The sequence below is a fragment of the Capra hircus genome, chromosome 14 (genome assembly GCF_001704415.2).
Source record: "Capra hircus breed San Clemente chromosome 14, ASM170441v1, whole genome shotgun sequence".
Lineage (NCBI taxonomy): Eukaryota > Metazoa > Chordata > Mammalia > Artiodactyla > Bovidae > Capra > Capra hircus.
Window position 1 is genome coordinate 58,577,746 of NC_030821.1, and position 117,040 is coordinate 58,694,785.

Genomic DNA, 117,040 nt, shown 5'->3' on the forward strand with positions numbered 1-117,040 from the left:
AAGGATGAGGAAAGTTGAAATTTTGTTCTCCATGTAAGAATTCTGTGATGCAGAACTCCAACTCTGCTCCATTTGTATTTACTTGTAATAGATGGTAAGATAATGGTTGCCTCTCATGATTGTAACATACTATATGTTGCCAGGGTTGCACCTGAGTCAAAGAGTCTATATAAGTTTGGCAAGGCAAGAATTTTCCATAGCTTGATTTCTTTCCTGAGTGAACACTTGAAATCTGCATGAACTCTTGGTGATTGTCAAGGTAAGTAGAAGTCTCTAAATTTTTCCAAGGATGATACCTTTCAGGATATAGTTAGTATTCTTAACAAATCCAAATTGTTAACAGGAAAGACCTAGAATGTCCTTTCTTTTCCTCTGTCTGAAAGGCAGACTTCAAATTTGCACTTGAGCAGAGCTCAAATGCAAATGCTGCTGCCCATTTTCTTATCTTCTACTGAAAACCGCATTCCCTCTCCCCAACCCTGGAACCAAGCTTTATCTGCAGCAATTTCACTCTGCAATCCTGTGTTTCTTTGTCATCTCCTGGAACTGGACTCCCTGCTTCTCAGGTCCAGGGATCATAACTTAGCTTAAAACTCAATGCCTAGAGCCTGTGATACAGAGTGAAGTGAGTCAGAAAGAGGAAAACAGATATCATAGAATAACACATATGTATGGAATCTAGAAAAATGATGAACCTATTTGCAGGGCAGGAATAGAGACGCAAACAAGAACAGACTTGGGGACACAGCAGGGGAAGGAGAGGGTGAGAGAAATTGAGAGAGGAGCATTGAAACATATATGCCACCACATGTAAAGTAGATAGCCAGTGGGAATTTGCTGTTTGGTTCAGGGAGCTCAACCCAGTGCTTTGTGACAACCTAGAGGGGTGGGATGGGGTAGAGGGTGGGAGGGAGGTTAAAGAGGGGGGCGACATATGCATACTTACGGTTGATTCACTTGTATATGACAGAAACCAATACAACATCATAAAGCAATTACCCTTCAATTTAAAAAAAAGACTCATGTTCAGTACATACTCATTGAAATCAACAAAGGCCCTGACTCTTTCCTAGGGATTTTTCTTTTTCTTTTTTTTTTTTTTTTTTTGTCCCTTTGGAAGCACACACAAATATTTATCACAGTGTTCTGGCAATAATGCTCTTTTCTATCTTTTTTCAGGAGAAGGCAATGGCATCCCACTCCAGTACTCTTGCCTGGAAAATCCCATGGACAGAGGAGCCTGGTAGGCTGCTGTCCATGGGGTCGCTAAGAGTCAGACATGACTGAGAGACTTAACTTTCACTTTTTACCTTCACACATTGGAGAAGGAAATGGCAACCCACTCCATGTTCTTGCCTGGAGAATCGCAGGGATGGGGCAGCCTCATGGGCTGCCATCTATGAGGTCGCACAGAGTCAGACATGACTGAAGCGACTTAGCAGCAGCAGCAGCTGTCTTTTCTCGGTGGAAAGTTCTGGCTGGCCAGGGCTGACAGCAAGAACTTTGATGAAGCAAGAACAGATGAAGGGAGCCTGGGTCACCCACTCTAGCATCTTCACTTGAGTCCTAGAAAAATCCCCAAATTAATTCCTCAATGACTTGAAGTAGATGTAACACAACAATAATTCTTTCCACCAGACTCAATTTTTTTTTTCTTTACTACATCTCTTAGTGCTTGGAGCTTAGCTGTAAGGTCACTATGTGGGTTCAGATTCCAACTTTGTCATTTTTGAGTGTGACTATGGACTAGTTGGCTAAGCCTCTCAGTAACACTGTTCTCTCAACTGTAAGACAGGGTGGCCCTTGGAAGAGCTAATTGAATCAATGCATGCAGAGACTTAGAACTTGGCTGGTGTGTCAGAAGATTCCAAATCTATTGCTGCTGCTTTTATGATGATGATGCTACTTCTTGTTCTTTCTTCAAGAAGCTCTGGTCTGGTTTTTTGTTTTGTTTTTTATCAAAGTAGTACCGTTGACTTACAATTGTATAGAAGTACAGCACAACTTAGTATGTTGTGCTAGTCTTGGCTGTACAGCAAACTGACTCAGTTTTACACATATTCTTTTTAAAATATTCTTTTACGGCTTATCCCAGGAGATCAGATATAGTTCCCTGTGCTATTACAGTAGGACCTTGCTGTGTAGTATCCATTCTAAATATAATAGCTTGCATCTCCAGCCACAGATTCCCAGTCCATCTCTGTGCCTCCCTTGTGCCCCTTGGCAACCACAAGTCCGTTCTCTATGTATGTAAGTCCGTCCTGTTTCATAGATATGTTCATTTGTGCCATATTTTAGATTCCATACATAAGTGATATCATATGGTATTTGTCTTTCTCTGTCTGACTTACTTCATTTAGTATGATAATCTCTAGTTGCATCCAGGTTGCTGGCATTATTTCGTTCTTTTTTATAGCTTAGTAGTATTCCATTGTATATACGTACCACTTTTTCTTCATCCATTCATCTGTCTACAGACATTTAGGTTGTTTCTATTTATTTCAGTTCAGTTCAGTTCAGTCACTCAGTCGTGTCCAACTCTTTGTGATCCCATGAATCTCAGCACGCCAGGCCTCCCTGTCCATCACCAACTCCTGGAGTTCACTCAAACTCATGTCCATCAAGTCAGTGATGCCATCCAGTCATCTCATCCTCTGTCGTCCCCTTCTCCTCCTGCCCCCAATCTCTCCCATCATCAGAGTCTTTTCCTGTGAGTCAACTCTTCGCATGAGATGGCCAAAGGATTGGAGTTTCAGCTTTAGCATCAGTCCTTCCAAGGAACACCCAGGGCTGATCTCCTTTAGAATGGACTGGTTGGATCTCCTTGCAGTCCAAGGGACTCTCAAGAGTCTTCTCCAACACCACAGTTCAAAAGCATCAATTCTTCAGGGTTCAGCTTTCTTCACAGTCCAACTCTCACATCCACACATGACCATAGGAAAAACCATAGCCTTGACTAGACGGACCTTAGTCAGCAAAGTAATGTCTCTGCTTTTGAATATGCTATCTAGGTTGGTCATAATTTTCCTTCCAAGGAGTAAGCATCTTTTAATTTCATGGCTGCAATCACCACCTGCAGTGATTTTGGAGCCTAAAAAAATAAAGTCTGACACTGTTTCCACTGTTTCCCCATCTATTTCCCATGAAGTGATGGGACCGGATGCCATGATCTTCGTTTTCTGAATGTTGAGCTTTAAGCCAACTTTTTCACTCTCCTCTTTCACTTGCATCAAGAGGTGTTTTAGTTCCTCTTCACTTTCTGCCATAAGGGTGGTGTCATCTGCATATCTGAGGTTATTGATATTTCTATTTATTAGCTATTATGAATACTGCTGCTATGAACATAGGGTTGCATGTATTTTTATGAAGTATAGTTTTGTCTGAGAATATGCCCAAGAGTGGGATTGCTGGATCACATGATAATTCCATTTAGCTTTCTGAGAAACTTCCAGTCTGTTTTCCATAGTGACTGCACCAACTTATATTTCCACCAACAGTGTAGGAGCTGTGGTCTGTTTTAATGTGGGTTTTAAGGATGACCACGTTAAACTTCTACATGAAATAATTGTGTAAGAATGTTCAAGTATAACAGATGATTATCAAAAATCAAGGATACATCATCAAAAAGAAAAAACGCTCCATTATTTTATTTTTTAAAAGGTAGGTCTAGGAAAATCAGCTCCAGAAAAAGCCTATTTGGATGTTAAAGGTCTGGACTTCATTCAGGAGACCTCTGTCCTCAATCTTGACATTTCCTATTTTATTAGCTGGCTATGTGGCATTCAGTAAGTCTGGGTGCATGTGTGCTAAGTCACTTCAGTCATGTCTGACTTTTTGCAACCCCATGAACTGTAGTTTGCCAAACTCCTCTGTCTGTGGGGATTCTCCGGGCAAGAATACTGCAGTGGGTTGCCATGCCCTCCTCCAGGATCTTCCTGACCCAGGAATTGAACCTGTGTCTCTTAGGTCTCCTGCATTGGCAGGCAGGTTCTTCACCTTTAGCTCCACCTGGGAAGCTCTTGAACAAGTCCACTCAATCTTTTTTGTCTCAGACCCCTCACTATAAACCACTAGTAACTGTACCTGGTTTGACTCTGTCAGAGGGATATTATAAGGATTATGTGAAAATACAGAGCTTCCCACGTGGTGCCAGTGGTAAAGAACCCAACTGCCAAGAAAGAAGACTGAAACATGGGTTTGATCCCTGGTTCAGGAAGATCCCCTCAAGGAGAGTATGGCAGCCCACTCCAGTATTGTTGCTTGCAGAATCACATGGACAGGGGAGCCTGGCGGGCTACAGTCCATAGATCAAAGAGTCAGACATGACTGAAGAGCCTTGGCACCCACACGTGCATGTGAAAATATAAAAAGATTTGTATTGCAAGAAATATTACTTCTATATTAATTTCTATTAGATATAAGATCATGAATTGAGTTCCTATAATATGCAGATGACACCACCCTTATGGCAGAAAGTGAAGAGGAACTAAAAAGCCTCCTGATGAAAGTGAAAGAGGAGAGTGAAAAAGTTGGCTTAAAGCTCAGCATTCATAAAACTAAGATCATGGCATCTGGTCCCATCACTTCATGGGAAACAGACGGGAAAACAGTAGAAACAGTGTCAGACTTTATTTCTTGGGCTCCAAAATCACTGCAGATGGTTATTGCAGCCATGAAATTAAAAGACGCTTACTCCTTGGAAGAAAAGTTATGACCAACCTAGATAGCATATTCAAAAGCAGACATTACTTTGCTGACTAAGGTCCGTGTAGTCAAGGTTATGGTTTTTCCTGTGGTCATGTATGGCTGTGAGAGTTGGACTGTGAAGAAGGCTGAGCACAGAAGAATTTATGCGTTTAAACTGTGGTGTTGGAGAAGACTCTTGAGAGTCCCTTGGACTGCAAGGAGATCCAATCAGTCCATTCTGAAGGAGATCAGTCCTGGGATTTCTTTGGAAGGAATGATGCTAAAGCTGAAACTCCAGTACTTTGGCCACCTCATGTGAAGAGTTGACTCACAGGAAAAGACTCTGATGCTGGGAGGGATTGGGGTCAGGAGGAGAAGGGGACGATCGAGGATGAGATGGCTGGATGGCGTCACGGACTCGATGGACGCGAGTCTGAGTGAACTCCGGGAGATGGTGATGGACAGGGAGGCCTGGCGTGCTGCGATTCATGGGGTTGCAAAGAGTCGGACACGACTGAGCGACTGAACTGAACTGAATAGGAAAATGACCATGTGAGAGTCCAGAGTCTTGGTTTAGGAGTCATGCAATGTATGTCTTTCGCTATGAAGCTTTTCTAGTAACTTGAGATCTACCTGTAGATCAAATTAGATTACCTGTAAGGAAGTGCCCTGCAAGTTGGAAAGATTCTTGTCAACATAAAATATTTTCATTCTCATTGCTTATATAATTTAAACATTCAACGATGGTAGCAGTTGTTGCCCAAATATGTATTTTGAAGAGCTGATGTCTCAAAGGTAAATTCCCTTGGACTAAGTGTTTTATGTGTGTTGCAATTGTGATAATGTCATGAATTTATCAGTTACTTTTTTCCTAATTAGGACGTTACTTTCTTCAGTGAATCAATATGAATGTGGTTCTCGACACCTCCATATTTTTGGGGAAATTTCTATATTATTTTTTAGAATCTTTATTTTACAAGATAATTCCCAAGAAGAAAAAGGATGTTACGGGAGAGATTGTCCTTATAACAGGAGCTGCAAGTGGACTTGGGAGGTTATTGGCTATCAAATTTGCCAGGCTTGGAGCCATTTTAGTTCTATGGGACATTAACGAAGAAGGCAACATGGAAACATGTAGAATGATCAAAGAAAAGAGGGATGCGAAAGTATTTCCCTACACGTGCGACTGTAGTAATAGACAAGATGTCTACAGAGTTGCTGATCAGGTAAGCTGACTGGTGTTCTTACCTCTATGCCCAGGAAAAGGATTGCATCTAATATGCGCTTTTGCAGAAAGAGGAGAAATTTTGTTGTACACTTCTTTTCCTATGCCTTTCGCTTGAGTCTGCATGTCAGAAATCTGACTTTGTAGGGACTTCCCTGGCAGTCCAGGGGTTAGGACTCCACTTTTAGTGCAGGGGTCGTGGGTTCAATCCCTAGTCGGGGACTGAAGCAAAAAAAAAAAAAAAGAACCTGAATTTGTGACCTCCAGAAAAGGAAACAAGAAAACAATGCAGCTGTAAATTTGATGAGCCTTTTGACCTGTTGCCAGCTGCTTTTCTGGTGACTCATTGCCACCAGAAGTCTGTAGAAACTAGAACTAGCCCTGTCTAGCTACCTGTCCTGTCTAGGTCCTTGTTCCTTGTTCATCAGTAAAATGAAAAGATTGGACAAGATGATCTTCAAGAGGACACAGTATTAGGTCTCTGTATTGTATGATTCCAGCATACACCACTGTCACCTAGAACTGAGGGTAGGAAGTAGGGAGGATGGGGAAGAAGCATGTTTCTAGACTACATTTCTTCTTAGATTTAACTTATGGACGTTCGTTCTAACTTCACACTTGTCATCGTTCAGTCGCTGAGTCATGTCCAACTCTTTGCTACCCCATGGACTGCAGCATGCCAGTCACTAAGTACTGATAAATGCTTTAATTATAATAGGTATTTATTGTGTAACTACCATACCCTCTAACGACAGTCCAGCCCTCATGTGGTGTTTTAGCCGTCTGCCGTGGGTGAGGTGCACTGAAGATAAACACAGACCGAGAGAGAGAGCAGAAAGCGTGTCACAATTCCGTGAGACTCATAGTTCCCTGGGGAGGACACGGCATACCACACAGGGCTTCCAGGGGACACACTGGGTGGGTCAGGAGGCAGGTGAGAGAAAGGGCATGACCCAGAGCCTGCACTGCGGTTTCCACAAGTCGGAACAGGTAAGGCAGGATCAGCCAGCTTAGGATGGATGAAGAGGAACCATGTGAGCAGGATCTGGGGCATAGGGGCTGCCCCTCATCCTCTGACACCTGACGCTGGGGCCATTAGGACAGTGTATATACAATAGCCTATGGGCTTCCTAGGTGGTGATAATGATAAAGAACCCGCCTGCCAATGCAGGAGATATAAGAAACACAGGTTCGATCCCTGGGTTGGGAAGATCCCCCATAGGAGGGTATGGCATCCCACTCCAGTAATCATTCTTGCTTGAAGAATCCCATGGACAGAGGAGCCTGGCAGGCTACAGTCCATGGGGTTGCAAAGAGGTGCACATGACTGAAGCAACTTAGCACGCACATATGGTAGCCTACAGTGAGAGCCTGGTGGGGAAGGTGCTGGACTTGTAAGCTTAATGGGCTGATCAAGATGGGGAATGCCCTGGCCTCTAGCCAGAGCCTCAAAACCAAGTGAAGATAGAGCAAGACAAAAAAACTATATTACAAGTAGCTACTGTTCTGAGCACCTTATGCACATAATAACTCCTCTAACCAACACACACAGCCCTCTTGAGAGTATACTGTTAGCATCCTTGCCATTTACAAAGAGGAAACTGAGGAGTAGGAAGAGTGTGCAAGTTGCCCAAGATGCTGAAACCAGTCATGGGCAGAACCAAACATGCCCAGGACAGGAGTGGGGCGATCAAAGTCGTTCTCTTCTCTGCTATGTGACCTGAAAGTGTCCACGCAACACAGTGTGATGACAGAATATCTGAGGGGCTGTCCATCCCTCTGGCAATCTATGTAGACACTTATCTTCTGAACCCTCCTCTTCGTTTTCTGCTTCAAAGTCCTTTTTCAATTGTTCGTTGATTTATTTTGGGGTGCACTGGGTCTTTGTTGCTGTGGGTGGGTTTTCTCCAGTAGTGGCAACTGAGGACTGCTCTTTTGTTGCAATGTGTGGGCGGTGGCTTCTCTTAAAGCAGAACACAGGCTCTAGGGCACAGGCTCAGTAGCTGTGATGCACAGGCTTCCTGCCAGGCATGTGGGATCTTCCCAGACCAGGGATCAAACCTGTGTCCCCTGCATCGGCAGGCATGGATTCTTCACCACTGGACCACCAGGGAAGTTCTTCAACTTCAATTACTATTGCCTCCTTCTTTGTTGGGATCTCATAGGATTTGTTCTTTATAATCCATCACCAACTAATGAGGATATAACCTAGGGATAATATATAGATCCCAGGGGTATTCTAGAACAAGTGGACTCAAAATCAGGTCTTATTTTGCCAAAGCAATGTGGCAAGAAAGGTTCACAAATGGAGGTCTTTGGGGCTAGCTCAGGGAAGGAGCCTGCGGGGGAGTGGCGGTCCCAGGACCACCACTAAGTCACAGATCAGGACTCTGAAATTTGCAGCGTCATCATACATAATCTTTTGTTTTTCAACTAATTTATTTTGATTGGAGGATAATCACTTTACAATATTGTGACGATTTTTGCCATACATCAGCATGAATCAGCCACAGGTATACATGTGTCCCCTCCATCCTAGACCTCCTTCCCCACTCCCTCCCAACCCCATCCCTCTTGGGTTGTCCCAGAGCACCAGCTTTGGGTGCCCTGATTCATCCATCGAACTCACACTGGTCATCTATTTTCTATATGGTAATGTATATGCTTCAGTGCTATTATCTCAAATCATCCCACCCTCATCTTCTCCTACTGAGTCCAAATGTGTTTTTCACATCTGTGTCTCCTTTGCTGCCCTCCGTATAGGATTGCCAGTACCATCTTTTTAAATTCCATATATATGCATTAATATATATGGATTTGTCTTTCTGACTTACTTCACTCTGTATGCTTCAGTGCTATTATCTCAAATCATCCCACCCTCATCTTCTCCTACTGAGTCCAAATGTGTTTTTCACATCTGTGTCTCCTTTGCTGCCCTGCGTATAGGATTGCCAGTACCATCTTTTTAAATTCCATATATATGCATTAATATATATGCATTTGTCTTTCTGACTTACTTCACTCTGTATCATAGGCTCTGGATTCATATATAATATTTATAGTAAAGTGGGCACAATAACATTGTCTGCTCTAGTGATGACAGGAAGCCAAGGCATAGAGCAAATTAATGACAGAGTAGAACCAGGGTTCCATCTGCCTGGAATCAAGACCCCTGCACATCCCCAGCAGTGACCCACCAATGTGTCAGCAATAAAGACACCCTCACAGTCCTTTTTCTTCTATCAAAAGCACTGTAATTTCCATCACCCCCAATGAATCTTTCCCTCTTGTTTAAAATTTCCTCGCTGTATAGTAGAAAATGAGGCCAAAAACTTTAATCAAAAATTGTCTTTTCATCATTTGAATGTATCTTGGACTTTTCTTTGCTTACAGTCCTGTAAATAGAATTCTTCTAAGTCAACCATTTTATTAATATTGACTGTTCTGTATAATTTCCATTACTTAGTGACTCCCAAGAAACCCAAATATTAATACTACCGTTAGACTTTATCTACCAGAATGTCAACAAGCCATGGACATTATCCAGACCCCTGAAATTTATAGGAAACGTCAATAACAGCATTCTAAAGGTCTCAGTAAAGGGACTTTCCTAGAGGTCAGAGGTTAAGACTCCAGGCTTTCACTGTAGGGGCCTTGGGTTTGATTCCTGGTCAGGGAGCCAAGATCCCATATGCCATGGGGCATAGCCAAAAAAACAATGATAATATTTTTAAAAGGGCTCAGTAATTTTCCAAAATTTGACTAAGGTAACTTTCTCATCTCCACCACAGAAACCCAGTACACAAATGAATTTTTTGTTGGAATAACCAGCGTCATGCTTTATTCCTAAATGTCCAGGTCCAATCACTTATTTATATTTGTTAGTGTGTCTGTGTGCATGTTCACATATGTGAGATTTGTTACTTACAGAAGTAATCATTTTGACCACAGAGAAGTAAATCTAGGTAAAAAGACCTTTTACTTTCTTGTATGTGTGTCGAAAACTGAGTGAGAATCACTGTGATTCTTCCCAAAAGCCAAAAGCTATCCTTTGGCAAAATCTTAACTTCTGAAAACCTCTGTTTCCTCATCTATAAACTGAGATCAGAACGCTTTCCTAAACTCGCAGTGAAAATTAAATCCTATTACCTAGATAAAGTTCTTCTTAGCTCTGGGTCCCTAAGACTGAGGGATCTTCTTGGACAGGATGATGGTGACCATTAGGTTTTTCTTAGATATTTAAGAATGCCTACACCAAAGATTTCCCATCCTCCAGAGGCCCAAGTTCCTCCCCAAGCTGGTCTAAGATCAAGCACTTGTTCACACTGGCTCCCTCATCAAGCCAAAAGCTCACATCTCTTGGGTGTTTGTCCCTGTACTGCCCCTCTCCAAAGCAGAGGGGCCTAATCACTCTGCCCAACATCGATGCAGCAACAATAATCCTTCCTTTCAGAGCCTGTTCAACTTGATGACATCAGGAGCAGTTTTTCCCTAATATCTCCCCACCATGTGATCTGGAAGCCTCAACACAGAGCAATAGGTGGGGCCAGGACAACCAAGTCAAGTTTTTTCCGAACTTCCTGTTCGGAAAAAAGAACAGATTGTTGTGACAGCACCAAAGACACAGTTCAGGGCAAAACATCTTCAAATCGTTGTTTGAACATGCATCATGCTTTACGTCATGTTTTGCCCCAGACCAGCTTTATCAAGGTCACTGCAGTGTTTCCTGCAGCCCAGCTTCCTCTAAGTAGGGCTGGTGGTAGTAGGTTCCGTAAGAGATGAGGTAAGCAATTCAGAAGGAAGGGTGAAGGAAGACCCTCAGAACACAGCAGTGGTAGCACAGCTGGAAACTCAGGGAAATAATTGGGCACAGACAATAATTAGACCTGGAGAGGTCTTTTTGACAGAGGTCACAGGCCCACAGACACCTATGATCCCACAGGTGAGAGCCAACATACCTGTGTTTGGGATGTCTTTGTGCTCAGCACTGGCCATGCCCTACAGGGATGGGATGAGCTCCTGCACCTGGTCACAGAGGAGTCAGGAAGAGGGCACCTACAGAAGTAACTGCCACACACACCAGGTTGAAGAAAGACACAACCACCATCCAAAGGGAGACATTGAGAGCCACACAGGGAAACAGAGACAGCACTCTGCAGTACCCCTGGCATTCACCTCTGGCAAAAAGGGACAGTAACATGACAAAAATAGGAGGCAGAGAAAATACAGTGCAACACGCAGTCATCTCTGCACACACACAAAGATAGGCAAAACTGGCAAATCAATCATAAAGCTACTCTAAACTTGCTGAATTTCTATGAGAGAGATAAAATAGCTGTGTTTAAAGAAACTACCTGAATAAAGTAAAAATAATAATAATAATGGCATGGAAAAATAAGTAACCTAACGTAAATGAATTATCTGCCTCGCTTCTGCACAGGTTAAGAAGGAAGTGGGCAATGTGACCATCCTCATTAACAATGCAGGGGTCGTGACGGGAAGAGAGTTCCTCAAAACTCCAGACCACATGGTGGAAAGATCATTTCATATCAACGCCATGTCTCACTTCTGGGTAAGTCATCTCTTTTTTTCACTTTGTTTTGTTGGTGAATATGAGAATTTCATGTAGCTCTATAAATGAAAGTCACTCAGTTGTGTCGAACTCTTTGCAACCCTGTGGACTGTAGTCCATGTGAATTGGCCTGGAGAATTCTCTAGGCCAGAATACTGGAGTGAGTAGCCTTTCCCTTCTCCAGGGGATCTTCCCAACCCAGGGATCAAACCCAGATCTCCCGCATTGCAGGCAGATTCTTTACCAGCTGAACCATAAGGGAAGCCCGAATTCTATAAACAACTAGTCAACCATTTATCTGTTAATAGACCATTTGTGAGTTCCCATTAATAGACTAAGCAGAACTCTTGGCCTATCCAGAGTTGGAGGCAGAGGTGGCTATGGGCTTGATGGCCAAAACATCCTTTGTTTACTGGTATTATTGTTCAGTTGCTGAGTCATGTCCGACTCTCTGCGACCCCATGGACTGCAGTATGCCAGGCTTCCCTGTACCTCACCATCTCCTGCAGCTTGCTCAAACTCATGTCCACTGAGTTGGTGATGCCATCCAACCATCTCATCCTCTGTCGCCTCCTGTGCCTCCTCCTGCCTTCATTCTTTCCCAGCAACAAGGTCTTTTCCAGTGAGTCCATTCTTTGCAACAGGTGGTCAAAGTATTAGAGCTTCAGCTGCAACATCAATCCTTCCAGTGAATATTTAGGTTCGATTTCCTTTTGGATTGACCGGCTTGATCTCCTTGATGTCCAGCAGTGGCAGACAACATTCCTGGTCCACACCACAGTCTGCTAGGTGCCTCCATGCTTTTGCTGTATGACTTTGAACTTCTTTTAAAATTTTATGGGGAGCCAAATATTTCTTGTAAATTGACCCAATTGAATATTCTTCTAAAGTCTTGAAGTCTTTTAAGTTGACACTACAGAGTAACACAGTTACTGTTGATATTAAAAGGTTGTCCCAAAGGTAATTTTTAAAAATTGCAAAAGGCAATGCAGGTGGAAAAACAAAGTCCAAGTAATTGGCAAACCTGTCCAAAGTTCAAAAATACTAGTTCTTTTTTTTTGTAACAATAAAGTTATCATTTGTTGCAATTCAACTGAACACATATTTGCCGTCTTCATAACCTGAGCTATTTTGTGGAAATAGTGATAACTGATCTAATCTATAACCAGGGGGAAAACATTTAGGAAGTACAGTCATCGAACTTTTGCATAAGAAAAATGGAATCTTACAACAAATACAACAAAATAAAGACAAGCAAATCTGACACTTGTTTGTATTACACCCCACATGTGATCAAATCAGGGAAAATAGATATATCTATTTATCAAACACATGTCATTATTTCACAGAGTTACCTTGATTGTACATATATGTAAACCTTTATTTGTATCTATGTCTCTGATTAAAATGATATTCCCAAAGTTTCACTGATGTTTTTGATGACTAAATGCTTCCTCAACATTTACTTGCATTCCTTTCTCTTCCCTTTAATGGTGGGAATCTGTACATCCAGAACAAATAATGTCTTTATAATATAAATATATCTTCTAGAATGTCTTTAAAAAGCCCTCCACTGACACATAGGGCTAGAAATACAAACAGACGCTTGAAATATCCAGTCACCTTTTCCCTGTGAGGAAAACATTATTTTCAACTGGAAACAGAAAAATGATAGCAACATAAGAGATGCCAGTTGGATCCCTCGGTCAGGAAGATCCCCTGAAGAAAGGAAATGGTAACCCATTCCACTATTTCTGCCTGGGAAATCCCATGGACAGAGGAGCCTGGCAGGCTGCAGTCCATGAGGCCGCAAAGAGTCAGACATGCAAACACCAGGTGTTAAACAAAAATTTATTAAGTGAGCTTGTAAGGTGATCACATACTTGAGCAGAAAGAATAATAAATGAGTAATGAATATTGACACAGTGTGTTTATATTTTCCAGACTTGCAAGGCCTTCCTTCCTGCCATGCTTGAAGCTAACCATGGTCACTTAGTTTGCATTTCAAGTTTAGCAGGAATCTCTGGGATCAATGGGCTGTCAGGTGAGTGCTCCACCAGTGACTTTGTATCTCCAACTCACAGCACCCAGAAGTCAGGACTCTTCCAGGCATGGAGAACTCTTCTGCACCAAGGGGAAGTCTCTAGTACATTTGGCTCTGTTTGTAATGCCAGGATTCCTTCCCATTTCCCAAATTTGAATTCCACATGTAAGAGATATCATATGCTATTAGTCTTTATCCGTCTGGCTTACTTCACTTAGTATGCCCATCTCTAGGTCTATTCATGTTGCTGCTCCCCTGGCGGGACTCCCCTGGTGGTGCAGTGGTTAAGAATCTGCCTTGCAATTCAAGGGATGTGGGTTGGATCCCTGGTCAGGGAACTAAGATCCCACATGCCATGCAGCAACTAAGCCCATGCACCACAATTAGAGAGTCCGCAAGGAAAGACCCTGCATGATGTAACTGCAACCGGAGGCAGCCACATACATATATTTTAAAATAATAAAATCACTCTCTTCTTAATAAAAAATAAGACACAGAGAAAAAATGAACCAGTTGGCTTTGTACTCTTCTTGGGTTAAGAGAAACTGAAATCGTTTTCATTTTGTTGTTTGTATGCTGGAGAAGCTCTGCTGCTACTGCTAAGTCACTTCAGTCGTGTCCGACTCTGTGTGACCCCATAGAAGGCAGCACACGAGGCTCCGCCATCCCTAGGATTCTCCAGGCAAGAACACTGGAGTGGGTTGCCATTTCCTTCTCCAATGCATGCAAGTGAAAAGTGAAAGTCAAGTCGCTCAGTCATGTCTGAACCTCAGCAACCCCATGGACTGCAGCCTTCCAGGCTCCTCCGCCCATGGGATTGTCCAGGCAAGAGTACTAGAGTGGGGTGCCATTGCCTTCTCCAGGAGAAGCTCTACACAGTCACAAAAACAAGACCAGGAGCTGACTGTGGCTCAGATCATGAACTCCTTATTGCCAAATTCAGACTCAAATTGAAGAAAGTAGGGAAAACCACTAGACCATTCAGGTATGACCTAAATCAAATCCCTTATGATTATACAGTGGAAGTGAGAAATAGATTTAAGGGCCTAGATCTGGTAGATAAAGTGCCTGATGAACTATGGAATGAGGTTCGTGACATTGTACAGGAGACAGGGATCAAGACCATCCCCATGGAAAAGAAATGCAAAAAAGCAAATTGGCTGTCTGAGGAGGCCTTACAAATAGCTGTGAAAAGAAGAGAGGCAAAAAGGAAAGGAGAAAAGGAAAGATATAAGCATCCAAATGCAGAGTTCCGAAGAATAGCAAGGAGAGATAAGAAAGCCTTCCTCAGCCATCAATCCAAAGAAATAGAGGAAAACAACAGAATGGGAAAGACTAGAGATCTCTGCAAGAACATTAGAGATACCAAGGGAACATTTCATGAAAAGATGGGCTCGATAAAGGACAGAAATGGTATGGACCTAACAGAAGCAGAAGATATTAAGAAGAGGTTACAAGAACACACAGAAGGACTGTACAAAAAAAGATCTTCACAACCAAGATAATCATGATGGTGTAATCACTCATGTAGAGCCAGACATCCTGGAATGTGAAGTCAAGTGAGCCTTAGAAAGCATCCCTACAAACAAAGCTAGTGGAGGTGATGGAATTCGAGTTGAGCTATTTCAAATCCTGAAAGATGATGCTGTGAAAGTGCTGCATTCAATATGCCAGCAAATTTGGAAAACTCAGCAGTGGCCACAGGACTGGAAAAGGTCAGTTTTCATTCCAATCCCAAAGAAAGGCAATGCCAAAGAATGCTCAAACTACCACACAATTGCACTCATCTCACACACTAGTAAAGTAATGCTCAAGATTCTCCAAGCCAGGCTTCACCAATACATGAACAGTGAACTTCCAGATGTTCAAGCTGGTTTTAGAAAAGGCAGAGGAAACAGAGGTCAAATTGCCAACATCCGCTGGATCATCGAAAAAGCGAGAGAGTTCCAGAAAAACATCTATTTCTGCTTTATTGACTATGCCAAAGCCTTTGACTGTGTGGATCACAATAAACTGTGGTAAATTCTTAAAGAGATGGGAATACCAGACCACCTAACCTGCCTCTTGAGAAACCTGTATGCAGGTCAGGAAGCAACAGTTAGCACTGGACATGGAACAACAGACTGGTTCCAAATCAGAAAAGGAGTACGTCAAGGCTGTATATTGTCACACTGCTTATTTAACTCCTATGCAGAGTACATCATGAGAAACGCTGGACTGGAAGAAACACAAGCTGGGATCAAGATTGCCGGGAGAAATATCAGTAACCTCAGATATGCAGATGACACCACCCTTATGGCAGAAAGTGAAGAGGAACTCAAAAGCCTCTTGATGAAAGTGAAAGAGGAGAATGAAAAAGTTGGCTTAAAGCTCAACATTCAGAAAATGAAGATCATGGCATCTGGTCCCATCACTTCATGGGAAATACATGGGGAAACAGTGGAAACAGTGTCAGACTTTATTTTTTTAGGCTCAAATTCACTGCAGGTGGTGATTGCAGCCATGAAATTAAAAGAAGCTTACTCCTTGGAAGGAAAGTTATGACCAACCTATATAGTATATTCAAAAGCAGAGACATTACTTTGCCAACAAAGGTCCATCTAGTCAAGGCTATGGTTTTTCCAGTGGTCATGTATGGATGTGAGAGTTGGACTGTGAAGAAAGCTGAGCACCGAAGAATTGATGCTTTTGAATTGTGGTGTTGGAGAGAGTGTCTTGAGTGAATTGTGGTGTCTTGAGAGTCCCTTGGACTGCAAAGAGATCCAACCAGTCCATTCTGAAGGAGATCAGGTCTGGGATTTCTTTGGAAGGAATGATGCTGAAGCTGAAACTCCAATCCTTTGGCCACCTCATGCGACGAGTTGACTCATTGGAAAAGACTCTGATGCTGGGAGAGATTGAGGGCAGGAGGAGAAGGGGATGACAGAGGATGAGATGGCTGGATGGCATCACTGACTCTACAAACGCGAGTCTGAGTGAACTCCGGGAGTTGGTGATGGACAGGGAGGCCTGGTGTCCTGCTATTCATGGGGTCGAAGAGTCGGACACGACTGAGCGACTGAATTCAACTGAACTGATGCTATATAGAGCTATAGGAGTAGAGTGGCCACAGAAAATGACTTTAAAGGATGCTTTCCCTGGTAACTTAGATGGTAAAGAATCCGCCTGCCAATGCAGGAGACTCAGGTTTGATACCTGGGTCAGAAACATCCCCTGGAGGAGGGCATAGCAACCCACTCCAGTATTCTTGCATGGAGAATCGTGCACTTAGGACATGACTAAGTGACTAACACTTTCACTTTGCACCCAGAATAAGCCGAAAGGGAAGGGAGTTTCCATTTTCAAAATAACTCCATGAATTAACTTGTCAAAGTCTGTTGCTAACAGCTCCTCACTCTGTTTCAGATTACTGTGCCAGCAAGTTTGCAGCTTGTGGCTTTGCGGAGTCGCTCTACTTTGAATTAAAGCTACTACAAAAAAGTAAAATTAAAACCACCATTGTTTGCCCATATTTTATCAAAACTGGAATGTTTGAGGGCTGTTCAACCAAGTAAGTAAAATCTTACAGTAATCTTTGCTTTTATGATAATCTTCCAATATAGGTAATTATCATCTTTCATTTTGAAATTTTGAAATATGAAAAGTAAAACAAAAGACTGGTTGAATGCCTGAGTTAGTCAAAGAAAACATTCAACCTGCATTAAATTAATGAGTTTACTCCATTTAAGGATAATAATATGGTTATGAGCATACGGTATTGTGAAAACATAAACTTAAATTGCTAATCAGAAAATTACAATATAACAGAAAAGTTGGTAGTGAGAAGTTATTAAAATCTTTAGCATTGTTGTTGAAGATAATTTTTTTCTAAAAAGAACACTGTAGTAAAAATCATCCAAAAGATAAAATATTTTGAAAGATTGACTAATATATGTGGGGAAGTATTGGAGGATGATATAAGTTTATATTTGGAGAATAGACCAAGGAAGAAACAAACACAAAGACTTTTATACAAAGGAGCCAATCAGTGGAGTATATTGAAAAATATAGACATGGTCTAGGGCCAGTATAGTTATTACAATTGTTAAAAAGGGGATTGACAGGAACCAAATGCTATGAATCAGCTTTACCTGTAGGAAAGAGAGACAGCCAACAAAAAGCTGTCTAAAAAGCAATGAGGCTATTTAGAGTCTAAGGAAATCATAAAATTAAATTAAAAGTGTCAAAACAGGTGATGGAGTTGACAGTACAGCAGGGAAAAAGCTCTCACAAGGAAACATCTACCATGCAAGTCAAAATTAGCAAAGACAATCATTTAAAATATTTGGAGATTGACCAAAGAGCATGCAATCCATTGAGAAGTATTTATTTAACAAAACCTACAGAAATTTGGCAAGAATTCTGACAGGCCTTGGCACTGGAACCAGGAACTACACTCATCCTCCATACAACAGCTCTGCCTTGCAGAACAGCTGTTTCAGGGGCTTGGCAAACCAGTGGTAATTCCCATGTCTCTGGAAGGGCTTACAGGTGGCTTGGTGGTAAAGAACCGGCCTGCCAACGCAAGAGCCACAAGAAACTCGAGTTTGATCCCTGGGTAGGGAAGATCCTCTGGAGGAGGAAGTGCAACCCACTCCAGTGTTCTTGCCTGGAGAATCCCATGGACAAAGGAACCTGGTGGGCTGGAGTCTGTAGGGTCACAAAAAGCGACTGAGCATGCAGCATGCACGCACACACCCCAGTCCCTGGAGAGGGAGAACTCCGTTGGATAGTTGGGCAGCACTTGAATACTGAAAGATCCCGATTTCTGTGGAAGGCCTCCAATGAACGGATAGACTCAGTCAGACAGTGTTTGCTCCTCCACCTCCGAGGTAGGAAAGGCCTGGGGAGAGGCTATTGCTGAAGAAAGCAGCTCCTCTTCCCACAGCTCTTTGTTGTTGGAGCAGCAGTCATGTGGCAAAAGACCTATGTGTGTGTGGTAGACCTACGCGACAGTAAAAATTAGCAGACCCCAACCCCCAGGTTCTGGGTGCTGGAAGATCCACACAGGCTGGTAACAGCAGCTGGGTGGCAGCATCACTTCCTACCATTCCCCCAGACTTGGTTTGACATCTAAGGTGAGAAACCCAGTGAAGAGTCATTTTCTCATAACCCAACTCCTGCTTCATAACAGGGGTTCTGACAGACAAGGTCACAGTCAGCACCAAAGACTGGCATCTTTCTCCCTCTGCCATTGGATAAAACCATAAATCAGAACACTTCAAAAAAGAAAAAGAAAAATAGCACTACCAGCTAGCACACTACAGCATAAGAAGTAGATAGGATACAAATAGAGGCAGACCAGCTAGAGGCTTAAGAGAAAGAGGCAAAGATTGCCTGCTTAAAACCACAGTTTCCCTGGATGGAGTCCTTCCAGGAATGACATCAGAAGCCATACCTTGGAGGAGAGATAGACCTCATGGAACTAGTTTCAGCCAAGTGACTGAGGAAATAAACAAGCAAACAATCGCAAAGGACAGTTATCCAGAGTTGCTACCATATGTCATCTAAAATGTTCAGTTTTTAATAAAAAAGTATGATAGGCAAATACACAGAAAACTGTGACCCATACATGAGAAAAACCCATAGGCAATGGAAATTGCTTTGAAAAGGACCCAGATGTTGGTCTTAGCAGACAAACTTGAAAGCAGCTATTTTAAATCCATTCAAAGAGCTAAAGAAATTCATATTTTTAGAATGGAGATGTTTCATCAAATATTAATAAATACAGATTTTTTTTAAGCAAATGTAAATTCAGGATTAGAAAAGAAGAGTAAATGAAAAGGAAGATGCACTAGGGCAGCTCAGCAGTAGATTTGGGCTGGCAGAAAAAAAAAGTGAACCTCAAGACGAATGAACAGAGAATATGCAAGGAAGAGAGAACGTAAATGGAAAAAGAGGAACAGATCCTCAGAGAAAGCTGGGGCACCTTTAATCATATCAACATATACACAGGAGAGTAACAAAGAAATAACAGAAAAGATCAGAAAAAGCATTTAAAGAAATGATGGCGGAAAACCTCCCAAATTTAATGAAAAACATTATTTACATATAAATGGCAACCCACTCCAGTATTCTTGCCTGGAAAACCCCATGGACAGAGGAGCCTGCCAGGCTACAGCCAACGGAGTTGCAAAGAGCTAGGCACAACTAAGGGATTGAGCACACACAAAAAAAATAGAATTTTGAAGAGGGGTGTGGTTCAAGAAATACAGAAGCATAATATAAAAGTATAAAATGTCAAAGTAATGTCTAATGGGAGCTTCATTACATGCTCATCCCATTTCAACTCCAGTTAATTTTGCAAACATCTGAGTTTGCTTACAGTAGTGACAATAGTGTGCCTAAAATAAAGCCACATTATACATGATCAGGAGCATTTTCCTTTGGGTAAAATAATTTTGCAGTTCCACTTCTTAATAGTATACAGCTATCTGATGTTTGGGCTGACAGAGAGAAAAGAAAAATATGAAAAAAAATCTCAAAGCACTTCCCTCCATAGATCTAGACCATCACAGAGGAGAAAATCAATAAAGGCCAGGAGTTCACTCCAGGAAATTAGATACGCTAGCTTTTGTTTACTCACTAAGTCATGTCTGACTCTTGTGACCCCACAGACTGTAGCCCACCAGGCTGCTCCATCCATTACATCTTCCAGGCAAGAATACTGGAATGAGTAGCCATTTCCTTATCCAGGTGATCTTTGCGACCCAGGGATTGAACATGCATCTCCTGGGGCTCCTGCATTGCCAGCGGATTCTTCGCCACTGAGCCACTGGGGAAGCTGGAAACGTGTGAGCACTGGTCCCAATATGATCATGAGAGAAGACACAAGGCTTTTTCCAATATTTACACATGATTTGCATACTTATAGACATATGTTGATGACCTGATATCTAAAATTTAATAATTAGTGCTCACCATGGCAGCAAAAAAATACCACTTTAACAATATAACTTTTTGTGATTTTTTTATTCCAGGTATCCACTTTTGTTGCCATTGCTGAAACAGGAGTATGCTGCCCAAAGTATTGTAAATGCTATTTTAGAGGAGCAGTTGTACTTGATAATACCCAGATTCTTGCATATTGCATTGTTCCTGAAACAGTAAGTGAATAATGACTTCTCTATCATTTTGGTTGTTTGTGAACAAATTCCTCTCATCATTGCTACCTCTTTTACCAGAAAACAACCTTGTATATTTCTTAAGGTTGAAGGAAGAATAATATCTAAATAATGCCAGGGCAACTTATTGGACTAATTCTAGCTGTGCTTGGTTATTCCAGACGTTGAGAAAATTCAGAAACTGTTGGTTCTTACAGAGTGCTAAGTTGCTCCAGTAGTGTCTGAGTGTTTATAACCACACAGATATAGCCTGCCAGTCTCCTCTGTCCATGGGATTTTCCAGGTAAGAATTCTGGGGTGAGTTGCCATTCCCTTCTCCAAGGGAATCTTCCTGACCCAGGGACCAAACGCATATCCCTTATGTCGGCAGGTGGATTCTTTACCACCAGCACCACCTGGGAAGCCCTCTTAGAGAATAAAAATTATTAACTTCAAGAAAAACAAATAGAACCCCAATGACAGGAGGTGAATTCTATCAGTTCAGCTGACATAAATTCTATTTTGAAAACAAAGGACCAATAAACTCAAGTGCATTGCCAGAAAAATATTAAGGATTTTTGGCAAGTTCCTCACTTCCTCTGGTGAAAGAGGACCTGCAACTTCAAGCTTAAAGTTCCAGAGTCTTTGTGAGTGCATTTAGGCCAGGCCCACTATCTTCTCTGAAGAGAAGAAAGAACAGCATGTAAGATTCAGTGTCTACTTGGGCCGGACTCGGCATGACAGCCTCACGTGGTTTATCACACTTTGAGTAACTGAGGCTTAAAGACAGGAAGTCATTTTTGCAGGATTAAACAGCTAATGGGGCTTCCATGGTGGCTCAGATGGTAAAGAATCTGCCTGCAATGCAAGAGACCTGGGTTTGATCCCTAGGTCAGGAAGATCCCCTGAAGAAGGGTATGCAACCCACTCCCAGTATTCTTACTGGAGAATCCTATGGATAGAGGAGCCCTCAGGCCCCAGTCCAAGAGGTCGCAAAGAGTTGGACACAACCGAACAACCAAAATACACTTTGTGGCCTGAGCACTGGGACTTTTCAAAGCTCTGTAGACAGCATTCAGTGCCCGTGATGCAACATTTCTGCGTTTGTCCCTCTCTGCAGTGACATGCACAGTGTGAGGCACAAGAATTCACACGTAATCTTTACAAAGATATTTCTCTTTTGTTTATATATTTGTTTGGCCGCAATATGTGTTATGCGGAATCTTAGTTCCCCCGCCAGGGATGGAACCCACGCCTCCTGCAGTGGAAGCCTGGATCCCTAACCATTGTGCCTCCAGGGAATTCCCTGAAGATGTCTCTTTGACTCCTAAAGCATTCTGAATTTTTTCCTCTGCTTTTCTCTAGAATAGTATCTCCAAACATGATGATCACGATGGCTGAGTACCTTGGAATGGACATTTCCCTGGCTTCATTTATAGAACGAGAGAAATCAGGGGAATTTCAGACCAAAACCGAGAGGAAACAACAGTAGCTAAAGCTCCAGATGTGGTAATAAGTGTCATGAGGAACAGCCACCGGAAGTCTTGTTCACGCTCAGAGCACTCCAGCCTTCAAGCAATGACCGAGGCTTCCAGAAGTGCTCACCGGGACATAGCTGATACTCTCACAATCTCCCTAGGTATTCACATTACATACTCAACAGTTTCCTGTCACTTTTTAGTCTGATTAAAAAAAAAAAAAAAAAAAAAAAAACACTGCAGCCATTCTAATGTCAGAGAACTCAGAGAATACAGTGTATTAATAAAAACATATTAATGCAAATTAACCTTAATTTAATTTTTAAATAGAGTAGATGATACTTTTAGAAAAAGAGTAACTATAAATAGACTTTTAAAATTGCAGTTTTAGGTTGATAATTTTTAAACATTATATGTAAAGAAAATTTTTAGTACAGCTGTTAAGAAAAATAACACTTTTATGTGTGCCTATTAATTCCTACTGGAGCTGGATGACCATATCAAGATCCTTAGGGAGGCACTGAATCTGTTTATTCAATAAAATAAGTCCACAACTAATCATGTTTGTTTGTATCTGAATATGCCTGTAATTCTTAGCTTCTTTATATGTTATGATGTTTCCAGGTGGCACTAGCAGTAAAGAACCCATTTGCCAATGCAGGAGACATAAGAGACTCAGGCTCAATCCCTGGGTCACAAAGATCCCCTGGAGAAGGGCATGGCAACCCATTCCATGTAGCCCTGGCAGGCTACAGTCCATGGGGTCACAAAGAGTCAGACATGACTGAAGTGACTTAGCACACAGTACCCACATGTGCTCAGTCATGTCTGAGTCTTGTGACCGAGTGGACTGTAGCCTGCCAGGCTCCCCTGCCCAAGGGATTCTCCAGGCCAGAACACTGGAGTGGGTTGCATTTCCTTTTCCAGGGAATCTTCCCAAACCAGGGAATGAACCCACATCTCCTGCATTGGCAGGCAGGTTCTTTATCACTAGCGCTAGCTAGGAAACCCTCTTCTTCCTTACTCCATAGGGAAAAAAGTACATATTAGACTCTGTACTGCTGGTTTGAAGAAGAGACTTATTTTTATAATTCAGTCAATAAATTAGCCTTAACTGTGATGGGTTTGCGTACACGACATGAGCCACCTCTGTTAAAAATGTATATACTAATTCAAATGTGCACCTCACCTGACAGCCCCAGCAAACACTCCTAAGTGACTCTGTTGAGTTCAGAAATGTACTTGAGCTGAATCACAGGACAGTAACCTAGCTTTGTCTCTGACAGGTCAAGAGCGAGTAATAACAGCAAAACCAAAAACAAGAAAAAAAAAGAAATATAAAGTATATATTTCCCTCATAGCTCAGCTGGTAAAGAATCTGCCTGCAATGCAGAAGACCCCAGTTCGATTCCTAGGTCGGGAAGATCCACTAGGGAAGGGATAGGCTATTCACTCCAGTATTCTTGGGCTTCTCTTGTGGCTCAGCTGGTAAAGAATCCACCCACAATGCAGGGGACCTGGGTTGAGAAGATCCCCTGGAGAAGAGAAAGGCTATCCACTCCAGTATTCTGGCCTAGAGAATTCCATGGACTGTATAGTCCATGGGGTCACAGAGTCGGACATGACTGAGTGACTTTCACCTTTATTCATTAACCAAAAAGTGAGCATTCAATATATACAATCTATCCTATTATTTGGGGCTTCCAGGTGGCATTAGTGGTAAAGAATCCACCTGCCAATGCAGGAAACGTAAGAGTTGTGAGTTTGATCCCTGAGTGGGGAAGCTCCCCTGGAGGAGGGAATGCCAACCCACTCCAGTATTCTCACCTGGAGAATCCCATGGGCAGAGGAGCCTAGCGGGTGACAGTCCATAGGGTCGAAATGAGTCAGACACGACTGAAGAGACTTAGCATGCATGCACATCCTATTATTTGGAACATAGTATTTTTACAATTACGCAAACAAAGTTTAATTTGCAATAAATTAGAGGAAATTTTTGAACTAAAAGAGGAATAAAAATTCCAAAATGCAATAGTTTTCAGGAAATAGGTTATCTTTTAACAGTTCCGTAGGTAAAAATCTTTATAAATTTTTGACATCTCTGCCTTCTTACACCAAGCATTCAAACAACTATATACATTCTTCTTAAATTTTCATAAATTCCCATTAATTTTCCTTAATGTCTAAGGAGAATTAACATATTTCTGTCTATCTGGGTTGACCCCCAGGAGTGGCTTTTGAATGGCCATTTATCTCTAAGTACACTAGTCCCCACACCCCTGTTGGGCATCACCTTCCGCTTCACTCAGTGAGGAAGGGTCCTGCTACTTCTAATTGGGCCCCTCTTATTTTCAATGGTCAAGCTTCAGGAGGGTCTTTTATGCATTCACTTGTTCATTTGTTCTGCCTTGTTTGCTGAGAGTACCTGCTCTGTGCAGCAGGCTTCCCCAGTGGCACAGTGGTAAAGAACCCGCCTGCCAATGCAGGAGACACAAATCCAATCCCTGGAGAAGAACATGGCAACTCACTCCAGTATTCTTGCCTGGAAAATTCCGTGGACAGAGAAGCCTGGCGGGCTACAGTCCATGGGGTCACAAAGAGCGAGGCGTGACTGAGTACACACACACACCCCACACACATTCTGTGTGGCACTAGACACACAGCAGCAAATAAGGCAGTCACTTAGTGAGGGAGGAGATATTTGTGACAACTTTCAGCCACACAGGGGCTTCGGTTTCGTTTGGTCTTGCCTGTTTGCTAGTTAATGTCAGAACTCTGGCTTCTCATCTTGTAGGTTGACAAGGTTTAGAAACTGCAAAGTCTGTTTCTCTGAGCTCTTTCATTTAGGTTGTGGGTAAATGCTAACCTATGTTTTGTTTTTCTTCAAGAGACTGTTCCCTGAGGTTAGCATCCTCGTTCTGTTCTCCTGGTAACCTGGTTAAGAGTCAAATGTCATATATGTTTCTAAGCAGTGCTGCTTATGAGGAAAAGGATCACTGATTGGTAACTTGCAGCAGACTGAGAGGAGCTGTGGATGCATCTTAAGGGCGTGATGGGGAGGGATGACTCCCTGAGGCTGAGTAGGGGAATCTGGTATGTGGGATGCTGTAGGCAGTACCCATGTCGGCTTTGTGGGGCAAAGACCTTGTCAAGTCCTACACTCGCCCTGTCTGCATCTCCCCAGAGCTGGCCCAAGAAGATTATTGATGTCTGTGCTCAAACTGTCTGGACTGGGGGACTGCCACCCCTTTCCCACTCCTCCTCTCAGCCTCAGAGTGGACCCCTGTCCCCTGAGTCCGAAGGTGGAGTTGAAACTAAAAGATTCCCTCGCGGCGTCGGGGGTAAGCAGGCACTGAACTTTCTCTTCCTATTTCAGTGCTTTCTGAAACGTGAAAATATATAACTGTTCGTGTAATTATGTTCCACATTTTCAAATAGAGCAATGAAATCTGTCCAGTAGAAGCGACAAAACTGAACTGATTATTGAGTCTGAAATTTGGTCACATCTATTATTTCCTTCCACCAAGTTCTCAAAAACCACAGCTACCCTAGCCCTTTTCACGTGATGGCTCCCCTCACCCTTTCCCTGTACTTAAAACACTTCATGGGGATGTTTTGGGAAGTGAAGATTCATGTCAGCATGTCACCCCCTTCTGATGTCTGTGTCAGAAGCTTTCTCTATCTCTTTTATAATTTAATAAAACTTTATTACACAAAAGCTCTGAGCGATCAAGCCTCATCACTGACCTCAGATGGAACTCTTCTCCTCCGGAGGCCAAAAATCCTGGTGTCTTTTGTGGTTCAGCAGCAACCTTTCATGTTAGGGGCTCATCTGGGATTCTTCAGGACAAGGTAAGGATGCTTGGAGCTCTAGTTCTTTGTTCTCCTAGCAAACATGTTTTCTGCTGTACTTTACTAACTCTATAGTGCACTTGTGTGAATGAATGACACGCCCTGCAAGTGAGGGGAGCAAGTGAGGAGCCCTGCTCTGCCATTCCATGGTGACCTCATACGGCTTATGGCAGAAATCCAGACAGGGGTTTATACCAAACTGCCAATGGACTTCCCTGGTGTCTCAGATAGTAAAGTATCTGCCTACAGTGCAAGAGACCCGGGTTCAATCTCTGGGTTGTGAAGATCTCCTGGAGAAGGAAATGGCAACCCACTCCAATATTCTTGCCTGGAAAATCCCGTGGACTGAGGAACCTGGTAGGCTACAGTCCATGGGGTCGCAAAGAGTCAGACACGATTAAGATGGTAAGCTACAGTCCATGGGGTTGCAAAGAGTTGGACACGACTGAGCACTTACTTTCTTTGAGAAGTGAGGATTCATTTTTCCAACAGGAAAATATTATAATTGATAGTTACTCTCTCCTTGCAAAGCAAAAGTCCCTCAGTCATCTAAGACTCTACGAATTGTAGCCTGCCAGGCTCCTCTGTCCATGGGACTCTCCAGACAGAATACTGGAATGGGTTGCCTGCCCTTCTCCAGGGATCTTCTCAACCCAGGGATCGAACCCAGGTCTCCAGCATTACAGGCAGATTCTTATTCTTGTTTTAATTGGGGGCTAATTACTTTACAATATTGTGGTGGGGTTTGCCATACATTGACATGAATCCGCCATGGGTGCACATGTGTACCCCTGTCCTGAACCCGCCGCCCACCTCCTTCCCCATCCCATCCCTCTGGGTTGTCCCCGTGCACTGGCTTTGAGTACCCTGTCTCATGCATCGAACCTGGACTGGCTATCCACTTCACATATGATGATATACACGTTTCAGTGCTACCCTCTCAAATCACCCCACCTTCACCTTCTCCCACAGAGTCCAAAACTGTTCTTTACATTTGTGTCTCTTCTGCTGTCTCGAATATAGGGTCATCATTACAATCTTTCTAAATTCCACATATATGCGTTCAGTTCAGTTCAGTTCAGTTCAATCGCTCAGTTGTGTCCAACTCTTTGTGACCCCAAGAATCACAGCACACAGGCCTCCCTGTCCATCACCATCTCCCGGAGTTCACTCAAATTCATGTCCATCGAGTCGTTGATGCCATCCAGCCATCTCATCCTCTGTCATCCCCTCCTCCTCCTGCCCCCAATCTCTCCCAGCATCAGGGTCTTTTCCAATGAGTCAACTCTTCGCATGAGATGGCCAAAGTACTGGAGTTTCAGCTTGAGCATCAGTCCTTCCAAAGAACACCCAGGACTGATCTCTTTTAGGATGGACTGGTTGGATCTCCTTGCAGTCCAAGTGACTCTCAAGAGTCTTCTCCAACACCATAGTTCAAAAGCATCAATTCTTCAGCGCTCAGCTTTCTTCACAGTCCAACTCACATCCATACATGACCACTGGAAAAACCATAGCCTTGACTAGACAGACCTTTGTTGGCAAAGTAATGTCTCTGCTTTTGAATATGCTATCTAGGTTGGTCATAACTTTTCTTCCAAGGAGTAAGCGTCTTTTAATTTCATGGCTGCAGTCACCATCTGCAGTGATTTTGGAGCCCCCCAAAAAAAAGTCTGAGACTGTTTCCACTGTTTCCCCATCTATTTCCCATGAAGTGATGGGACCAGATGCCATGATCTTCATTTTCTGAATGTTGAGCTTTAAGCCAACTTTTTCACTCTCCTCTTTCACTTTCATCAAGAGGCTTTTTAGCTCCTCTTCACTTTCTGCCATAAGGGTGGTGTCATCTGCATATCTGAGGTTACTGATATTTCTCCCGGCAATCTTAATTCCAGCTTGTGCTTCTTCCAATCCAGCGTTTCTCATGATGTACTCTGCATAGAAGTTAAACAAACAGGGTGACAATATACAGCCTTGACGTACTCCTTTTCTGATTTGGAACCAGTCTGTTGTTCCATGTCCAGTTCTAACTGTTGCTTCCTGACCTACATACAGATTTCTCAAGAGGCAGGTCAGATGGTCTGGTATTCCCATCTCTTTAAGAATTTACCACAGTTTATTGTGATCCACACAGTCAAAGGCTTTGGCATAGTCAATAAAGCAGAAATAGATGTTTTTCTGGAACTCTCTCGCTTTTTCGATGATCCAGCGGATGTTGGCAATTTGACCTCTGTTTCCTCTGCCTTATCTAAAACCAGCTTGAATATCTGGAAGTTCACAGTTCACGTATTGGTGAAGCCTGGCTTGGAGAATTTTGAGCATTACTTCACTAGCATGTGAGATGAGTGCAGTTGTGTGGTAGTTTGAGCATTCTTTGGCATTACCTTTCTTTGGGTTAGTATACTGTATTGGTGTTTTTCTTTCTGACTTACTTCACTCTGTATAATAGGCTCCAATTTCATCCACCTCATTAGAACTGATTCAAGTGTGTTCTTTTTAATGGCTGAGTAATGTTCCATTGTGTATATGTACCACAGCTTTCTAATCCATTCATCTACCGATGGACATCTAAGTTGTTTATTGAAACAGTGCTGTGATGAACATTGGGGTACACGTGTCTCTTTAAATTTTGATTTCCTCGGTCTGTATGCCCAGCAGTGGGATTCCTGGGTCGTATGGCAGTTCTCTTCCTAGTTTGTTAAGGAATCTCCACACTGTTCTCCACAGTGGCTGTACTAGTTTGCATTCCCACCAACCATGTAACAGTGTTCTCTTTTCTGCACACCCTCTCCAGCATTTATTGTTTGTAGACTTTTTGATAGTGGCCATTCTGATTGGTGTGAGATGGTACCTCACTGTGGTTTTGATTTGCATTTCTCTGATAATGAGCAATGCTGAGCATCCTTTCATGTGTTTGTTAGCCATCTGTATGTCTTCTTTGGAGAAATGTCTGTTTAGTTCTTTGGCCCATTTTTGGATTGGGTCATTTATTTTTCTAGTATTGAGCTGCTTGTATATTTTTTATATATATATAATTTATATATTAATTATTTGTATATATTAGTTATTTGTCAGTTGCTACATATGCTATTATTTTCTCCCATTCTGAAGGCTGTCTTTTCACCTTACTTATAGTTTCCTTCGTTATGCAAAAGCTTTTAAGTTTAATTAGGTCCCATTTGTTTATTTCTGCTTTTATCTCCATGACTCTGGAAGATGGGTCATAAAGGATCTTGCTGTGATTTATGTCAGAGAGCATTCTGCCTATTTTTCCCTCTAGGAGTTTTATAGTTTCTGGTCTTACATTTAGATCTTTAAACCATTTTGAGTTTATTTTTGTGTATGGTGTTAGAAAGTGTTTTAGTTTCATTCTTTTACAGGTGGTTGACCAATTTACCCAGCATCACTTGTTAAAGAGATTGTCTTTTCTCCATTGCATATTTTTGCCTCCTTTGTCGAAGATAAGGTGTCCGTAGGTGCATGGATTCATCTCTGGGCTATCCATTTTGTTTCATTGATCTATATTTCTGTCTTTGTGCTGTGCAGGTAGATTTTTTACCATATGAGCCATCAAGGAAGAAAAGTTTTCCTAATCCAAGGCAATAAAAATAGTTATGTTAAAATGTTAAAAATATATATATGAAAACAGTGTTAATTATGAATTCAGTTCAGCCATTTTTAAATTAAATGCTTGGGGCTTCCCAGGTGGCACCAGAGGTAAAGAACCCACCTGTCAATGCATGAGAAATAGGAGACATGAGTTTGATCCCTGAGTGGGGAAGATCCCCTGGAGGAGGACGTGGCAACCCTCTCCAGTATTCTTGCCTGGAGAATCCCACAGACAGAGGAGCCTGGTGGGCTACAGACCATGGGGTCGCAAAGAGTCAGGCATGACTGAAGTGATTTAGCACAGCACATTAAGTGCTCGAGAAAATTTACAGGCTGAAGAGATAGAAGTTTTGATACTCTAAAATAGATGACTAGACTCCTCCATGGGTTTGGAAAATGAGAGCATTTTCTTTTGCATAACTTCATTTTTTAAAGTAGCCATTTATTCTCCTTGATATTGGAAAGGAGGTAGATTTTGACTTAACATAACAAAGAACTATCTAAAAATAACAGTGGATTGAGATAAAAATGACTTCAGTGTGACTTCTGAAAGACGGAGTTTCCCATTTCTGAAAACCAGAGGAAGTTAATGACTAAACTATCTGGATCCCTTCCAATCCTAAAAAAAAAAAATCTCTAGTTAGGGCTCATTCTTATAATTAATCTTTATTGAGATCCTATGTGAAAAGCACAAATATTTGTCAAATTACTGAACATACTTTTGACTCACAATTAAGACTTGATGAGAAAAAGAAAATAAGAGACTCTGAGGGTTAAGGACCCACCTGCAATGCAGGTGACTCGGGTTTGATCCCTGAGTCAGAAAGTTCCCCTGAAGGAGGGCCTTGCGACCTGCTCCAGTATTGTTGCCTGGGAAATCCTATGAACAGAGGAGCCTGGCAGGTTACAGTCCAGGGAGTCACAAAGAGTTGGACACGACTGGGAGACTAAAACAACAACAACAAAGACGAGAGTAGTAACACAGCACATCTCCAAACACTGCTGGAAGAACTACATTGCAATAATGTATGGAGAGTTCTTAGCACAGTACCTAGCACACAGTTAAGGCTCAGTTAATTCCAGCTCTCCATAGTTTATTACCCACAACGAGAGGCAGACACTGTCGTCAAGATGGCGGCCCTGTGTGGAGTCTGGCCCTGGTGCCACTGATTGCAACTGTAACTCTGGGCAAGTCACCCTCTTAGGCTGCAGGTGTCCTGTCTGTAACACAAGTCCTCAGTTAATACACGGAAAGATCTTAGACAAACACTCAGCAAGTTGCAAGCATTCCACGAGTGTTAGCTTTGAATATCTCTCATTATCATTATTTACTTCTTACAACAACCAGGACAGGTGTGTGTTATGATGCTCACCTTACAGAGAAGAAAACTGAAGCTCCAATAGGTTCAGCAGCAGTTCACCCAGCATCACACTGCCACGGAGGGGTGGACAGGGGTCTCAGCCTGGCTGCAGCCTTTCTGACTTCAAGGCCCAAACTCAAAACCGCTTACTGTTCCCGAATGAATACAATGCATATCTGACCTTGCTGAGTGGATGGTGAGGGGCCCACAGCCCCTAAGTCATATCTGCAAAACCACAAGTCAAAAACTTATGGATTTAACTGATTTCCAACATCCTTCCCAGCTAGTGCATTAGTCGCTCAGTCACGTCCAACTCTTTGTGACCCCATGGACTGTATCCCGCCAGACTCCTCTGTCATGGGATTTCCCAGACAAGAATACTGGAGTGGGTAGCCATTCTCTTCTCCAACGGATCTTCCCCACCCAGGGATCAAACCCGGATCTCCGCATTACAGGCAGATTCTTTACCATGTGAGCCACCAGGGAAGCCCAACATCCTATAAACCCAGGTCAAAACTGGATAACATCACCTGTGGACTTTTCTGCTATCTAATTTCACTGCAGTTTCCACCATATAGGCTGACATCCTTGAACTGGTCCAGACCAAGGAAACAGATTAAAAAACACTTGGTGATCTGTGCTGTTGCCACACAATGTCAGTCTCTGTCCACAAACCACAGGAAGAAGTCCGTTTCCTCCTCTGTTTCTATGGAGCCGGGGTCCAGGGCCACTTGTGCCCACTGCTCTGCTCCCTCTCCTTCCCGTGCACCCTGGAAACCCCCTCCTCGGGAACAGCCATATTGCAGCAGAGGTCAGGCTGGACTCCTAGTGTACCTAGAAGCGGCCAGTGCCTGGGAACAGAGACAGGATAAAGGAAGGCCCCTGAGGGTGGGAGAGAAGTCAGGTTCACCATCAACAGCTGGTCCTCACAGGAGCTAGGATGTCCCCACTCTGGGAGACAGAGCTCTCCACCTAGTAAAACTAAAGGGGTGCTTCTCCACATTTTATTGTCATTTTTCACATGGTAGAGACAAAATTGTGGCAGCCGATGTGTAAAACCCACAAGTACGAACTGGATAACATGGAAGCTGCCTGTGAATGACATTCTTAAAGAACATGTGACTCTACTGATAAACTTTCAAGGAGTCAATGAAGCCTAAAGGTGAAATGATTGCCTGTCTTGGAACTTGAGGTTCTATGTGTGAGGGGTGTACCTGGGAGATGGTGGGAATGGGTGTGGTGGATGGAATGACATGGGGTGGGGGGTGGTGAAAGCCTGGGTGTGGGGTGGTCATGTACCCTGAGTGTGGGTGCAATTAGAAACATCACATGATCAGCTGGGGCTCCCTAGTGCCCCTGCATGGGGGCGCCATCTGTGCACCTCTGGAAGCCAGTGGGCAGACCCACAGGGAAGGTTCACAGGGTCCCTGCCAAGCACCGGGTTTTGCAATTGGATGAAAAAAATCCTCCTGTGCACCTGGCATTTCAAACCCTGCCTCAGTCCTGCCATAAATAAGAAATACTGCAAGAAACCAAGCACATGTGAAAGCTTGTGACATATGATGAGATTTGGAATTCTACCTGCTTCTCAGAGATTTCATCAGCCAAAAACACTGCAGATTATAAATCCTTAACAAGATAGAACCTGGTAAAGAATAACACCAAGCCGCATCTTCTCCACAGGCTGAAGTCTAAAAGCTGCTCAGTGGTCCCCAACCTTTTTGGCACCAGGGACCGGTTTTGTGGAAGACAATTTCTCCACAGACCAGAGACAGGGGGTGATTTCAGGCGGATTCAGGCACATTACATTTACTTTATTTCTATTATCATCAGGTCACCTCCACCTCAGATCATCAGGCATTAGATCCCGGAGGTGGGGGACCCCTGATAAGTGACAAAATATTCACCTGAACATCGTCACCATTATCAGCAACAATAAAAAGAGAATGAATATATAACATAAAAGAGTTGCCTTGGTTTTAGTTGGGTGAAAGAATCACAATTTTTTTTTTCTAAGTAAACCTTTTCTTGAAATAGAACATCTATTCAGCAAGGTACAGCCAGTGCATATAGCTTGACACATATTTTCATAGTGAATGCGCCTGTGTGACCTCCATCCAGATCATAATGTTGTGGACAATAGAGGGCCCTCTAGAATCCCCTTTGAGCCATTTCTGTTGTTACTCCAGTTAGGTAACCACCATTCTGACCTTTAGCACCAAAGATAAGTATTGCTGGTTTTGATAATACTAAAATGTTAAGAAAGAAAGATTGGTATAAGTCAATGGTCTTCAGACTTGTTTGAAGAACCCCTAAAACTTTTAAAGTCTTCCCATTTGGCTCAGTGGTAAAGAATCTGCCTTTCAAGGCAGGACACAGGAGACTCAGGTTCGATCCCTGGGTCAAGAAGATCCCCTGGAGGAGAGTACAGCAACCTACTCCAGTATTCTTGCCTGGAGAAGCCCATGGACAGAGAAGCCTGCTGGGCAACAGTCCATAGGGTCCAAAAGAGTCAGACATGACTAAGCAACTCAATAACAACAAAAACTTTTTAAATTATTTATCCTGAGAAGTGGTCAAGATGGCACAGTAGTAAGACCCTCCTTACACTGGGAGGAGGATGAGAGGAGGATCTCACTTCCTCCCAAGGCTACCCCAAAATTACAGCTATTTACAGAGCAACCATCAGGAGCCCAACCTGAAGACTAGCAGAAAAGATCTAAAACTAAAGACATAAAGAAGGAACCGCAAGGAGATGGGTAGGAGTGGTGGACATGCAGTGTAATTTAAATTATAATTACAGTTGTGGAGGCTCTCCTTATAGAAGAAGAGGTCAGAGTCCTGCCTGCATCAGACTCCCCAGATCTAGGGTCCTGTACCAAGATAAGCCCCTGGCATGTCTGGATTTGAAGACCAGCAGGGCTTACTTCTGGGACAGCCAAAGGGTTTGGAAAATAGACTCCACTCTTAAAGGGCAAACGTAAAAATTTCAGATGCTCCGGGACCCAGGGCAGAAGCAGTCAGTTGAAAGGAGCCTGAATCAGATTCACTTGTTGATCCTGGAGAGCCTCCTGGACAGGGAGGGGGCAACTGCAACTCCCACTGGGGAAACAAATTCTGGCAGCAGAGCTCATTCTACCACAAGGACATGGAAGCGAGCAAGCACAATGTTGGAATCCTTCCTCTAGTTCATTACTGCCAGGACAGGTTCCACCTGCCAGCAGCTTGACAGTAGCTCAGGGACCTCTTGGGCCCCACAGCCAGAGGCCCCAGGATCCAGCCTCACCTATCAGTGGGTGAGCATTGGCCCGGGACTACAGCAGCCAGCTATGTCTGGACCCAGCCCACCCATTAGCAGGCCAACACTAGCTTCAGGACCCCTTGCCCCACAGTCAGTCACTCTGGGACCTGGCTTCACCAGCCAATAGACCAGCACTAGCCCCAGGATGACGCAGGCTTCATAGCAAGTGATCCAGTCCCACCCACTGGTGGACCAGTGGCCTCTGCACTAGTCAGGACCTGACAACTAACCAGACCAACACCAACACCTACCAGCATGTTCACAGTAGTCAGCCTGTCACAACAGAAGGGTCCACACAGTCCATACAGTGGACACCCTAAGAGCATATAGCTCTGATGACCGGAGGGAAATGCACCACTGGGCCCCAAAGGACATCTACATACAGCCACTTCTCTAAGATCAAGATAACCAACTTACCAAATACAGAGAATTAGGCAAAAGGAGGCAACAGAGGAATATGTTCCAAGAAAAGGGACAAGATAAAATCACAGAAGAACTAAATGGAGTAAACAATCTACCTGACAAACAGTTCAAGGCAATGATAGTAAAGGTGTTCAAAGAACTCCTGAGAACACGGGATGAGCAGAGTGAGAAGTTATGTTTCTAACAAAGAGTTATAAAATAGAGGAACCAAAGATGAAGAATACAATAACCAAAACGAAAAATGCACCGGAAGGAATCAGTAGTGATTGGATGGTACAGAGGAAGGGATCGACGAACTGGAAGATGGAGTAATGGAAATCACTCACGTTGAACTGAAAAGAGAGAAAAGAATAAAAAGAAACGACAACAATTTAAAAGACCTCTGGGACAACGTCATGCATACTAAGATGCACATTGCAGAGATTCCAGAAGGAGAGGAGAAAGAGAAAGAGGCCGAGAACATATTTGAAGACATAATAGGAGGGGAGAGGGAAAGATGGCGGAGGAATAGGACGGGAAGATCACTTTCTCCCTCACAAATTCCTCAAAAGAACATTTCAACGCCGAGCAAACTCCACAAAACAACTTCTGTAGGCTGGCAGAGGACATCAGGCAACCAGAAAAGCAGACCATTGTCTTCAAAAACAGGTAGGGAAAAATACAAAAGACAAAAAAGGAGACAAAGGAGGTGGGGAGGGAGCTCCGTCCCGGGAAGGGAAGCCCGTCCCGGGAAGGGAATTTTAAGAAGAGAGGTTTCCAAACACCAGGAAACACTCTCACTGCTGAGTCTGTGGCGAGCCTTGGAAACACAGAGGGCAACATAACAGGAAAGGAAAAATAAAGAAATAATTAAAACCAACAGATTACAAGCCCAACAGTAACTCCCCCAGCGGAAAAGCAGCACAGACGCCTGCATCCGCCATTGGGAAGTGGGGGCAGGGCAGGGACGCGCGGGAGGCGCGGGCTGCAGAGCTTTGTAAGAATCGGGCAGGAACGCCCCACGCGCAACCAGAATGATCTAACTTGGGCTAGCAAACCAGACTGTGGGATAGCTACCACGCGAAAAACTCGAACATAAGACACCGCCAGGACCGAGCACAGAACAAAGGACGGAACGGAAAAAGCCGGCTGCAGACCATTCCCCGCCGGGGACAGGCAGCCAGAGCCGTAAGGACTGGAAAGGGGCAATTGCAGACCCAGAGAGACTTTACGTACCTAACTGCAAGCAGGCTCCTTTGCTAAGACTTCTGGGGGTGCTGGACAGTCACAGCCTGCCTCACGGGGGGCACCAGCGGTCCACCCAGAGAGCTGAGCGGCAGCGGCGGAAAAGGTGACAAGCCGCGGCGATCATGCTCGCCAAACTCCTGAGCTACTCGGACCTCGGAAGGGCACAAAGCGCAGTCCCAGCCAAATCTGTGCCTCTGAGGGCTGCCTGAGCGCCGAACCTGAGCGGCTTGGACCGGGGAAGTGCACGCAGCCTAGGGCCGGCCCCAGACGGTTCCCGGCTGAGCATCGTAGAGCCGGAGGGGTTTGTGCGCCGCGAGAAAGGACAGGTCAAGTGGGGCTGAGATGCGGTGTGCACAGGACAGTGCTGTTTGTTTGCAGCATCCCCCTTCCCCACAGCGTGACTGAACTAGTGAGCCTAAAAAACCAGTAAACAGAAGAAGTTAAACAGAGGGAACCACCTTGGAAGTGAGCCCACACGGCCCATAACATCAGAGAAGGGCCAGATATATTTTTAATATTTTTAAAATCATTCCTTTTTTTTTTTTCTGCTTTTTGCTTTTTTGTTTTTTTTTTCTTTTTTTCTATCTTTTTTTTAATTGTTAAGTATTCTATTTCTCCTCTAATTTTTATTTCTATAACCTATTATTACTATTTTTTTTTTTAAGGCAAACACCATATATACTCTTTGGATGGTTGTTGGTGTGTTTTTTTTTTCTTTTGTTTGTTTGTTTGTTTTTTAATAATTTTTTTTCTTTCTTCCTTTTTCCTTCTGCTTTTCTTTAATATTGTATCTTTGAAAATCCAACCTCTACTCTAGATTTTTAATCTTTGCTCTTAGGTTTTTGTTGTCAATTTTATACATTTAAAAACCCAAACTTCACTACCCAAGTTTACCTGAGAGCGAGATTACTGGCTTGACCACTCTCTCCTCCTCTGGACTCTCCTTTTTCTCCACCAGGTGGCCTCTGTCTCTTTTCTCCCCCATCTCTTCTCTATCCAACTCTGTGAATCTCTGTGTGTTCCAGACGGTAGAGAACACCTAAGGAACTGGTTACTGGCAGGATTTGTCTCTCTCCTACTCATTCCTCTCTCTTATCCTCCTGGTCACCTCTGTCTACTTCCTCCCTCTCCTCTTCCCCGTATAACTCTGTAAATACCTCTGAGTGGTCCAGACTATAGAGCGCACATAAGGAAGTGACTACTGACTAGCTTGCTTTCTCCTCTCTTGATCTCACCGCATCTCATTCCAGTTATCTCTAACTACCCCCTCCATCTTCTCTTCTCCTTGTAACTCAGTGAACCTCTCTGAGTATCCCTCAATGTGGAGAAACTTTTCATCTTTAACCTAGATGTTTTATCATCGGTGCTGTATAGATGGAGAAGTCTAGAGGCTACTGTAAAAATAAAACTGAAAACCAGAAGCAGGAAGCTTAAATCCAAAGCCTGAAAACATTAGAGAACTCTTGAATTCAGGGAACATTAAGCAATAGGAGCTCATCAAATGCCTTCATACCTACACCGAAACCAACCTCCACCCAAGGGCCAACAAGTTCCAAAACAAGACATACCACGCAAATTCTCCAGCAACACAGGAACACTCCCCTGAGCTTCAATATACACGCAGCTCAAAATTATCCCAAAACCTTTGATGTCTCATAACCCATTACGGGTCACTCCACTGCACTCCAGAGAGAAGAAACCCAGCTCCACCCACCAAAACTCCAACACAAGCCTCCCTAACCAGGAAACCTTGACAAGCCACTGATAGAACCCCATCCAAAGTGAGGAAGCTCCATAATAAAGAGAACTCCACAAATTACCAGAATATAAAAAGGCCACCCCAAACGCAGCAATATAACCAAGATGAAGAGACAGAGGAATACTCAGCAGGTAAAGGAACAGGAGAGTTGCCCACCAAACCAAACAAAAGAGGAAGAAGTAGGGAATCTACCAGAGAAGGAATTCCGAATATTGATAGTGAAAATGATCCAAAATCTTGAAATCAAAATGGAAACACAGATAAATAGCCTAGAGACAAGGACTGAGAAGATGCAAGAAAGGTTTAACAAGGACCTAGAAGAAATAAAAAAGAGTCAAAATATAATGAATAATGCAATAAATGAGATCAGAAACACTCTAGAGGCAACAAATAGCAGAATAACGGAGGCAGAAGATAGGATTAGTGAAATAGAAGATAGAATGGTAGAAATAAATGAATCAGAGAGGAAACAAGAAAAACGAATTAAAAGAAACGAGGACAATCTCAGAGACCTCCAGGACAATATGAAACGCTCCAACATTCGAATTATAGGAGTCCCAGAAGAAGAAGACAGAAAGAAAGACCATGAGAAAATCCTTGAGATAATAGTTGAAAACTTCCCTAAAATGGGGAAGGAAATAATCACCCAAGTCCAAGAAACACAGAGAGTCCCAAACAGGATAAACCCAAGGCGAAACACCCCAAGACACATATTAATCAAATTAACAAAGATCAAACACAAAGAACAAATATTAAAAGCAGCAAGGGAAAAACAACAAATAACACACAAGGGGATCCCCATAAGGATAACAGCTGATCTTTCAACAGAAACTCTTCAGGCCAGGAGGGAATGGCAAGACATACTTAAAGTGATGAAAGACAATAACCTACAGCCCAGATTACTGTACCCAGCAAGGATCTCATTCAAATATGAAGGAGAAATCAAAAGCTTTACAGACAAGCAAAAGCTGAGAGAATTCAGCACCACCAAACCAGCTCTCCAACAAATTCTAAAGGATATCCTCTAGACAGGAAACACGAAAAGGGTGTATAAACCCGAACCCAAAACAATAAAGTAAATGGTAACGGGATCATACTTATCAATAATCACCTTAAACGTAAATGGGTTGAACGCCCCAACCAAAAGACAAAGACTGGCCGAATGGATACGAAAACAAGACCCCTCTATATGCTGCTTACAAGAGACCCACCTCAAAACAAGGGACACATACAGACTGAAAGTGAAGGGCTAGAAAAAGATATACCATGCAAACAGAGACCATAAGAAAGCAGGAGTGGCAATACTCATATCCGATAAAATAGACTTTAAAACAAAGGCTGTGAAAAGAGACAAAGAAGGCCACTACATAATGATCAAAGGAACAATCCAAGAAGAAGATAAAACAATTATAAATATATATGCACCCAATATAGGAGCACCGCAATATGTAAGAGAAATGCTAACAAGTATGAAAGGGGAAATCAACAATAACACAATAATAGTGGGAGACTTTAATACCCCACTCACACCTATGGACAGATCAACTAAACAGAAAATTAACAAAGAAACGCAAACTTTAAATGATACATTAGATCAGTTAGACCTAATTGATATCTATAGGACATTTCACCCCAAAACAATGAATTTCACCTTTTTTTCAAGTGCTCATGGAATCTTCTCCAGGATAGATCACATCCTGGGCCATAAATCTAAACTTGATAAATTCAAAAAAATCGAAATCATTCCAAGCATCTTTTCTGACCATAATGCATTAAGATTAGATCTCAATTACAGGAGAAAAACTATTAAAAATTCCAACATATGGAGGTTGAACAACACACTTCTGAATAACCAACAAATCACAGAAGAAATCAAAAAAGAAATCAAAATATGCATAGAAACTAATGAAAATGAAAACACAACAACCCAAAACCTGTGGGACACTATAAAAGCAGTGCTAAGAGGAAAGTTCATAGCAATACAGGCATACCTCAAGAAACAAGAAAAAAGTCAAATAAATAACCTAACTCTACAACTAAAGCAACTAGAAAAGGAAGAGTTGGAGAACCCCAGAGTTAGTAGAAGGAAAGAAATCTTAAAAATTAGGGCAGAAATAAATGCAAAAGAAACAAAAGAGACCATAGCAAAAATCAACAAAGCCAAAAGCTGGTTCTTTGAAAGGATAAATAAAATTGACAAACCATTAGCCAGACTCATCAAGAAGCAAAGAGAGAAAAATCAAATCAATAAAATTAGAAATGAAAATGGAGAGATCACAACAGACAACACAGAAATACAAAGGATCATAAGAGACTACTATCAGCAATTGTATGCCAATAAAATGGACAACGTGGAAGAAATGGACAAATTCTTAGAAAAGTACAATTTTCCAAAACTGAACCAGGAAGAAATAGAAAATCTTAACACGGAAATTGAAACTGTAATCAGAAATCTTCCAGCAAACAAAAGCCCAGGTCCAGACAGCTTCACAGCTGAATTCTACCAAAAATTTCGAGAAGAGCAAACACCTATCCTCCTCAAACTCTTCCAGAAAATTGCAGAGGAAGGTAAACTTCCAAACTCATTCTATGAGGCCACCATCACCCTAATACCAAAACCTGACAAAGATGTCACAAAAAAGAAAACTACAGGCCAATATCACTGATGAACATAGATGCAAAAATCCTCAACAAAATTCTAGCAAGCAGAATCCAACAACACATTAAAAAGATCATACACCATGACCAAGTGGGCTTTATCCCAGGGATGCAAGGATTCTTCAATATCCGCAAATCAATCAATGTAATTCACCACATTAACAAATTGAAAAATAAAAACCATATGATTATCTCAATAGATGCAGAGAAGGCCTTTGACAAAATTCAACATCCATTTATGATAAAAACTCTCCAGAAAGCAGGAATAGAAGGAACATACCTCAACATAATAAAAGCTATCTATGACAAACCCACAGCAAACATTATCCTCAATGGTGAAAAATTGAAAGCATTTCCGCTAAAGTCAGGAACAAGACAAGGGTGTCCACTTTCACCGCTACTATTCAACATAGTTCTGGAAGTTTTGGCCACAGCAATTAGAGCAGAAAAAGAAATAAAAGGAATCCAAATTGGAAAAGAAGAAGTAAAACTCTCACTGTTTGCAGATGACATGATCCTCTACATGGAAAACCCTAAAGACTCCACCAGAAAATTACTAGAGCTAATCAATGAATATAGTAAAGTTGCAGGATATAAAATCAACACACAGAAATCCCTTGCATTCCTATACACGAATAATGAGAAAGTAGAAAAAGAAATTAAGGAAACAATTCCATTCACCATTGCAATGAAAAGAATAAAATACTTAGGAATATATCTACCTAAAGAAACTAAAGACCTATATATAGAAAACTATAAAACACTGATGAAAGAAATCAAAGAGGACACTAATAGATGGAGAAATATACCATGTTCATGGATCGGAAGAATCAATATAGTGAAAATGAGTATACTACCCAAAGCAATTTACAAATTCAATGCAATCCCTATCAAGCTACCAGCAACATTTTTCACAGAACTAGAACAAATAATTTCAAGATTTGTATGGAAATACAAAAAACCTCGAATAGCCAAAGCAATCTTGAGAAAGAAGAATGGAACTGGAGGAATCAACTTGCCTGACTTCAGGCTCTACTACAAAGCCACAGTCATCAAGACAGTATGGTACTGGCACAAAGACAGACATATAGATCAATGGGACAAAATAGAAAGCCCAGAGATAAATCCACACACATATGGACACCTTATCTTTGACAAAGGAGGCAAGAATATACAATGGAGTAAAGACAATCTCTTTAACAAGTGGTGCTGGGAAAACTGGTCAACCACTTGTAAAAGAATGAAACTAGATCACTTTCTAACACCCCACACAAAAATAAACTCAAAATGGATTAAAGATCTAAATGTAAGACCAGAAACTATAAAACTCCTAGAGGAGAACATAGGCAAAACACTCTCAGACATAAATCACAGCAGGATCCTCTATGATCCACCTCCCAGAATTCTGGAAATAAAAGCAAAAATAAACAAATGGGATCTAATTAAAATTAAAAGTTTCTGCACAACAAAGGAAAATATAAGCAAGGTGAAAAGACAGCCTTCAGAATGGGAGAAAATAATAGCACATGAAGCAACTGACAAACAACTAATCTCAAAAATATACAAGCAACTTATGCAGCTCAATTCCAGAAAAATAAATGACCCAATCAAAAACTGGGCCAAAGAACTAAATAGACATTTCTCCAAAGAAGACATACGGATGGCCAACAAACACATGAAAAGATGCTCAACATCACTCATTATTAGAGAAATGCAAATCAAAACCACAATGAGGTACCACTTCACACAGTCAGAGTGTCTGTGATCCAAAAATCTGCAAGCAATAAAGCTGAAGTTAGAAATAGGCACCTTCTACACAGAATCAGCTAGTAGCATTGAGTTCTGTGATCCAAAAATCTGCAAGATAAATGCTAGAGCTGTGAGAAAAGGAACTCCTACACTGTTGGATAGGGAATGCAAACTAGTAATGCACTATGGAGAACAGTAGTAGCATTCCATTATAAGAAATTGCAAATCATGAACTACTGTATGACCTCAGCAATCCAATGTTCTGGATTACATCAGCAGATGAAATGAGCCATTATAAGTCATGAGCTGTATAAGGCTAGAATGGAAACACCTAAGTATGTATCAGCAGATGAATGGATAGAAATGGGAATGCACATGTATTACTCAGCCGTAAAATCAAGATTCAGTGTTGAATGCAGATTCTGATGAGATGGTGATAACTGGAGCTTTACTGATATTCATGATGTTGAAGGTAGCAGGCCATGTAAGGAATACATGATCATCTGCAATACAGTATGACTAACATCATATATATGAATTTAGGAAATCTTATCGCCTGATGCAGTGGGAAAACATCCAGATGTGTGAATGACTGGATGAAGAGGACCAGTGTGGCATGATTTGGGAAATGACATTCTAAGCATGGTAATTATCATGTAAGAATTGAATAGAAGTCTAATGTCTGATGCAGGATGCTATGGAGCTGGTGCATGGAGATACCAGAGAGATGTTATGGAGAGTGGCAGGGCTTCATGTATTGGAGAATGCATGTAAGAATTAAAGATTTTAAATGTTAAAATAAAAAAATATAATAAAATTGTAAAAAAAAAGACATAATAGGTGAAAACTTATCTAACCTGGGAAGAAGAACATGACATCCAAGGTAATGAATGTCAGAAAGAGTCAGATGACAAGACACACATGTAATTAATGCAATACAATGACAGAATGAATCAGCCAATGAGTTCTATGCTTCGTAAGACATCAGTGATTGTTCAGGATATGGTACAGAAGGGAGTGACTCATAGTCAATGATGTAAAGTTAGATGAAAATGATAAAAAATAATAATAATAAAGTGAAGAAAGGGAAAAACCTACAACCAAGAATACTCTCCCTGGCAAGGTTACCATTCAGGTAAATGGGCAGTAGACCTAAATAGATATTTCCCCAAGGAAGACATACAGATGGCCAAGAGGCACATGAAAAGATGTTCAACATTGCTAATCATTGAAGAAATGCAACTTAAAACTACAATGAGATATCACCTCACTTCAATCAGAATGGGCATCAAAAAAATCTATAAACAATAAACGCTAGAAAGAGTGTGGAGAAAAGGGAACGCTCCTACACTGTTGGTGGGAACATAAGTCAGTGTGGCCACTATGGAGAACAGTATGGAGTTTCCTCAAAAAACTAAAAATAGAGTTACGATCATTCAGACTCATTCCTGGGCATATATCTAGAGAAAAACTGTCCAAAATGATACACACACCTCAATGCTCATTGCAGCACTGTTTACCAGAGCTAAGACATGGAAGCAACTTAAACGTCCATCTGCAGAGGAATGGATAAAGAATATGTGGTACGTACATAAAGTGGAATATTATTAAACCATTAAAAAAATAAAAGAATGCCATTTGCAGCAACACAGATGGACCTGGACATTGCTGTTCAGTCACTCAGTCATGTCTGACTCTTTGCGACCCCATGGACTGCAGCACCCAGGCTTTCTTGTCCTTCACTATCTCCCAGAGTTTGCTCAAACTCATGTCCATTAGTAATTCCATCCAACTGCCTTATCCTCTGTCACTCCCTTCTCCTCATGCCCTCAATCTTTCCCAACAGCAGGGTCTTTTCCAGTGAGTCAGCTCTTCATATCAGGGGGGCCAAAGTATTGGAGCTTCAGCATCAGTCCTTCCAATAAATATTCAGGATTGATTTCCTTTAGGATTAACTGGTTTGATCTCCCTGCTGACTTTCAAGTATCAGAAAAGACTCTTCAGATGTCTTCTAGGTAGCACTCTTTTGTCATCCTTCTCACATCTATACGTGACTATTGGAAAAGCCATAGCTTTGACTAGATAGAACTTTGTCAGCAAAGTGATGTCTCTGCTTTTTACTGTGCTGTGTAGGTTTGTCATAGCTTTCCTTCCAAGGAGCAAGTGTCTTTTAATTTCATGGCTGCAGTCACCATCTGCAGTGATTTTAGACCCCAAGAAAATAAAGTCTGTCACTGTTTTCATTATTTTCTCATCTATTCGCCATGAAATGATGGGCCCAGATACCATGATCTTCGTTTTTTGAATGTTGAGTTTTAAGCCAATTTTTCATTCTCTTTCACTCTCATCAAGAGACTCTTTAGTTCCTCTTCACTTTCTGCCAGAAGAGTGGTGTCATCTGCATATCTGAGGTTGTTGATATTTTTCTCGGCAATCTTGATTCCACCTGTGATTCATCCAGCCCAGCATTTCACATGATATACTCTGCATATGAGTTAAATAAACAGAATGACAATATACAGGCTTGAAGGGACTTCCTTCACTTAGGATGATATTGGAAATTATGATGATAGATGATAATGGCGATTATCATCCTAAGTGAAGTCAGACAAAGAAAGATAAATATTATATGATATTACTTATATGCAGAATCTAAAAATATATATATACAAAAATGAACTTATTTTAAAAAACAGAAACCAACTCACAGACTCAGAGACTGAACTTATGCTTACCAGAAGGAAAAAGATAGCGGGAGGGATAGGTTGGGAGTTTGGAGCTGACAAGTACACACCGTTATATTTGAAACAGATAACCAACAAGGGCCTGACATATAGCACAAGGAACTCTGCTCCATATTCTGTAATAACTTAAATGGGAAAGGATTTTAATAAGAATAGACACTTTTATATGTGTAACTGAATCACTTTGCTGTACACCTGAAACTAACAGAACATTGTTAACCAACTATACTCCAATATGAAACTAAAATTAAAAAAACAAAACCTCACTTCTTAAATTCTAGCACTAAGGTAGAGAAGGCAGGAAGCATTATCAGGAGTCAGGCACCTGGATAAAGAGGCACTGCCCCCTTCTGCACTGTGCTAGCATTCCTATGTCCTTGAGCATCTCCTCCTCTGGGGCTGTCCATTCTAGAATTATCCAATTGTCACCCCAGAAGGGTCAGCATCCCAGGGCAAAACATGAGTAAAATTCAGAGAGGATGAGAAGTACCCCCACTTTTCAGGCAGTAGGGCCAGCTTGATTTGAGAGAGCCAGCAGAGCACAGACTAGTCTGGGGCAGATTGCTTTAGGAAAGAGCTGCGTGCAACTTCAGTTGCTCAGTCATGCCAACTCTTTGTGACCCCATGGACTGTAGCCTGCCAGGCTCCTCTGTCCATGGAATTCTCCAGACAAGAATACTGGAGAGGGTAACTGTTCCCTTCTCCTGGAGATCTTCCTGACCCAGAGACCGAACCTGGATCTCCTGCATTAAAGGGCAATTCTTCACCACTAAGCCACTTGGGGAGCCATCTATACCCAATACAGGCAGCTAATGCCCTTCACTAGCAGTTTCCTGACCACAGATAGAATCAAAAGGGAAAGAAATCCAAGAAGAGAACTGCAAAATGAAGAGGAGAAGACGTGTCAGTGTCATGAAACATTGACTGTGTCTGAACTGCCTTCCAACATGACACAAGCAGCCTTGGCATGGCAAACCAGGTCAAATCTACATAAACTCATCACAATGCCACCCATACTATGTTTACTCAGAGGAAAAGAAGGGGGGCGTTGGAGGTGATTATGATCTTGGGATAAACAGAAGGGCAGAAACAAACTGGTATCAACTCATCTCTTTGCCTTTTTCTGTGAGAGGGGTCTAAGGAGTGTTTGGCTGTGTGATCAGCCCTCCTGAGAAACATGGTACCAGGCAATTCTCCTGAGAAACGTGGCACCAGGGGATTCCAGTCCTGTGTCGGTTCTATCGCTGTCTTTCCCCAGGCCTGGCTCTCTGGAACTTCTGAGTTTCTGTGGTATACAGTTCCTCTGCCCAGCCAGCACAACTGCCCCCCACCTCCTTCCATCTTGGACTGCTTATCCACATGTATTGTTCCTCCTACTCATTCAGAGTCAAACGTATTTGTGGCCTACTTCTGTCTTGGCTGACAATGCTTTTCTCTGTTCATGGAACAAGCCAATGTATTTAGAAGCTAATTTTATTCTCTGAGAATTTTATAATTTCCTTTGACCAACTCCAGGCAGTATCCCCAAATAGTACATTTTGGCAATACTAATATATTTTGAATGTGTCACCTAATCTCCAAAGGCAATCTCTTCTCTCTCTCTTTTTGGAGATTTGGAATTAAAACTATTTTTTCCAAATTATAGTTGATTTGGGGCTTCTCTGGTGGCTCAGATGGTAAAGAATCTGCCTACAATGCAGGAGACCCAGGTTTGATCCCTGAGTCAGGAAGATCTTCTTGAGAAGGGAATGGCTACCCATTCCAGTATTCTTGCCTGGGAAATCCCATGGACAGAGGAGCCTGGCAGGTTATAGTCTACAAGGTCACAAAGAGTCAGACACAACTGAATGACCAACACTATCACTCTCTCCGATAGCTGATTTACAATGTTGGGTTGACAATCTGTTCTTAAAATGAGTCTTTTCTAAACAGGAAGTATGTCCATTTCAATCATTATTTTGGTTTTTAAGATTACAAAATAATGCACGGCATTTGTAGAAACTCTAATGATAAGAAACATACAGATGTAGAAAACAAACTTATGGTTACCAAGAGAGAAGTGCAGGAGGATAAATTGGGAGATTGGGATTGACATATACACACTACTACATAGACACAGATATATAATGAGATATATATTTCATTATACATAAATACACATATATAGCTATCTATATAACATAGATAACTAATGAGAACCTAGTGTATAGCACAGGGAACTCTACTCAGTACTCTGTAATGACCTATATGGGAAGAGAATCTAAAAAGAGTGGATATAGAAGCATATATAACTGAGTCACTTTGCTGAACAGCAGAAACTAACACAACATTGTAAATCAACTATACTCCAATAAAAAGTAATTTAAAAAAAGAAAGAAACATATACCCTAACTCAGGAAACCTCCCTTAATGGCCCTCACTTGATCTGGTCCCCTCCTAGGGGTAACCACTGTGAACATATGTGTTTCCATCTGTATTCATACACACACACATGCACACAAACAGTGCCATCTTAAATTTAAATTTCATGGAATAAGACTGTATTTTTTTCTCATGTAACATACCCTGGAGATCTCTCCCTGCCAGTATATAGAGTTCTAACTTCATTCTTTTTTATCTTTACATCACTTTTTTATTCAACAATATATCATGGAAATATTTACACATCATTATGTGTAGGTTTTCCTGCATTTTTTCAAACTACATTTTTTTTTCTAATGGATATTTTAGGTTGTTTCCAGTTTTCTCCTGTTAACCTAGGCTGAAATAAATATCTTTGTGTGTGGAGAGGAGAATTACCCTATCAGAAATGTTTGAGATATGAAATTGGTGTATGCTTTTTTTTTCAATTATTTTCTTTTTTAATTAATTTATTTTTTAATTGAAGGATAATTGCTTTACAGAATTTTGTTGTTTTCTGTCTAACCTCAACATGAATCAGCCATAGATATACATATATCCCGTCCCTTTTGAACCTCCCTCCCATCTCCTTCCCCATCCCACCTCTCTAGGTTGATACAGAGCCCCTGTTTGAGTTTCCTAAGACATACAGCAAATTCCCACTGGCTATCTATTTTACATATGGTGATGTAAGTTTCCACTTTACTCTCTCCATATATCTCACCCTCTCCTCTCGTCTCCCCATATCCATAAGTCTATCTACTATATCTGTTTCTCCAATGCTGTCCTGCAAATAAATTCTTCAGTAACATTTTTCTAGATTCCATATATATGCATGAGAATATGATATTTATCTCTCTCTTTCTGACTCACTTCACTCTGTGTAACAGGTCTAGGTTCATTCACCTCATCAGAACTGATTCAAATGCAGTCCTTTTTATGGCTGAGTAATATTCCATTGTGTATATGTACTACAACTTCTTTATCCATTCATCTGTCAATGGACATCTAGGTTGCTTCCATGTTCTAGCTATTGTGATTAGTGCTGCAATGAATGATGGGATACATGTGACTTTTTCAATTTTGATTTCCTCAGGGTATATGCCTAGGAGTGGGATTGCTGGGTCATATGGTGGTTTTATTCCTGGTTTTTTAAGGAATTTCCATACCGTCTTCCATAGTGGCTATATCAATTTACATTCCCACCAACAGTTCAAGAGCATTCCCTTTTCTCCACACCCTCTCCAGCATTTATTATTTGTAGACTTTTTGATGATGGCCATTCTGACCGGTGTGAGGTGATCTCATTGATGTTTTGATTTGCATTTCTCTAATAATGAGCTATGTTGAGCATCTTTTCATGTGTTTGTAAGCCATCTGTATGTCTTCTTTGGAGAAATGTCTGTTTAGGCCTTTTTCCACTTTTTGATTGGGTTGTTTGTTTTTCTGTCATTGAGTTGTATGGGCTGCTTATATATTTTGGAGATTAATCCTTTGTCACTTGTTTCGTTTGCTATTATTTTCTTCCATTCTGAAGGCTGTCTTTTCACCTTGCTTATAGTTTCCTTTGCTATGCAAAAGCTTTTAAGCTTAATCAGGTCCCACATTCTACTTTTGTTTTTATTTCCATTACTCTAGGAGGTGGGTCATAGACAATCTTGCTTTAATTTATGTCATCGAGTGTTCTCCCTATGTTTTCCTCTAAGAATTTTATAATGTCTGGTCTTGCATTTAGATCTTTAATCCATTTTGAGTTTATCTTTGTGTATGGTGTTCCTATGTGTATGCACTTTAGGAAGTGTTCTAATTTCATTCTTTTACATGTAGCTGTCCAGTTTTCCCAGCACCATTTATTGAAGAGGCTGTCTTTGCCCCATTGTATAATCTTGCCTCCTTTGTCAAAAATAAGGTACCCATAGTTGCATGGGTTTATTTCTGGGCTTTCTATCTTATTCCATTGGTCTATATTTCTGTTTTTATGACAGTAGCATACTGTCTTGATGACTGTAGCTTTGTAGTATAATCTGCAGTCAGGAAGGTTGATTCTTTCCTCCATTTCCATTCTTCTTTCTCAAGACTGCTTTGGCTATTCGGGGTCTTTTGTGTTTCCATATGAATTGTGAAATTTTTTGTTCTAGTTCTGTGAAAAATGCCATTGGCAATTTGATAGAGATCGCATTGAATCTGTAGTTTGTGTTTGATAGTATACTCATTTTCACAATATTGATTCTTCCTACCGAGAAACATGGAGTATCTCTCTATCTGTTTATGTCATCTTTGATTTCTTTCATCAGTGTCTTACAGTTTTCTATGTACAATTCTTTTGTCTCCTTAGGTAAGTTTATTCCTAGATATTTAATTCTTTTTATTGCAATGGTGAATAGGATTGATTCCTTCATTTCTCTTTCTGATTTTTCATTGTTAGTATATAGAAATACAAGTTATTTCTGTGTATTGATTTTGTATCCTGAAACTTTGCTAAATTTTAGCTCTAGTAATTTTCTGATACTATCTTTAGGGTTTTCTATGTACAATGTCATGTCATCTGCAAACAGTGAAAGCTTTACTTCTTTTCTGATCTGGGTTCCTTTTCTTTTTCTTCTCTGATTGTTGTAGCTAGGACTTCCAGAACTATGTTGAATAATAGTGGTCAAAGTGGACACCCTTGTCTTATTCCTGATCTTAGAGGTAATGCTCTCAGTTTCTCACCATTGAGAATAATGTTTGCTGTAGGCTTGTCATATATTGCCTTCACTGTGTTGAGGTAGGTTTCTTCTATGCCCATTTTCTGAAGAGTTTTGATCATAAATGGGTGCTGAATTTTGTCAAAGGCTTTTTCTGCATCTATTGAGATCATCATATGGTTTTTATCTTTCCATTTGTTAATATGGTATATCACACTGATGATTGATTTATATATACTGAAGAATCCTTGCATCCCTGGAATAAACCCAACTTGATCACGGTGTATCCACTTTTTGATGTGTTGCTGAAGTCTGTTTGCTAAAATTTTGTTGAGGATTTTGCATCTATGTTCATCAGTGATATTGGCCTGTAGTTTTCTTTTTTTGTGTTGTCTTTGGTTTTGGTATCTGGGTGATGGTTGCCTCACAGAATGAGTTTGGAAGTATTCCTTTCTGTGCAATTTTTTGAAAGAGTTTTAGAAGGATAGGCATTAGCTCTTCTCTAAACGTTTGACAGAATTTTCCTGTGAAGCTATCTGGTCCTGGGCTTTTGTTCTGGGGAGATTTTTTATCACAGCTTCAATTTCAGGGCTTGTAATTGGGTTGTTCATAATTTCTATTTCTTCCTGGTTCAGTCTTGGAAGACTGAACTTTTCAAAGAATCTATCCATTTTCTTCCAGGTTATCCATTTTATTCCATATAGTTTTCATAATGGTCTCTTATAATCCTTTGCATTTCTTCATTGTCCGTTGTAACCTCTCCTTTTTCATTTCTAATTTTGTTAATTTGATTCTTTTCTCTTTTTTTTCTTGATGAGTCTGGCTAAAGGTTTGTCAATTATATCTTTTCAAAGATAACTTCATTCTTTTTGTCTGCCTCAAAGAATTCTATCATATGACTACACTATAATTATTGGAAAAGATATGTATTTAAGGAGTTTCTGTTTTTTGCCACTGCAAACAAGCTTCACTGAGAATTCCTTCTGAGCAAGTGTCAATACTCCTATGTGATTGATCCCTAGATGTGAAAGAACAGGGTCAGAGGCATGAAAGCTGCTGCTCAGTTGCCTTCTGGAAAGGATACATCAGCATCTGCCCTCACACCAAATCCATAAGCACACCTGTGTTCCCACACCAGCATCATTGCTGGGTTTTCACCTAACTTTGTAATGTCTCCATATCAATGGATGAAACAAACGGATATTCTTTTCCAATGTGCATTTTCCTGAATACTAGTGAAATGTAGCATCTTTTCAGAAGTTTTCAGTCACTTGTATTTATTGCCTATGAGTTTTCTGTGCATATCTTTACCCATTTTTTTCTACTGCCTTACTCAGAGTGGTTTATACAAAGTCTATAAATTATAACTAATTGTCAATTCTTTATGTGAAAATATTTTTCCTAGTCTAGTGCTTGCTATTTTACTTTGCTTATGATATTTTTTTTACTATATGATAGTTCATACTCTTTATGGAGTCAGATTTAAAAAATTGTTGGTTTCCAGTGGCAGAAGTAACAAAACAATGTTTGTATATTTTATTTCAGTACGTTTAGTGCTTTGTTTTTCTTGTTGTATCAAGACTCGTACTCCAAATGTGGATGATCTATATCCTATTTCCACTCTTTGTGTTTATTTACTGGATTGCAGTTACTCGGGGATTTTGTTGGGAAGAATGACTCATTTCTCCAGTGCCTTCCCTGAGTGTGTTTTAGGTTAAGGTATCTTTTGCTCTGATTTCTGGAAATAGGATCCATCTGCTTACTGACCTCTAGTCAGTCCCCACTGAGACAGCCTTTCTTTTTTACTAACACTATTATGTTCGAATTCACTTTAACATCTTCCCCTTCATTTCACAGGAATTTTGGAAGAAAATAGGAATACATGCCTATACTCATCCTGCCATCTTGAATGGAAACATCTGTGTGTGTCTGTTCTAAGAAAAATTTTTACTGTGAAATAAAAGCATATAATAGGAAATTTGGAAAATACAAAAAGACACAAAGAAAAAATAAAATCAACCAAAATTCCACTATTCAATAATAATAATAAAAATAATGTTAAGACATTGGTGAATTCACTACCAGCATTTCTAATGCATGTAGACAAAGTTTTCATAGAAAAATAGGATCATATCATATATTGAGTCTTATACTATGATTTTTAAACTTATATCACATGAAGAGTATTTTTCCATATCCTTGAGAATAGGATTTTATTTTAAAAAATGACTCTAAGTACTCCATCTGCACATATTTCTTAGAAATTAAAGATCAATTTATTTTTAGTAATATATGTGTTTCCAGAAAAAGTAATACATTTCCATGAGTCAAAGCAGTCAAAATGTTCCTCCCAGTGGCCAGTTTTCCTTCCTGGAGTCAACAAATGATATCCAATTATTTTGTAAAGATTAATGTCATAGATGGAACAGGATGAGAGGTTACATATATTTCTAGCTCCTGAAACATACTTGCTCTCCAGCAATGTTTCATTTACATCACTGCCATATGAAGACATTCTCTCTTTTCCTTTCCAAATATTTGTCAATTTGGCAGGCAAGAAATAATTTAATATGCATTTTTCTAAGAATAAAGTTAGAGCATTTTCTTTCATGTGCTCATCAACCATTCTGCAACCACCATCAGAAACTGTCTGTTCCTAGACTTTGCCACAAAGGTAATTATAGTTTAAAGGTAATTATAGTTTTCATGCTTCCAGTCACCTATGAATTCTCCCCATACCAAGGCAAAAGGAGGCCTTTTCCAAAGGCAGTGCTTCTAGTTCCCTGAAGGGCATCATCAGCGGAGCCCACTGCTTCACATTCATGTTGTTTTAAGGAGCTTTCTAATAATGCTGGAGACTTCTTTCTTGAGGTCTACTGTGAACTACTGACCAGAAAGAAGAGGAACAGTGCAGAGAAACCATGAAGATGATAGAAGGCTGGCATTTCCCAGTGCCCCCCTGACAGGGACAGAGTAAAGGGACAAAGTAAGCGATCCCACTCACAGACTTCCCTGTAGCTCAAACGGTAAAGAAACTGCCTGTGATGCAGGAGACCAGGGTTCGATCCCTGGGTTGGGCAGTTCCTCTGGAGAAGGGAATGGCAATCCCCTCCAGTCTTCTTGACTGGAGAATTCCATGGATAGAGAAGCCTGGCGGGCTATCGTCCATGGGGTCGCAAAAAGTCGGACACAGCTGAGAGACTGACACACACAAGTGATCCCACTAGGGGATTGGCAGTAGAAAAGATATGGGAGACACCTTTAAGTTAATGATTACTCAAAAAAAGCAGGTTAGTTTAACCACAAAACTAAGCAGGCTTGCTTAGCAACAAAACCATGACACAGAAACACAGGATGTACCTCCAAACAATAAAACGATGGTGACATGAGCCCCACATCCTGCCCAGTGAGCTCAGTAAGTTAGGACATGCTCCTGCACACATTAAAAAACAATCATTTGCGGCCCTAGCCTGACCATGTAGGTGCAAGAAATCTTCCCTGCCCAACCCAGAGGAGAAGCTGATGATGGAAGCATGGCATTCAAGAAAGTCAAATTCATCTATTCAAGAAATTCATCTATTCAAGAAAGTCAAAGAAGTTTTCCCCCCTCCCTTTTCCTTTGATTATAGAACTGTAGCCCAGTAAGCTCTCAGCCTGATACCTTTTCTCCCGCCTACTTGTAGGCCTCTCAAGCGTCCTATTCTAATAAATTGCTTCTTATCTATCACTTTGCCTCTTGCCAAATTTTTTCTGCACTGAGACATAGAGGACCAAGGGCTCTTCAGAGTCCCCTGAAATGCCATCCAATGGTTTCACCCCACTCTGAACTCTTGCAGGCTGGCTACATGACCTGGAGTCCATCATCCAACTTTTCTGCGCCCTGGCCTGTAAGCCAGAAGGGTTAATTTTGAATTTATGTTGGATCTGTTTCTATGACCTTTACTCTCATCTTGCCACTTTTGTCACTGCAAGCATACATAATGGCAGGGAGATAACCTAAGCTACTCACCTGTGAAGGACTGTTAGGGAGTGAAACTAACAAATTCCCCCGCCTGAAGCTTGCCATTCTAGGGGATATTGGCAAGGACTGAATAGTCTTTTTACTTAGTTTCCTCACCCCTCCATCTCTGATCCATAAAAATCCTGGCAACCAAGCCCCAACAAGATGGTTATTTTGAGGCACTAGCTTACCATCTTCTCAGTCAACTGGCTCCCATATAAAGTCTCTTCTTAGTCCCAAGGCCTTGTCTCAGAATCACTGACTTTCCGTGCAGCAAGCAGAGTGAGCTTGGACTTGGTAACAGCCCGCTCTCACTCCCCACGGAGTCAGCCCCTCATTTGATGGGTTCTGTCTCTGAGTTAGGAAGGCTCTTCAGGCCAACTGCCTCTCCTCATCCAGGCTGAGGGAGCCCCCTCTTCCATGCACTTGGGACACCTCCCTGCCTGTCTCTATCACCTGCACATGTGTACTTCCTAACTGTGTCTCATTGCCTCCCCCAAAAGCTCTGTGGTTCGCCCAGCCATGCAGAGCCCCCTACAGCACATGTCCTTGGGTGACGCCTGCCAACATGAAACCAACGCACATACCTGTCCTATTCACCCTCACACAGAACAGCTCCTCACCGCCTCCGGAACACACCATTCCCTCCTAAGCGCTGAAAAGGCATTCAATTCTCTCCCCTACATCTACTCCTCCAGGTTTAAACCACCCGCCTGACTCTTCTCACAGCCAAATAAAGAACAAATGTGCAGTTCCTCACATTGTAACCCAGCAGGACCCTATGAAGCCTGCCTGAAACAGGCCTTCCCCCATATCCTCTGCTGTAGCTCCCATCTGAAGGACCCAGACAACAGTATCGGATGCAAATCTTCTGAGCTGTTTTGCATTTGTGAAAATCCCCACCAAATAGAAGATGTTAAGTACCTAACCACCATGAGCACACAGCCCCAGGCCTCCTGGAACCTAAGGACTGATCTCGCTAACCTCTGTGACACGACTCTGTGACCTCACCATTAGCCCATCAGAGAACTGTGCCCAAACTGATCATCCTGGGACCCCCTCTCCCCACCAGCCCTTATAGATAGCCAATGGAAACTCAAATTGGGGCTCCGCAGTAACCTAGAGGGGTGGGAAAGGCTGGGAGGTGGGAGGGGATGCAAGAGGGAGGGGACATATACACACCTATGGTTAATTCATGTTGATGTGTCAGTTAGAATAGGAAAAAGGAGTCCAGAAGGGCGGTGGCTAAAAGACAAAGAAGGGGAAAGTCCAGGAAAACAGAACAAAGGAAGGTCTGAGGACCGGAGTGAGAACCTCAGGTAAAACAAACAGCTCTCCTGGCAAGCCCAGTTTGCACAGGGCAGGCTCAGGGGGAGGAGAAAAAACATATAAAAAGAGGAACCAAAATTGATCTGGCTTCTCTTCACATCTTTAGGGTTGGCCCACCCTCATGACTCAAGGATATAGTTTCCTTTGCTTTCTAAATAAAATTGAGCTGTAACACGGAGCTATAATGAAGGAGGAAACAGTCAGAACAGGCTCTGTCTTGAAAGCAGGACTCCATCTTGAGCCAGACTGTGGACTTTGACCTATATGCCCAGTATCTATGGAAACGACATACCAGCTGGAAAACCAGGCCCCCAGAAGAAAGAGCCCCGGGGCTTGTACCTAGACTCTCTTTTGCCTAAAAGAATACCCTAGTTATCTGTGTAACAGAATAGAATCATACATTCTATTATGCTTATTGGAGTATGACCACAGGCCTATTGATAATTGTCCACTGTTAACTACCTAGGCTTTAGGCAAATGAATCACAGGTTAACTTTGATTATATCTTTATTTTCAATTGTTCAGACTAGTCTCAGGGAATTTGGGGAGGTGGGTTTAGGCACGTACACTTACAGTATATAAGGTTTTCACAAAAACTGGTTGGGGTCCTTGGCTAAGAGGAGATTCTGCCTTGGTTCTCTGGTGTAAATGGTGTAGCAAACTGCACTCCACTACCTGCATTGTTCTTCTGAGTGAGTTTGTTTCCCAGAACGCGTGGCTACAACAGTGACTCTGGTCCCTCCGAGGGCAATAACACCAGTCCGTCCGTTGTGTCAACGAGACAGAACCAAAGAAATTACAAACTCCCTCAACAGATGCATGACAGAAATCAAGCCAATATTGTAAAGCAACCATCAACCAATTAAATATAAATAAATATAATTATACACATTAAAAGACAATTTTTGCCAAAACCCTTCCAGCTGCTGGAACCTTCTCAGGGCGTGAGCCTCCTTATTTCCTTGCAGGGCCCTGCAGTAAACACTCCTCGGCTTCAGACTCCAACATGCCAGTGTGTCTGGCCTCACCGGGCATCCAGCGCACGGACTTGAGTTAATCACACAGCCAGGTTTGTCCCAGATACATGTTGGCCAAGCAGCTCTCCTGTGCACCTTGGGCACTCCTGGGTGTCCTACTTAACCCTCAGTAAATTCTAAATGCAATCTTGTCCTGACTCCCAGTTCTTTCTTTAGCACCCTATAATCTGATATTCCTTCTCATGCCGCCCATGAAACTCCACCTTCACTCATTTCACTGATAACCTAGTAAATGACGACCAAAAGTTATTCGCTGATTATTATCTCTTATTTCTTCCCAACATACGTAGCATTGCTATGTCTCTGGATCTTTGTACACAGAGAAGATGTTCAATAAACACGGGTCAGCGTTTGTTAACTTCTCCGACTTCTCCAGGCCCCCTGCCAGCTCTGCATCCACCAGCTTCCCGAGCTGTGTCACGCCCACATGCCAAAGCCCAGGCCGGAATCCGAACAGCCAAACACAGCCCAGTTCTCGCCTCTCTGCTCCGCACTGCAGGCCACAGGGACAGTACCTGGTTCCCTCCCTGCACGGACCGGGCATCTGCCTCCCCCGTTTTCTCCTCTCCAAGGGTCCCAGCCTCGATCTGCGTTTATGAAACGCTTGGGGAACTTTTTAATTGTTGGTGCCAGGGCCCCCTGTCAACCCAGCCATTCTGACTTGATAATCCAAGCTGCAGCCATGGGCATCGCAAATGTTAAACGTCCCGGGGGGATGCACTTGCCCGGAATCTAGGTATACGTCGGGTCCACCAGAAAGAATTGCCAGCTTCCAAATACGGCAGCCTGGGAAGAAAAAAAATGGGAACGCACACGCCCCCGGGGCGCGTAGAGGCCCGCGGGCGCCCCACCCCCGCGTGGGCGCGGCCGTCCCGCCCTTGGCCTTGGTCTCCAGGCGGCGCCAGGGATAAACCCCGAACCTCACCCGGCTGAAGCCAGAGACTTGGTGCCGGCGGCTGAACAGGCTGGCTTCTCTGCTGCAGCTGTCCCGGGTGAGTACCGAGGTCTCCGGGAGGCTAGGGTCGTGCGAGGCCAGCCCGCGGCGTTAAGGTTAATGGGGGTGGGGGCGCTGAGAGTGCGCGTTTGGGGAGACCCGGCGGCTGGGTGCAGGGGCCCCGAGGCCCCCTCTGCGTCGGCGATCCACGCTTCCCGGTCCCAGAACCGAGCTGCCAGCCTCCCGCCCCATCCCAGAGCAGGGCGGGATTCCTCCCGGGTGTCCTCGTTTTCTTTCGGGCATTGTGCCCAGGTGCCCCACTCTCCGCTGCTCTGTGCACCCACCTTGGCCTTGGTCTGTCGCTGCCCCTCTCCAGACTTACACACACACAATTCACCCCGTGCCCTCTTAGCAGGGCAGCGGAGCCCTGGCCTGGGAGGCAGGCCTCATCTGTTTATGCTGCACCAAGTTAGCTCAGCTATAGGACTAAGTGGGTAAGCCATGGGATGAAGACGCCAAAGAAGTCTTAGCCTGATGAAATTTAACACATATGTTCCCTGACTTCCTAAGGAGCAGTCTTTACACTAAGAGAGAGCCACCCATTTACCTGTGTTCCACAGTAGTTGCTATTAGCCTCTTTCTCTGGCATAGCCAAGTTTCTGTAATTCATGTGCTAGCTGGAACACCAGTCACAACCTTAGCTGGTATTTATTTTGCTGTCTCCATGCATCTGGCACTCTTCTGGCACATAGTAGGTGGGTGTGGATGGGAGATAAAGCTGGCAGCACTCAGATCTAGCCCAGCTCCTCTCCTTCCACCCTCACCCTCACTCCCTGCCTCCTGGAGAGGGCTGTGCTCCATGGCACAATGGGTACCTTTTTTTCCCCTCCAATCTGCTCAGAAGTTTCACATGGGTTTGTTGTTGTTGTTTAGTCGCCAATTTATATCTGACTCAAGTTGTGTGCCACCCTATGGACTGCAGCACACCAAGCTGCTCTGTCCATGGGATTTCCCAGGCAAGAATACTGGAGTGTCAATCGAAAAAAATACTTTATTGCTAAAAAATGTAACCATCATCCTAGGCTTCAGCAAGCTATAGTCCTTTTGCTGGTAAAGAATATTGCGTTGATGTTGATCGCTGCTGACTGATCAGGGTGATAGCTGCTGAAGGCTGGGGTGGAAGATCCCCTGGAGGAGGGCATGGCAACCCACTCCAGTATTCTTGCCTGGAGAATCCCATGGACAAGAGGAGCCTGGCGGGCTGCAGTCTATGGGGTCACACAGAGTGAGACACGACTGAAGCAACTTAGAATGCAGCATGCATTAACCTCGTATAACTTCCACACCTTCCATATTTCATACATGTTGGCTTGTTCTAGTAGAATCCCCCTGTTCAGGGAAGGAAACTGAAACACAAGAGATGCCACAGTTCTTACCAAGGATGCAGAGAGGTCGGTGCAGTTCAAGATTTCCAACCCACAATCTCCAGACCTCACTGCCTGTGCCAGTACCCCGCAGACACTCTAAACCCCAATGAGGGGGACCTCAGGAGGCCTAGCTCTAGAGAACCTGGGAAGCATCTGCTGGGTTGGGTTAAGAAGTGGCTTTTCCCAGGGCTTGTGTCATGCCGGCATGGAGACAAGGGAAAACTGAAATCTAGAACCCCTGAAACGAATAACTTTTACATCAACCAGGAGAGTGGTGAGGCTTCCAGCTATCTTCATGGTGCTGGAGACGCTGAGGAGAGAGGTAGACCATTGTCCCCCTGGCGAAGGCATACATCATGGGGTCCCTGAAAGGAGTTGTCCACAGCTGGCCAGCGTGTGTTTTCTCACAGAGGAGTATTTCATGCACAGCCAGCTGATGTGAATTTTCTCGTGGAAGTAGTGTGGATGATGCCAAGGCTGCCTCCTGGGGAGGGTGCCCAAGGCATGGCATCCCTGTGGGAAGTCTGACTGTCTTCCTTCAGGCCTGAAGGAATCCATCCCCTGACTGTGTGTTTAAAATGAGAATCTGAAGACCACTGTTCACTCATTAAGCTACCTTCTCTCCAAGTCCTGTGGGCCTGGGAGATTCTATCAATCATCCAGAAGCAAAGATGACAAAGAGTCTGAGAGCCATTTCATCCAAAGTGTGGTAAGCTGAGTGCTCCACAGCAGGAAGCACTCCTTGTTGGACCGGAACATCCAGCTCCCCCACCCCCACTCCCACTAGCATGCCTATTCCCTGCACACGTAGAGCAAACCTATCTCAAGGCTCACACTCTTCCATCCCTGTGCTGGGCAAGCTGCTCCCAAGCCCTCCCTTGCCCTGTTCATCATTTGCATGTCCAATCAAAGGTCACTTTCCACAGATCTCGCCTGTTGCCTCCTCCATTGACTCCCATCTAAAGCAGGTCTCCTGGCTACTCTCTAGAGTGCCCCCCTACACACACAGTTTTCTTTATAACACTGCAGCTCCTACTGGTATATTCATTCTTTCATTAGACTCTTATCTCCCCAGGGCAGAGATTATGGGAGACTGCCCACCAACTCAGCCCCAGGGCCCAGCATTGTACCTGCACAGGATCCATGCCCAGGAAATGTGACAATGAGCTCACCTAGCCTGCACAAACTAGACCGGGATCCTGGCTAAGCCACGCACACATTCTTTCTGGTCCTTGGTCCCATCTACGCATGCTTGTATGCTCACTCAGTTGTGTCCGACTCTTTGCAACCTCATGGACTATAACCTGCCAGGCGCCATCTGTAGAAAGAGCCAAGAAGCAGCAATTTAGTTTGCCACTTCCTAAGGGTCTGACCACACTTCAAGCCATCCTTTAATGAATCTATGAGAACTAGTGTGTCCTCAGCCAAGCTTCAAAGTCAGTGTGGAACTGCTTCACTTTACTAATGAAGTCCATCTTCTGTCCTCACATCCAGCTCTCAGCTGGCCACCCCATTCAGGGAAACCCCTGCCCACAGCACAGTATGCCCCTTCTCTCCTCGTCTGGAGGAAATAAGACATTCCCTTCTTTCTCAGGTGCTTGTTAGGAAAGCATCTTATAAGCTCATTCTCACTAAAGTGTGAATGACTGATAGGGTGGAGGCATTGAGCCCCATATACGTTTGCCTTTTATTCATTTGGCAAACTTGTCAGGTACCTTCCTGTGGACAGCACTGTGAGTCTGAGAAACAAGCTAACATGATAAAGTGCTAGCTGCGAGGCTGCATTGCGCTCACACATGCACAAACATTCTCATTCTACTTGCAAAACCACCCTAGACCACAGGGCCAGGAGGTGAGGAGACCGAGGCCCAGAGGCGCAGCGTGGCCTGCCCCAGTCTCCAAACCAGACAGGCACAGGGCCTAGCTATCTCACCCCTTCCCCAGATGTCATACAATTGCAGGGCCAAGTAGTAAGGGATGTAGCATGGGAGCCTCAGAGCCTGGAAAACAGGTACTTGTGCTGACGGCAAGTTATAGGGGCTAGAATGTCTAATTACTTCTCTTCAGGATTTCAACATTTTTCTCTTGAATCTCAGATTTTAAATAACAACAGTGCAATGAGAAAACAGAAACCTCAAAGGAGGCAAAAAATAAAACCAGAAGGGAGCAATTGTGTCATTAACACAATAGGGTCAAGACCTTGAAGGTGAAATCAACCTACAGGACATATTATGGAGAAAAACTAGCTATAAGAAAGAGGGAGCTTCTGCTTTGGGTTAAATGTAGCCGTGGTTACAGTTTCTGGGTAACGAGCATTTCTGTCACCTAGAACACATAACAGGCATTCGGGGATGTGATGAGCTTGGCACTGTGATGCAAGTTGGTCGAGATGGTCCCTGTGGACCCCCACCCCCCTTTCTCAGTTCAGAGTCTGCTACCAACAGGGATGATTACATCACGATTCTTAGTTTCTTTCACTTCTGCAAGGAAGTATGGGCCCCATGGAATAAGGTCCTTATATGAGTCCCTCTTGCTTTATAGGTGTCAGCCAGAACATGGCCCTCAAGCTGAAGTCAGCCAAGAAATTGTTCATTTTCTTAGGAAAATCAGCGTTGGCTCTTGTGGAGGCTGTAGTTTTTGCTATAATCCCAAAGCCACGGAAGAATGTTGCTGGTGAAATCGTACTTATAACAGGCGCTGGAAGTGGACTCGGAAGGCTCCTAGCCCTCAAATTTGCCCAGCTTGGGTCGGTGCTTGTGCTCTGGGATATCAATCAGGAGAGTAATGAGAAGACCCACAAGATGGCTGGGGAAGCTGGAGCCAAGGGGGTCTATGCCTATACCTGTGACTGCAGCCAGAAGGAGGAGGTGTACAGAGTGGCCAACCAGGTAAACCTGTGTGCTTGCTCTTCCTAAGGGCAGTAAGGACTTGATGTAGTCTCGGATGTTCATCAGTTTCTCTGCCTTCCTCAGTGCTGATTTGCCTCTCTTTAAAAAATATCATGGTGTGGGAATTAGCATTTTTGAGTTCTTGCTATGTGCCACACACCATGCTTGGCACCCTCTGAATTATACACCTATAAAGTCAGGCCTCTTATTATCTCCACTTCACAAATAAGAAAATGGAGACTTAGTGCAGGTGAGTTTCTCAGGTGACTGAACTGAGAAGTGCAGGTAATAAGTAGCAGAGCTGCAGGTGGGATGCGAGTCTCTTGACTCTGAAGAATGCCCTCTGGCCAGCTCATGCGCTGGTTGTCCGGGCCCCCTGTTACCATGTAAGAGAAAGGCTATAGCGCCCTTCATGGAGGCATAACAAAAACTGAGAAGCAGGACTAGTAAATAACCTGCTGGGAGTCACAGAGCTAGGGGAGGACCACACCAGGAGGTGAACCCGTATCTAGCCTGATTGCAAGTCCAGCTGTTTCCCCCACCCCCAACAGTGATTTCCATTCAACCTGCATTTCTCTCACGTGGTCATATGAAAAGCGAATGTGTTATTCATCCGAAAGACTCTTAACTGCAGCTGTTTGGTGACGGTAGAGAAGTATGTATAAAGAATACTTTCAGGAGCCCAGAGCTCCTGATTTGCAGAGCCCGAGGAGACACATGCCCATGTGGTGGCCGCTTCCTCTTCCCTCATAAGGATTTCTCTAACCGCTTCTTGTACGAGCACTGCACGCATCACTCCCCTGGACTACTTTTTTGTGGCTCTCAGTGTTCCCTGGTTTCGAGAGAAGGAAGAAAGTAGATGTGACTGCTGGAAGGTTCCTGCCCAGCTTGTGGGCTCTAACAAGGCTCTGCTTGCAGCTTCTCATCTGACTCTCCAGTGGAGGGGTGTGCACATCTCTGGCCAGTGAGTTCCTTTTAAGTTGTGACTTTTGTCTTTTACATCTGATACATGCGTTACCACCACCATCACCAATCGCAGGCTGCCCGGCAAGTCTGGGGATCCAGACCAGACAAGCTGGCATGGGCTTGTGTGGGGACCACCTTTCAAAGTGTAGGGGGCTCTGCTGCAGCTACTTTTGCAAACTAAGCTGTTTGCACTTGGAACACAGGCTCCTGCCAGGTTGACTTCCCCTGGCTATGAGCCACTTCTCTGGCTATGAGCCACTTCTCTGGCTATGAGCCACTCTTAAGCAGTGACTGGTTCACATTTAAAGACAAAAGACTTTAAGACATTCATACTATAAACCAGCCATTTCCACTTCTTGTTCTTGATAGAGGAAAGGTAACCAGGAAATTTTTATCCCGTAGAGGAATAATCAAAGTGCAGATTTTTAGAGCTGATGTGACAGTGTTTTACTTCCACAGAGCCCCGTAACTTTGAAATCTTGTGTCCCTAGATCATAGCTTGGGACCAATTTCAGAAAGTCCATCCTCGCCACCTGGCATCCTGGTTGAGTCGTTTATTGTTCAGAATCACACAGCCCCGTTCAGCGTGTGATTGAGCCCCAGGAAGAGTGCCTTGACTGCTGTTCAGCTTTGATTTGACTAAATATTTCAGCCACTCTCCATATCAGACTTTAAGTTAGATTGTTTCCAGCACTTCCATCTGAAAATTTCAACATGAAACATGAGGTTTCCTTGGTCTCCGTTGCAATCCTTAACTTCGCTGAGACTAGGGATCTCATTGGCTAGTGGACACCGAGCGTGTCACCTTCCTTGCTGGGACTCAGGCCTCCTGGGAGAGCGAGAGTGGCAGTGTCTGCTCGTCAGTAATCCAGCCCGTCTCCCCCGCTGCACCACCCACACAGGCAGGCTCACACCCACATCTGCACACCCACACGAGTGCACACACAGCAACAGAGCCAGACACAGATGCAAGTGGTGCTGCAGCCAGGGGTTCCCTCTGATTCGGGGAACACAGGGCCCCTGCTATGTGATACAAATTACAGGAATGAAATTCAAAACACGAAGGCAAGCCAAGGGATGGCTCCACCGCCTGCCGTCAAGCCTGGAAAACCCTGTGCTCAAAAAAAAAAAACAAACAAACAGAAATCTGACCAAGCCTGGGTCACTTGCTGACAGTTTGCTCTAAAGGGAAGGCTCCAGTGGCACTCCCAGGATTTTTATTTCTTAAATGAAAGTTATTAAGTATCTAGTCTGGCCAGTGCCAGTGCGACAGCAACAGACGGGGGCCCCTCTGATCCTCCCTTCACAGACCTTACACCTAAACGTTGGTGTTGGGGAGAAGAGAACCAGCCAAGGGGTGAAAACAGGACGGACAGGTTCTGAGCTCCTGTATGTTTGAAACATTCATATGACTATCACACTCCCTCATTACCTCCCTGCCCCACCCCTGCTGCTACAAGTGCCAGGGCTTGATTTACATGGGCTGGTATCATGCCTGATATAGCACCACGTTCATCTAAAGGCTGTGCTGCTCATGCCTCTTCTTAGCATAGGACAAAGTCACTAACTGTGTCACTACTGAGTATAAGAATAACGCTCCCTGTAGGAAAGTAGCATTGCAGGTGTTGCAACCACCATAAGAGGGGAAGATGAGTAGAAAGGCATTAGACTTAGATCTCTGATGTGCCATGAACTCTGCAGAGGAAATAGACATGCTTTGTTTTTAGAGGGCCTTGCAGCAGCAGCTCTGAGTTAACAAGGACAGAAGCATCTAAAACCACAGGAGAATAAATCCAGTTCACATAAAGAATTATGGGTGCACCTCATTTTATGGCACTTCACAGACATTGCATTTTTTCTACCAGCTGAAGATTTTTTTTTGCAAATTGAACGTTTGTGGCAATCCTGCCTTGAGCAACTCTTAACGGCACCCTTTTGACAGCATCTGCTCAATTCGTGTCTCAGCATCACATTGTTTCTCATGATACTTCACACTTTCATTATTATATTTGTTCCGGTGAGCTGTCATCAGTGATCTTTGTTACTACAGATCAGTCAAGGCTTAAATGATGGCTAGCGTTTTTAGCAAAAAAACATTTCTCATTAAGGCAACTTGTTTTTTAAACCTAAAGCAATTGCACAGTTAGTAGATGACAGTATAGTGTAAACATAACTTGTATATGCACCAGGAAACCGAAACATCTGTATGACTCACTATGTTGTGGCGTCAGCTTCACTGCTGGTGGGGCAGGGGCTGGGGGCGGGGGCGGGGTCTGAAACTGAACCTGTGTATCTCCAAGGTCTCCCTGCGCTGCCCTGGTGGTGCTGATTTCCTTATCCAATTCAGGTGAAGAAAGAAGTTGGTGATGTTTCCATCCTGATCAACAATGCCGGAATCGTAACAGGCAGAAAGTTCATGGACTGCCCAGATGAGCTTATAGAAAAGTCTCTTGATGTGAATTTCAAAGCACATATATGGGTAAGTACTTTTTCTTCTCGTTAGAAACGTCATTCCCAGGTGGTGCTAGTGGTGAAGAACTCACCTGCCAGTGCAGGAGACATAAGATATGTGGGTTAGATCCCTGGGTCAGGAAGATCCCTGGAAAAGGAAATAGCAACCCACTCCAGTATTCTTGCCTGGAGAGTCCCATGGACAGAGAAGGCTGGCGGGCTACAGTCCATGGGGCTGCAAAGAGTTGGGCACGACTGAAGCGACTTAGGCTTCCTCTTGTTCTCTTACAGTAGTGAAAGTGTTAGTTGCTCAGTCATGTCTGACTCTGCCAGGCTCCTCTGTCCATGGGATTCTCCAGGCAAGAGTACTGGAGTGAGTTGCCATTCTCTTCTCCAAGGGATCTTCCTGACCCAGAGATTGAACCCAGATCTCCTGCATTGCAGGCAGATTCTTACAGAATCCACTGCAGAGTGGACTCTTACATCAGTACTGGTCTTAAATAAAACACAGACTTCTCAGTTCTAGCTCAAGCTGTCCTCTCCTGATCCAACTTAAGCTCTACATCCCCACACCTCTGCTCAGGGAATCCTGCAAAGACACAGCAGCTATTGTGTCCTAATCATGTACTGACGGCCAGTGTCCTGTCTGGTACCATCCCAGGCACCTCGTGAATAAGCCTTCAAACAGCCCAGTGAGATAAGGGCTCATAGAAGTTAAAAGTGACCATGCTTAGACATGACCAGGTGACCTCATCACTTGCCTAGGCAGGAACTCCCTTGAAATGAAAGGAGGCATAATTAACAAGCAAACATCCACCAGGTCTGTTTGGGGGCACACGAAGATGCACAGTCAACTTTGTTGTTGCTGTTCATTTGCTAAGTCATGTCTGACTCTGCAACCCCATGAACTGTAACACTCCAGGCTTTTCTGTCCTTCATTATCTCCCAGAGTTTGCTTGAATTCATGTCCACTGATTGAGTGAGACCATCCAACCATCTCATCTTCTCTCACCCTCTTCTCCTCCTGCCTTCAATCTTTCCCAGCATTAGGGTCTTTTCCAATGAGTCATCTCTTCACAACAGGTCCCCGAAATATTGGAACTTCAGCTTCAGCATCAGTCCTTCCATTCATATTCAGGGTTGATGTCCTTTAGGATAGATTGGATGGATCAAGGACAACACAGAGATCCTTTAGGATTCTCAAGAGTCTTCTCCAGCACCAGAGTTCAAAAGCATCAATTCTTCAGCCCTCAGCTTTCTTTGCGATCCAGCTCTTATGTCTATACATGCCTACTAGAAAATCCATAGCTTTGGCTATGCGGACCTTTGTTAGCAAAGTGATGTCTCTGCCTTTCAATATGCTGTCTAGGTTTGTCATAGCTTTTCTTCCAGGGACAGCGAGCCCACAGCAGCCTGATAACTACATGCCTTGAACATTAAAAAGCATGGTCCTGACTCTCAAGGAGAGGTGCCACACGACACTCAAGTTGCATTGTCCTGGCCTTTGCACAGACCAGTCACATCAGCCTCTCCAGACATGCACACACCCTGTTCTGCCCCTCGTGATCACGTCTCCCTGACAGGCCAGATGAGTTTAAAAACAAAGTAATATTTTTAAACTGAAACCAATAGCCACATGTCCTGTGAACAAAGTTCAGGAAAAATTTGAAATTCAAATATAAGCCAAAGGAGGAAAAAAGTCACCATAAATCTAAATAACCATATCTTTGACTGGTCTTACTGGTTTGTGGACTGTGGATACCACAATTAAGATTTTCCTGTACTGTTTCAATTATTTTATTTTTGTTGTGTTTTTAAAAGTCAAATATGAGCAAATGTAAGTTTGAGTAAATTATTTTTAATAATTGAAATTCCAATTAAAATACTTGAATAACCACCAGAAAAATATTGATCCACAGTTTAAACAGTTAAGGCGGTTACTTGCCAGATATTTAAGTTTGAATGTCCCATTTCCTTCAGGTATTTTTTTGAACTTAATTTTTTTCAATCATGATGATTATATATACATCTGAAAAAAAAAAGTGCTATAAAATGTTAAATGTTTTACCTTGATCTTCTTAGACTTACAAAGCCTTTCTACCTGCTATGATTGCTAATGACCATGGACATTTGGTGTGCATTTCAAGTTCAGCTGGATTAATTGGAATAAATGGACTGGCAGGTAAGAGAAATATGGTATTTCACAACCTCAGCTTGAGCAACAGCTCTGTCTAGGTTTGTCATAGCTTTTTTTCCAGGGACAGCGAGCCCACCAGCAGTCTGATAACTATGTGCCTTTAACATTAAAAGGCATGGTCCTGACTCTCAAGGAGAGGTGCCACACTCCAGTTGCATTGTCCTGGCCTTTGCACAGACCAGTCACATCAGCCTCTCCAGCCACGCACACACCCTTGTTCTGCCCTTCCTGGCTCTTGCTCATGATCACGTCTCCTGCTCATAATCAGCACTGACTTGGTGCATTAATAATAAATGGTAACAGATGAAGACATATGTTCAGTAAGGTAAGTTGTTGAGAACTTTATCATCCAGCGAAACTGCCCAGCTGCTATACTTACACGAAGTTGAACTATGCACTTTATTTATTTTTTTTAACTGTTTTTTTTTTAAATTTTAAAATCTTTAATTCTTACATGCGTTCCCAAACATGAACCCCCCTCCCACCTCCCTCCCCATAACATCTCTCTGGGTCATTCCCATGCACCAGCCCCAAGCATGCTGTATCCTGCGTCAGACTGAACTATGCACTTTAGGATCATTAGGTCTTATACAGTTGCTTGGAATTAATAAAAGACCTAGATGGGTGGGATAAGGAGGTGGGAGAGAAGCTCAGAAGGGAGGGAGTATACATATACATATAGCTGATTCATGTTGTTGTACAGTGGAAACTAACACAACATTGTAAAGCAATTATCCTCCAATTAAAAAAAAAGAAGAGAGACCCTACCTATAAATTCCTTATACAAGTGATTAGCATAGTCACCTTCCCCGAAACTCACCTGACACTGTAATCAGGGGGTTAAGGAGGATCCTTCTGGGACTTCTTGTGGTCAGTGAATAAGAATCTGCCTTCCAATGCAGGGGGTGCAGGTTCATCCCTGGTCAGGGAACTAAGATCTCATGCTGTTTAGTCACTCAGTCCTGTCTGACTCTTTGCGACCCCACAGGCCACAGCACACCAGGCTTCCCTGTCCTCCACAATTTCCCAGAGTTCACTCACACTTATGGCCATTGAGTCGATGATGCCATCCAACCATCTCATCCTCTGTCGCCCCCTCAATCTTTCCCAGCATCAGGGTCTTTTCCAGTGAGTCAGCTCTTTTCATCATGTGCCCAAAGTATTGGAGTTTCAGCTTCAGCATCAGTCCTTCCAATGCATATTCGGGTTGATTTCCTTTAGTATTGACTGGTTTGATCAGATCTCCTTTCTGCCCAAGGGACTCTCAAGAGTCTTTTCAGGGCAACTAAGCCCATGCACCACAACTACTGCGCCCACACTCTCGAGCCTGTGCTCCACAGCTAGAGAAGCCTCTAAACACTGCAAGTAGAGAAAGCCTGCACACCACAATGGAGACCCAGTGCAGCCAAAAAAAAGAGAGGACCCTTCTGCTCTATGAATTTTCCATAAGTGGTCTCCCCTGGCTGGGAGCTTGGAGAAAATATCTTCACCCCAGGAAACCTAAAATTAACTTTCTTTTGCTGTTCCATCGATTAAAGACTGGCAAGAATTTGTTGTCACTTTCATGTCCCTTGCAACCGACTTGACATTAGCAGTGGGGAGGGGATAAGACATACAAGATCTTTGGTGAAGAGGGCCCACTGGGGAGCTGGCTCTAGGAAGTCCTGCCCTTCCCCCCGGGGTGCCCCCCGGAGGCTCATCCATCAGAACCCTAATTGCAACACTCAGGTAGCAGACCAGCCAGCTTGGCTGACTCATAGCTGGTTCCAGATTCACGACACTGGTCTCAGCAAGTATCTCTCAGCTGCCAGATAGGTTTCCAGAACCACTTATTACCCCAATATCAGCAGTCTGTACATGTCTCCCTGTAGCCTGGGTCTCCCTGCCTCTGTCCTTAGAATCCGTCAGGCATTATTATTACCCCTCTCTCATACATCTGGGAAGTCACAGGTCCTTGACATAACTATAGGTGCATTTACAGGGCTTGTTATTCCTTTTGTTAGACACAGCATCTCTCTTCAAATGCAGGTCTCTCCTCCCTGGCTCCCTTAGAAACAAGTATTCCCGGCATGGGCAGCAACTCCCCAGAATCAGAACCACTGGGGCTGCTACTTGGAATGCAGGTTCCCTGGCCCTGGGCTGTACCTGCTCATCCCAGTCTCGGAAGTAGAGGAGCTCAGTGAGCTATAGTTCTACCAGACGACTCATGATCCCAGAGGTGGCTCAGGACCCCTCCTCTCACCTCCCTGCACCCCTCACCACTTCTTTTGTGTCTTTTCCAGCGTCTGGGGCAGCAACTGCCTGATACCCTATGCCTGGCAAGTGCAGCCTGGTTCTTGCTGGCTAGAGTAGCTGCTCCCCAGCAGAGCACCAAGGTGTGTGTTTTCTGCTGTGCGAGGCAGAGGGAAGGATAAGTCACCTAAATGCCTTTTCTTCTCCTGACATTTCCTTTCAGCAAACTGAATGCCCAGGTTTTGACTTGAAGTGAGTGTAACCAAGGACAGAAAGCTCAGAACTGACCTAGATACCACTTCTGCATTTGAAGATAGTCAAGCAGTCGAGGTTGAAGGGGCAATGTGTTCTTTGCAACCCCATGGACTATAGCCCACCAGGCTCCTCTGTCCATGGGTTTCTCCAGGCAAGAATACTGGAGTGGGTTGCCATGCCCTGATCTTCCCAACCCAGGGATCGAACCCAGGTCTTCTGCATTGCAGGTGAATTCTTTACTGTCTAAGCCATCAGGAAAGCCCAAATAAGAAAAACTTTGTTTTCCTTCTGGAAGTGGAAGAATTCCAGTTGGAAGAAAACTTGCTCTGACAGGTATCATGACCAACACTGATCTCTGCTGCCTAGGCTTCCACTTGACTTATTATTAGTGTATGGTTTTTTTGGCTGCACTGGGTCTTTGTGGTGGTACTTGGGCTTTTCTCTAGTTTTTGCATAGAGGGGCTTCTCTTGTCGCAGAGTAAGGGCTCTAGAGTGCATGGGCTCCATAGTTGTGGCTCGTGGGCTTAGTAGCTCCGAGACATGTAAGATCTTAGTTCCCTGACCAGGGATCCAACCTGCGTCCCCTGCCTTGGAAGGCAGATTCGTGACCACTGGACCACCAGGGAAGTCCCTTGACTTATTATTTTATTTCTACTATGTGTCCTCCTGCCCCATTTGGGCCAGAGTTCTTTGGGATAGAACCCACATCTCGTGCCCCATGTCAGGGCTGCAGAGTGCCTTACCGTCACTGCCACGGGAGTGAAGTTCAGCTGTGTGACTCCCGGCAGCCCTGCTGTTCCTCAAGCCCACATAGCCATTGTCATCTGACCTTGAGGTGATCACCGACCTTCCCACTCACGCCTCACCTCTTCCAGGCAGAGCAGACCAAGATCATGTAAAACAAGAACTCTGAAATGGTTTGTCTCTGCTGGTATTCATGTTATGAGGAAATCTTCCTGTAATGCCATTTTAAAACTTTACACTATATTATAGTATCATTTGTCTTTTCAGATTACTGTGCAAGTAAATTTGCAGCCAATGGATTTGCTGAATCAGTATTTTTAGAATCACTTGTCAAGGGACAGAACGGGATCAAAACCACTATCGTGTGTCCATTTTTTATAAAAACCGGAATGTTTGACGGATGTGCTACTGGGTAAGCATATCGTTTGATTTCAAAGGAACTGTATTTTGAAAAATGATTGACCATCGATTTTATTTTGTTCTGGCTAAAGTTATTTAAAAAGACTTTTCTAGCATTCAGCCTGCTTTATAAACGGTTTTAGAATTTATTTCCTTAGATGTGTTAGTGATTAAGACACTGGGTTTAATAGTGATAGTTTATCAAGGCTTGGAGAAGGAAACAGCAACCCATTCCAGTATTCTTGCCTGGGAAATGTCATGGAAAGAGCAGCCTGGTGGGCTGCAGTCCATGGGGTCGAAAAGAGTCAGACACAACCAAGCATGAGCACAGCACACAAACATCAAGGCTATATCCACGTCTTCAAGGCTGGCCTCAACCTGCTCCCCCATCTCCTTGGCACTCCTGTCACACACCCCCTTTCTGCCACCAGCTCCATCCTGCCCTCATCCCTGATTCCACAGAAGAACAAGAAGTTGTTGAAGGGGCATAAATATACAGTCTGCACTCATCAGATGACAGGCAGTTACTTTCAAAGATGCGCTTTGCAACATTTAGGCCATTTGTTTAATTTGGTTTCACATATGTGCCTATTATAACATCATTGTATTAATTAGAATCCCTGATTTCCACTTCAACTTCTAGTTATATTATTACTCACCATATTAATAATAAGAGAGCAAGTACAGAAAAATATCAAATCTGGAAGGAAAAGAAGCCAATAAATGATAATGTCTTGTGTGTGCATGCTTGCTAAGTCACTTCAGTCATGTCCAACTCTTTGCGACCCTATGGACCGTAGCCTGCCAGGCTCCTCTGTCCCTGGGATTCTCCAGGCAAGAACACTGGAGTGGGTTGCCCTTTCCTTCTCCAGGGGATCTTCTCGACCCAGGGATGGAACCTGTGTCTTTTATGTCTCCTGCACTGGCAGGCAGGTTCAATACCACTTGCTCCACCTGGGAAGCTCACAACTGTTTTATTGTAATTTTTAAGAATTGCTTTCTCTAATTTCTTTATTTTTTTTAACCCTCCCCCACCTCCCCCAGCTGTCCTTCTCTCTTACCAATTCTGGAGCCAGAATATGCAGTCAGGAAGATAGTAGATGCTATCCTGCAAGAAAACATGTACCTGTATATGCCCAAGTTTATATACTTCATGGTGATTTTAAAAAGGTAATGTTTCTGCTCCTATTAATTCTCAACGTGCCAGTCCAGTCAACAGCTTACTCCAGAGCCAACAGAGAGGAGCCATTTAAAAGATAACTGGTGGGGGGGGGAGGGGGGAAGATAACAGTTTTTTATATATTTATATATTCTATATTTATATTTTTGTTTTCGTCTGTGCTGGGTCTTCACTGCTGTGTGGATGTTTCTCTAGTTGCAGCGAGTGGGGACTACTCTGTAGTTGGGAAGAGCAGGCTCCCCACTGCAGCGGCTTTTCCTGTTGTGGAGCAAGGGCTCTAGGATGCATCCTGATTTAAGCGTCAGGATGGCCACATGGAGAAGATAATATTTGACCAGAGACCTGAACCTGGGAAGGGCAGGAACCCCCTGGATATCTCAGGCTGCCCCCAGAGGGACCATGAGCCCAGGGCCCTTTTCTTGTCCCCACTCCTAGGACAAGTCTCTGGTTGGCTGACTGTGCCCTTCCTCGTCCTGCGGTGTGAACATCATGATGGACAGGAACAAAGTGTCAGGAGGGGCGAGCGGGATGGAGATGGACAGTCTTAGTTGGGTCTTGCCAAAGCTCTGAGGGGCTATTGCGTGGACTTCTCTCTGTTGTCCAGGAAAGAAAGGGCAATGACCTGTTTGGACAGTGGGAGGAACTGAGTGTTGAGAGCCCAGTTGCACTGTGAGCAACAGGGCGAGTTGGCAAGGCAGGATCAAGACTCCTCAAGGCTGCGCGCTTCCTGTCCATCATTACAGAATGTAGTCAGGCCTTGAGACTGACACAGAAGTGAGTGAATAATATAAATAAAGCAAAGAGAAACACAGAGATCCTGGGCCGGTGTCCTCCCACATGGTGGACCTAAAGACAGGGACATTCAGGTGGGCGTGAGTGACTGATGTCTTCTGCAGCAAGTCAATGGCCCTGCTTTTCAGTGGAACTCATAAAGATGTCCCATGAATGATAACCAAGATGTTCCCTCTTGTGTTCTCTTTAGCGTCTTGCCCTTCAAGCTGGGGCTGCTTTTGGGTGAGTACTTGGGGGCCTTTAATGTAATGGATGGCTTCACTGGCACCAGGAAGAAAAACTGAAGACCAATTCTGTGGCTGACATCCCCAGATACCCACAGTTACACAACATCTGTTTCAATGAAGAAGTGTCTTTTTGACAGAATGTACCTGGAGACCGCAAGCACCAGTCTGCTGTCTGGACTAGTATTTGCAACCAGTGCCTCTGAAAATAATGTTGCGCTCTGTTTTTCTGTTGAGTTTTTTAAATTAAAAAATAAAAAAAGTCCATGTTTGGTGTTTGCTTGCAACTGCTGTGGAAGTGATTGTTGCTGTTGTTTTAGTTACTAAATCACATCCGACCTTTTGTGACCCCATGTGTGGAAGTGAGATAATCCTCTCTCTCTTGTGAATTGCTCATCATTTTGGTCGGGGTCTGTGGCTGAACATGCACTGGACAGGGGAAGTGAGGGCTAAGAAGAAGCCTGGGTGCATGCGGAGGTGGGGTGTCCTGAGGACACAGAGCTCGTTCGCCATCACCTTGTTCTCAGACTTGGCCTTGTTGAAACTGTGCCATCTGGCATGGAAAGGTCAACCTCCCACATCCTTCTCCCTACACAGATGCTCGTCCTCCTCCCCACAAAGATGCTTGTTTCTATAGCCCTGGGTACTCAGACAGCAAGTGCCAGACCTGCTGAAGGTTCCCCAGGGGCGCCATGTCAGGGAGCTTTCCTGCACATTCCTGCATAACCAAGGGCCAGTGATACTGGCGTGCCTGCTAAGTCACTTCACTTGTGTCCAACTCTTTTGTGAACCCATGGACTGTAACCCACCAGGCTCCTCTGTCTATGGGATTCTCCAGGCAAGAATACTGGAGTAGGATTGTCATACCCTCCTCCAGGGGACCTTCCCGACCCAGTGATCGAACTTGTATCTCTTACATCTCCTGCACTGGCGGGCAGGCTCTTTACCACTGGCGCCATCTGGGAAGCCTCAGTGATCCTGGACCAAACTTTAAATAGGATCTCGTGGCTTTCCTAGAAGATACCAAAGAGCGGTTGCTTATGACCCTGAAGAAATGACCTCCAGAGTTAGATAAACTGTTCCCTATTAAACCAGAAACCATTCCTGTGGGTAATTTCAAGTATTTCATTTAGTAGTTCAAACTGGGTATCTCATAAGGTACTTTTTTTTTTTAACAGAAGGAACAAATTTATCCATTTATATTCATCAGGGCTGCCTTCATTTCATTTGTATTGCATGCTTAGGATTTAATCGACTGGCCAACTCTTTTCACGCTCTGGAGATTAACTATAAAAGCAAGATTAAAAGAAAAATGTTAATTACCATAGTCCCAGAGCTCCTTACCCGGGTGGGTGGAAGCACCTGCCTTGTGAGAGAAATAGCAGCCTTTGTCCCCTATCTCTGTCACTGGAGAGTGGGGAGGGGGGATGAGCACCTTGGGAGTCTCTGTGAGAGTCATTTCTGGGGTGAGATGCTCTTAAAGGGACGGCCATCTCAGGAAATATGGCATCTAGAATCCATTATGGACTGATTGCTCCTGAGCTGCCTGTAGGATTCTGACAACTCTGCCCCTGTATTTCCTTTCCCTTCAGAAAGTCTTTTTTTAAAAAACAAAAGACAAAAACCTTGTTTTTCATAAAACTAGCTCACAAAGACATTTGAAAATATGTTTTCTTTTTGCAAAAATGGGTGATTATTTTCATAGTATTCCAAAGCAACTGTATCTTCCTTGTTTAAAATACTTTGTTTGGGCTTCCCAGGAGGCACTAGTGGTAAAAAAAAAATCCACCTGCCAATGCAGGAGATGCAAGAGATGTGGATTCAATCCCTGGGTCAGGAAGATCCCCTGGAGAAAGAAATGGCAACCCACTCCAGTATTCTTGCCTGGGAAATCCCATGGATAGAGGAGCCTGACGGGCTAGAGCCCATGGGGTTGCAAAGAGCTGGACCCGACATCACACACACACATATGTCAGTGATTATATAAACTGCAGAAGTGCTGGGCTAAAATGTTTTGGTTTTTACTGTTTTTTGTTTTTTTTTTTTGGAGAAGAAGGAAATTCTTCAACAAAGTAAGGATTTTGAAAAAATATAGGCCTTAACAATATAGGCATTATGTATTTTTTTAAAGCTTATTTTATGATCATAAAAACAATAGCTCATATTTGTTGTGCCTGGCACAAAGCTTTCCACTTTACACACATGATTTCATTAAATGAGAATCATAATGGTATCTAAAGGATGCTGAAGAAGAAACGGCATTTATTTCACAAGGGTGACATCCTCCTCAACCAGGGACCTGCATTCAGAGGATCAAAGACCCACTTACATCGACCAACTCCTGTGCCAAATCCTTGGCTAACAAGGTTAATTAAGAGTGAGGCACACTATTGCTCCCATATTACAATTCCAAACACGTAGATTCTAGGGGCCTGTCTCTTTAAAGAATAAAGAAGAGACTCTAAGGGGATTTTGTAGAACAAGGGTCTGAGGCATAGTGGACACCCACCACCTCATAACTGCATTAACAGCAATTATTTCTAATTGGAGTGCATCTTGGCTGGGCAACTACAGAGGCCCAAAATTCAATTGTGGTTTTACAGTACCCGTACAATTGTCTAAATGAATTTGGATCTACTCGAAGCACTCAGAGGGGAAGAGGCCACATGTAAATTAGAGAATTCCAGGGGGTGATAAATACCAAGGTGAATTAACACCACCGGGGAACAAGCATCCTCAGAGAGTGTTTCCTGGCAGTTTCCATCTGAAATTTAATCCTAATGAAGCCATGATCAAGAGCCCAACACCCAAAGAGGCCTCAAGACTCAAAAGGGAGACAAGAGCTGCCCCCAGGAATGGGCACCCTGCCCTCCAGATTGCATCACCTCACATCCTGTAGTCAGCATACCGCTCAAGAATGAGGAAGAACCCTTGATCTTGGAAGGAGTTTGGCTGGGGAAGATATGTACGACCATGGTTTTGTGACAGCTTTTTGGCTTAATTTTTATTATTATTATTTTAATATTTACCTTTATTTTTTATTTGTTTGGCTGTGGTGGATCTCTAGTTGGGACATGTGAGATCTAGTTCCCTGACCAAGAATCAAACTCCAGCCCCCTGCACTGGGAGCATGGAGTCTTAGCCAATGGACCACCAGGGAAGCCCCTGGCTTGGTGTTTACGTTGTGATGCTGTAATAGTCAGCTCAGATTGGCCCACCATGACAAAACAGCAGAGACTGAAGGGCTTAAATATCAGACATTTATTTTCTCACAGTTCTGGAGGCTGCAAGTCCAAGATTAAGGTGCCAGTGGGTTCAGTTTCTAGTGAAGGCTCTTCCTGGCATGCAGTCAGCCCTCTTCTCACTGTCCTCACATGGCCTTCTCCTGTGTATGACCACTGAGAGAGAGAGGCCATGCTCTTGCTATAAGGGCACTAATGCTATCATGAGGGCCCCACCCTCATAACCTAATTGCTCCTACTTACCTCCCCAAGGCTTCATCTCCACATATCATCACACTAGGAATTAGGGTTAACAACACCACGTGCTATCAGCCAGAGTTAGTCACATGACTGAACTAGCCTGCAGTGGAGGCTGAGTGTGGTCCCTGACTTGCACTGCATGAGCCAGCTAAACATCAGGGGTTATAGCACTATGGAAAAAGATAAAGACACCTGTTGATGTCAACTTACAGCTCTGTCACAGTCTGCTTCCCCAGATGGCTATGTATCCTCTTCTCAAATAGAAACCTCAGACCCTCTCTGCCTTCAAGACCTTCCCACTCTGCATCTCAGGCAAAGTCCAGGACATCTGGACCAGGGCAGCACTCTGCATCAGGTCCAGAAATGGCTCTTCTCAGTCTGATGACCAAGAAGGTAAAAGGTGATATTTGCTGCCATGCTGGATTCAATGGTCTAGAAGACAGGCTTTAATGGAAGTTGCTGGGGAAAGGCTTAGGACCACAGTCTTATTTCTGCTAAGGCCACTGTCTGGAATCCACACTTCCCAGGACTTCTCATCAGCCACAGAGGGTGCTGGTTGCTTCAACCATTCCAGGCTCTACTCTGCAGGTAGAGAGGGCCTCCTGGAACAGACTTTCATCCTCTTAAACCTCCACTTGCACATTGGTGCTCTCCAGTCTTAAATTCCAGAAGACTCTGCTGAAAGCAGCAGAAACATCCAAGTTGCAGCAAAGTTATGAATTTGTCTTAGCTTTCCCCCTTATACTGCAGTCTCCCTTAGTGGGTGACAGAGCTTTCAAGGTAGAGCAAGGTCAATGTGAATCCATTGTTCCCATATGCCAAACAAGGATCACCAGATTTCTAGTCCATGAGATTATGAGCCCTTGCCACCTCCCACATGAGAACTTGAACTTACATCACATATTTTCATCTCTGCCATACACAGCATTGCTCAACATGGTATTGAGTTATTGTTTGTTGTTCAGCTGCTAAGTCATGTCCAACTCTTTGTAACTCCATGGACTGCAGCACACCAGGTTTCCCTGTCCTTCAGTCTTTCCCAGAGTTTGCTCAAATTTATGTCCATTGAGTCGGTGATGCTATTCACCCATCTCATTCTCTGTGGTCCTCTTCTCTTCTTGCCCTCAATCTTTCCCAGCATCAGGGTCTTTTCCAATGAGTTGGGTCTTCTCCAATAAGTCGGCTGTTTGCATTGTGGACAAAGTGTTAGAGCTTCAGTTTCAGCATCAGTCCTTCCAATGAATATTCAGGATTTATTTCCTTTATGATTGACTGGTTTGATCTCCCTACTGTCCAAGAGACTCTCAAGAGTCTTCTCCAGCACTAAAATTAAAAAGCATCAGTTCTTCGGCCCTCAGTCTTCTTTATGGTCCAACTCTCACATCTGTACATGACTACCAGAAAAACCATAGCTTTCACTAGACAGACATTTGTCAGCAAAGTGATGCCTCTGCTTTTTAATATGCTGTCTAGGTTTGTCATAGATTTTCCTCCAAGGAGCAAGGTATTGAGTTATAGATTTGTTTAAAAACAAGGTTCAGTGACCCAGGGATTCAACCCACATCTCCTACGTCTCCTGCATTGGCAGGTGGGTTCTTTACCTCTAGCACCCCGTGGGAAGCCCACTGGAGTGGGTAGCCATTCCTTTCTCCAGGGGATCTTCCCAAAAACCAGGGATCAAGCTCGGGTCTCCTGCATTGCAGGCATATTCTTTACCATCTGAGCCACCAGGGAAGCCTATCTTTGGGTTTAGATAATTCTAAAGTTTGAAAACAAAACTTCTTTGTAAGTCGATTGTTAAATTTTTAGGACTTCAACTTTCACATTTATTTCCTAGATGCTTTATGAGAAAAAAAATTAAGGGTGATATTAAGACAATGAATATAACTCAAACAAGATTATGTATAACAAATAAATTACAAAAAAATTAAAATAAGGTTAGCTGTGACTGTAAATAACAGAGAGTTAGGAACTATAAGCAGAGAAGGCAATGGCACCCCACTCCAGTACTCTTGCCTAGAAAATCCCATGGATGGAGGAGCCTGGTAGGCTGCAGTCCATGGGATCACAAAGAGTCGGACATGACTGAGCGACTTCAGTTTCACTTTTCACTTTTCACTTTCATGCATTGGAGAAGGAAATGACAACCCACTCCAGTGTTCTTGCCTGGAGAATCCCAGGGACGGGGGAGCCTGGTGGGCTGCCATCTATGGGGTCGCACAGAGTTGGACACGACTGAAGTGACTTAGCAGCAGCAGTAGCAGCAGCAGGAACTATAAGTGTATTCTGTCATGGGAAAGTCTGAAGGTAAGTGGAGCATGCCTTCCATGTGGGCTCTGCTCTATGAAGTTCCAGTGACCTGGGCCACAGACAGCTCCTCACTTGGTCATGCCCATAGTGTGGCAACAGCATCTCCAGCAAGAAGGCAGCTGTCATAGACCCCTCCAGGCAGCAGATGTAGGAAAGAATAAGGATGAAAAAGACACAGGCACAATTTGCCTTTTAAGAATATTTCTAGAAACAGCCACACAACACACTCTTCAAATATTATTAGTCAGATGCAAGTGAGACTGAGAATTGCTGCTTTTATTATAGCAGCCATGATTCCATTTAATAACTGCAGAAATTTCTAAACATGGGAAACTGGGCCTCAGTGATCTCGGCCACAGGCTTTCTCAGATCATAGATGGGCACTCAAATCAGTTGAGTTGTGCAACTTACATCAAGCGATGTGAGCTTTCTGAAACCCTTTTGCAATGCTGCAAATGACTGTAATTCCTCAAGTGTAATTCCTCATAAAGAGCCTCTTGATAACAGTGAAAGAGTAGAGTGAAAAAGTTGGCTTAAAACTCAACATTCAGAAAACTAAGATCACGGAATCCCATCCCATCACTTCATGGCAAATAGGTGGGGAAACAGTGGAAACAGTGAGAGACTTTATTTTGGGGGGCTCCAAAATCACTGCAGATGGTGACTGCAGCCATGAAATTAAAAGATGCTTGCTCCTTGGAAGAAAAGCTGTGACCAACCTAGACAGCCTGGTAAAAAGCAGTTACTTTACCAACAAAGGTCCGTCTAGTCAAGGCTACAATTTTTCCAATAGTCATGTATGGATGTGAGAGTTGGACTACAAAGAAAGCTGAGCACTGAAGAATTGGTGTTTTTGAACTGTGGTGTTGGAGAAGACTCTTGAGAGTCCCTTGGACTACAAGGAGATCCAACCAGTCAATTCTAAAGGAAATCAGTCCTGAATATTCATTGGAAGGACTGATGCTGAAGCTGAAACTTCAATACTTTGGCCACCTGATGCAAAGAACTGACTCATTGGAAAGACCCTGATGCTGGAAAAGATTTAAGGTGGGAGGAGAAGGGGACAATAGAGGATGAAACGGTTGGATGGCATCACCAACTCAATAGACATGAGTTTGAGTAAATTCTGGGAGATAGTGGAGGACAGGGAAGCCTGGTGTGCAACAGTCCATGGGGTCACAAGGAGTCATACATCACTGAGTGACTGAACTGAACTGAATTCCTCATAAGGAGTAAATAAGCTGACAGTTACAAAATGCCCAACGTATGGTTTGGTACCTACTAATGCTCAATACTCCAGAATCCCGTGGACAAAGGAGCCTGGCAGGCTACAGTCCACAGGATTGCAAAGAGTCGGACACAACTGAGTGATGAACACATCCACACACAATGCCCAATACACACCAGATTTTTACTGTGTCCCCTATGTTAATCCCGAACACCTAATTTATTGCCTTCAGTTTTCTGATGGGTCAAAGAAAAGTAATTTGTTTTCGGTTTATCCAGATTTTGTTGTTTAAGATTGGAATGATGACTTCATGTCAGAGATGAAACCTGATGTTTAGAAGATGAAATCTGAAACCAGAAGTTGGCCATCTATCAGCTAGTTCTGCATGCTTACGTTTAACAGGGTTTTTCAAAATATAAAGATCCCTATCATCCTCAGCTTTGTGGCTTCTACCAGAAGTTCAAGGTATCAAGAAAATGTTCCACTTGAGAGCCTGTAACTGGGGCTTCTCTGGCAGTTCATTGGTAAAGAATCTACCTGCTAGTGCAGGAAACACTGGTTTGATCCCTGATCCAGGAAGATCCCACATGTTGTGGGGCAACTAAGCCCATGTGCCACCAACTGTTGAGCCTGTTACTGAGCCCACAGGCCACAACCACTGAAGGCCATGTGCCCTAGAGCCTGTGCTCCACAACAAGAGAAACCACTGCAATGAAAAGCCACATAACACAATTAGAGAGTAGCCCTGCTCGCCGCTACTGAAGAAAGGTCTGTGCAGCAAGGCAGACTCAGCACAGCCGAAAATAAATAAATTAATGATTTTTTTTTTTAAGAAAGAGCTTATAGCATACATTTGCACACCTAATACATTTTGTACACATAGTACTTTGAAAGTGAAACAACATGGACATTCAGGACATATTTTTGAAAGGAAGACAGGAAGAGATAGAGAGAAATTAGATGGGAGAAAGTCAGGAGGAAAGAGAGAACAAATAGGAACCATAAGATAGTCAAGATCCAAAGTTTATCCAAAATTATATCAATATAAGTGACCTACATAGAGTATAGTGAGTAGTAACATGAGTAAAAACATCAAAGTAGAACATTATGTTGTCTTTGTGTGTGTGTGTGAACTCCAAAAGATAGCAAATTCTTTTAGATTACAAAGAATTAAAAGAATATTCTATACCTAAATGTCCACTGACAGGAGGAATGGATTAAAAAAATGTGGCACATATATACAATGGAATATTACTAAGCCATAAAAATGAATGAAATAATGCCATTTGCACCATCATGGATGGACCTAGAGAGTTTTATACTGAGGGAAGTAAGTCAGACAGAAAAGGAGAAATATCACCCTATATCCTTCATATGTGGAATCTAAAAAGAAATGATACAAATGAACTCACAAAACAGAAAGAGTCTCACGGATTTAGAAAACAAGCTAATGGTTGCTGCAGGGAAGGGAGAGTTAGGGAGTTTGGGGAAGGTTGGGAACATGCTGCTATATTCAAAACAGATAACCAACAAGGGCCTACTGTATAGCACAGGGAACTCTACTCAATATTATGTGGCAGCCTGGATGAGACAGGGGTTGGGGGGAGAGCAGATAAAGGTGTATGTGTGGCTGAGTCCCTTTGCTGTTCACCTGAAACTATCACAACATTGTTAATCACGTATACTCCAATACAAAGTAAAAAGTTAAACGTTTGAAAAAGAATATTCTGTAGAAATCCATAGCTGTAAATAATTCTACTTTCTGCTGTGAAATGCTAAAATACCCTTAACATATAGGCTTTAGAATGTCGTTGCAGCCATTCTGACTGGCGTGAGATGGTACCTCATTGTGGTTTTGATTTGCATTTCTCTGATAATGAGTGATGTTGAGCATCTTTTCATGTGTTTGTTAGCCATCTGCATGTCTTCTTTGGAGAAATATCTGTTTAGTTCTTTGGCCCATTTTTTGATTGGGTCATTTATTTTTCTGGAATTGAGCTGCAGGAGTTGCTTGTATATTTTTGAGATTAATTCTTTGGCTGCTATCCAAAAGTCTACAAGCAATGAACGCTAGAGAGGGTGTGGAGAAAAGGGAACCTTCTTACACTGTTGGTGGGAATGCAAACTAGTACAGCCACTATGGAGAACAGTGTGGAAATTCCTTAACAAACTGGAAATAGAACTGCCATACAACCCAGCAATCCCACTGCTGGACATACACACTGAGGAAACAAGAATTGAAAGAGATACGTGTACCCCAATGTTCATCGTAGCACTGTTTATAATAGCCAGGACATGGAAGCAACCTAGCTGTCCATCAGCCGACGAATGGATAAGAAAGCTGTGGTACATATACACAATGGAGTATTACTCAGCCATTAAAAAGAATACATTTGATTCAGTTCTAATGAGGTGGATGAAACTGGAGCCTATTATACAAAGTGAAGTAAGTCAGAAAGAAAAATACCCATACAGTATATTAACGCATATATATGGAATTTAGAAAGATGGTAATGAGATGGTATGCAAGACAGCAAAAGAGACACAGATGTATAGAACAGTCTTTTGGACTCTGCGGGAGAGGGAGAGGGTGGGATGATTTGGGAGAATGGCATTGAAACATGTATAATATCATATGTGAAATGAATCACCAGTCCAGGTTCGATACATCATACAGGATGCTCGGGGCTGGTGCACTGGGATGACCCAGAGGGATGGTACGGGGAGGGAGGGGGGAGGGGGGTTCAGGATGGGGAACACGTGTACACCCGTGGCAGATTCATATTGATGTATGGCAAAACCAATACAATATTGTAAAGTAATTAGCCTCCAATTAAAATAAATAAATTTATATTTTAAAAATGTCATTGCAAATGTGTTATAAAGAATTTCAAGTGGTACCAGACACATTGCTACAACCTTTAGGAGTTTAACATATACATACAACTATATATAAAATAAATAGCCAACAAGGACCTAGTGTATATCACAGGGAACTATACTGAATATTTTGTAATACCTATAAAGGAAAAGAATCTTAAAAAAGAAACAATATAGGTAGTTATAGATATGCCTCCCTTATGGCTCAGATGATAAAGAATCTGCCTGCAATTCAGGAGATGTGGGTTCAGTGCCTGGGTCAGGAAGGTCTCCTGGAGAAGAAAATGGCAATCCACTCCAGTATTCTTGCCTGGGAATCCCATGGACAGAGGACCCTGGTGGGCTATAGTCCATGGAGTTGCAAAGAGTCAGACATGACCAAGCAACTAAACAATGATGATGAACTAGCATGACAACAAGAAACTTTTGAAAACTAAAATCTTAAAGACCTCCCCACACTTCAATGGGCTTTTTCTCCAGGAATCCCAGCAGGTTCTCAGAGAAAAGGTCTGAGAAAGATCCCTTCCTGGCTCTGGGAAGAAGGATCATTGGGAAAGACCCTCACACCAAAAGCCTATTTACTCCCATTCCCAGAACCCAATAAAACATGTTTGACTTTCAACCAAAAATTGCAAAGCATGCTTTTTGAAAAAACACAGTCTGAAGAGACATAGTAATTATTAAAACCAGACTCACATATGACACAGATATTCACATTACCAGGCGAGAAATTTACAATAAATAGATTACTATGTTAAGGGCTCTCATGGAAATAGTAGATAACATGCGCAAATAGGTAATTGTGATACTGTGATTTGTAGTAAGACATACACATTCCTCTTCCCCAGTGCTGGCACAGAGTTCCTAAAACTCTCGCAACTCCTAAGTGATGAGTGATAAAGAGAAAATGGGTGTCCTAGTACTCACCTGATAAGTCCCTTTCACTCACACCTGAGTTTAGATTAATGGGGGGACTTTTGGAAAGTCCCCAAGGGTCCAGGCTGGTTGCCAGGGGAACCAATTACGATTACAGGGTTGGAACTTTCAACCTCTGGGAAGGGAAGAGTGGCTGGAGGCAGAATCAATGCCTATGTAATACTATCATGCCTGTGTAATGAAGTTTCTGTAAAACCTGAAGGACAGGCTTTAGAAAGTGTCCCTGTTGGTGAATGCTTTCCATGGCTGGAAGATGGGCACTCCCAGTCCCAAGGGCGCAGAAGCTCCTGTACTCAGGAGCTTTCCCACCTCTACTCAATTCATCTCTTCTTCTGGCTCTTCATCTGTGACCATTATAACATCCTTTATAATAAACTTAAATGTGTAAGTGCTTCCCTGACTTCTGTAGGGCTTCTCTGGTGGCTCAGATGGTAAAGAATCTGCCTGCAATGTAGTAGAACCAGGTTCAATCCCTGGGTCGGGAAGATCCTCTGGAGAAGAAAATGGCAACCCACTCCAGTATTCTTGCCTGGAGAATCCCTGGGACAGAGGAGCCTGGGGGGCTACAGGCCATGGGGTCACAAAAGAGTCAAACACAACTGCACAACTAACACTATCACTTCACTTTCACTTTATAATAAACTCATAAATGTAAGTCAATGTTTCTCTGACTTCTGTGAACCATTCCAGCAAATTAATCAAACTGAAAAAAGGAGGCATGGGAACTTCCTATTTCAAGCCAAGAGGTCAGAAACACTGGTGACAACCTGTGCTTACAACTGGCATCTGAAGCGGGGTTAGTCTTATGGGACTGAGCCCTAACCTGTAGAATCAGATGCTAGCTCCAGGTGCATAGTGTCAGAACTGTGTCTATTTATAAGACACTCAATCAGTGTCCATTGAGAACTGGAAAACTGCTCTATGTGGGGATAAAACACACACACAAACACACACACACACACACACACACACATCTGATGTTGGAAGCGTTATGAGTGTAAAAGTCTTCCCAATGCAGTTGGTGGTGTTGGAAAACACTCATCAGAGTGATGCAAACAGAAAGATGGAAACTCTAAGAAAGAATCAAAAAATAAAAAGATAGAACTTCTAAGCACCATAACAGAAATGAATGTCTTTGGTGGGCTCATTAGTAGACTAGATATAGCCAAGGAAAGAATCAATGAAATTAAAAATGGATTGATACAACCTAGAGGAGTAAGATGGGGAGGGAGGTGGGAGGGAGGGAAAATATGTACACCCATGGAGAGAGCTGACAGAATGTGGTCCACTGGAGAAGGGAATGACAAACCACTTCAGTATTCTTGCCTTGAGAACCCCATGAACAGTATGAAAAGGCAAAATGATAGGATACTGAAAGAGGTACTCCCTAGGTCAGTAGGTGCCCAATATGCTACTGGAGATCAGTGGAGAAATAACTCCAGAAAGAATGAAGGGATGGAGCCAAAGCAAAAACAATACCCAGCTGTGGATGTGACTGGTGATAGAAGCAAGGTCCAATGCTGTCAAGAGCAATATTGGATAGGAACCTGGAATGTCAGGTCCATGCATCAAGGCAAATTGGAAGTGGTCAAACAGGAGATGGCAAGAGTGAACATTGACATTCTAGGAATCAGAGAACTAAAATGAACTGGAATGGGTGAATTTAACTCATATGACCATTATACCTACTACTGTGGGCAGGAATCCCTTAGAAGAAATGGAGTGGCCATCATGGTCAACAAAAGAGTCCAAAATGCAGTACTTGGATGCAATCTCAAAAATGGCAGAATGATCTCTGTTCGTTTCCAAGGCAAACCATTCAATATCACAGTAATCCAAGTCTATGCCCCAACCAGTAATGCTGAAGAAGCTGAAGTTGAATGGTTCTATGAAGACCTACAAGACCTTGTAGAACTAACATCCAAAAAAGATGTCCTTTTCATTATAGGGGACTGGAATGCAAAAGTAGGAAGTCAAGAAACACCTGGAGTAACAGGCAAATTTGGCCTTGGAATGCGGAATGAAGCAGGGCAAAGACTAATAGAGTTTTGCCAAGATAATGCACTGGTCATAGCAAACACCCTCTTCCAACAACACAAGAGAAGACACTACACATGGACATCACCAGATGGTCAACACCTAAATCAGATTGATTATATTCTCTGCAGCAAAAGATAGAGAAGCTCTATACAGTCAACAAAAACAAGACCAGGAGCTGACTGTGGCTCAGATCATGAACTCCTTATTACCAAATTCAGACTCAAATTGAAGAAAGTAGGGAAAATCGCTAGACCATTCAGGTATGACCTCAATCAAATCCCTTATGATTATACAGTGGAAGTGAGAAATAGATTTAAGGGCCTAGATCTGATAGATAGAGTGCCTGATGAACTATGGAATGAGGTTCGTGACATTCTACAGGAGACAGGGATCAAGACCATCCCCATGGAAAAGAAATGCAAAAAAGCAAAATGGCTGTCTGGGGAAGCCTTACAAATGGCTGTGAAAAGAAGAGAAGTGAAAAGCCAGGGAGAAAAGGAAAGATATAAGCATCTGAATGCAGAGTTCCAAAGAATAGCAAGAAGAGATAAGAAAGCCTTCCTCAGCGATCAATGCAAAGAAATAGAGGAAAACAACAGAATGGGCAAGACTAGAGATCTCTTCAAGAAAATTAGAGATACCAAGGGAATATTTCATGCAAAGATGGGCTCAATAAAGGACAGAAATGCTATGGACCTAACAGAAGCAGACGATATTAAAAGAGGTGGCAAGAATACACAGAAGGACTGTACAAAAAAAGATCTTCATGACCCGGATAATCACGATGGTGTGATCACTCGTCTAGAGCCAGACATCCTGGAATGTGAAGTCAAGTGGGCCTTAGAAAGCATCACTACAAACAAAGCTAGTGGAGGTGATGGAATTCCAGTAGAGCTATTTAAAATCCTGAAAGATGATGCTGTGAAAGTGCTGCACTCATAATGCCAGCAAATTTGGAAAAGTCAGCAGTGGCCACAGGACTGGAAAATGTCAGTTTTCATTCCAGTCCCAAAGAAAGGCAATGCCAAAGAATGCTCAAACTACCACACAATTGCACTCATCTCACACGCTAGTAAAGTAATGCTCAAAATTCTCCAAGCCAGGCTTCACCAATACGTGAACAGTGAACTTCCAGATGTTCAAGCTGGTTTTAGAAAAGGCAGAGGAACCAGAGATCAAATTGCCAACATCCACTGGATTATCAAAAAAGCGAGAGAGTTCCAGAAAAGCATCTATTTCTGCTTTATTGACTATGCCAAAGCCTTTGACTGTGTGGATCACAATAAACTATGGAAAATTCTGAAAGAGATGGGAATACCAGACCACCTAACCTGCCTCTTGAGAAATCTGTATGCAGGTCAGGAAGCAACAGTTAGCACTGGACATGGAACAACAGACTGGTTCCAAATAGGAAAAGGAGTATGTCAAGGCTGTATATTGTCACACTGCTTATTTAACTTCTATGCAGAGTACATCATGAGAAACACTGGACTGGAAGAAACACAAGCTGGGATCAAGATTGCCAGGAGAAATATCAATAACCTCAGATATGCAGATGACACCACCCTTATGGCAGAAAGTGAAGAGGAACTCAAAAGCCTCTTGATGAAAGTGAAAGAGGAGAGTGAAAAAGTTGGCTTAAAGCTCAACATTCAGAAAACGAAGATAATGGCATCTGGTCCCATCACTTCATGGGAAATAGATGGGGAAACAGTGGAAACAGTGTCAGACTTTATTTTGGGGGGCTCCAAAGTCACTGCAGATGGTGATTGCAGCCATGAAATTAAGAGAAGCTTACTCCTTGGAAGAAAAGTTATGACCAACCTAGACAGTACATTCAAAAGCAGAGACATTAATTTGCCGACTAAGGTCCGTCTAGTCAAGGCTATGATTTTTCCAGTAGTCATGTATGGATGTAAAAGTTGGACTGTGAAGAAGGCTGTGTGCCAAAGAATTGATGCTTTTGAACTGTGGTGTTGGAGAAGACTCTTGAGAGTCCCTTGGACTGCAAGGAGATCCAACCAGTCCATTCTGAAGGAGATCAGCCCTGGGATTTCTTTGGAAGGAATGATGCTAAAGCTGAAACTCCAGTACTTTGGCCACCTCATGCGAAGAGTTGACTCATTGGAAAAGACTCTGATGCTGGGAGGGGTTGGGGGCAGGAGAAGAAGGGGACGACAGAGGATGAGATGGCTGGATGGCATCACTGACTTGATGGACGCGAATCTGAGTGAACTCCGGGAGTTGGTGATGGACAGGGAGGCCTGGCGTGCTGCGATTCATGGGGTAGCAAAAAGTCAGACACGACTGAGCGACTGAACTGAACTGAACTGAATGGATGATTCATGTTGATGTATGGCAGAAACCAACACAATATGTGAAGCAATTATCCTCCAATTAAAAATAAATTGATTTTTAAAAGATAATTCAATGGAGAGTTCCCAAATTGAAATGCAAAGAGGAAAAGATGAGGGGAAAAAACAGAACAGAACATTAAAGAACTGTGGGGCAATTTCAAATGTGTATCATATGCCTAACTGGAATACCAGAAGGTAAAGAAAGAGCTTCTTATTCCTAATTTTCCAAAAGTTTCTTTTACTAGGATTAAAAGACTCTCTTCTGGATTCTTGCTGAAGCAATAAGAAAGTGTTGCATGATAATATGCTTTGGCAATTCCCCTTTTGGGCATGAACCCTTTCCCGTCACCTGATATTTATCTGTTTGTGTTACCTGCCTTCCCACATAAACGTGCAAATTTGGATTCTGATGGCATACGTGTACGTCAGTCGCTCAGTCATGTCTGACTCTTTGTGACTCCTTGGACTGTTGCCCACAAGGCTCCTCTGTCTGTGGGATTTTCCAGGCAAGAATACTGGGGTGGGTTGCCATTCCCTTCTCCAGGGGATCTTCCCAACCCAAGGGTTGAACTCCAGCTTCCTGCATTGCAGGCCAATTCTTTACCATCTGAGTCATATTGCCTGTGAATACAATCACTTTGCTGTCTTGATGGATGCATCACCAGAAAATCTAAAGTTCTTTGCACAAATGCTCCATGTCCCACAGATCTGGACCTAGCAACCCAGCACCACTGCTCTCTGCTCACTCCTGACCAGTGACAGCTGTCAACCTGGATACTCATACAAGCCCTATCCAGACTTTTATTTTTTTAAATAGCACATGAAATCAGATATGTACTACTTACTCTTAAATTTTTCATCATGATGAGAAGTGTTATGTTTGTATTACATTAAAAATTATGTTTCTAAAAACTCTTATGATGATTGAGAAGTGCTTCTCACCATTGATTCAGGTCTTTAAAAAGCAGGGAAACAAATTGTGCAGAATCATAACTACATAAAGGGAAACTTAAAGTCATATGGAGAAAAGCTTATGTCCGTAAGCCTTCACAGGTAATGTGACCGTGGTGATGCTTTTTTACATCTCTCTCCTGCGTCTCTCAAATGGTAATGAGGGTATCATACATGCTAGTGGAGTCCACTCAGATCCATTTTGCCCTGATACGCCCACCCTAGCTGTTGCAAGGGATTCCTAGCAGCTGATACTTGGAATCTTCACCCCAGGCTCCTTCCTGCCTGCCTGAGCCAATCCACATCTTCAGGGCCTGGGTTTGTTTGATTCAGGGTAGAAAGAGTGGTGTGTGTGTGCGCGCTCAGTCATATCGAACTGTTTGTGACCCCCATGGACTGTGGCCTGCCAGGCTCCTCTGTCCATAGGATTTATCAGGCAAGAGTACTGGAGTGGGCTATAAAAAGGAACACGTTTGAATCAGTTCTAATGAGGTGGATGAACCTGGAGCCTATTATACATACTGAAGTTAGAAAGAGAAAGACAAATATCATATATTAACGTATATATATGGAATCTAGAAAGATGTTACTGACAATCCTACGTGCAAGGCAGCGAAGGAGACACAGACAATAAAGAGCAAACTTTTGGATGTAATAGGGGAAGGAGAGTGTGGGATGATTTGAGAGAATAGCACTGAAACACACACATTACCATATACAAAACAGATAGGCAGTGGCAGTTTCATGTATGACACAGGGAGCTCAAGCCCAGTGCTTTGTGACAACCTAGAGGGGTGGGAAGGGGGTATAAGAGGGAGGGGACACATGTATACCTATGGCTCTTTCATGTTGATGTATGGCAAAAACCATCACAATATTGTAAAGTAATTATCCTACAATTAAAAAAAAACCTAGTGGGATACCATTCTACAACTATTTAAAAAAAAAAGAATACTGGAGTGGGAGAGGGAGAAAGAAAGAGAGGGTGGGGTAGGGAGGCTCCCTGTGTCTGTTCTTATAAGGGCACTAATCTCATTCATGGGAGCACCACCCTCATGACCTAGTCACCTCCCAAAAGCCCCACTTTCAACATCATCACATTTGGGAGAAGTCAGAATTTCAACATATGAACTGGGAGCCAGGAGAGAGACACTCAGTCCCTAAAACACTATCTCACTACATGTTGCTGTTCTCAGAAGCCTGTCTTTAATTCCTTTCTCACCATGACACACATTCCCTGGCTGGTGTCCTAAGGGCAAAAGAAACAAAAGAAAAATAAATGGGACCTAATTAACCTAAAAACATTGCACAGAAAAGGAAACCACTGACAAAACGAAAAGTCAACCTACCTAATAGGAGAAAATATTTGCCAATGAGATGATCGATAAGGGATTAATCACTCAGTCATATCCAACTCTTTGTGACCCCATGGACCCCAGAGGAGCCAACCATGCTCCTCTGTCCATGAGATTCTCCAGGCAAGAATACTGGAGTGGGTTGCCATGCCCTCCTCCAGGGAATCTTCCCCAACCAAGGATCCTAAACGAGTCTCTTCCATCTCTTGCATTGCAGGAGGATTTTTTTTTACTGCTGAGTCACTAGGGAAGCCCAATGGATGAATACCCAAAACACTTAAGCCACTTATGCAACTCAATATTTTTTTAAAAAATCTGATTTTAAGAAATGGTTGGAAAACGTAAGTAAACATCTTTCCAAAGAAGGTACACAGATGTCCAAGAGGCACATGGAAAGGTATTCAGCATCACAAACCATCAGAGAAATGCAAATCAGGACCACAGTGAGATATCACCTTATACCTGCCAGAATGGCTATCATCAAAAAGTCACTCTGGGTGTGAGCAAACTGCTATTTTTCTTTAGGGACAGAAGGTCTCTTTAAGGCTAAAAGTCATGAGTAGATGCTGTATCCCTGTGAGGCGGTTGCAGAAGAACAAAGCAGCAAGATCAGGTACCTATTGCCACAAAGTAGAACCTCCAGGGAACTTTATATTATCCAGATCACCCTCCAGGATTTGTGAGAAATTGGAAGATTCTCAGCAAAACTCTGAGGCATTACTGCTCAAAAGAATTGTTTTTCTTCCCAAGTGAAGGCAAAAAGTTAATAGGTAGTTTGTCAGTTGGATACCTAGGAATGCACTGCATCAATTAGTTACAATAGAGAATTTACTTTTGGTGGGAACTGTTGTTGTTTACTTGCTCAGTCGCGTCCGACTCCTTGCAACCCATGGACTACAACACGTCAGGCTTTCTTGTCCTTCACCATCTCCCAGAGTTTGCTCAAACTTATATACATTATGTCAATGATGCTATCCAACCATCTTATCCTCTGTCTCCCCCCTTCTCCCCCTGCCCTCAATCTTTCCCAGCATCAGGGTCTTTTCCAATGAGTCGGGTCTTTGCATCAGGTGGCCAAAGTATTGGAGCTTCAGCATCAGTCCTTCCAATTGAATATTCAGGTTTGATGTTCTTTTAGAGGTCCAATCTGGTTGTAAGAAAATTAGCTTTGTGGATTTCCAAGGTCCCCATCATGACCACTGATGTGCTAACCTCCTTTGGTCAGGTGGGTCTGCTTAGTTAGAAAAGGGCACAAGACAGGACTATGGTTTTTAAACATAAAATCAGCTGGAATCCCTGCAGAGGGTATACTCTCAAACTCTTTAGATAACTAGTATCCCATTTCTCATTTTTCCCCCCTAGAGTAAAAGAATAATTTTGAAACAATCTAAACAGCTCAGTTTACAGCTCAGACAATTCAAACAGTTCAAACATCCCAAACAACCTTCAGGGCTAATAACAGCCAGTTCTAAAGGAACAGCTAGGTCCCAGAGGAGCCGAGTTGGGCTTTTCAGGCAGTTCCTATAGGTCAGCTCCTCTTCCAAAGGAACAGCTGAACAGCTGAATGGGAATGGTTTTAGTGAAACATATACTGCAAAAATCAGACCAGGGACTTCCCTGGTGGTCCAATGGTCAAGAATCCGCCTGCCAATGCAGGGGACACAGGTTAGATCCCTGGCCCAGGATAATCCCACATGACTCGGAGCAACTAAGCTCCTGCCCCAAGACTACTGAAGCTGGAGTAGCCTAGAGCCAGTGCTCCAGAACAAGAGAAGCCTCGGCAATGAGAAGCCTGCTGACCACGAGTACAGAAAGCCCACGCGCAGCAATGAAGACCCAGCACAGCCAAAACTAAATAATAAAAGAAAAAAAATCAGACCAAAGTACCAAACAAGTACACTCATACAGAAGAAGGATTTCACCCGGGAAAAAAAAAAAAAGGAAAGAAACCCCAGGACCTTAAAGATCCCAAATTAAGCCCAGAGAGCTTCAAACGCAAAGAGGGTGGACGCTGCGATGAAGGAGAAAGACTTACCTTCAAGCTCCAGGGTCCTTGAGAGAAGCCGAGAGCTTGATGGGCTCCACGTGGCTCCCGGACCTTCTTGCTCACCAGCCCGGCACCCTCAGGGGTCTTCTCTGGACCCCACGTGGGCCACCAGGATGAAGACTTGAAGTGGCCAGACTGTCCGATGCTTCTCAAGCAAAGAGGGTCTTATTCGGGACCCGCAGAGTCTTGCAACTTGGTGTCGGCAACCACAGCAAGTCCCTGCAGGCAAGGGGAGATTTTTTAGAGGGGGAAAGAAGTGGGGAGGGATTCAGTAAGCACATGGCTTGTCTTTGGCTGAGTCCTTCCTGTCTGGCTCCGCTACTGTCACAGGGCGTGAGAGCTCCGCCTGCTGGTCTCCTGGGGCTATTTCACTAAGGTTTCTATTAATCTACATCTTCGTCTGCAGTATGTAGATACTGATAACATTTAGCGTTAGTCGCTAAGTGGTGTCTGACTCTGCGATCCCATGAACTGCAACCCGCCAGGCTTGCCTGTCCTTCACCATCTCCCTATGTTTGCTCAAACTCATGTCCATTGAGTCGGTGATACGGTCCAACCATCTCATCCTCTGTCTTCTTCTCCAGCCCTCAGTCTTTCCCAGCATCAGAATCTTTTCCAACGAGTCCACTCTTCACATCAGGTGCACAAAGTATTGGTGCTTCTGCTTCAACATCAGTCCTTCCAATGAATATTCAGGGTTCATTTCCTTTAGGATTAACTGGTTTGAACTCCTTGCTGTCCTTGGGACTCTCGAGTCTTCTCCAGCACTACAGCTCAAAAACACCAATTCTTCAGTGCTCTGCCTTCTTCATGGTCCAGCTCTCACATCTATACATAACTACTGGAAACACCATAGCTTTGACTAAGTGGACCTTTGTCGGCAAAATAATGTTTCTGCTTTTTAATGTGCTGTCGAGGTTGCCATTGCTTTTCTTCTAAGAGCAAGCATCTTTTAATTTCATGGCTGCAGTCACCATCTGCAGTGATTTCGGAGCCCAAGAAAATAAAATCTGCCACTGTTTCCATTTTTTCCCCATCTATTTGACGTGAAGTGATGGGACCAGATCCTATGATCTTAGTTTTTGGAATGTTGAGTTTTAAGTCACCTTTTCCACTCTTCTCTTTCATCTTCATCAAGAGGGTCTTTAGTTCCTTTTCACTTTCTGCCATTAGGGTGATATTATCTGCATATCTGAGGTTGTTGCTATTTCTCTGGGGAATCTTGATTCCAGATTGTTGCTACTCATCACCAAGTCCTGGCAATTTGGTGCCCCAGGTATCTCTACATCTACCCCTTCCTATACCCAGACCTTTATCGTTAATTGTCACCACCCTTAGGCAGGCTCTTATCCTCCCAGCTGGAGTTCTATAAGAGCTTTTTGCACTATCTCCCTGTCTCCTTAAATACCATCCTTCCCTCAAGATCACCATGCTGGCTCCTTGAAAAGGCAATTTCAAAACCATCTCAGTCCCCTTGCATAAACAAACTTAAAAAAAAACAGAACAAAATAAACCTCTCAAATGGTACCACAGTGACAACAGGGAAAGTTCACATGCCTTAGCCAGACACTCAAGGTTTTCCTGATATATTTTGGCATTTCTCAGACACAACCTCTGACTACTTTTAGCACATTCATCTGAAACCTGTTACGTTTCCTGAGCAGGAATCCGGGATCTCCACATTTAACAAGCTTCCCAGACATAAACTGGGAACCCTCATGTTTACCCTCTTGAGTCATTTTCCATCACTCTCTGCAGCAAAAACGGTGTTTCCCAACCCTGGATGCTAGTTAAAATCACCTAGGGGAGTTATTTTGTTAAATACCAGCACCTAGGCATCTCCAGATGAATTAAAGAAGACTGTCTGGGAATTAGGGTCTTCCCTGGTGGCTCAGTGGTAAAGAATCCACCTGCCAATGCAGGAGACACAGGTTCAATCACTAGGTTGGGAAGATCCCCTGGAGAAGGAAATGGCAACTCATCCCAGTATTCTTGCCTGGAAAATCCTATGGACAGAGGAGCCTGGCGGGCTGCAGTCCGTCAGGTCGCAAAGACTCAGACACAACTTTAGTTTCTACTAAAGAGCAATATCTGGGAATGAAGTCCAGGGATTGTTATTTTTCAGAAAGTCCCCAAGTAATCTGATGTGGACCCAGGACCAAGAACCACTGGTAGCATTTAGGGTTGAGCTGTTCGGAAAAGTACCTTCACATCTATGATGTGTCTCACCTCCATTCCTCTACCCACAACCCTCCTCACCTAGATGGACCTGCGCCCAGATGTCTGCTGAACCAATTCCTCTTAATCCCTCAGGACTAGCCGTAGGTACTGCTGACAATCCCCCGCAGCGTCCCCACACTCCCTCCCACAGGATGGATTGGTCCATTCTCTCTGGGCTCCTATAACGTCAAGTACATATCTCTACTATTGTAGTAAGTTATGTAGTACATAATATTATAATAATTCTGTCTCCTCCAAATAAGTTTTGGTGCTCAGTCACTCAGTCGTATCTGACTCTGCGAGCCCATGGATTATAGCCTCCTAGGTTCCTCTATCCATGGGATTCTCCAGGCAAGAATACTGGAGTGGGTTGCCATTTCTTCCTCCAGAGAATCTTCCCGACCCAGGGATCAAACCTGCGTCTCTTATATCTCCTGCATTGGCAGGTGGGTTCTTTACCACTAGTGTTACCTAGAAAGTCCAAATAAGTTTTGAGCTAAAGGCAAAGCCCATAAGCCATATATCTTGCATCCTTCTGAACTTAGCAGTATCTGGCATATCTCTGTTGTTTTGTTTAGTCACTAAGTCATATCCGACTCTTTTTCGATACCATAGACTGTAGCCCACCGGGCTCCTCTAGCGATGGAATTTCTTAGCAAGAATACTGGAGTGGGTTGCCCTTTCCTTCTCCAGGGGATCTTCCCAACCCAGGGATCACACCTGTGTCATCTTCTGTATTGGCAGGCAGATTCTTTACTGCTGAGCCACCAGGAAAGCCCCTTCTATCATATAGTAGGTACTGAATGAATGATTGTGGATTGAATAAACAAATGAATGGAAAAAATGAAGGGATTGATCTTTTTGATAAAATAGTAGGTGAGTCATCTGCCTAGACTAAGAGGCCTGGGGTGAAGTTGCTCTGTCGTGTCTGACTCTGCGACCTATGGAGTATATAGCCCACCAGGCTCAGGGTGAATTTAGAGTATTGAGAAGAGGAGGATATTTGCGACTATGCTTGTGAATCACCAAGAGATGAATGGGAAAAGTGAATTTGCATATATATTCAAGTAAAATACAGGAGTAGAATTCTTTATTGTTCTTAAAATATTGGTTTAGCCATGCAATTCATTCTATGTGCAAGTATTGTTAAGTGTTATAAGACTGTATATATGTATTTAATTGAGACCCAAAGAGGACTTAGTTACTGTTGTAACGGACTTGTCAGTCCTTTACACCCTAGTGTAAATAAAAGCTTTGAAGGTAGGAGAAGGGTGCCATCTACCGATAAAATGAAGAATAACAGTGACTTGACAGCTTCAGTGATTTCTCATTTTTACATTGCTCCTAGGAATTGTCTCACCTAATTTCATACTCTGTCCACTGCATATTTAATCAAGTCTTTTTCTAGATTATTTTAAGCACATCACTATTTAGGAAAACATTACACCACCTCCATACATACCCCATGACTATTTTTAAATGTTGTTCACATCTTTCTTAAAATTTTAGTGTGTGGCTTGTTTTTTTTTTTTTTTCCCTAATGTCCTTAATCAAAAAATTTAAAATAGAAATTAGTGGATAGCAGGGCTGCAAAGTCTGGAAAGTTATTTGTCTTTAACAAACAAACAAAAGACACCACTGATTTTGTTCATAGATTCCAGGGGAAAAAGAATTTTTGACACAAGGCAAGGGCCAGATGTGTTCACCTTATTTAATACAAATGAAAACGATGTGCAGCTAAATGCATCACTGGCACCTCTGCAAGAAGGCATCCCTGGCCTGGCACTGCAGTCCTCTCCATGCACTGTGCATCATGGAGCTGATGAGTTCACACGGACAGTGGAGAGACGGTCACCTGAAACCCACTGTTTAGGTCCTGTACCCATTGAATGGATAATATTCTGTGCATCACACAAGGTGTTTTCTCAAAAGCCTTCCTCAAACACAAGAGACATAGTTATCACTCAGAGTGGAGGCAGAACCAAATAGTGAGCCTGTTTCACAACCTTCCTGCTCAGATCCCCTGAAAGTTCAAATGTAAGCTGTTATTGCTGCTGTTTAGTTGCTCAGTCATGCCTGACTCTTTTGCAACCCCATGGTAGCCCGCCAGGCTCCTCCGTCCATCGAATGTCCAAAGCAAGGATACTGGAGTGGGTATCTTCTCCAGGGGATCTTCCCAACCCAGGGATCAAACATCTCCTGCATTGGCAGGGGGCTTCTTTATCACTAATCCACCAGTGAAGCCCTTCCAACATAGGTAGAAACAGGATTTATTGAGCAGTTTCTATATGCCAGTCACTGAGCTTTTTACCTTATAGATGGTGTATTGTTTAGTCAGTTGGTCCCCTGGTGGCTCAGACAGTAAAGAGCCCACCTGCCAGTACAGGAGATGTGGGTTTGATCCCTGGGTCGATATTTGGTTTTGATACCTGGAGTAGGAAATGGCAACCCACTCCAGTATTCTTGCCTGGAAAATTTCATGGGCAAGGGAACCTGGTGGGTTACAGTCCACGGTGTCACGGAGAGTCGGACACGACTGAGTGACTGGGCACACACACCAGTACGGGAAATGTGGATGTGATCCCTGGGTTGAGAAGATCCCCTGGAGAAGGGAAAGGCTATCCACCCCAGGATCCTTGGCCTGGAGAATCCCATGGCCAGACACACCTGGTGGGCTACTGTCTGTGAGGTCAACAAAGAGTCGGACACAACTAAACGGCCAACACTTTTGTTGTTTAATCAAAACATTCCTGTGAGGTAGATTTTATACACAATTTAATGATGGAGGAAAGAGACTAAAGAAACAGAAGCTTACGCCAGCTGGTTGGTCTAGTAAGTGGTTGAAATTGCAAAATTGACCTCTTTGACCCTCAAATCAATTTCGTTTTCTCTCACCAGGGCTGTGAGAAAGACAGTGTAGCCAAGAACAATGGTTAGAGGCAACACCAAAAGGGACACTAATTCTTACAAGGGAGAGGCAGAGTGGAGTGAATCCCCACTGGTTTGAATTCTTCACAATTGCTATAGGAAGTGTTTCTCGAAAGACTTACTTTGTAATCCTAATCATTGTTGTGCTTCCCTGGAGAAAGTGTGGGGCTGGTCCAGCTAGATTTAGGAAAGGTTCTATCTCGCATCTTCTCTGACAAGGGTCACAAAGGTCAATAGCCTGCAACACAGTACTGACTGGGGATACCTCTTTTGTTACCAGAATGTTGTTGCCCAGAGACATATCAATGTTTCCGAGAGTGATACAATTAACATTATGTATTAATATGACTATGGCATGCCACAGTCCATGGGCTTGCAAAGAGTCCAACAAGACTTAGCAACTGAACAACAACATAGCAACTGAACAACAACAACAATTAACATCACCAGGTAAACTTGCTAGGGCTTAAAATTGATCAAGGGTTCATTAGCCAACGTATGATTGTCGTTATCATTCACATTTGCTTGGTTAGGCTTTTGTTCCAACCTTTATTGTTGTTCAGTCACTGAGTCATGTCCGACTCCTTGCGACCCCATGGACTGCAACAGGCCAGGCTTCCCTGTCCTTCACCATCTCCCGGAGCTTGCTCAAACTCATGGCCGTTGAGTCAGTGATGCCATCCAACCATCTCATCCTCTGTTGTCCCCTTCTCTTCCTGCCCTGTGTATATTATATACATAATTTTTTTTAATGACACATTGTGAAATTTTGAGTGAAGAACTTTACAGCGGATTTTATGCAGATGCTTTCTCTGATTGTCCAAGTGACATGTATACTAGCGTCTCAGAGGATGATAGTTCTTCAGAATATAGTGTTGATTCAAACCATGTGAATATTAGACAAACAAAACGGCAAAAAACCTTAGAGACCGATTATGACTTGAAAAGTTAAAATGAAACCCACAGTGCTGGAGAATGCTCCTTTGCATCTACAGAAGACAACATTTCACAAAAATTTGAAGACTTTACAGGTGTGTCAGGTGTAAGTATTGACCGTAATAACCATCAAAGTATTAGCGAAATAACAGAATTAAATTTTGGCCAACCAAAATAAACATCACCTACCACAGGCATTGGTTTCAGCAAAAATCCCCCTAGTCAATATTTAAGAGCTCTAGGAGGTAAAGAACTCTGTTTAAACCGGCTTATCCAAGGCTTCCTGCCGAATTTTTCTTGCCCTTCTTTGAACATCCCAGTGAAAACCAGTTAGAAAGCACCAGTGAGGAGTGGACTGGTTGTAAGCAGGGCATGATGTGTGATGTTTATGTTTTTAAATAGGATCTGGCAGTGGGGTTGGAAACGGCTGATTAGGAAATGCAGCCAAAACCTGAAATAAGATATTTAGTAGGGGAATTAGGATGGACAGAGAAAGACAAAAATGGAGAAATATTTATGAAGTAAAATGAATAGGACTTGAAGATGTATTAGACACCAAAGGGAAATAAATAATAATAATACATTATTTATTCTAATATTAAATAATTATTACATGATGTTTTCAAACTATAGTGCTGGAGAAGATTCTTGAGAGTCCCTTGGACAGCAAGGAGATTAAACCAGTCAATCCTAAAGGAAATCAACCCTGAAAATTCATTGGAAGGACTGATGCTGAAGCTGAAGCTCCAGTCCTTTGGCCACCAGATGCAAAGAGCTGACTTGCTGGAAAAGACCCTGATGCTGGGAAAGATTGAAGGCAGATAGAGAAGAGGGTGACAGAGGATGAGGTAATTGGATGGCATCACCAATTCAATGGACATGAAGTTGGGCAAACTTTGGGAGATGGTGAAGGACATAGAGGGCTGGTGTGCTGCAGTCCACCGGGTCTCAAGGAGTCAGACACGACAACTGAACAACAAATTACCAATCTGCAGATTTCTAATTGTTTGGGTAACTGGATATGAGACAGAGAAACTGGCTTAACCTTTTAAATTCAGTGCTTTCTCAATGTATTCACCCCTAATGCTGCTTTTCTTTTCTCCCCCTTGGAGATTTCCAAAAGAATTGGTGGCCTGCAGGACTTGCTTTCAGAAATGTTGCCATGGGAGTTCCATGTGTTAGAAAAGAACTGGCCTGGAGAATCTGCTCAACATCAGCCAACTTCTAGGTGGAAAATTCTGAGAAAACTGTTATGCAGACAAATGCATTTTACTGTTGAAATGAAGAGCAGGGCCACCACTCCTTTGAAATAACCTGGAAAGGGGAGTAGGTGAGCCACAGCCTGTGTAGAGGAAGGGAAAGAGCCTGGGAATGGCATTAAGTAAGTGGAGTCATTTTTGTCAGGTCCAACTCTTTGCGACCCCATGGACTGTAGCCCACCAGGCTCCTCTGTCCAGGGGATTCTCCAGGCAGGAACACTGGAGCGGGTAGCCATTTCCTTCTCCAGGGGACCCCCTGACCCCGGGACTGAACCCACATCTTTGAAGTCTCCTGCACAGGCAGGCAGGTTCTTTACCACTAACGCCACCTGCAAGTGGTATTGGGAGCAGCTGAACTGCGGTATCCGACCCAGAGGCTGTGCTCCACTCACTCCCCAACGTGCTCTCTCCATGATCTGTCTGGGTGAAAACAATGCCGCCATCTTGCTGATGCCCCACCTGGACGTGTCTCCACAGGCCCCTTAGGCCTTGCTCGATGTGTGTGTCACAACCTCCTTGCTCGAAATGTAGCGGGGCAGGACCCCATGGGTTCTTTCCAGGACAAGCCTTCCCCCATATCCTCTGTTGCAGCTCTTCCCTGAAGAACTAAGATAACAGCACTGGACACACATTTCCCGAGTTGCTTTGCAGATGTGAAAACCCTCCATCAAATGGAAGATGTTAACTATTTGAGGACCATGAACACACAACCCCAGGCCTCCGGTAGCCTGAGGACCAATAGAGTGAACCCCTGTGACCTCACCATCAGCCAAATAGAGAACTGTGCTCAAGCTGATCACAAACTCTGCAACCCCACCCTCACCCTACCCGGCTTTTAAAAATGCTTTGCTGAAACCCTCCAGGGACCTCAGAGCTTTTTAGGGCACGAATCACCTGTGTCCTTGAATGGCCTGCAACAAACCTGTCTCTGCTCCACACTCCAGTGTTTCAGTGCGTTTGGATTCACGGGGCAGCAGGCACATGAACCTGCACTCACAATAACCCCGGAGATGGTACACTGTGGAACAACCAGCAACACCACCTCTCTCCACTGAGTTTCCCATGGTCCCTTTCATTCTTACTCTGAAGCTTGAAAAGAAGCAAGCTTCTTCAAGAAACTCTCTCCAATGTCCTCTCCAGCATCTCAGGATAGTTGCTCTCTGGGGGTCCTTCCAGAAACCTCCAGACGTGCCTGAAGCTCCAGGTGGGTACAGCTCAGGATCCCACTCTGGGATCCTCGTAAATCAAAAGGGCAGAGCCAGACAGAGTGGATGGAAACAGGGTTTCAGGAACACAGTGCTAAAGACAGAGGATTTATTGAATGCCTAACACACCACAGGGTTCCCCTTGTAGCTCAGACAGTAAAGAATCTGCCTGCAATGCAGGAGACACGAGTTCAATTCCTGGATCAGGAAGGTTGCCTGGAGAAGGAATGGCAACCCATTCCAGTACTCTTGCTTAGAGAATCCCATGGACAGAGGAGCCTGGCAGGCTACAGTCCACGGTGTTGCAACAGTCAGACATGACTTAGTGACTAAACCACCACCACTTGCCACAAACAAAGTCCATATTTTAATTATATGATATTAAATACATTCAATAAAATATTAAAGTCTATATTTTAATTTTAAACATTTTTTCTATTTAAAACCCAGGCCAGAAAGAAATTCTTGAAAATATGGTAACTACTACAGCATCAGGGTCATTAAGTTTAATAAGAATCTTTATTTGGATGATTGGATGAACAGCTGGTTGGTTGGCTATTATTTTTGGTTAAAGTTTATGATAAAATAATAATACCAAATGTAATATTTATTAAATACTGCATTAGAATCAGTCAGAGTTTTTATTCTCTAAGTTAAAAAATTGTAGTTGATGCAAATGAATCACAAAATGAGTATATTTACCCCTTCGGTCATGTGTGAACATGACCAATATTACGCTGTTGTTGTTTAGCCACTAGGTCGTGACCCCATGAACTGCAGCCCACCAGGCTTCCCTGTCCTTCACTATCTCCTGGAGTTTGCTCAAATTCATCTTCATGGAGTTGGTGATGCTATCTAACCATCTCATCCTCTGCCTCCCTCTCCTCCTTTTGCCTTCAATCTTAACCAGCATCAGGGTCTTTTCCAGTATACTGATGGAAAAGAGGAGACAGTAGGAAGGGCACCAAGTTATCTGAGGAGAGGCGAGATGTTGTCCACAGAGAAGAAAAGAAAACGAAAAGAACTAAGGAGTTCCCATGGCGCAGAGTGGACCAACAGGCTAAACCTCCGATTTTGCCTGTTATCTGGTGAGCCCACTGAGGGCGGGTGAGTCAGACTCACTGGGGAGGCAGTGCAGCAGCTCACCACCAGATGGCAGCATAGAGCTACTTCCATTTTCACCCTTGGCCCACATTGCCGCTTCAGGATATCGAACTTTATTTTTTGTTTTTTAGTTGTTCAGTCGAGTCCAACTCTGAGACCCCATGGACTGAAGCCCGCAAGGCTCCTCTGTCCATGGGGTTTCCCAGTCAAGAATACTGGAGTGCCGTCCCCCACGCATACCCTCTCCCCTCTCTCCTGCTTTGCAGGTGGATTCTTTACCACTGAGCCACCTGTGAAGCCCCACTGAGCTATACACAACGTTTCAAAGAAGGACTGGACTCACAGCTATGGAAACAGGAATTATTCCAGCCAGACTCCTCTTATTGCCCTACCCAAGACCTGAGCACTGATGCTCCTGAATCCCACTTCTGTTCACTTTCCCTCATCCCCCTTTCCTTCTTGCTGTCACTGGGAATGTAGGATAACTAGTAAATCTGATTTATTTCAAAAAAAAGAATCATTCTACTTCCAAATTAAAGAACTGCTGAGTCCATTCTGCATAAAGCATTTCTGCTGTTCTTTCTAAACCCACAGTGGTTCAGCTATGGCTAAAACATTTATTAAAACAAAACACCATTTGCCATGTTTAACAGTACCACCAGTAAGAGGCAAACCACATTTTAACAAGAGTAGTTCAAAAATAAAGACGCCACAGAAATCCAATTGCTTTTCTGCAGAAAAGTCAAGCTTTTTGCCATCAACATCCTTTAAGATTAATTTCCACATACTTAATAGCTTCTAAATGTGTTCGGTCGTGTCCGACTCTTTGCCACCCCATGGACTACAGCCCACCAGGCTCCTCTGTCCATGAAATTTTCCAGGCAAGAATACTGAATGCGTTGCCATTTCCTACTCCAGGGCATTTTTCCCACCCAGGGATTGAACACGAGTCTCTTACTTCTGCTTCTAAATGGATTCATACAAATAAAGTAAATTGCATCCTCAAACCCAAGGTATTTATGAATTTTCATTGTTGAACTATGCAAACAAATCATTTTCCTTTACAGCCACCAATAGGAATAGCATTGCAGTGATCTATCCAAGGTTAAAATACTGTAGGACCATCAGTCAACCCATTCATTTTAAATTCGGGCCAAGTCATTCAAGGAGAATTTCACACATGTACATGACGTCCCCCAAATGCTATAATTTACATTTGGTGCTAAGATTTTGTCAGCAGATGTGACATAACTATGTATCCAAATGGTTCTCTAGGAACTACACATTGTACAGAAGTTGAAGACACGTCATTCTCGCTTATGTCAGTGTTTACTTTCACTTGCAAGTTTCCTCTAATTTGCCTTTCTGTTGTGATAGAACCTGGCCTGGTGTTGTAGTCACGCTCTCACTCCTTGTTTCTGTGCTGTTGTTCTTCAGTCAGTAAGTCGTGTCCCACTCTTTGCGACCCCACGGACTGTAGCCGGCCAGACTCCTCTGTCCGTGGAATTTCCCAGACCAGAACACTGGAGTAGGTTGCTATTTCCTTCTCCGCTGGATCTGCCCATCCCAGGGATCGAACCTGTGTCTGCTGCATTGGCAGGCAGATTCTTTACCACTGAGCCACCGGGGAAGCTTTGAGCCTAAACTTAATGCGGATTAATTGTAAGTCTACATTAATTTTTAGCATATTGCCAAAACTACCTATTAATAATGACACTACATTGAGCTGAAGATAACTAAAACATCGACTTTTTGAATTATGTAGGCTTAACCTACAGTTAATATTACCAGTGACTAACCTTATCAGTGACAGTAACAAATCACATCACGTGTCTCCTAGTATCAGGCACTGGGAAAGTCACAATAGCTCTTAGATAGGACTCCGTCCAAAAAAACCTACAACCTGAACCTAATCATGAGGAGATAGAAGATCAGCCAAACTGGGGAACATTCTACAAACAAATGGCTTGTACACTTTGAAAATGTCAGTCATGAAAGACAAAAGGAGAAACTGATCCCGATTGAAGAAAATGGAAGAGACGTGAAAACCCAATGCAATGTGTAATCCAGGATCCCGGCCTGAACCAGGGGGAAAAAAATTGCTAGTTAGGACATTACTGGGAAAATTGGTGAAATTTGCATAAGCTTCTCAGGTGACTCAGTAGTAAAGAATCCACTACCAGTGCAAGAGATGAGGGCTCGATCCCTGGGTCGGGAAGATCCTCTGAAGAAGGAAGTGGCTAAGCACAGCACATAGATTAGATAATAATGCAATGATGTGAAGTTTCCTGATTTTAATCATTGTGCATGTTTGTGTAAGTGGATGTCCTTGTTCTTAGGAAATATACACTTAATGTGTTTGGGGATAAAGGGCAATGTACTCTCAAGAGACTCAGAGAGAGTCTCATGTGTAGGGGAAAGAGTGTGCAAACACAGAAAGTGTTAACAACTGGTGAGTCTGAGTGAAGAGTAGGTCAGAATCCTTTGGACCATTCTTGAAATTTTTCTGTTAGCTTTAAATTTTTCAAAATTAAAAGTAACTCGTTAAGAAAAACATGTCAGCCAGAAAATTATTCCAGACTAAGATCCGGTAAGGCAATTTTTGTTGTTGCTATTTAGTTGCTAAGTTGTGTCTGACTCTTCGCAGACTCCATGGACTGTAGCCCGCCAGGCTCCTCTGTCCATGGGATTTCCCAGGCAAGAATACTGGAGTGGGTAGCTATTTCCTTCTCCAGGGGATCTTCCCGACCCAGGGAAGGAACCCACATCTCCTGTCTCTTGCATTGCAGGTGGATACTTTACCACCAAGTCACCAGGGAAGCCCAAGACAACTTTTAATTTATTCTTTTCTTACTGAATAACATATACCAAGGTGAAAAAATAGAATATTTACAAAGAAAGTAAAATCACCCTAAATCCACCTCCCTAACCTGAAGGTGTTCCCACGACTACAGATTTCCTCCTATCCTTACTACCCTATAGCTCTTGTCCCCTCCCTGTTCCCATCACCTGTTTACAACTTCCCCTTGAAGGTTGGACCCCCGCCTCTACCTGTCCCCTCCCCACCTAATCTTACCAGAGCAGCTAAGGTGTGTTCTTTTGTGTTTGGTACTTTCCACAAAGTTGTGTACATTCACCAAAAACCAAAACACATTATGTATTTGGGCACATAATGAGGCAAGTGGCTAAATATTTTTGCATTTGAAGACATTCGAGCTTTGTTTAATCCTAGTAAAATCCCTTCTCCTCTCACTCATCCTCAGAATTCATCTTCTACCCAGTTGAAAAGGAGACCAAACACCCCCAACTCCACTTTTGTTCTTCCTCACTGCTGTCTTTATCTCACACTATACGCATGAAAGCATAAGCTTTCCAGGTGCTTGATGGTAAAGAACCTGCCCGCCAATGCAGGAGATGTGGGTTTGATCCCTGGGTCAGGAAGACCCCCTGGAGAAGCAATGGCAAGCCACTCTGGGAAATCCCATGGACAGAGGAGCCTGGGGTGGGGGGGCATGGCAAGGAGTGAGATGCGACTGAGCACACACAAACATGCATGACTCTCCATAGGGCGCTGCTGAGGCCAGGCGGTGATGTTCACACCTCTCAGTTGAGATCAGACAGGGCTCTGCCCTCCAAGTGAGCCAGAGCCTCCCCAGTCTCACCAAAATCAGCAGGTCAAGGGATAGGCATCTGCCAGTAGCCAGCTGTAGGCCTTTGGCAGACTATAATCTTTCCTGTTTTCAATTTTGAATTAAGTCAACCAAAGCCAGGATTAAATAATTTCTAAAAATCACTTTTAATTCTGAAAGACTATGATACACAATTCGACAGCCCGGAAATGTAGAAATAATCAGAAAATCAGAAGCGGAAAAATTTTGAAACAGCATAATAAAAGATGATTATGAACAACGTGGGTTTATTCTAGGACTTAGATGCAGAGGATAGAAGAATCAGACTCTCCTCACACATACTGGTGGAATAGAATTAGCTAATTAGAGACTGGGGGTTTCACAATGAGACAGCTAATGACTCAACAAAACAGTTGACCATGACTTACCACTACGGATGGATGACACATCTCTAAATGCTGTAATTAAATAGATCAGAAACCAAATTCTAGCTATGAGTAAGCTTTTCTTCCTTTATACTTTCAGTAGCTTGGGAAGAAAAGTAGAGTCAGTTTTTTAGGTCATTAAATCAATGGTTCTACAAGTTTAGACCAGAGATAAGAGCATTTCGGACGAGAAGGGAAGGATTGATGACAACAAGCCCAATGTTGAGTTAGTGCACAGGGGAAGTAAAGACTAGGCTGGTTGAGTGACTTGTCAAAGGTCACACAGCATGGAGGTTCACTCCCAAAATGTCTGCTGGGCGGGGTACCCCACTGCTAAGCATCCTCATCCATCAGACACTTCTCACCAGCTAGTATCGTGCTGGTCGCTGGGCTCTTATTGAAACCGTCACCTTTGACACTGATTTACACGCTTCACCCCTGTACACACTTCACCCCTGAGGCTGTCAGCTTAGGTAGGCTGTGTACAAGGAGACCTTTTGTAGTGCTGGGAGTCATTCCAGCCCTCTGGGATGGAGTCCAAGATGCACACCTTCTACCTCCCTGCTGTGGGTCCCTCTGGCGGCCATCCAGGTGTTTCCAACTCTTGCAGCAGCAGTAGATGAAGGGCTCCACTTGGCTCCAAGGGTGTGTATATCCATCAGCGTGCCGTCTAGAAATCGGCAAAACTTGAAAGCCCAGTACATGAGCTTCCCTGGTGGCTCAGACAGTAAAGAATTTGTCTGCAAGGGACTTCCCTGGCGGTTCAGTGGTTAAGACTTTGCCTTCCATCGCAGGGGTTGCAGGTTCAATCCTGGGTTGGGGAGCTAAGATCTCACATGACTTCTGGTCAAAAAAAAAAATAAATAAATATATATATATATATATATATATGTATATAGCAGAAGCAATATTCTAACAAAGCCAATAAAGACTTTTTTTAAAAAGGTCCACATCAAAATAAACAAACAAAAATATCTGCCTGCAATGCGGGAGACCTAGGTTCTATCCCTGGGTCAGGAAGATCTCCTAGAGAATGGAATGGAAACCCAATCCAATATTCTTGCCTGGAGAATCTCATAGATCAAGGAGCCTGGTGGGCTATGGTCCATAGGATTACAAAGAGTCAGACATGACTAAAACGACTTAGCACGCTTGCAAATTATTTAACCACTCAAGTCAAAGGTTTTCTTCTCTGTGGATGAAGGCTGCTATGAAGAATAAATGAGTAAAGAACACGGGGTGGACCATGCTGATTTCTGCTCACCAGGCAGTTATACGATGACTCTATTGAAGAGTTTGACTGTCCCATTTTAGATGAAGAGAGAACAGTTGATAAGTTAGAAAACCAAATGAGTGAAGGTGGAGGTCTTGATGACTACTATGGTTGTGATTTCTTCTCTGAACTCTGGTTACATATAGTATTTGTACTGAAAACAGACAAGTGTTTTGTACAAGAGACTTGAAACTAGGGGTTATAATGAGAAGAAGCTAAAAGACAATATTCAGTGTGAAAGTTTTCTAGTTCTTGATAAAGAACCCTTAGCATTCTACAAGGAAGAAATAGTGCATTAGCTGCCAAGCAATAAACCAGAAGGTCTAGAGGGTAATACCAATCAGATATTGAAATGGATTGAGCAGTGAGTCAAAGATCCTAGTTCTTGACTTAACAAGAATGCCATTTTACAATCACTGTTGATATCTCTCTGCCATCATCATACATATTGTTTAATTATCAGTAAGACTTTCTTACTGAAATTGTGCTGTTGGACTAGGAGGTGGATAGTATAAACGTTTATGCTTGGTTTTGTTTTTTTTTTCCTCCATGAGAAAGCCAAACTCAAATGTAATGAATAATACTATAATTAAAGATTGAGAGTTAAAACTGTAATTGCTTAATGGTTCAGTTGCTTAAGAAAAAATGTGTTAGTCGATCAGTCATGTCCAACTCTTCGCAACCCTATGGACAGTAGCCCGCCAGGCTCCTCTGTCCATGGGATTCTCCAGGCAAGAATACTGGAGTGGGTTGCCATTCCCTTCTCCAGGGGATCTTCCTGACCCAGGGATTGAACCTGAGTCTCCCACATTGCAGGCAGATTCTTTGCCATCTGAGCCACCAGGGAAGCCAATAAGTAAATAAATCTGACCAACGGCGTAGAAAAGAAAAGAATAAATGAGGAGAAAATGCAAGATATTCACAAAAGTACCCGGCACGGCACTTGGTATGTAGTAAGCATTTTAAAAATATTAGTTATTGCTATTAGTGGAAATGCAGTGGCAGCAACATGGCAGGAATAACAGCAATATCGCTTTATTTGGGAGACAACTTGTAATTAATAACAGTGGAATATCTCTGAAAAATGTTCTTGGCAGAATTCATGTTTCCATCTTTGACTGGAGCGCGTTACAAATTACCATCTTCTCTGAACAGAGCAAGAACCTTTAAATGAATGTCCTGGATGAACTGGGAGGGCACACCATCCAGTAATGTGTAGACAGAGAAACATTTTTTTCCCTCCTGAACTGTTCCATTGGACTTATTAAAAAACCTTTCTTCAGCTGCTTTAATTGTTGGGATACTAATAAAAACAATAAAAATGTCTGCCAATATTTATAATATAAAAATATTCACTGGCCTCATGTTCAGAGCGTCTTAAGCGTTTACCTGAAGTCAGTTTATTCTCTCGAGGTACCGTTAAATGAGATGCACACTGGACTTTATGTGCTTGTGCTTAGTTGCTCAGTGGTATCCGACTCTTTGCAACCCCATGGACTGTGACCTGCCAAGCCCCTCTGTCCATGGAATTCTCCAGGCAAGAATACTGGAGTGGGTTGCCGTTTCATTCTCCAGGGGATCTTCCCGACCCAGGAATCGAACCTGGGTCACCTGCATTGGCAGGCAGATTCTTAATCATCTGAGCCACCACGGAAGCCCAAGTTGAAACAAAACCAAACATGTTATATGCAAAATACTCCTCCCTCTACTGGCTTGGATAGAATGTTATGACCCTGGGCCATCCCTTATTATTTCTTCATTTCTTCATCCGTCTCCTCATCCATGAAAACAGGAGCCTTAGTGGCTGCCCTGATGGTCTTCCAAGGTTGTTATTGGAGATGAGATGAGGAAAAACTTGGATCCAATAATTGCAATTGAAGTGGTACAAGTTTAAAAGTTGTTCATATTTCAAAATGTGAGCTCACTGCCCTACACAAACACTGGTTCTCAGATTCTATTTGTGCTAACTGAAAAACAAATTCCGTGGTTGGTACATCTGCCCCGCCATTGGGGCCTGAAGCTGGCTCTAGGGAAGGGAGACAGGCCGACTCAGAACTTGCTGGAAAGTGTTTGGATGCTCACCTATCTGTGCTGCAGACAGGGAGGCCACGACAGCAGGAGCCTTTCCCAGAATGCTTGAAGGAATGTAACCAGGCTGTCTCAGAGCTGCGTGCAAGCCAGAATATATATTGACATGATAGACCACAATGGATTTAAGTGTTTAAAGTCAAAAATACACTTTTAAAAATAAGTGCTTGAGTTGGCTGCTTGAGCAATACCTGGGTGCCGGAGCAAATTTGTTTAGAATAAATCACAGAGTATACAGTGGCTCAGACGAAGAATCTTCCTGCAATGCAGGAGACCCAGGTTCGATCCCTGGGTCGAGAAGATTCCCTGGAGAAGGTAATGGCAACCCAGTCCAGTATTTTTGGCTGGAGAATACCATGGACAGAGGAGCCTGACAGGCTACAGTCTGTGGGGTCACAAAGAGTCAGACATGATTGAGTGACTAACACACACACATACTTTCTGTTAACTTTTTTTGCACCCAGGCGAGGACAGTCAAAGGGGAGAAGCACAGTTCCGTGGACCACTTCCTCATTTCTGCGTTATGGAAAAACTGCAGCTGGTGGCAGAGTTGTATCACAAGGCCAGCAAATCCTGCTGGCCTCTGTAAAATAAGGTTTAGCTTTAGATAAACGTGCTTCTATGTCCCCTGCTCTGTGTCCTTCTAACGCTTCACACACGTCCCTTACGCTTCCTGTAGCCCTCCTTTCGATGTCAGAGCAGAACTCTGCTGCAAAGAATCTCCCGAATTTGGGAAAAAAATGCAAAAATGTCGGCTGCCTCTTTTGCCCTGATGTGCCTGGGGATGTGCTTCCCAGGTGGCTCAGCGGTAAAGACCTCACCTGCAATGCAGGAAATACAGGAAATGAGGGTTCCATCCCTGAGTCAGGAAGATCCCCTGGAGTAAGAAATGGCAACCCACTCCAGTATTCTTGCCTGGGGAATCCCAGGGACAGAGGAGCCTGGTGGGCTACAGTCATGGGGTCGCAAAATCAGGCACGACTGAGCACACACACGCCTTCTGAGGACACACAAACTGCTCTCTCTTCCTTTGGTGATGCACAGCTCCTGTGACCCTCCCAGGTTGTCTCCATTGCTTCAATTCAGGTGTTATATTGTGAAATATTTTGTCTTGAGTGACATCTTGTGTGGGTGGGCTAGCCAAGGGTTCTGAAGCACAGAGATGAGCTTGTCTCATTCACTTGGCTCATTTAGGGAGACACCACTGCCTCTAGCATATTCTAAGAAGCAATAAATTATTTCATTATTTGGTGAGATTTCAAGCGCCAGCTTGAAGCATAAGGGGAAAAACCCTGTTGAACCAGGCAGGTGATCAGAGCACTCTTGGTCCTGTCACGTCCTCGGATATGCACACACTCGGCCATCACGTAGACACAGGAGAGGTAAGGGGGTGGCCCTGGGAAGGCCTCGGAATTTGCCACAGGGGCCTCGCTACTCCACTTCTGACCTGGTTCTGCATCCCAGTGGTGGGAATTAGGGAGCAGGACCCCCCAATACAAATGTAGAGCAGTAAGTCAGAGGTGCTTGATTCTCCCTTTGGCCTAGAGGGGCCCTCCACAATTGAGACAGATTTATCAGGTTTGCCTGCCTCTGTCAGAGGTGAAGGTCCAATAAATAGTTAGCTCGCCCCCCTCCCCCACAGCAGGTAAACAATCTACCTGCGATTCAGGAGACATAGGAGACACGGGTTCTATCCCCAGGCCGGGAAGATCCCCTGGAGGAGGAAATGGCAACCCACTCCAGTATTCTTGTCTGGAGAGTCCCATGAACAGAGGAGCCTGGCGGGCTACAGTTCATGAAGTCACAGAGTCACACGACTGAGAGACTGAGTATGCACATCAGTGGCCAACACAGCCTGTTTCCTCCGAAGGAAGGAAGCCTTTCTTCCCTCTACTTTCCATCTATGGGTGACATTCCTCCGACCTCAAGTGAGTGTCCTGCTTATCCTTCACCAGCTCTTGGCTGCACCTCTGAGCTTGACCACAGGTGTATAGGGCCGCGTCCTGGAGGAAAGGGAGAAACTGAGGCAGTCATGCAGGTGCTAGGGGGGTCACATCAGCCGGCAGTTAACTTCATTCCTCATTTAGGTATTAGAATCCCCCTGTGGGGAGAGATCTCTTTCTTCAAAGGTGTTTAGCGCTCTGTAGACCCGTCGGAAGTGTTTCTGAATCCCAAACCTTCCTGCAGAGCCTCTGTTATTCCACAAGAGCACTCACTCCTTGCTGCCTGTGGTTTACAAGTTCATGGCGCCCTGTGGGCTTTGGCTGCCCGGGCCCTGGGGAGCGTCAACACTGCTTTTCACTGTGTGTTTCCATCACCTCCATTACCTATGACTTCCAGGTTCTTAAATGCTTATCCCTGTTCTCCCTGGGACATTTGTATGACCTAGTTTACTTGCACATACTAAACCAGGAGATGATCATTAGAAAAATGAGGTCAGAACAGCAAGAAGGAGAGTCATCCATTTGGGTGGTGGCCCCAACTGCTGTCACAGAAATGAGCTTTGTTGCCCTTGAATCAGTACGTCCATACCCCCTTCCCATCCCACACCCACTGCTCCTTGACCCTCTTCTCTTGCCTTTACGGTCCTTTTAGTCACAACACTTACAACTTTCTAATAAGCTATCTAATAATAGTTTATTTATTGTGTTTATTGCTTACTCATTCTCTCTTTCTCCAATCATATAAGTCCCATGAGGGCACAGGTTTTTGCCTATCTTGTTCAGTAATCAATCTTAAGTTCCAAGGACAGTATAAGGCATTGTAAATACTCAATAAATAGTTGCTGGAAAATAAAAAAGAAATATTTGCTGTACAAATGAATGAATGCCAAAAGATAGATACCTCTCTGATGCTCAGGTCATAAAGCATACCCTTCAGAGTGTTAAATCTTTTCCTTGTTTAATTTCCTCATCTCTAGGTACAAAGCTTCAGCAAAATTTTAAAACTTGGCCATTCTTTCTTCTACTCCCTTTACCTCCTCTCACAACTGTAAACTAGAAATTTTATTTAATCTAAACATAACCAATTCCTTGGTCAAGTCTGACTCTATTCTCCAAAGAACCCCATGCTTCAGTAAAAAATGCATTCTCTCTCAGTTGTTCACACCTTTCTAATTGAGTCCATCCCATTCTTTGTTTTATTGTTCTGAGAAGTACTCAAAATTTCAGAATCATAAATATTTCCGGAAAAAAAACCTCTTCAAGTTAATATAATTGTCTATCTTTGCAAATATGCTACTGTCTTCTGGAGAATTGCTGCTGCTGCTAGTCCTGTCCAACTCTGTGCGAACCCATAGACGGCAGCCCACCAGGCTCTGCCGTCCCTGCAATTCTCCAGGCAAGAGTGCTGGAGTGGGTTGCCATTGCCTTCTCCAGTGCATGAAAGTGAAAAAAGAAAGTGAAGTCGCTGAGTCGTGTCCGACTCTTAGCGACCCCATGGACCGCAGCCTACCAGGCTCCTCCGTCCATGGGATTTTCCAGGCAAGAGTACTGGAGTGGGGTGCCATTGCCTTCTCCTCTGGAGGATTACTAGTGCCAAATCATACAGTCTTGCGCAGCTGGCCCTCTCCCTTAGAGATACCCAGATAGTAGAATTACTATAATTAGTTTTGCAATCACTCAGCACCAAGGAACTCTTACTCAAGACCGGGATACTGTTTTTGAGATGACAAGTTCAACAACATGGAAGGAAGTGGTACGGATCTAAAGACTAGTCTAGAGAAGCAAAAACAAAGTCTAAGATCTCTGATTTTCAAAATGTAATCTCCTGGAATGGAGAGTTCATGGGTATGTTTTGCTTTTCCTTCTCCTCAAAAGGGAGGGACACAGAATAAAAATAAGTGAGATTTATCAGTGCTTCCTATGGTCCAGTTACTGTGCTAAGCTTTTGACAGTCATCATCTGATTCCTGGCCCATGTTAACTGTAAAATGTTGGCATTTCACAGTTGCAGAACTGAGACTTCTACATTGAAGCAATTATCCAGAACCCACTGCTTAGGACAGCTAGGAAGAAGTAGGGTTGCCCCTACCTTCAATCACCAGCCGCACCCATCCCATCCTGTCCCTTATTTCCTCCGCTTTCCACATTTTCTCCCCATGCCCATCCTGAAAGGATAAATACAGGGGCTTCTGAAGAGATACAGGTAAGTGACCCAGACACTGCTCTGAGCCCTCTCGTGTAGTGAGGGGCTGGAGTCATACCCCCACCAGGAACAAAACTCAGGAGTGGCGACCATGTAGGGTGTGCTGCTGTCTGCACTGTTGTTGGGTCTTGTTTTCCCAAGAAATGTAGTCCACAGAGCTTGTGAAAGACATTCTTCAAAAGTGGAAATTACATACAGAAGCTGTCAAGGGTCTGGAATGCGGTTCTACAGGATATCATCCATGTTTCAAGGGAGACGAGATGACAGCTCCAGCTGCCAAGCCCACGAACCGCAAAGTGGAAACACCCCCACCCTGGCCATGAGTCCCCAAGTCTCTAAGAAGCCCGGGTGTGTGTCAGGAAGCACTTCAACACACCAGATTGACAAAGTCCACCTTTTTATACAGAAGAGCCTCCTCTCTCTGCAGATGACCCAGACCTTGGCCTTCCTCTTCCTTGTTCTTCACAACAAACAGCGTGGTCATCACAGCAATGTTATGTTCCTCTGATATCTCTGGAGCAGAAGACACAGATGGTGACAGGGCACCCAGGACCAAGCATTTGGGGGAGATTTCTTAGAGGTTTGGTGAAGAGTCAGTCACACAGTCACACAAATTAACTTATAAATTTACTCGTATAAATCCTTATTCATGTTTACATCCCATGTGGAAGCCTTTTATTTGTGTAGACTCAGTAAGCATTAAATGGTGAAATGAATAGTAACTGCAACACTAGGCAGAGTCAGGAGCTGCGAAGAAAATGGAAAATATTGTGAGGCCGTGTCTATGCAGGTGAGGAACGTGAAGGTCAGAGGCGCACAGCATCTGCGTGGATCACAGCTTATAGGGCGCAAGTTTTGCTCCTGTATCTGTGACCCAGCAAGACGCCTGGCTTCCCACAGGGTTGGGCTGTGAGATTAACAGGACGTTTCTGACATTGCCTTAAAAACTGCAAGGTGCCACACAAACAGAAGTGTCAGGACAGCCTCTGCCTCTGCAGTTTTGCACAAGATGTAATGGGGACAACCTAGGTCTACAACTGGGCACATGACAGAACATGCATCTAGTTACAGAAAGAGTGGAATAGTGCTGCGTGAGGAGCTCAGGTACTGGGAGGGTACAGGTGGCAGACGGTTATTTCTGGAACAGGGCAAGGACTGGTGAGGAGTAGAGCTGAGCCACCATGCGTCTGCTCAACAGAGCAGAGGATGCCTTTGTAAAAGGAGTAGAATGCTCTCAGACGTGGGCAGGACGTCAGCTCTGTTTATGCAGCTCAGGCCCTAAGCACTGAGGCACAGTAAACTTCTGACTGATGTGGTAAATAGCTTGTTCTTATAATCTGCCCCCCACCCCAAAATGAAGTTTTTTATTGGTTCTTACTTATCAGAGGTTTTGGGTATACATGAAGCAACTAGGATGGGGGCATGGAGTGCAAAGTTGAAGCTCTGACCACATGATCTGAAGAGCTGACTCACTGGAGAAGACCCTGATGCTGGGAAAGATGGAGGGTAAGAGAAGGGGACAACAGAAGATGAGGCGGTTGGATGGCATCACCAACTCAAAGGACGTGAATCTAAGCAAACGCCAGGAAATGCTGATGGACAGGGAAGCCTGGCATGCTGCAGTCCATGGTCACAGAGTTGGACACGATTGAGCACCTGAACAACAGAGTGTGAGAAGAAATCTATAAGGACAACATTCTGGGCCAAATTATATAATAAAACTATAAAAGTAAAGGAGTAAATGAAACAAAGAATGTGACTTCTTGCAATCTTCTCCAACAGAGATGTGTTTAGGGGGTCAAGTAAGATTGTCCTAGTTGAAATCATAGTTTTCAGGGTAGACCAAGAATTAGGCAGGCTTTCACTGATTACCTATAAATCCACTATCTTTTTATCAATGCATTTGAAATATTACTTGCATGCCACACATGAAACCTGCTGTGGGACAACCTACAGGAAGTTATGGCATTTTTTAGACACATTTCCAGGACTAAAGGCTCTGAAAGAGCCAGTGGTTTGCTCGGGCTGTAATGGCAGCAAGTGGCAGAGCCTGGACTGAGTCCTGGGAACTGCCTCTAAATGCAGTGCCGTTTTCCCACCAAGTTTGGGTCTGGCTTCTGGGTATTACATGGATTTCTGCTTTTGGAAGCTTTATTTTCACTGTGAACAACCTTTTTCCTCAGTGTTCACCACACTGGGCAGGTCACTCTCTCCTCCCCCACAACCCCCACCTCCCACTCCTGTCTCAACACCCTATACTTGCCCCGCCTTCACCCCACCCTGATTCTTTTTCTCCAGGACGACGATCAGGACTGGTGGAGAAATCTGAGTCAGTATCAAGCTAATCTGTCGTCTCTAAACACAGTAATGAGGGGACTCCCCTGGTGATCCAGTGGTTAAGAATCTGCCTCCTAATGTAGGGGGGCCCAGGTTCGATCTCTGGTTAGGGAACTAGATCCCACATGCCACATGGTGTGGCCAAAATAAATAAAATTTTGAGAAGAGAAAAAATAAACAGTGATGAAACACAGTGAATCTGAGCGCACAGCCCAAGGGAATGTTTGTGAGTGGGGCTGGTCCTATAGGCCGGCAGGTTTGCAGTATGTAAGGCGGGAGGTCTCCTAGAAGCAAGCAGGTGTTCAGACGTGGACTTGACATTTGGTTGTGCAACAGCTCCATCCAGGGCAGAGGCAGAGCCTGGTGGCCCTGACAGAATCACCTGCCTGAGGCCAGGGAGCAGCAGCGGCCACCAAGCCATCTCAGGCATCAGGCAAACTTGTTCCTGATGCAGGCACCTGTCCATGAAAGCTGCTTCTGGGGTTCTAGCTGCAGACCAGAACCAGTTCACCTCATTCAATCTCCTCTTCAGAACAGAGCATTTCATACTTCTACAAAATACAAAACCAAAAAGGTGAAGTTAAAAAGTTGGTTCAGCTGGCACTGGTGGTAAAGAATCTCCCTGCCAATGCAGGAGACGCAAGGGACTTGGGTTTGATCCCTAGGTCAGGAAGATCTCCTGGAGAAGGAAATGGCAACCCACTCTAGTATTCTTGCCTGAAAATTTCTATGGGCAGAGGAGCCTGCTGGGCTTCAGTCCACAGGGCTGCAAAGGGTTGGACATGACTGAGCATGCACAGGTGACTTTTTTTTTCCAGGTTCTACCACATCTGATTATGTGAGCTCACAAAGTGAGAGCCACCATGGGGTTGGGGGGTGGGGAGTGAGATGGGCTCTGATGAGGTGGTATGGAGGCTGCAGAGGCAGCCAGGGGCTGAA

The 117,040-nt window shown here is 43.4% G+C and overlaps 2 protein-coding genes across 2 annotated transcripts; both read left to right on the top strand.

Annotated features, from left to right (window-relative positions):
- Positions 209 to 22,705, top strand: LOC102186976 (short-chain dehydrogenase/reductase family 16C member 6). The gene is made up of 7 exons (XM_005688997.2): positions 209 to 259; positions 5,566 to 5,912; positions 11,352 to 11,483; positions 13,428 to 13,527; positions 16,933 to 17,077; positions 20,547 to 20,672; positions 22,035 to 22,705. The coding sequence occupies exons 2-7, from the start codon at positions 5,592 to 5,594 to the stop codon at positions 22,159 to 22,161; spliced, it is 951 nt and encodes a 316-aa protein (XP_005689054.1). The 5' UTR covers positions 209 to 259; positions 5,566 to 5,591; the 3' UTR covers positions 22,162 to 22,705.
- LOC102186703 (epidermal retinol dehydrogenase 2) lies at positions 57,166 to 73,253 on the top strand. The gene is made up of 7 exons (XM_005688996.2): positions 57,166 to 57,269; positions 61,180 to 61,526; positions 64,840 to 64,971; positions 67,026 to 67,125; positions 70,639 to 70,783; positions 71,815 to 71,940; positions 72,933 to 73,253. Exons 2-7 carry the CDS (start codon positions 61,194 to 61,196, stop codon positions 73,024 to 73,026), a joined length of 930 nt encoding a protein of 309 aa, XP_005689053.1. The 5' UTR covers positions 57,166 to 57,269; positions 61,180 to 61,193; the 3' UTR covers positions 73,027 to 73,253.

What these genes read in the sequence shown, in the direction of transcription:
- LOC102186703 (XM_005688996.2), top strand. Translation starts at nt 61,194, where the DNA reads ATGGCCCTCAAGCTGAAGTCAGCCAAGAAATTGTTCATTTTCTTAGGA. An exon ending in TGTACAGAGTGGCCAACCAG is followed by an intron (nt 61,527 to 64,839) that starts GTAAACCTGTGT and finishes TATCCAATTCAG; the next exon opens with GTGAAGAAAGAAGTTGGTGA. An exon ending in TGGAATAAATGGACTGGCAG is followed by an intron (nt 67,126 to 70,638) that starts GTAAGAGAAATA and finishes TTGTCTTTTCAG; the next exon opens with ATTACTGTGCAAGTAAATTT.
- LOC102186976 (XM_005688997.2), top strand. Translation starts at nt 5,592, where the DNA reads ATGAATGTGGTTCTCGACACCTCCATATTTTTGGGGAAATTTCTATAT. An exon ending in TCTACAGAGTTGCTGATCAG is followed by an intron (nt 5,913 to 11,351) that starts GTAAGCTGACTG and finishes GCTTCTGCACAG; the next exon opens with GTTAAGAAGGAAGTGGGCAA. An exon ending in ATTGCATTGTTCCTGAAACA is followed by an intron (nt 20,673 to 22,034) that starts GTAAGTGAATAA and finishes GCTTTTCTCTAG; the next exon opens with AATAGTATCTCCAAACATGA.